Source organism: Talpa occidentalis, unplaced genomic scaffold (genome assembly GCF_014898055.3).
Source record: "Talpa occidentalis isolate TD23 unplaced genomic scaffold, MPIMG_talOcc4v2.1 talOcc4.12, whole genome shotgun sequence".
In the NCBI taxonomy this organism is placed as follows: Eukaryota; Metazoa; Chordata; class Mammalia; order Eulipotyphla; family Talpidae; genus Talpa; species Talpa occidentalis.
In genome coordinates, this window is record NW_023601212.1 from 49,113,785 (window position 1) to 49,235,680 (window position 121,896).

The following is a 121,896-nucleotide window of genomic DNA, read 5'->3' on the forward strand; positions in this document are numbered from 1 at the left end:
TTGCTTAGTTCTCTTTTAAACTTTAAGCTCTGAAAGTAAAACTGCAGCATTTACCATTTGGTGAACTAGCACCCAAAGGGACTGACATATGACACCATATATAGAAAACTCTCAATATATTTTTCTGAAAATTGAATGAATAAAAGAATGAATAAGTGACTAAATATTAAAATTTCAGAAAAATCCATAACTCAGTAAATTCTCTTTAGTATTAGGATACATCCAGATTAAGGATCCCAGAAGTTAAGACTTAATTTAGATTTAGATTTATCTTGAAAGAGCAGAGAAAGGTAAGAACATGCCCTAACTCTGCCTAAGATCCCTACTATGCTTTAATGCCAAGATTTGGCTATGTCATAAATATTCACAGAAGATTAACTTCCACAGCTAGGGACCTTCTGTAACATATTGGCTGTTGCTGCCTACATTTTGAAAGTGTTGGCATTCCAATATGTGGCATACCCCTTGGTCCTACCACAGGGGCATTGTTGAAAAAGAACTAAAGGCATACGTGTCCCTTGCACACAGGATTGGATCACTCCAGAGACCATAATGAAAGTTTATGGCCAGTGGTTGAGAGAGTGACTCAAAGAGCCATTGCAGAGATACTGAAAGAGTGCAAGGAAAAGCACAGGCAGCTGGTTTTGCTCCTAATGTGCCTCCCTATCCTCTTCAGGTTTGACACAGATTTCATCTCATTCAAATAGAAAACAGCTAATGAACTAAGACATCCTCTGGAAATTGATGAAAGTTGTTTTCTACTCTTGGCAATTTATATTTGGTCATATGATACAACTGGTCATGGTTTTGTAGCAGTGTGCTGTGTATCTCTCTCTCTTTCCACAAAGGCATTTCCACAACCTCTTGCCTTTGTTTTTTCAAAACGAGTTTAATCGACATTAATTAGAAGGTGGAGTTGAGTATATAGAGTTTGGATCACCCCATGTGCATAGTAACAGCAGCCCTTGTTGAATGTTGTATACATTATTTCATTGAACTTGGAGAACTGACCTCTAGAAACATAAATATCTCATTTATGTTGAAACGGCCCTTTGCTTTAGAATCTTATATTCAATGTTTTTAGCCCCAACCCATTATAAGAGAAAACCAATTTAATGTCAGGATTTATAAATACTTTTCCAGTGAGAAATACAAAGATCACTGAGCTTTCCAATGCACATTCTGATCCAATTTTCTTTTTTTTTTTTCTTTAAAGATTTATTTATTTATTTATTTATTTATTTATTTATTTATTTATACAAGCACTGGGTACAGTCAGAAGCGAGGGAGGGTGAGAGAATTCACCAGAGCCAAAGCAGGGAGCAGAACAGGCAGACTGACAAGTACATTGCTGAGCAGCAGGCATGGCAGGAGAGGACTGCGGTGCCATGTGGGACCCTCCCTGGCCGCCAGGGATCAAACAGGCACTGCAGAGGCTGCAGAGGCTGCGGGCAGCTTTGCAGTCCAGCGCTCAACCGCTGCGCCACTGGGGAGGCCCTGATCCAATTTTATGTTTTTAGATCTATTTTTTCTATCCTTTTTTCTAGTTAGTGGTTATCTTTTCTTCTCTCTTATAGTTTGTTTTCTTTCTGCCACATAATAAATGGGTTAAAAGCTTCCCCTACCCTCCAACTCTCCAACTAGAAAACATGAAAGTTAAATAAAAATGGTTTGGATGCTGAAGACTTTTTCCATGTACATTTAAATATGAGACTTTGCTGAGAGATAATTGATGAGTTATCCATAATCTTGTAAGTGGGTTCTTTACTCACTGCCTAAGTAAATTTCACTTAATTGAAAATTTCATCTTGTTAATTATAATAGCCAATTTCAGTTCTATCCAACAGATGGATTGAAGGCCCAGTACTTTTATTTTGTTTTGTTCGTTTGTTTTTATTGCTTGGAGATTACTTCTATATACCATAGTAAGGTGGTTAGGCATTTTAAGAATTTACAAAAAAAGCCAAGGTTCATATTTTTGTCTTTTTCCCCAAGATAAACTGATTCAACAAACATAAATTGAGTACCCCATTTATCAGGTACTCTTAAAAAAAAAATTAGTTTCCAGGTAATATAACGGAGATATACTGATATGAGATATCCTGATTTTAGAGTAGGGACCCCAAGATAACTTCAGCAATGCTGGACTTGAAGTGGTAAAGAAATCCATGAATGCTAAGACCCTATGCTTTTAACTTTGTTTTAATACTCTTCAATCTTCCCTGTGAGCATTTCGTCTTGTCTTCTCCAATGCTGTGTCCATTAGTAGATAAGATTTTAATGTATGGTTCTTTTCCAGAGGTATTTACTTATTGGGAGTTGGGGAAATCTGCTGAAGATTAATAAGATTTCCCTTGCAAATAGTTAGAGAATGGAGGAGAGAAAAAACTCTGAATACCTTTCTGCAACTGTCACCTGTGTGCCTCCCAAACCTGAAGTGTTTGTGAATGGATCTTGGACAGCAATGCTTTCTGATAGTTTCTTAGACATGGTGATTCCCTCTTTTCTTAGGAGTGATTGAATACACATACACTTAGCAAACTATTTGAGAAAAGCTGCTGTTACTTGGTCTAAGAAATCTTGAGCACCTAGAGACTTGAGTTTAAAGGTCAATTTGACTCACTGTTTGAAGAAAATGAATCACTCACTTGATTGAATCACTTAATTCCATGGTCTGAGGTGTATTGCTAAAGAAAGCACAAGGTAGCCTCACACACACTATGTATTTGAGCACTGCAATCAATATATCATTCTTCTCATCAACATAGAAATGCATTTATTAAGTATATGATTTAGAAACATTCAGAATATGTAGGCTAAATATTTAAATTAATGCTTGTTAAAGTTTCACGGAACAGATGAGGTGTCTATTATAAAATGGGAGGAGACTTATTATGTACTAATTGTCAGATTACTAAAGCTCTATATAAATTTAGTAAGAATGTTAAGTGTATCTTCTTAGCAAGTACTGATTGAAAATAATTGGCTACATTGCTTACTTGAGCAGAAATGCGGTAATATTAGGCTATTTTTAATGAGAAAAGAGCTTTTTAAGAGTTTCAGCTCTCTGGAATCTGACATATGATGTCCCGGTAGTATATTCTGTTCTGGAATCAGAGTCATGGATCAAGAAATCTATCTTCCTATCTGAAGAAGAATAGATGTGGGTATGTGTTCAGATCTATGAGTATTATAGACAAAGACTTATTTTATTTTTTAAAATAAAATTTTATATTTTATAAAATATAATTTTAAATATTATTATTTAAATATAATTATAATTTTAAAACATAATTTTAATTTTATATTTAAAAAATAATCATATGTTGTAGTGACTCTAAATTACTTTTTTTTTTATAGAGGCATGTTTTATTTTATTTATTTGTTTGTTTGTACAAGCACTGGGTACAGTCAGAAGCGCGGGAGGGTGAGAGAATTCACCAGAGCCAGAGCGGAGAGCAGAGCAGGCAGAAGGACCGAGGTACACTGCTGAGGGGAGCAGGGGGCGGCAGGAGGGGTCTGCACGCCATGTGGGACCCTCGCAGCCGGGGATCGAACTGGCGCCGCAGAAGCTGCGGGCAGCTTCGCAACCCAGCGCTCAACCGCTGCGCCACCTGGGAGGCCCAACTCTAAATTACTTTAGCTTGCTATCAAAGAGCAAGTGGGTGGGAATTGTATGGGAATATAACCAAGGTGAAAATGCATACATTGTGCAAAAATGAAAAATGATGTAAAAAATATATAAAACAAAAAAAAAGAAAGGAAATAAACCTTCATCAAGCACCACTGTTACATGGTCAGCCACCACACAGTCTTATGCATCATGCTAAAATTCATAGGAAGCCTCTACTAGGATATGTTTCCATTCTGATCAAGGACTGAGTTCAAACTCAGGGACTGAGCTGGCAGAGTTGGTCTGCTAGCCTATGCTAGTTTATAAAATCACTTAGGTACAAACTGGAGACTTAAAAATCAAGTAGGATTAAAAGGAATGAGCCAGCTTCTCCTTTGTAATATTTTTTGGTTTAGATGTAAACTCTTCCTGCAGGGAAAAAAAAAGCAGGAAATGTCTATTGTAGGAAGATGCTTGTATTCTACCAATTTGTTGATTTAAAGACAATAGAGATTGGAAAATGTACATTAAGAAATATATAAATTCTCTGTCATAAGTTTTCTGAATCCTATTGATTTTTTGGAAGTTATTTTCAAGATGGGCATTAGTGTCATATAGTATATAAAATGTAAATTTTACTACTGTATTTACTTTGTGGGGACATTGTTATGCTATTGAAAATTTTACAGAATTATTAGGAAAGCTACTGTAAAATACAAAGATTATTGATGTTTCTGATTCTCAGCTATGTACCTCAAGTACTTAGTACTTACTCAGTTACTGTAACCTAATAACTTCTCTACTCTCTGCTATGTCTACCAGAAGGTAGGTTCCTTCCAGATAGGGACCATGCCTTATAGCACAATATCCATAGTAATCCGGGACAGTACCTGAAATATAAGTGTTTGCTAAATGTCTATGAATAAACAACACAACAAAAGGATTCATCTTTTTTTATCCTGGTTTCCATGTTTTCAAATAAAAAAATAGTATTTTCCTAAATTTCTTATCAGAGATACCTGCTCATCATCCGATTTACCAGCAGTATGGGCCACAGTGATGATTAGATAACAAACATTTTATCCTGGCTAAAATTTTTTAAAGAATCTAAGCAATAAATTCCAGGGAAGAAATGTATTGTTTCAGGTACTATGCAGTAACCTACATCCCTGAACTCGCAGAGTGGAAGTTGAGAATTCTCTCTCGGAGATGCGAACTATAACTCACTAGATGGCTCTCTTTCCCGATGGGCGACGCACCGGTGGAGGAGGGATGGCAGGCGGCACGGTACTGCTGCAATCACAGTGATCGTCACACCGCATCACACTGGGCACTTGCAGCGGAAGGGCATAGTTCAGTTTCTGTTTCTCTCATCATAATCTGCCCTTGGGGGTTATTTCAAAGCAGCCTGTACTTTCATTTCCTCCAGCCATATATACACGACGTTCCAAATAGGTGCGGTCCCAAGGGACGGATTTTTGTAAGTGCCTCTTCACCAAACCTAGAAGCCCGCAGCAATCAGGTACCAAACCTGAGCCAGACCCCAAAAAAGTCTATTAAAATCCTGACTTTAAGGCTGCATTCCTGGAAGGCTGTTTTTCGTTAGGTATCCTAAAGGACGCTGGGAGAGCTGATAAAACGATTCCACAGCACAACTCGAAAATATAATTAGTAAAATGTCAAGTCATCCCCCCAAACTATGTGGTGGCTGACGACTTTTCCAGCTACTTCTCACACAGCCCACGTTATTACTGACCCCATTATTTTTGCCCTTAAGCGCCAAACCTGACACAAAACCTGGCACCTAACAGACATTCAAGATTTGTCCTAAGAACGAAAAATCCATTTCCTAGACGCCGTTTATCGGAACTCCGCGGCTGTATCTTTGTTCTGGATACTGTTTTCCCCGACGCTTTCCCTTGCCAACCCCAGGACAGAGTGCCGCGCTCCTCCCCAAGAGATGGCGAACGTCAGGGTCTCCCCCGGTCCCGCTGCTTGGAAGTCACTAGCCAGCCTGCGAGGACGCGTCCCCACCTTCTCCCAGGCGTCCCCCTCGCCGCAGGAGGTGGCTCCGGAAGGCCGCGTGGACCCCCGAGGCGGCTCCGAGACCTGGGGTGTGTGTGGGGTGGGGTTTGGGGGATTTCGGCGAGGGGTCGACCGGCTGGGAAGAGTCGGAGCCCCGGTCTGCAGGGGCCGGATCGCGGCAGTCGGGTGCCGCTCTCCTCCCTTAGGGACCCCGTCCTGGCTGGATCCCGCCTCCCGGAGCCCAGGGCGGTTGTGGGGAAACCCCTCGCCCGGCTCGCCCTCCGCCGCCACCTCGCCCTCGCCGCTTCAGCCAGCCGCCCACCCGCCCGCAGGCCCCGCGTCCTCTGCGCAGGCCGGATCCTCCTCGCGCCCGGCACTGAGAGGACATTATGGAGGTGGTTCCCGCCTGCAGGCTGGTGGAAAAGCCCACGGTGAATGCCTCGGGGTCTCCCCCATCGCTGCGGGAAGGGGAAAGGGAGGAGGACGTGAACTTCACCGCCACCTCGAGTCCCAACCTGGGGGAGGGCTTTGGGAGGATGGGAAGCCCGGGGGGAATCCTGGGCAGTTTCCCGGGAATCCATTCGCCGAAGGAGGGTCACCCAGTCCACACACATTGGTTACTATGACAACACAACTACAGCCTCCAGTTGCCATGGCAGCCGCGTATCCAATCCAATAGGTTTTCTTTTTCCTCCTCTCTGGGCTCCACCCTGTGCCCTACAACAGTCTCCCAGCTTGCAGGGGGAGGGGCCGCGGAATAGAGGAGAGGGTCCTTCGCGTCACTCCTCAGGGCGCGAGGGAAGACAGAAGTCGAGGGACTGGCGGGCGGAACTATATAAGGAAAGGGCGGCGTTTCCGGTGGGGAAGAGTGGAGCAGTGGAAAAAGGAAAAGGGAAATTGGGTGAATTGGAAAGACGGGGGAAGACTTTGAGTGCAACTCCCGGCTGATTTGGGCTCGATGTTCCCGGTGAGGCTGGGGTCGCCTCCTCGCGCGGGAGGAGAGGGGTGGAGTGGCTGGAAGCCGCCAAGCGCCACCAGTGGCCCGCTCAGCAGCCATCGAGGCGCGGCAAGGCTAGCTGATCCCAAGAGGGAGCGCCCCAGAGAGGCGGAAATCACTCGGAGGGACCGGCGTCGCTGAAATCTCGCGAGAGGGACCCCTACTTCCTTCCTCCGCTTCTCCCTCCTCTTTCCCCCGCCCTCTTCCCTCCTCCCTCCCCCTCCCCCCTCCCGGGTCGGAGTGTCCCTGCGCCCCACGGCCCGTAGCAGCAGCGAGAGCAGCTTTCCCCGCTCCCTCCCCCTCGCCTCACTCACCCCCACCCCCCGCCGAGCGAGGAGGAGCCGGAGGAGAGGAAGATGGCGGCGGCCGCCAGCACCCGCGGTGCCGCGGGGCCGCTCCGAGGAGCCTGAGAGACCCGTAGAGGCTTCGCGGGAAGACGCGGCGGCGGAGGATGAGCCTGCAGAGCGCGCAGTATCTCCGGTGAGTGCTGGGGCCGGCGCCGCGCGTGGGGTGGGCCTAGGGCTGGGGCTGGGAGCGACAGACAGCCGGGTGGTAGGTCCGAGGTGGTGGGGGAGTTGCTGTGTCCTCTCCTTCCCGGGCAGGGGGGCGCGGGCTGCTGGGGGACCCGCGGGAGGGGGCGGAGCGGGCACCCACACGGGTGCTTAGCCCCCGCGGGCCCCACTGAGTTCCAGCGGGGCCGGCTCCTCACGGTGCGGGGAAGGAGGTTAGGGAAGCGTGAGAACGTGTGTGCGCGCGCGCCGGGGGTCGCGGGCTGGCCGGCGAGGGGCGCGGGGAGGCGCCCGGGAGGCGGTGGCGACCCGGAGTGGCGGTGGGTGTGGGTCTGATCCCGGTAGCAGGGGAGCTGTGGTGCGGTGTGGGATTGGCCGGAGCGATTCAGGAGAGGAAGGGCTGGAAGTCCGCACACCTGGGGGGGTGGGCGAGGGAGGCCAAAGGAGGGGGAGACCGCAGGAAGCTCAGTTTGCTCTTCATCCTCGATTGGAAGCACTGAGGAATAATATCGGTAGTAGCTGGCAGGGTGGGGGAGCATAAAGAGGGGGAATGGATGAGGAAGTGAAGCAAGAGGGAGGTACTGTGGACGGGGTTGGATTCCCCAGAAGAAACTGGGTTAGAATCCGTGTAGTTGGAAGATACCATTCTGAGAGTCGTGTGCATTCATTAAGAGTGGGGTAAGGAACTTGTATGTAGAAGGTAGAGTGACGCATGGGTGCGCGTGTATGTGATGTGTGTCTGAGAAGGGGAAGGTGCATGTACACTGGAACCAAGGAGACAATTGGAACCAAGTACATGAAGTCGAAAGCATATTGAATGGAAAGACACTGTCTACTGTGCTGCTAAGAAGGTTCCATGGAAGCAGGATGAGAGCTTGAAAGTAAAGGTAAAGGAGAGTCAAAAATGGCAGAGAAAAAATAAAGTAGTTAGAGCTGAGATTAATTGGAAAATTGCTAGTGCTTAGACAAGGGGAAGGAAGACCTTAAAACGCATCCTTTTTATCTTTTAGGAGCTAAGACAAGCTTATGGAAAGATGTTTTTAAAAAGTGGTTTTCATACCTTGTAGAGGAGAGAGTTGGATGGGGGAAAGTCTGCAGTTAGTGGAAAAATCATTTTTAGCTGTTCAGTGAAGTGAAAGTATTGATGTGTGAGTGGATACGGATATCTCTGTTTTGAAATAGTTTTATTAAACACAATGTGGAGAGGAACAACGATGAGACCTTTGAGTTATGGTTGAATGAGTTTAAGAGTGACAGTATCCACACAACATGTGTGTCATAAGGAAGGTATTTATTGGAAGGCATTTGGACTACTGGAATGGTATTTGCTTATCAAGGTCCTTTTTTTCTTCTTTATCCCTTTATTGTTTAAGTGGCAGGTAAACTCAGTAAAAGTGTGGCAAAGACCTATGATAGATGTGATGGGGGATATGGAAACCATCAGGAAAGTTCTTAAGGAATTTGCAGTTTAGTACTTATTAGGCAAGTAAATTAATAACAACACAGAGTAAAATATGGCAAGTGTCATAAAAGAAGTGATATAAGAGTGTTATAAGAGTGTTATAAGAGTCCAAAGTGTTATAAGAGTCTAAGTGTTAGTGTTATAAGAGTCTAAGTGTTATAAGAGTCCAAAGGCAGGAGATTACCTCAGCAATTGGGGGAATCAGGAAAGGTTTCCTTTGTTCATTTGCTCATTCATACACTCATGATTCATCAGTAATTTTGTTGATCACCTGTAAGGCAGGCATTGTACCAAGTGCTGAGAATAGAAAAGTAAGAACTCCACCCTCATCTTTACAGAGTTTGCAGTTTGTTCAAGTTCAGGGAGAAAATGGCACTAAAAATGGACCTTAAGGATAAAACAGTATTCTGACAGGTGTTGACTGAGAAGAAGGCAAAGCAAGTGAAAGAAAAATGAGAAGAGACATGTAGATTGGGAGGTTGGGGACCAGGGAAGATGGTCAGTCCTGTTAAGCAAGAATATAGTCCTGTTAAGCAAGAATATGGAAGAATTTAAGAGTTTTTTGATTATTAAGTTTGACCCCTTTCTTTTACAGATGAGGAAAATATAGCCCAATGAAATTAAACTAGTTGAGGATCATATAGCTAATAAGTGGAAGCTCTGTAACTCAAATGTAGGTCTTCTAACTACAAATCAGCTATACTGTACAGCTCGTCTGGGCGCCTTCCTTTCACAACTATGTATTGAGAGCTTACTGCATTCTAGGCAATGAGGATGCAGTAGTGAACAAAAGAGTGAACATCAGAAGGTATATTCTAGTAGAAGGATGTCATCTACAAACATACAAACAAAAATACATTAATCAGACAAGTATAAGAAGAAAATGTACGATGTGATGTGCTGTTTTATGTAGACAGGATGATCAGAGAAAACCTATTTATAAAGTGCTGGTATTTGAGAGGATCTTGGATATCATGATCTGCAGTTACTATGAGTGGATAATTGGAAAGTCCGAGATGATTTAAAAGGGGACTTCCATGTTCTGTGTGGTATAATTGTTGGTAGTTAGGGCTAGAAATAAGTCGGTGTCAGTGAGATTAAAAAGGTGTGATGAAAAGCAGATTGGGAGAGTGCAGGTACTTTTAATAGGAAGAATAATAGAAGCTTTGAGATTCTGTTGTATTAATATATTTCATAGTTTGTAAGTCAACAATGTAGGGAAGACTTACCCTTAAGTTGTAGCATCAGTGGTAGACAGCTTGAGGTGAATTTAGTTTTATTGAAGAAGGGAGAAATAAGAATAAATACACTGTTTAATAAACTGATGTTTTTCCAGCAAAAATTTATTTATTTTTAAAGCATTTATTTATTTATGCATACAAGAGCTGGGGTACAGGCCAGAGATACGGGGGTGAGAGGATTCACCAGAGACAGAGTGAGGAACAGAACAGGCAGACTGACTAAAATACACTGCTGAGGGGAGCAGCAGGCGAGACAGGAGAGGTCTGCTTGGTCATGTGGTTTCTCCCTGGCCAGCCGGGGATCGAACTCGTGCTGCAGTGGCTGCAGATTGCTTTATAGTGCAGTGCTTAACCCCTTGTGCCACCAGGGAGGCCTCCAGCTAAAATTTAACAAGCAAAATGGAACAGACTCAGGACCTGAAGTCCTGAAGAGATCGCAGGGAGACAGTCTTAACTCAACCCTGCATATCTGTAAATAAAGCAAGTTTTAGGAGTAATAATCTGTGACTGAGGTGGTAGTTAGGGGTAATAAAGGTGTGCACTAGCCCCAGTTTCCCCCTTCCTTCCATTTAAAGTCCCCTGTTGAGAGACGGGAGAGTGTCTTCTGGGAAGTGTTGTGTTCACTTTCTTTTTCATTGATGAGAAGGGGTTTGTTAGTTTTTAGAGACAACTTGGGAAGTAGGAGGATGCTGGGTGTTACTAAGTGTGGTTAGGGTATAGCAGTTATTTTTTTGTGACCTTGACTTCAGGAAGATTTTGTTGTCTACCTTTGTCGGTGGTGTAAGACCATGACTGGGCAATTTTTAAACTGCATAGCTCCGTATCTTCTCTCATGTAGAAAAATTAGTTTTGTCTCAACTGAATTAATTTGTTAGAGTAAATGAGCTAGGGTCATTGAAATGGGTGGGGTGATTGCAAACTAAGGAGCAGGATGTAGGTTTCAAAAATGAGGGAAATAAGGATATGAGGTAAGAAAAGGCCTCAGTAAGAGGGAATTTAGCATCAAGAGAACTGAATTAGCCATAGGTTACAGAAATAGAGCAGAGGTGAAAGGAAGAAAACCTATCCTCTATGAGAAAGGTGATTTTTGTGGGCAAGAAAAGATGATGAAAATTTTTTGTTGTTAGAAATAGTGTCTTTTTTTGGTAATAGACGGCCGAGACTTGTCAAAATAAATCAGTTGAAATACTTTATTACTTTTCATAAAAATAAGAAGTGATCTTAAATATGGACATTCTAGATTGAATAACTTTGGAAATTATTACTCAAGCTGAGAAAAATGTGGTATTTTATAGTCTTTGCCACCTCTACTGAGTAAAAGAAAAGGGTATATTGCATGTAGTTCATTTGATAGGTGTGGGAGAAGGGTGAAGATAAGCCATATGAAATAGCAGGTGAGGTATATTATGCTTTAAATGAATGGGATTTGAAAGAATAGAAACATGGAAGTTAGCATACCAAAATTGGAAAAGTAGGAGTGGAGGAATTATTGAAGTACTAGACAGGGAGGGAAGACATTGAAGTTGTTTTGGAAGATAAGAAAGTAAAGTAGTCATAGCCAGAGGAAATACCAGTAAAAAAAAGTTCAGATGCCTTCTCTGTGGCCTCCTTTTGTCTTTAATTTCTTTCTAAGCTACAGATTTTTTTCAGTGAGATCTTGGAGTTGATCTCTGGTGTTAGACACCTTTATAGGAAAACTCTACAAATTGTTTTGTTAGAATGTTTTTTCATGATACCTTTTGGTGTGAAGAGACTCATTCCACTTGCAAAGTTTCTTTAACAGAAACTTTGTTACCAGAGGTAGAAATAATCTAACAGTCACAAGTTTGTCTTCTGAAAGAACCAAAATATGGTGGTTATTTAAACACTAATTAAAATATCCAATATGAGATAAAACATGTCACTGTAAATTTTGGTACATAGATAAAGGGGAGGGATAAGGCTGGAAACAGTAGTAAGTAAAACTTATCCTAGCCTGAGTGAAGGAACAGGGAAGTTCCTTGAGGAATATGTGTGCTCTAGGTTCTGAAAGAATGTGGTAATGCTGGGCTGGGTATTTTCTATCTCTAGAACCTGCAGAAAGGCTTATAGCACATACTGATATTTCATGTGGTTAAGAGATCTTACCCCTCACTCATTTCTCCCACCCCTCTCCATGTAACTGATTTGGTTCCAGACATGGCTGATTTACTAAACATGGTAAAATTGTTTGAAAAAAGAAGACACTCTCTTGAGGTATATAAGGCTATTCTTATAATGATGTTTCTTAAGAGCATTTTACCTGCTTGAATATTGACTGGCTAAATTATTTTGGCAGTTATTTTTTGCTTCCCTTGTGGTTTCAGTTGGATTCAAAATGTATACTTCCTGTCCTAGTGTATGTTTCATTGCTTTGCTTTGTAACAGCTACGTATTCTGCTTTCACGGTATGTGCTATAAGCCTTTCACGGTACATGAAGCAGTTGCTGAGGTTTAGTTTTGTTTGTTTTTAAGATATGTTATAGTAAGATCTAAACACACTAATGTAGCAAGTTCCTTTACAGAGGTAGTTTTGGGGGTTGAGGACCAGTCAGGCTTTAAGAAAGCTAGTTTTTTTCATGGTGGAGCAGTACTGTTTGCAGCCTCCAATTACATCTCTAACCCCATTCAATTTTTGTTATTGATGGCATGCGTGAGTACCTGAAAGTTTAGGTGGGTTTAACTGACTGCTCTTGTTCAGAGAATAAATTATTAAAGAGATGTTTTTCACATAGTGAATTGTTCATCAATATGTGCATATTTTGACAGATGGCCATCACATAATTGCCATTTACCTTTTGTAATCAAGCTGTGTTTCAATTTAGTTGCTGAATTATTGTGGATAGACTTATGATCTAGGAGTTTGTAAGAAGGGCCAGTCAGAAGTTACAGGAAAATACAAGGATGGAGTATTGGCAAGCATGTCACATGGTAAGTGAGAACTTGTAACCAACTCCTTTCTTGTTAGCATGTAAGTGGAGCTGCTTAGGAAAATTCTTTTCACTCTTAGACCCCATTTTTAGTCAGTGGGAAGAGTTAAGTGAATACTGTGCGATAAGTGTTAATAAACAAAATAGCAATTTTGTTCAGGATTTTTCTCCTCTGCTTCATTTAAAATAGGCTTTTTAAACCTTGGCACTTGCTGATATTTTGGGCCAGGTAATTTATTGTTTTGGGGAGCAGTTGTTCGGAAACATCTCTCATCTTTACCCACTAGTTGCAAGTATCATTTTCCCCCATTTTTCACAACCAAAAATGTTTCCACACATTGTCAGATATTCCCTCCCAGGTGAGAACCAGCGGTTTGTAAAATCCACATTGGAAGAAATAACATATATTTCCTCCTCTTTTTGACACAGATTTTTTCTTAGGCTCTCTTACCAATTTTCTCTTAAGTGGTACTAGACTAATTACCTTGTTTATTATATTTTACCCATAAAAATTGTATATGTTTTAAATGTATTTTTAAAATCTGTGTTTTATCTTACTGGGAATGTGAATAGTATTACGTTCAGAGCACAATTATGGGGGCTTTGCCTATGGGACACTCAAAGATACTGGAGAAAAGCATTTAAGTAATTGTAATAGTAGATGAACTAGTAACTTCAATGACAGAGAAAGGGTAGTGTGATTACAGGGAAGAAATTTATTCCAGTAGAGGTGGACATGGGATTGGGATATGGGGTTGGTACTGTTACAGGGCAACCCCGATATGAAATGGGTTGTCTTACTGTGGTTCCTTACCTGCACACTTAAAGGGGACTTATTACTGTAAACTTCAGGCACACACAAAAGGTTAATAAAAGATTTATTTATAAGGAAAGGGGAAATGAGGAAATGAATAGCTCAGGGAGAAAAAGAGGGAGATCAATTCATAAATGTATCCTACCTGTTCCCTTGACCTGGAATCCCAGTGATCCGCCAAGCTGGTGAAAAACTGGGCACCACGTGGCCAAGAGGGCCACTCCCATTCTAATTTTCTATAACATGGCTGGTTATATCTCCAAACAGAAAAACATGGCTGCTTAACTCCACCCTCAGGTCCTTGCAACCCTCTGTTCGGTGATCATGGGATTTGTAGTTCCCAGAGTCTTGATGGAGGGGGTGGAGTCCGCAAAACCTGTATGGAGTTTGCTCAGGACATCCTTTCCCCCTAACAGTGCCTTGGAGGAGAGGAGATTTGATCTAGGATTTAATAGATAGTAGGTATTGGGCAAAAGTAGCATCTCATGACTCCTTTATTCCAAAGTTTTAAAATTCCATTTAATGTAAGACATTGATAATCTAGCTAGGCCTTTCTAAATTTTTCTTAGAAAAAGATAGGCTATGCGCAGAGAGAGAGAGGTGTGAAAGTGATGGTTTTGAAGATTTGATGGCTCATAGAGGTCTCAGAAAGGGAAAAGCAATTTGGCTAGATGAAATTCCTGCAAGATCCCTTCACCTGCGCTCTTGATTATGTACTATCTTTCAGAACCTTTTTTCAGTTGTGTTCTCTTCCTTTAGTCTTTCTACTTCTATTTAGTCTTCTTATTCAATTCTCTTTAATAGTCAGTCTTAGTTTTCTCCTGATTCTTTCCTATTCCTATTTTCTCTTTAAGCCTGTCCTTTTTTCCTTACCTTTTTCTAGGACTAACAATTTCATGTTTGCCTTATTTTATATTTTGCATTTTATTTACCATCCATTTCTCTTAATTTCTGGTAACTAGCTACTGTTCCATAGCACTTTATTAGAATTTATATTTTCAAAGGTGCCAAAGACCTAGTGACCACATTCATCCACAGATTTATTTTCTTTCTCACACTCATACTTTTGTTTTCTTTCCTTTCTTCCTCTCTGTGTCCCTCTCATATTCATCCATCTATCCCATCCTACCAGTAAGCATTCAGTTTGGTCCAGGTCCTTAAGACTTAAAAGAGATACACCCTTAAGTAGTTTTGCCAGGCCCACAACTAAGTACATAATTACCACAGTTTCACAGCAGCTCTGGTATACACAGTGGCCTAATGGGAAGTTCTTCACCTCTATTGTTTTTAGCATTGAGATTCTATGATTCTGACTACTGTGCCTCTAGTTTTATTTTCTTGGCCTACCTCTCCCTACCAGTGATGACAGAGAAAAACCACAGCCCTATTCCTGTTTTCTTTTAGTATTTTCCACAGAAGTCATATCCACTCTCAAGACTTTTACTGTCAACTACATCATCATTATTTAAAATCTATCAAACGTTGCTTAGTATAAATCATTGTGCTAAGTTCTGGGAAGACAAATTGATGGTAAGATATAATCTGGACCATTCAGAGAATTTATAAACTCTTTAATGAAATAGGCATCAACATGAAATAGCACAGTGGAGTGGAATTTAGTGGGTTTGAGCCTGATCTCTGAGGTAGAACTGCCTGAATCCAAATCACAGCCTTATGGCTTGCTTACTGGGTGCCTTAGGCAAACTACTTAAACTTTCTGTTTTATCAGTGTTTCACCTCATCGAAGTGGAGGAATATAGTTTTTATCCCACAGTTAATACAGATTGAGTGAGTTAAGATATGTGAGTTGCTTAGAATGGTTCTGACATATAGTAAGTACTGTGTAAATTTTCACGATATTTATTTTTTTTTTTTAAAGATTTATTTATTTATTTATTTATACAAGCACTGGGTACAGTCAGAAGCGCGGGAGGGTGAGAGAATTCACCAGAGCCAGAGCGGGGAGCAGAGCAGGCAGAAGGACCGAAGTACACTGCTGAGGGGAGCAGCGGGCGGCAGGAGAGGTCTGCGCGCCATGTGGGACCCTCCTCCGGTGGCCGGGGAGCAGCCGGGGATCGAACCGGCGCCGCAGAGGCTGCGGGCAGCTTCGCAACCCAGCGCTCAACCGCTGCACCACCAGGGGAAGCCCAATTTTCACGATATTTAATGCCTGAAAATTAGAAGTCTAATATAGTCTAACTCTGGAAGTTTTTCTGTCATAGCAAACTCAACACTCATAAAGGTAAAGTCTTAATCCTTACTCTTGTCTTCTCACCATGTTCCTCATGTTTTCTTATTTTCCTTCTTGATGCTGCAACTCCCCATCCTCTCTGGTTTAAAGTTTCCCTCCCTATTCTACACATACACCATTTTGTCTCTTTCATTTCTAGTACTGTTGAAATAGATTTCCAACTGCTACCTTGCCTGCAGTTCTCAACAAGAACAAGAAGAAAGCATTGATTTAGGGCTTTTTATTTTTAAAGATTTATTTATTTAGGGCCTCCCCTGGTGGCGCAGCGGTTGAGCGCTGGGCTGCGAAGCTGCCCGCAGCCTCTGCAGCGCTGGTTCGATCCCCGGCCACTGGGCGAGGGTCCCACATGGCCCGCAGACCTCTCCTGCTGCCTGCTGCTCCCCTCAGCAGTTTACTTCGATCCTTCTGCCTGTTCTGCTCCCCGCTCTGGCTCTGGTGAATTCTCTCACCCTCCCGCGCTTCTAACTGTACCCAGTGCTTGTATAAATAAATAAATAAATCTTAAAAAAAAAAAAAAAGATTTATTTATTTATACAAGAACTGGGGTACAGGCCAGAGGCTCAGGAGGGTAAGAGAATTCACCAGAGACAGAGCAAGGAGCAGAACAGGCAGACGGACTGAAATACTTGTGTTTTGGGACTAACATTTCTGGATCTTGATTTCTTCAAAATGAAACATTGATCTCATAAAATTGCTATCAGGGTTAAACAAAGTAACAATGGCTTTACATATGATTACCTAATCTTGTTTCTCCTTTCATCATCACTTGTCCCTCTGCCAGCTAATATTTTGTATTTTTTTTCTATATTAATATTCCTGAAAAGCATTTGGATATGTCTTTCCCTGGCTACAGTCCTTAGTCTGGCATTCTTGGCCTTCCATAAAATGACCCTCTGATGTGAACCAACTGACCTTGCCAGAGTAATTTATTTGTCTTCTAAACATGGTTTATCCATTCCTCCTTTAATCTCTTATCCCAGACCACGTCCCCTGCAGGAAGTACCATCCTCCACTATTTTGAGCTTCACCTTCTCTGTGAAGACTTCTTGTCTACCCTGCTGCTTTTTGCATCCTCTGAACTTTATAACGTTTCCTCTTAGTCATTTGTACTTACAACTTCTTAAATTTGCAATGATATTTTTTATATATCTATAGGTGACATCTCTGTAGCTAAACTGAGTATGATAGAGACCTTGTCTCAGCATTTTTTAAATGTGCAGTGCATAATGTAAAAAAGAATTGAACTTATGTGGACAGTGAACTCACAGTTTTATGAAACAGATTGAAGATATTAATGCCTCAAGATAGTGGTCCTTTGAATATTACAGATTTTACAGCAGCCACTGTGGCATGAGTTCGAGCCCCAGCAAGGGAGCTAACCCAGATGGTGCAGCAGCTCTCTCCTGTCTCGCCCACTGCTCCACTCAACAATATATTTCAGTAGATCCGCCTGTTCTGCTCCTCACTGTCTCTGATGAATCCTCTCACTCCCTACCACCTCTGGCCTACACCCTTTTTGGGTGCAAACATTTATGTAATACTTAGAAATTAGTGTGTTAGGTATGAGAGTATAAAAATGTATGTACTGATTCTGGTTCCTTAGGATAATGATCTCCTGGGAGAGATGGCTATTACACAGATATTTGAATATATTGTGGTAAATACTATGTTAAATATTTTAAAGGGATGCCATGAGTATACTGAGGGAAGTGGGGCTTTTGCTGTCCGGGGATTCAGAGAAAACTTCTGGAATTGAATTCTTGTGCTCAGTTGTAAAAGATGAGTAGGATTAGCCAGGTGAAGAAAGAAGGGAAGAATGTAACAAGTAGTAGAACAAAATGAGTTAATGCTTGGGGGCACAGTGTCTTTTGGGGAACTCTTTAAGTTTGCTATTAGGTGTGGTTGAGAGTTCGATTCATGTAAACTTCAGGATCAGATAGGCTGGTAGTAAGGTTATATCATAAATTAGAGAGTTTGATTAGTCTCTATCTCATTCTGTCCTTCCTTTGGGAGTCTGAGGTTCTCTTCCAATAAACATGATCATTAATCTTATGGGAGCAATTTATATTTGAATGGCTCATGTTTGTTGTACACATTCCTGCTGGAATAGGTAGACTGAAGAGAGAGATTTTGATGTAATGTCTGAGTACGCTTTTTGAGATACATACAACTAAATTTCCTTTCCTTCCTTTTGACGGTAGCCTAATTTTAGGCAAACATTAGTTATTTGTAACACTATTAGTTAATAATAATATTATTATTTAGAAGATGGGTTTTAAGTGAGTATATACAATTTTGAAAATACCTGGGTTATTAGAACTTATTTTATAGAATCGTCACCTATTGAGATTAGACATGGAAGGAGGTGCAGGTAGAGGAAGAAGTTCTGTAGCACTTGGTGGGGGCACTCAGCACATTGTGAAATCTCTTTGAATGTAAGGTTTTCCAAGGCTGTCAAAAAAAAAAAAAAAAGGTGCGTGCCCTTTTTTTGATGACTAACATTTTGTTCTCACAGTTCTTATTGGCATTTTTCCTTCTGTTGCCTCTGAATAGGTGAGAATGTGTGATTCTAAAATCTATTATATTCAAGATTTTTGTTTTTTTATTTATTTATGCATACAAGAACTGGGGTGTAGGCCAGAGGTGGTAGGGAGTGAGAGGATTCATCAGAGACAGTGAGGAGCAGAACAGGCGGATCTACTGAAATATATTGTTGAGTGGAGCAGTGGGCGAGACAGGAGAGAGCTGCTGCACCATCTGGGTTAGCTCCCTTGCTGGGGCTCAAACTCATGCCGCAGTGGCTGCTGTAAAATCTGTTATATTCAAAGGACCACTGTATTGATGCATTAATATCTTCAATCTGTTTCATAAAACTGTGGGTTCACTGTCCACATAAGTTCAATTCTTTTTTCCTTCCCTTCTCTTTTCAATGACCTAGTATTTCAGTGCTATATTGGTTGGGATACAATATATTAGAATATGTTTAACTAATACTACTCTTAGAAAGGTCATGAATTAGTTTTTTAATCAGGTGACAACCAAATTTTCATTGACATACAGTGTAATAATGAGATAGCAATAGTAAGATAATTAGAATAAAATGCAATCAAAAGATGGTATTCAAAGAAGAAGTGAGTAAAAGGTATACTTGGTTGTGGGGGCCTCCCCGGTGGCGCAGCGGTTGAGCGCTGGGTTGCGAAGCTGCGCGCGGCCTCTGCGGCGCCGGTTCGATCCCCGGCTGCTCCCCGGCCACCAGAGGAGGGTCCCACATGGCGCGCAGACCTCTCCTGCCGCCCGCTGCTCCCCTCAGAAGTGTACTTCGGTCCTTCTGCCTGCTCTGCTCCCCGCTCTGGCTCTGGTGAATTCTCTCGCCCTCCAGCGCTTCTGACTGTACCCAGTGCATGTATAAACAAAACAAAGAAACCAGCAAACAAATAAATAAAGCATGCCTCTATAAAAAAAAAAAAAAAGTATACTTGGTTGAATTTTCTTTATTTTTTTAATTGCTGATGGAGAAAGATGAAAAGTATAGTGTTACGAGAACTACCACAGGATGAATTTGAATACAGAAGTTTCTTAGGCTGTCTGCAAAATGTTACCCATGTACACATACCTGTGTAAGGTATTTTAAAATAAAAATTTTGTATTCTGACATCTAATTCTGCAAAATCCCTATTTCTTAAATTCTGCTTAGTTTAAATGATCAAAATAACAGTATTTATTTGACTGAAATAATCTTTAGTTTCATCTTGATTTTTAATGAAAAAGGTGAGAATGTTTTAGCAAAACTCAAACGTTAAGGCATATTGGTCATAAATTCTGACTTATAAAAAATGTTAACAGAGCAATCACTTTCTAACTTAAAACATTTATTACTTTGGTTGTAAACTTATATGCACAGGGTCTTTTTGGCTTTATAAGAAAGCAGCATGGTATAGCAATTGAATGAATAAGGTCTGAGTTACTAACAACTGGCCTAATTTGTAATTTGGTTGTCCTGAGTTTAGATTCCAGCTCTAGCAACGTGACTTTGAAATCTGTAGTTTTCATTTTCTGCTCTGTATTTTCCTGTTTATAAAATGACAATGATCGAATTATTGAGAGAATTTCATGAGAAGTATATGTAAAACCCAGCTTAGTTTCATCTGGTAAAGAGCCTAATTAATGCATTGTTTTGATTTTTGGCTTCTGAATGTATCAGTATTAAACTTGTAAGCTGCTAGTGTAGTCTTTGAATTGGGTGGAAGCAATTGTGCCTTAAATGACCAAAAAGTAATGGAAGGGTCTTTACTGTGAAGTGGACTACTTTATTCCTCAAGGACACCATCTTTCATTTTACTGATTCTTTTTGTTTTTCCTAACCCTATTATATATTTGTCTTAAGCTTGTTATTCAATAGCTTTGTGTAACTGGATTCCCATTTTGTAGTAAAGAAAAATGATACTCAAGGTACCTAATTAGTGATGAGTTGGGATTAGTCTTCATCTGTCCCTGTTTGTCCACTGCTGTTGACGCAAGTGGCAGCATTTGTAATTTAGATGGTTCACAAATAGTGGTTGTAAATTTATTGTTAAAAAGCATATTTCTTTAAAGTTACTTTACTATTTCAAAATTTCAACTGCTAGTATATCTTTTTTGCCACTTTTAGTGTCCAGGAAAGTAATATATACTTACTGTAAATAAAATAAAGCAGCGGGCCTCCCTGGTGTTGTTGGGCATGAGTTTTAGCACTGTCACCACTGTGGCCTGGGTTTATTCCCCAGCCTGGGAGCTGTCCACATATGGTGCGGAGTCCCGTCTGTCTCTCCCACTGGTGCTCCCCTCAGCAGTGTATTTCAGTGGATGTGCCTGTTTGGCTCCCGCTGTGTCTCTGGCAAATCCTCTTATTCCTCTGGCCGACACCCCAGTTTGTCTATGTATAAATAAATAAAAATAGATCTTAAAAATAAATAAAATAAAGCAAAACAAAACCCAGAAAATTTAAGAGTGATCATATAACAGACATAAATCTGGAGTGTTGCAAGCACATGGTAACTTATGGACCTCCTATCATCCAGGGTTGTGTAACCTTCCAGCTATTTCTCATACATATATTAACATTCATATACTCCTATATACCTATGTATGTATGTACTTTAAAAAAAACTGGGATTGGGCTATATCGTATGGCTTGGGATCTGGTTTTTTTTTTTCATTTAACATTTTTATCAGATGTGTTCATAATTATGTATCTACAACATTATTAGAAATGCTAACATACTGTTCTGTTGTACAGGAGTACTGTATTTTCTAAACTGATTTCCTAACAATGAAAATTTATGATGTTTCCAATACTTTAATATTATAATGTTAACATCCTTGTCCATGCTTATCATTGGGTACACTTACTTGAGTGATAGGTATGCACATTTAAAAATATTTTGTTAGGTGTGGTAGGCAGAATACTGTGCCCTGCTCCTCCCTGAAGGATGTCCACCTCCTATTCCCTGGAATCTATGAATATATTAAATTACATGGCAAGGAGAAATTAAGGTTGCTAAATAGTGACTTTAAAAGAAAAGATTATAATGGATTATTCGGTGGGCCTAATATAATCACAAGGGTCCTTTAAGTGTGAAAGAGGGAAGCAGAAACTTTGGAACTCAAGAGAGAGCATCATGCTGGAATGGAGGGTAACAAGCCAAGAAATGCTGGAAAAAGTGACAACCGGGATTCTTCCCAGTTGACTTCCAGAAAGTAACATGGTCCTGGTGACACCTTGATTGTAGCCCACAGGCTCCCACTTAGGCTTCTGACTTTTAGACCTATCACATAATAAATTTGTGTTGTCTCTAAGACACAAAACTTGTGATGATTGTTTATAGAAGCAATAGAGAACTAATATAGTATATAATATGGCCAAAAAGCACCAGAAAGTTTGTTCTGTTTATTCTGGCCCAAGCAGTATTTTAAAGTACCATTTCTTTGCATCCTCACCAGTACCGAAAGTCTGGTGTGTGTCACTTCTTTGAAGTAGACTTCTTTATGTTTTTGTTTGTATTACATGTGGGTAAATCTATCTACTACTCTGCCTTAGAGTACTCCACTGAACATGAATTATCTGGGGAAATAGTGTCAATAATTCCAAGGTAAAACAAAGACTACTTGGTAAAACTGAGTTGTTATCTAGGACTTCTCAAAGCTTGTAATATGCTAATGTGTGTTACGAGAATCTCCAGGAGGGAAGCAGGAGGGAAGTTTAGTTTGTTTGGTGTATCCCAAACAAACAAAGTCCCAAACAAAGTCTCATAGGACTGATATTTTTTTAATCCAAATACTCATTTTAAAATGTGTTGTATTCTGTTCTATCTCTTACTTCAACCTTTGTCTTTAATACACTGACCTTCACATATCTTAAACTTTGTACCATTATCTTAGACTTTGTAGTTCTTCAGAATCTACTACCTCTGAAATTTTAAGTTCAACCATTCCATTTTGAGTACAACCTCATTTCTATTAATCTAACTGCTTCTGTTTAAGACCTCCAGTAACTGCTATTTTTTTTTCCACATCTTTTCCTAATTATATTATGATTAATTCTTATATGGAAAGCTGTTGCCTCATGAAATTTACATTATCAGTATGTTACTTTCCTTTTAAAAGTGCAGCTGTGTTGTCCAAAAGTTTAGCCTCATTCTCCAAATGAAAACATTGGCCAAGTATAACAATTAAAAGAATAGTGACAAGAGCAAGGACCGCTTTCTGACACCCCTGGGTTTGATGCTGGATGTATGATCTTGGCTTTTAATTCCAGTCTCCTCAATGGTAATAGTAATGACTTGACAAGGAGTAAATGAAATAGAGTCATCATTCTTAGCATTGTGCCTTGTGCTTAGTTTAAAAAAGAAAACAGTACATGAAATTACTGTTATTAATATTAGTAGTGGCTGTGTGTTGTTTGGTATGTGAAAACTTTACATTATATGGAGCGGTTGTCCTATATTACCCTTAATAGATTTCCTAGGATCATTGGATCAGGGACAATCTTAGGAATACATGTGTATTTGACTTACCATGATTTTGTTTATTCTCAGAACTAAGCATAGGATTCATTGTAGTAATGTGTTTAGATGACTGGTTTTAAGGGAAATTGGGATATTTGAGGTGGCCTGGTGGATTTTATAAATGGCTTTAAAGGAAACCATTCCAGGAGCCTTACAGTACTGCTCAGTCTATAGCATCATTTCCAATAGAAGGTAAATTTGCTGTCTAAAAAGCATGTGACCTGCACGCAAGTGTGAAGGGTGTGTTTAGAGGAACGGCAGGAAGTGGGCTGGAGAGGTGGTCCGTTGGAAGACTTTCAGATTTAGTGCAGTTTGAATTTGATCCTGAAAGTAGTGACAAGTCATAGAAATATTTTAAGCAGGAAATGATAGAGGGAGATAGGCCACAGTAGTGAATCGAAAGAGAGGATTAATGAGGAGGCTCCAGGTGAGAAATGACAAGACGGCCAGACTGAGTGGCTAACATGGATTTTTATCTTCATGTGAGAACCCTGTTGAAGTGGGTGCTTTTCATAAGACCTGAGCATATTTGTTTAGTTTTAGACCCAACTGTGGGCATAATTTCTTAATGTTACTCATTGTAGATTCCCCGAGTCCCAAGTGAGGTATTAGATGAAAATGAGAATAATTTAGAATCTGGAAATTACAGCCATGTAACTTGTAAAGTGAATTTGAAAATGATATAATGTGATACCAAACTAATAAAATAACCTTTCAGTTTTCTGCTTTCCTGTTTATCACCTTCAGTTTCTTTATACCTAAAATGACAATTAGTCTTTCCTTCACACTATTTTTGGCAGCTGGTGTGAAGCTACAAGTGATGGCATTATGCAAAGATGTGTCACCATGAGTAATCTTTTATTTTAAATGCTAACAGGGAATTGCTTTCTTCTGTGTGTGAGGATTATTTACTTGTTTTTATATTGCATTTGGGAAATGTGTGCAGTATATCTTGTTTTTGTATACACTTTATATAAATCTTTATGAAACTTTGAAAGGGAATCCAAAGTTAATATTCTTTATTTTAAATTCTTTTTGACTTAATAAAAAATGTTTTTAGGAATCATTTTGACTTATTAGTTGTTTGAAGAATTTCTTAATCATTATACTCTAGGTCCTCTGTCGTATGGGTCCTGGATTAGCTTCCAGTCACCTATAATTTCCTAATGCTAACCTACCTTTTGTTTTTTCAGTTTTGACATTGAGGTTTACACAGACTAGCAGTGAGGTATGATCACTTTATAGAGAAAAACTGCTGTTTTTGCTTTTGACATGATTAGTAGTAATAAGCTAACACTTTTATTTTCTGCTTGACTCTTACAAATGTTACTCACTCAGAATCCTCACAACAGTCCTTTGAATATATACTATTGACTTTATAGATGAGCAGAGGAGCAGAATTGTTCAGTCCAGTGTCATACATAAAGTGGCAGATCTTGTTATTTATACCGGGGGTCAGACCCTATAATTGATGCTTTTAACCAAATGTCATACTGACTTTATATTTTTTATCTTTTAATTTGCTTAGGATTGTAGGATTTTGTTTTTATTTTTTGTTTTATTGTATTATAAATACATAAAACATAGTATGTATTTACATAATGTATGTATTTACCATTTGAACAAACTTCTCATCAACTCAGTTTTCTAATGCATTTATTTTTTATAGAATAATAAGAGAGACAAGGCAATTTTGCCAGAAAGGTTATTAAGGGGGAACAGGAGGAGGAGATTTTTAAAAAAATACATTTGGGATAAGTTTATTTAGATTGCTTTGAGCTGTCTTACTGACTAGTTGGGCTGCTGTTCCTTTTTCATTATAGCTATTATTCCTGTAATTTCTGCCTATAGTATTGCTACTTTTAAATATGAACTCTTGGACCATTGGGAATACTGAGAACCAGCTACTATGGGGATGAACAGTTCTGATCCACCTGGGCTGATAGGACAAATGAAGAATGACTTGCCAATTTTTGTAACTTAAGTACAGAAGATTGGAATTGCCAATTGGGATTGCTAACTGAGTTGGTAGAGTTAATTAGGTAGAGTTTTTTTGTTTTGTTGGTTTTGTTTTTTTTACATAGAGATGTTAAGATGCCAGTTTCTGACACTAAGAAATATAATTTTAAATGTATGGAATTCAGAAGTCTTACATAGTAAGTTGCTTCAAAAGGAAAATTCCAATGTGACTTTTAAAAAGTAACAAATTACTAATATTTTTGAGTAGCTGGACATCTTTGAATTTATTCTCCATAAAGACATGGTTACCTGACATGGAGATCATAAAACATCTAAACCAAAACAAACCCTAGAAATATGATTACAGAATTGAAGCAACTAAAGGGGGTGTGGGGGTTGAGAAGGGGCCCATTGGGTAAAGGAATATGGGGGCCGTGATGGTGGATGTGGTGTGGTGATATGCATCTGAAATGTGACCTTTTTCCCTAAATCACATACAGTGTTGTAAACAAATGTTACCTCAATAATAAAAAATAAGTGGAAGACTAGTTAATTCAAGGAAATAGCCTTCCTCTATTTACCTCATAGTCATAACTTTTTATGTGACTTTACCTTGCTCTTGAAAAATGCCATCTTTCAAAAAAATCTTCAAATTGTAAAATTTTGGCAGGTAAATGACCAGATGCTTTTCTTTATTCTCAGTTTTCTTTCAGTTGTCACATTACCTTGTGTTTGTTCACCATTTTGTTCCTTTGTTGTCATTTGAGGGAATTATTTTGTTACAACCTTAGAGCAATATTTATATTCAATAAATGTTGACTATTATACTGTGTGAGGCCATACTTACTGTATACATTTTGAATTACATGACTTTATTAGAATAATTGACATGTCCATTTTCAAAAAATGCTAAAGTCTGAATGAAGTCTTTTTAGAGATGCTAATAGAGGGAGAACAAGAATAAGGGGATGTATCAGTTGTATCGAACAGAAACAGCTCTAGTGCTTTTAAGCATAAAGGCACTAGATAGAGCCTACGGGTTAATAGCTGTATTAGTTTCCTATTGCCACTAACAAATTACCACAAACTTGATGTCTTAAAATAATACAGATTTATTATCTTACATTTCTGGAGGTCAGAAGTTTGAAATGCATTCTTCTGTGCTAATGTTTTAAGTGTCATTCCTTCTGAGGTTCTGTGGGAGAATTAATTTTCTTAGCTTTTTTAGCTTTTGGGGCTGCTTCAATTATTTGGCTCATGGCCCTCTTCCATTTAGAAAACTAGTAATCATATCACGCTATCCTTTGCTCCTTTCATCATCTCCCACAATAGCCATACTGCTGGAACACTCAATTTTTGAAGACACAGCTATTTAGTTCCTCAGTGCTGTCCATAACTTATATGTCTGTGACCTCTGACACCACTCACAGGACCATGGTTAATAGAAATTGGATGTATTCAATAGTTGCTACCACTCTACATGTGGAATTGGTGTGTTCGTTGATAGATTCTTATGTCTTCATCCTAGACTCAAGGGAAAGCTGGTAAACCTATTGGGAAAAGAAGTTGGGGGATTTCTTAAAAATTGGAAGAGAAATTCAGGTGGTTGACTAAATAAAAGAATGTTAACCAGAGAGAGTACATACATAGATTAATAGTATCAGTGGTATTGATATATACTTGTGCTGTCCAAAAGTTAGCCATTAGCCACCTGTGCCTATTTACATCTAATTTCATTTAAGTTAAATACAATTCATAATTTAGTTATACCAAACACATGTGAAATGCTCATGTGGCTGGTTGCTACTGAATTGGACAGGCCAGGTCTATACCAAGTTTGTGTGTTTACTGTTTAAGGGTCATCAGGAAAAAATGAAATGTTCAATGAATTTTCTTAATGCTGGTAAGTTTTTCTTTTCATGTGGTAGTTTAGAGTTTACAGCATCCACTCACATGGTACGTGTTTCTACTGGCAAAGCAAACCCTGCAAAACAAGCATATGTTAACTCTTTTTATGTAAGAAATTGAAGCTCAGAGAGATTTAAGGTCAAATACCAGAGTTAGGAGGAGCTTGTATCATTTGATTCTTTTCAGTGCAACATAAAGTTAACGCCTACGGTGTTAAGTAATGTATTGAATTTTAGGATACTGAAAAGGCTGGCTGCTCTGCCCAGGTCTGGTATTGGTTCCCAGGTTCTTGTGGAATCATTCATCTTGGACTGTACAAGGGAAGACAAACGGATCTATGTGGGGAAGGGCCAAGTAGTTCTCTTGAGATCTTATCGCCAGTTTGCTGTAGCTGTTGTGCATTTAGCTCCTAGATCCTGTAGTGTGGGCTGGGGCTTCACACACCTAAGGATGGGGTCTAACTTTTCCCAGGAGTCTCTGCTGTGTGGATCCTCAGGTTAATGCCACTAGATTATATGTTGACTGGTCAGTTGGTGCCCCGACCCCCAAGCCCCTATCCCAGAATGTTAGTTACTCAGCAGCAGGAACCTTGTGTACTTTCTTCACTGCTGTATCACAGGTCTTAGAATAAGGTCTAACTTAATGTAAATCCTGAAATACTTGTTGAAGGAATTAATGGTAAATTCTCCCCTACAGCTGTTTATATCTGTAAGCAAAATAGTTGCTGTGGAAGGTTCTTACCCCTTGCCCTCTGCCCCCATCTCTTACATAAAAACCATGGTTTCAGGAGTTAAAAAATCTTTACGTGGTATTTTCTCCCACATGTTGTTAAAGTAGGTGATCTTCTCATGAATGGTTTGTATCTGCACTGCCCACTACAGTAGCTGTTTGCCATCTGTGGTTTTGAGCAATTGAAATGTGACACAAATTTAAAAATGTGTTTGAATTAATTAGAATAATTTGGTTATGTCAACCTACCTTTCAACAGTAAAATTTGTGAACTCTGTACACAAAATAATTCTGGTGAAAAATTAGCCACTTAGATGAGAGGTGCTATAATTACTATGACAACAGTATGCAAAGAAAGTATTTGAAAATTTTAATAATTTTTATCTTGACTACATGTTGAAATGCTAATAGTTTGAATTTATTAGGTTAAAAATACATTAATGTCACCTCTTTTTACCTTAAGTAAAAAGAAACAGGTTACATATAGTTACATATATGACATGCATTATATTTCTTACTTTTGGCCAGTAATAATGACCATGAAGAATTTCCATTGACAGATATTTTATGTTAAAAAGGTTTTTTTTAAATATTTATTTATGCATACAAGAGCTGGGGTATAGGCCAGAAGTGCAGGCGGTGAGAGGATTCACCAGAGACAGAGTGGGGAACAGAACAGGCAGACCGACTGAAATATACTGCTGAGGGGAGCAGTGGGCGAGACAAGGAGAGGTCTGCTTGCCATGTGGGTTGCTCCTTGGCCGGCTGGGGATCGAACTCGTGCTGCAGAGGCTGCAGATTGCTTCATAGTGCGGTGCTTAACCCCTTGCGCCACCAGGGAGGCCCCCTTAAAAAGTTCTTGTGTGAAATAGTATTCGTTACCTTGACGGTTTTATTCAAACATACTTTTAAAATGCACACTGTCTTAACTGCATTCATTCAACATATTTATCAGGGAAGATTTGATAGTAAAGCACTCTTCCAGGCAGTTTGGGAATTATATTATGAATTATGCTTTCAGAGATTAATTGAAGAAATAACATTTTAGGATATAGTATATGGCATAAGAGGCACAAATCGAAGGGTGGAGACTTCACGGAGATGTCTGAGAAGGTTTTATGAAGGATATATTATTTTCCTACATTTAGGAAGAAATTTTCTTGGGGATATTCCAGGTGGAGAAATTACTATAGCTTTCTTTCTTTGTTTTTGTAGAAAAGTCAGAAGTATCTGAAACATAGTTCATGAAGGGAGGTATAAGGAGGCAAGGTTGGAATCTTTTTTTTTTTTTTTTTGGTAGATTCATTTATTTATGCATACAAGAGCTGGGGTACAGGCCAGAGATGCAGGGGGGTGGGGGGAAAGGGGTGAGAAGATTTACCAGAGACAGAGTGGGGAACAGACCCGGGAGACTGACTGAAACAGTGCTGAGGGGAGCAGCGGACGAGACAGGAGAGGTCTGCTTCTCATGTGGGTTGCTCTCTGGCTGGCCCGGGGATTGAATTCATGCTGCAGAGGCTGTGGATTGCTTCGCAGTGCGATGCTTAACCCCTTGCACCACCAGGGAGGCCCCAAGCATGGCATCTTTATGTAAATTTAGGAATATTGAATGGCAGGCTACTTAGTGTAGGGTTTATATAGATATGGAGATTCATTTAATATTTTTGAGCTGGGAATGGATGTTTTTAGAATTGTTTGGTATGATAAATTTGGGAACTCTGTGCAAATAAAGTTGTGAGACTGAGGTAACTGCCAAAATCCTGGTAAGAGTCAATGAGAGTCTGAATCAAGAGAACCATCTATGGATATAATCAATGGGACTTTAGTAACGGCTTAGAAAGGAAGGGAGAGGAAGAGTCATTGATGATATTGAAGTTGGCCTTGGAGATAGGGTCGCACTTTTAATGTAAATAGGGAGCAAAAATATGAGTGTTGAAGGGACTATTTTAACGGATATCCTTGCTGAGATGCCACAGGGCATTTGGAATGTGGTGATAATGTTACAGGGCAAACCCCAATATAAAATGAGGTTGCTTGACTGTGGGTCCTCACCCGTGCACTTAAAGGGGACTTATTAATGCTAAACTGCACACACACACACACACACACACACACACAAGGTTGATAAAAGGCTTATTTACAAGGGAAGGGGAAATGGGAAATGAGTAACTCAGGGAGAAAAGAGGGAGATAAGTTCGTAAATGCGTCCACCTGTTTCGCCGACCTGGAATCCCAATGACCCGCCGAGCTGGTGAAAAACCAGCACGCTGCGTAGCCAAGAGGGCGACCCCTGGCCACATGGCCAGTTAAATACTTAACTCCACCCTCAGGTCCTCGCAACCTTCCCTTCAGTGATCATGGGATTTGTAGTAGTTCCCAGTGTCGTGGGGGTGGATCCACAAAGTCTGTATGGAGTTTGCTCAAGACATCCAATAACATGGAAATACAATTGATCCTTGTGCAACACAGGGGTAAGGGGTACTAACCCTGCCCCTTACACAGTCAAGTATAATTTTTGACTCCCTCAAATTTAACTACTAATAGCCTGCTGTTGACCAAAATTGCCTTATCAATAGCAGGGTTGATAAGCTAGAGAAGAGAAATGTGAACTAAGAAAATCATAAGGAGCAAAAAAAATAACATTTATACTACGGAACATCAGTACCTTTAGTTTACGTTGTCTCTCTACAGCAGCTTACAAGTATAAATGAACCCACACAGTTTAAATCCATGTTGTTCAGGGGTCAGCTGTAGTTGACTTTGTAGTTGCCTTCAATAATGTTAAGATATGAATCCACAAGTGGGGAGAGGATTTTAGAAGTATAAGGGTATCAGAACCAAGTCCTTAGGGAACAGGTACCAGATGATAATAAAGGTCACTTCCATTCTTAACGACTTTGTTACTTTATAAGTGGAAACAGAAAGAGGAAACAAGAAATGACCTATTAAAAAAGGGTGGGAAGCACGGGGGGGTGGGGAACTGAGTGAGCAAAAATCTTAGGGGTAGCTCTAAAGCAGTAGTTCTCAAAGTGTGGTCTCCAAACCAGCAGCAGACTGCTATGGTTTTGATTGGAACTGTAGATCAGTATGGGGAGAATTATGTTGATCTTTTTAAAGAATCAGCTTTGACTTTTTTTCCCGTGTCTTCATTTCCTACTTTTTATTATTTCCTTTTTAATTTGTTTTTGATAGGCCTTTTTTTTAAATAACTTAAGATGCTTAGATTGATGCTTTTAGATTATAATTTTCATTTTTAGATTTGTTTTCTATAACTGATAGAGATTTAATATGAACTCTTAAGTTGTTAAGATCCATTGCCCAAGTGAACTGTTAACTAGATTTTGTTAATGTGGCATATACTTGCAACAGTTACTGTGCATTTAGCAACTAAAGAGGGTATACTTTTTATATAAAATCTTATTTAGCAAAGAGGAATTTAAAATTTAAAATGGTTTTTGAATGATGCTGGAATCCAAAGAAACTTGGGTATATCTTTGCTTATAGAAGAGCAGGATGAGAGAGCCTCCCCCATGGCACAGAGGTTGAGCGCTGGGCTGCGAAGCTGTCCGCAGTCTCTGTGGGGCCGGTTCGATCCCCGGCCACTGGGTGAGGGTCCCACATGGCGTGCAGACCTCTTCTGCTGCCTGCTGCTCCCCTTAGCAGTGTACTTCATCAGTCTGCCTGTTCTGCTCCTTGCTCTCGCTCTGTTATTCTCTCACCCTCCCGCGTTTCTGACTGTACCCAGTGCTTGTATAAATAAATAAATAAATAAATCTTTAAAAAAGAAGAAGAGCAGGATGAGAGCATAAAATAACATTTTTTTTTTAATCTTAACTCTATGTTAGATGCAAGCTAAACTGTTGTGTAGCAAGAAAATTTGTCTACAAAGATTGGCCCTTTCTTTTTGGTCATTTATCCAGGAACTTTTAAAATGAATAACTTTGTTCTGACCTGAACCATAATAGAGATTACTTGTAGTATTGACTTAGAGTCATTCCAAGGAACAGTTTACCATTGCCATTGAAGTCTTTCTGTGCTTCTCTTGTATAATGCATACACTATAATAAAACTGTATTCTCTGATAGCCATCTTGTTAACCAAGAGTCTCTAAAAATAAGGATTTTTGCGTTGCATTGTGATGAAGAGGAAGAGACCAAGAATAACAGCTAAAGAGACATCAGAGGAAGAACCAATGCTAGAGGCTAAAACTAGGAACCTCCTAGAGGATAGTTTAAGGGAAAGGAGATAGGGTGGATCTTATGCTGTTACAAATAATAAATTATAAACAGTAAAACATTACATTTTAACTTTGATTATGAATTACTGAAATCTGAGCCCTGTCATGCAGCAGGAAATAATAAAAGTTTTGACTTTGGAATCCTGATACACTTGGATTTGAATTCCATTCCTAGCACTTACTTTTTTTGAGATCTTGGGCAAATTTCCTAAAATTGATGAGTCTTTATTTATAAAATTGGAAAATAGTAGCTATCTCAGGTTGCTATGAAAATTAAATCAGAATGGTTAATGTAATTAAATATCAATTAAGTAGGACCCCCAAATTATTGTTTTTTCCTCCTAAATTTTGTTCTTTCATTCAGGAAAGAATCCCAGGTCCCCATGGACTTCATGAGATTGTTTTCACCCCTTTTCCCCTCTATTGAATATTTCCATGTTATGTATTTTAAAAACCTTTTGATCCTCCACCTTCTGCCTATCTTAAAGATAACCTAAAACATTTATTTCAGTTTTTCCATTTCCAATTAAAGTTAGTTCACTTATGTTCCCACTTCACCAACATCGTTCTTAACAGTATCCTCAGTGAATTCCATAAATCTAGTCGTTTCAAGCCTCATTGATGTATCAGTAGCATTAATTGCATCTGCTCTCTTTCTTGGAACTCTTTCTTCTTTAGGCTTAATGGATACCACATTCAGCAAGTTTTCCACCTAAAAATTTTGTTTGAGCTTATCTTATATTAGATGCAAAAGTTGTATAGCATGAAAATGGCCTCATTCAGTCTGTTTGCTGTTTCCTTCTCGCTACTAACATCTAGATGCTGGTGACCCCAACTGATTATCTGTAGTTTACACCTTTCCTTTAAACTATGGACTCTTTAACTGCTAGTTATACTCACTAAATATATAATTATCAAACTTAAAATTATAAAAAATGGTAGCAAAAGCTTATGTAACACTATGTGCCAAGCAGTATTGTCCCAAAATGGACTATTTTCCTCTAAACCTATTTGTATCATCTTACTAATGTTAGTAAATGGCATATCCACTATTCACCTGCTTAGCCTTAAAAACCACAAAGTCACCTTTGATTCTCTCTTTCTTCACTCAACATTCAACAGCTAATAAAGGCTGTTAGTCAGTATCTGATTGAAACTGATTGAAGGTAATACCATCTCCCCTCCTACCTACTGGTCCAAGCCATTCAGTTCTCAACATAGCTGTCAGGTGGAACTATTAAAATATTGGTTAGATTGTATTACATCTTTACTCAAAATCTGAGGGTTTCCCCATCTCATACCATGTAGGTCAAGTTGAATAACTGAGCCGTCCAGTGGCTCAGTCTGCATTGAATGGTCCAAGATAGCCTGCTCAAATGTCTTAACCCTTAACTGGGGTGACAGTTGTAGGTAGGAAAACTGGGTCTCTTCTTTCCAAGTGGTCTCTCATCCTCAGCTTCATAATGTAGTGATGGTGTTACAGAAGGGCAAGACTTTCTGCTTAAATCCGAGTGGCCAGAGTAAATTATATTGGACCAGAGTGTCATTGTGTGAAGGGATCCTTGGAGATACGTGATTCATTGGGAGTCATAATGTTCTAATCTACCATAAGCCTCCTAAGATCTATGTCAGGCTCAATTATTTGATTGTAATATTGCATCACTTTCTTTAGTTAGATAGTAAAATAAACAAAAATAGGTATTTGACTGGATAAAACTGATGTCTGGGAGTGTGGGTTAAATATTGGTTCTTTGAAAATCAGATTTGATTTTTGTATCTTTTTTTTTTTTAATTTCAGGGACCACTTAGAAATAGAGAAATATATATACACACACCCACACTGATGTAAAGATAAATATGTATCTATTAGTTTGTTATACATATAAATGAAATAAATTAAACAGTGTCCCATCTCCCATGTTATCCCTCTGCTCCAAACTGGGAAGGTATACTTTGTTTTTTCCTAACCTGTTTACTGTTTCTTTTTCTGTCCAGTTTTTCTTGTCACTTCTCAAAGGATATAGTCACACTCTTACTTTCTCCAACACTTTAAAATGTTATGTTGTTCCTATGTCAGCACTTTTTATTCTTATTCTTTCCATTTCCAGTAAGTTTCGTCCATTAATACTTGTTTTAATTCTAGTGTTTACTCATGTTTTGCTTTTATTTTCCTATCTTTATTTGGAATTCTGTTAACCTCTTATTGTTACTAAGTATGTACAAACAAATGAATACTTCAGTGTGACTTCAAAGGTCGTCTTACCTGACCATTTACTTTTTTATTTTTTTCTCTTTATTACATTTAAGGCATTTAATTAATTTTTAATGTGTTAAATAAATGTTTATATAGCTATGTATTTTACTTCAGGAAGGCATCGGGATTGTTAGAAAGAATGCCTTTATATAAAAGCAAGGCATTGGATCCATGATGGTTGAAAACCATTGTTCTGGCATACCTCCTTTAATGTAAAAATTGACATGAGAAGAAATAACCTTCTGGTTATTGATGACTTAATCTAAATTTCCTGTTTATTTCATTTGGGTTATTGAATTTACTCATTTTCTGTTAGTTTCAGATTTTGTGTTTCTGTAAAAATAGTGTGCATGTTAATACGCTAATACAGATCCAGTATGAAGGAAAAAAATTTGTATTTTAGAAAGCCAAGTGAATGATCATGGACTTCTCTAATTGTGTAAAATGGTAGGTTTCCTCAACTTAAAAGAAAGTATGTTATTACTGGTTATCAGCTGAGAAAACTTTCAAATTATTTTCCTGGAAGATTTTTGAAACTCTTATCAGTTTTGAGAAACTTTGAAGTTTTAGGATCTTGGCCTTTTGAGAGATGGTTAGTCCAAGTTACTATTAATTTATTTGAGCAGCTTTCAGTTTGACCCACACTTTTTGGCAGTGGATAGACAAAATTGAGTAAGATAGTTTCTAACACAGGAAACTTTATTGTACTACTATAATAGAAGTGAGCATTAAGATATGGTGGGAGTGCTTGGCAAAGCCAAGGTCCTCTCTACAATAGTTGTTTAACCTTAAAATAAGAGGAGTTAAGCAGACAAGGAGGGAAGAAGAGGGGCATTCCAGGTTCAATGAAAAGAGCATGAATAGAGACACTAAGAGAAAAAATAGCAAGTAAGTAAAAGTAATTTGGTTTCATTGGGTCATAAAGGGTAAAGTGGGGAGCTGTGGGACTTACATGCTATGCTGAGGAGCTTAAATTTTTTCATGGTGTATTTTCTCTCAGTCTTTTCCACTAAAGTACAACTTAAGCCACAGGAGATTGAACACATAACTTTGAAAGTATGGACACACAGTCCACCTAGACCTCTGGCACTCTTGACCCCAAAAAGTGTGGGTCAAACTGAAAGCTGTTCAAATAAATTAATAGTAACTTGGACTAACCATCTCTCAAATGTTTTATGATTAAAAATTGTGAACAACTTTGTTTTCTAAAATTGATTAGTTTACATTCTTCAATTTCATAATTTATAGAATGAGGATGATAATGATATCTATAATGATGATTGTAATAGCAATAATAGCTAATATTTTTTGAGGGCTTCCTTACCAGGGAATGGTCCTAAGTGCTTTATTTCTTTTACCTCATTTAATCTTCAAAGCATCTCATGAGGTAGGTACTTTTATTATCTCCTCTTTTCCTTAGCAAAATGGGCATAGACAAGTAACGTTTGTGGTTTTACACAGCTATTAAGTGGTCAAACTTGGTTGAACCTAGGAAGTCTGGACATAATGCACGAATTGCGGCTGTATTATACTCCCATTCTATGGAGTTCACATTCATAGAACATTTAGCATGGAATCTGGCACATAATAATTACACATGGAAGCCATTATCAGTAACCAATAATAATTATCTAGATATTTGTGTTAAGTTGATATTCCTAAGAAATTATGCTGTGTTTTTCCTATGACTTATTCCTGTCATGCCATTGAATGCAGACATTGTGAATCTCAAACTCATGCTTTTAACCACTACTTCTATTGCCACCTCCTTCCTTACTGGTCTTTTTCTACAGTGGATTTTAAATCCATGGCACGGACCAAATCTGTTTTGTTCATCATTGTATAACCAGTTCTTAACACTACATCTAGCACATGGCAATGACCAAATCATTGTTTATCGTGTAAGTGATCTAAAAACCTGCCATTTTCAACTGATCTTAGAATTTAAACATTATTCATACTATCTACAATTGTATTTTAATTGTTCTACATGTTTTCCCTCAATAAGCAGTCCAGTTTGGATCAGCCTTCTGTCCCCGTGTTCTACAGGGCTCTCACCAGGGTACTACATAACCCTGATGGGTAACTGTGTCTGTCTGTCATGTAGAGATCACTCAGCTTTCAGACAGGAAGGGAGAATAGGATGGCATTTTAATCTAAAGTTAGAATCTGTTAGAAATATGTGAAACAATTTTAAAATGTGTATTTTAAGAAACTACAGAAGGGAAGAAAGCTTTGGTATTTTCCTATGCTTTTGACAGTAAATCATTTCTATTAAAAAATTAATTTTCTTTGGGGGGGGGTTTCCTCTGATATTGTGGGTTAACTCATATTTTCCTCCTCTCCTCTGTCTAGAATGTCTTAAACCATTCTACCTTATGAGAAATTGGATGTTCTTGCAGATAGTCATTGTGGGAGAAAACGTTTCATTTAAGTCCCAGATGAGGACCGGAAACTTGAAATCAGAGGAGCATCTGAAATCAAGTAATATTAGGTAGGATAAAAATTAAAAGGGATTTCTACATGTTTGTATTCTTTTTAGATATATATGTTAAAGTATTCCTTTTCTGTGACTCCTAAAAGAACAGAGACTTTTCGAAGCATTTAATATTAGCCAATGTGGGGGAGGGGAGTGCTTAAGTTTTTTTTTTATTTTTTACATAACTTCGTGAGAACTTTGGCATATGTTTACTTTGAACATGTTTACTTTGTCTGAGCATTTATATCTTGTCCAAGGAAAAATGTTTTTAATGTTTATTCAAGTGAATGTAAGGATTTTTCACATGTGAGATTTCTGAATATTTATAAAAGGGGCATGTGATTTCATTTTGTAGATTATTCTTTAGAATGAAAATTCTTGTGTTTGGGGGTTATATAAATAGCAGGTCATTTGAGTTTTAAGTGCATCAGTGTTTGGTTTGATGTCAGCTTGGATGCAGTTAAGGCTCTGAGGTGTGCCTGTAAATAGGTATATGATAGTGTGCCAGAGGAGCCCTCTCTCATCAGCAACATACATCAGTTATTATCACAGCATGTGTAAAGGTGCTTGATCTCAGAGATGTGGCTTTAAATGAGAGGTGATAATTACTCCTAGAAATTGATATCCTGACAGTGATTATGGCCAGTCCATTCCAAAAGACCTGCTTTACTGTTGTAATACCTAAGAGTTCTGGAACCAGATTGCAAGTTGGAATCCAAGCTCTGTGACTTCCTAGTTGTATGACTTTGGGCAAGTTTTTTATCCACTCTGTACCCATTTCCTCGTCAGCTGGATGGGGTTAATGTTACTATTTACCTATTTTATTGTGAGAATTAAAGATTTAATAATATATGAAAGTATGTAATGACCTGGTAAACACAAAGTGATCACACTTTTATCAGGTTATTAATTTTAATAGTTGAGTTTAGAGTCTATGTTCTGTTATTGTGGCATGTCTGTATTTTATAATTTGCTTGATGTGTTTCAAAGTCCAGCTTTTAAAAAGTATTTGTTATTGTAATCAAAATGATTGATTGTAGAGAAGCAAACTCAGAAAACAGGAATTTTTATGCATATTTTTGTATCTATTCCTGATTTTATTTCCTATGCATCAGTTATTGTCATTGTGATAGTCAAAACAGTTTTCTCTTTTGTCGTGGTAGATGACCTAGGATTTTTTTTTTACCTCTCCTTGGGAATGTTGTCTTAAACCCGATGTGCTCTTTCAAAAAGGATCCTGTATCAGTAACCAGATTAACAAAAGTTACTTGATGGTTTTGAAGTATTTGTGTCACTTTCATATTACCACTCCCTCTTGGGAGTTATCACTTAGGTTCTTTTATGTAACTTGCTTGTTGTCTTTTAGTCCTCATAGCAACTCTGAAAGCCAGTTTGTGTCCTTATTTTAGATGTGGAAATTGAGATTTCTTGGAAAGATGATCGGTGGTAGTACTACTAATACATAGGAAACCCACTTCCTATGACATAAAAGTGCTTCCTGTTTGATACACATTTTACCTTTCATTAATTCAACAAAATTTTAGTGAACTACTACCAGGTACCAGGCATTACTGGTATTAGGGTACTACTGGTACCAGGCATTACTGTATTAGGGATACAGTCCTGAACACTTATCTTTTCCCTTCACTCCCATTGGCTCTTCTCTTTATCTAGGTGTACTCTGTGAGCAAGTCTCTGTGTTTGTGTTTACCATGTTGTATTGAAATTATTTATATGTCTTGGTGTCTTCTGCATTACCTTAATTCCTTAAGCAGTACCATCATTAAGGCTAGCATGTAAATTGTTACTTTGTTTAGATTTAAAATATGTTTTAATTTGTACTTAACTATAGTTTTATTTCCTTTTTTGAATTATCAGTTTAGCCCTTTACCCATTTATCTGTTGATGTCTTGATATATTTCCATATTTGTTTTTCCACTGGCTTTCATCACTTTTTCTTTGTTCTTTACCCCTGTCATACCCTATTTTCATTTCATAATTATCCTGAAGAAACAATATTCTCTTCAGTTTATCTCCCACTTTGAAACACCTATCTGATCTCCTACTTTATGAAATCAAAGCAATGTAGCTGTGAATTCTGTTGACATCTCTCTGCCTACATCCAAAATTCTCTTAACACATTTCTGTCTAACCATAACTCCTTCCAGTTTCATCCTGCCTCTTTTTCAAAGCCAACCCTGCCTTCTGTCTTTGTATCCACATTCTCCTATCTTTGCAGAACTATGTTCTATCAATTTTGTTCTCATTTTCCTATGCCTTCAACCTATTTATTTCCCCTAGCTTCTTTCCAAGCATGCTCATGTCTCTCCTGGGGGAAAGAAAAATAACTTTACCCATGATCCCCTCCTTTCTTTTTGACCTAGTGTCTTAAGAGTTAGCCTAAACATCTCCCTAATCTGTTCCTCAACAATTTGTTCCCCCTGCAATTTGATGTTGTCTCTTCTCTTCACAAAGTGTCGTTCATCCTTATTTCATCAAATGCAACACATTTTCCAGTCCTTGTATACTTTTCTTCTGCCCCTGATATTGTTGAATACTTTTCCTTTCTGTTTTAGACCACTCTTCTTGCCCTGATGCTCCTGTTTCATACTTTGTTGGTGTTCTTCATGGACTTCCTATCTGTCCCTTAAATATGAAGATAGGAAGCTAAATCTACCCTCCTGCCTTTCTAGACAGTTACATTTACTCTCAACGGTCTTAACCACCATTGATGTCTTATCACTGCAGTACTGTATCCCTAATCTTGCTTGACTCTCATCTCAGAGCCTGCTTCCACATCTCCACTTTCTCATATACCCAGTTGTCCAAGCTATCTGGAATAATCTTTTCATTTCTTCTGCTTTTTTTTTTTTCTTTCTGCCAGTTTGCTTCCAGGTATTTCTCAACTCAAGATTCTCGGAGTAGAATTTACCCTTGCTAAAACTAGATACACATTTCAATTAATAGAGATTGTTGAGTGAATATTGTAACATAGAGCACTGGTGTATGAGGAGACTTGAAAATGTATAACAAACTGTGAAATGCCTTAAAGAGAAAACAAATATTGTTATTATTTCCTTGAGGAAAGCTCCATAAGAGTAACATCTTCCCTAGATGGTCTATGTGAAATTCATTAGTTAGAGCAATTTGATTTTTTATTTCCTGATTAATGTCTTCGTGGTGGGCTTAAAAAGTTAGAGCAGGAGTGTGTTTATGCCTTATGGTGTGTCTGACTTGTTATTTAGCATGAATAATTATGACTAGTTATTATGTTTGTAATTGATTAATAAAATTATTATTCCACCTCTGGCCCATACCCCAGTTCTTCTATGCATAAATAAATAAAAAATGTTTAAAAATATTATTCCAGTAACTCCTTAGTGCTCTATAGAAATAAGTAAACAAATTTACTTGAAATAAAACTTGCTGTGGCTTTTAAATTTAAAAAAGAAATCCTTTAGCCTTGTCTTCCAAAACAAAAGGTGCTGATTCACATTTCCTTAGCAACTTGAATTTAGAATATATTGGTTTATATTCCTTTCTGTAGCTCATAGGAGAAGAGGGATTGGGAGTTCAGATGAAAGGAACCTTCCTTTGTATCTGCCCCTAACTTGGCAATACCTTGTATTTTTAAAACAAATCTTAATAGAGATTATGATATATTATTTTTCATTGTTATATACATGTGTGATCAAGATATTTAAGAAGAAAACTATTTTAGGTTTTTCCTCTATAGTGACATTATTAAAAAATTATCATAAAATATTTAAGTGTTGGAAGTCCTATTTTTATGGGCTATTTTAATTAAACATTCCAGATTTTATTTTCTTATAATCTTGTATAAAATAACTAAAATATGATGATTAGGAATTAACCTCTGGAACCAAACTGCTGCTTATTTATGTGTTACTTAACCTCTGTCTCCTTGGGTTTCTTCAACTATAAAGTGGAGGCTTAATAGTATGCAGTGTAGATTAAATGATTTCTTTATGTAAAGGCCCTAGAACAGTGTCAGTCAATACCAGTGCTATATATAGTATTAGCTCCTTATATAGTATTAGCTTTTCAGTACCTAATGCATTAGAATGCATTAAATGCATTTATAAATCCGATGATTATGTTCTCCAGGATTAAATTGTTAACTTTGAACATAATTGATTATTATTGAATATTTCAGATTTTATTCAGTCTCCTAATGACTTTTTCTTTTATTGCTTGATAGAAGTGCTTTATTTCTCTTATTAAGAACTGAGACAATATATTTAGTATTTTGAAATCTTTGTATTTCATAACTATTTGATAGTTTTGTTTTACTACTAAAGACATGATCATTTTAATTCTTAGATTCTTAGTTCATTCTTTTTATTAATTCCTTCAGTTTAAAACAAATAAAAAAGAACTCATGCTGCTACACCTTCTACCAAGAGAAATCATTTTAAAATTTTTATCTCTATCCAAGTACTGGCTATAAACTGTAATTAATCTTTAACACATTCATTAGGTTCAGTTGAGGTGGAATTTTTTTCCTTCGTAAAATAAATAGTCAACTTGCGCTAATCTTTATGAAAGCAGTTAGTCTAAGATCATTGTCTGTTGGTTTGTTTTCTTATACATTATACGCTATTAAAAAAAGAAAACTCAGTGTGTGAGGGTTTAGGGAGTAGGGATTCCTCTTGTGAGATAATAATTCTTAGTTTAACCCTCTCCCCTGTCTAAATGGGTGTTTTTGGTATACTGAAAAAGGATGAGCTCATGTACTCATATAAAGGCTTTAGCTAATGCTACATTGATAATCTTTTTGTACTGTATAAATATATGAAATTAAGAATGTTATGTGTCGTTATATTTCAATTAGAAAAAAGTCCGCTAAAATAGGTAACAGTTAGTGGATAATTTATAACCTACCCATGTTTTAATCAGTTTGCAAATTAATTCTGTCAAAAATAAAGACACCTACAAGTACTAACTTTCCTAGTTACATGAGACTGTTTTTTAACATAGTCTCTGTGACAAGATTACAATATCAACTGTAAAATATTTTTTTATTCTGAGGAAACTATTATTGATGATTCCTCGTATGGGTAAACTATTTGGTTTGGAAACTTAGATGTTTTACTTCTTATTTTTTTTGTATTAAGTATTTCCTAGAGCAGGAGAGGCAAGCTTTTTCTGTAAAGGGGCCAGATGGTCAGTATTTTAGACTTGATGAACCATGTTGTTGTCTCAACTACTTAACTCTACCCTGTCACAGAAAGCTACCATAGGCAATACCTAAGTGAGTGGGCATGACTATATTCCAGTAGAATTTTATTTACAAAAGTAGGTTCAGGGTGAAGGAGGGTATTTTACCCAAGGGCTAACTACTGCACTAGAGTATGCAATTAACTTCTTACAGTCTTTCTGATAAAAATCTCAGATATGATTTATTTCCTATTATGAGGACATCTTTTAATTTATGTAGTTAACTTAAATGTTAGTATTTAATTGACAGTATAAAACTGAACTTAGATAAATCTATATTAGCTTTTTGTGTCATAGAATTTTTTTTCCTGCTATGAAAGAAATAGAAATAACTTGGACTGTGGAGTCTGAAAGCACTTAGTTTGTACTTAATTATACTTAATTACTATGTGGCTATGGTCAAATTATTTAATATTTCAGAGCTTCACTTTCCTTGTTTATATGCTGTCTCCCAGGGTTGTTGTATATTCCTTTTAGCTATCTTTTTATCAATTCAGTTTAAGAAGATTATTTTAGTCCTTAACATAGTTTCTTTCATAACCTAGGAAAGAACTCTACACACAAGTGAACCTCTTCCCTTGTCATACCGAGGGATCAGAACTGAAATTTCAAAAGACTTTAATGTTTATGTTACATCACTTTTATGACATTTCTGTACTTTTGTTAGTGCTTGAATTTTTAGTTTTAGTGTTTTTTCTCAGAATATATATAGAGTATATAAAAATAGAGTAAAAAAAAATTTTTTTAATCAGTGGAAACCTGCTCCAGAACCCGTTAGAAGTATAGTTTCCCTCTTACTGACATTCTACAAAAAATGCAGATTATTTGTAAAGCATTCCTGTTATATGCTCAATATACATTTGACTGGAAATTGATATCCTTGTTAAGCAGATGTTAAAATACCAAAATGGTATTTGTTCATCTTTGCAAGCAAATTTTGAATTTGAATGAGGAAAAACAACCTTTAAACACATGACCCTAACTATATCTTATATGTGTACTTGAATGTGGATTTTTAGATTACATGTGAAAGCATAGTAAAATCTCTCCTTTATAACTTTGCTGGCCAGGGAAAGAATTGAATTCAGTGAAGATGTGTAATTACCACTGACTTTCTCAGTATAAAACTCATAAATTAGTACGCCAGTAGACTTTTTGTGGGGCATGGGAGACTAGGTTGTTGTGACATTGGTAGGATAGGAATGTGCTACTAAATACGAAGCTATATGATCTTAAGTTTTAAGGGCATACAATATCATTCTCAATGGTGAAAAGCTGAAAGCATTCCCATTAAGATTTGGAACAAGACAAGGGTGTCCACTCTCACCACTGCTTTTCAACATAATACTGGAAGTCCTAGCCAGAGCAATAAGACAAGAGAAAGACATACAAGGAATCCAAATAGGCAAGGAAGAATTCAAACTATCACTATTTGCAGACGATATGATAATATACATAAAGAACCCCAAAAACTCCACAGAAAAACTAATTAAACTAATCAATAGTAAAGTGGCAGGATACAAAATCAACACACAAAAATCAGTAGCCTTCCTATACACAAACAATAAATCTGAAGAAGAAGAAATCAAGAAAACCATTCCTTTTATTATTGAAAAAAAAAAATCAAATACCTGGGAATAAACCTAATAAAAGAAGTAAATGACCTATACAAAGAAAACTAGAAAACACTGTTAAAAGAAATAGAAGTAGACACAAAGAAATGGAAAGACATCCCCTGCTCATGGATCGGAAGAATTAACATTATCAAAATGGCCATCCTACCAAAAGCAGTCTGCAGATTCAGTGCTATTCCAATTAAAATTTTAATGTCATTCTTCAAAGAAATAGAAAAAATATTGATGAAATTCATATGGAGTCACCAAAAACCTCAAATAGCCAAAACCTTCCTGAAAGAAAAAAGAAGGGAATGGAGGCATCACTCTCCCAGATTTCAAACTATACTACAAAGCCATAATAATCAAAACTACATGGTATTGGAACAAGAACAGACACACGGACCGATGGAACCGAATAGAAAACCCAGAAATAAACCCACAGATTTATGGTCAACTAATCTTTGACAAAGGAGCAAAGAATATGCACTGGAGCAAAGAAAGTTTGTTCAATAAATGGTGCTGGGAAAACTGGGTCGCTACATGCAAAAGAATGAAACTTGACCTCACACCATGCACAAAAACCAACTCAAAATGGATTAAAGAACTAGACATAAGACCTGAAACCATAAAATACATAGAAGGAAATATAGGCTAAACATTACATGACATGTACCTCAAAGACATCTTTACAGACACATCGCCCAAAACAGTGATAGTGAAGGCAAAGATAAATAGCTGGGACTACATCAAATTAAAGAGCTTCTGCACAACAAAATAGACAATAACAAAAACAAAGAGAAACCCCACCGACTGGGAGAACATTTTTGCACACAACACTAATGATAAAGAACTGATCACAAAAATCTACAAAGAGTTGATGAAAAGCCATAATCATCAAAACTGCATGGTATTGGAACAAGAACAGACATACAGACCAATGGAATCGAATAGAAAATCCAGAAATAAACCCACAGATTTATGGTCAACTAATCTTTGACAAAGGAGCAAAGACTATGCATTGGAGCAAAGAAAGTTTGTTCAATAAATGGTGCTGGGAAAACTGGGTCACTACATGCAAAAGAATGAAGCTTGACCACTACCTCACACCATACACAAAAATCAACTCAAAATGGATTAAAGAACTAGACATAAGACCTGAAACCATGAAATATATAGAAGGAAATATAGGCGAAACACTACGTGATTTGCACATCAAAGACATCTTTACAGACACATCACCCAAAGCAGTGATAGTGAAGGCAAAGATAAACAGCTGGGACTACATCAAATGAAAGAGCTTCTGCACAGCAAAAGAGACAATAACAAAAACAAAGAGAAACCCCACCAACTGGGAGAACATTTTTGCACCCAACACTAATGATAAAGGACTGATCACAAAAATCTGCAAAGAGCTGACGAGACTCAACAACAACAAAGAAAATAATCCAGTCAAAAAATGGGCAGAAGAGCTAAAAAGAAACTTCTCTGAAGAGGAAATGCAAATGGCCAACAGGCATATGAAAAAATGTTCAACATCACTTGTCATCAGGGAAATGCAAATCAAAACTACCATGAGATACCATCTTACACCAGTGAGAATGGCACATATTAAAAAAACTAGCAACAACAAATGTTGGCGAGGGTGTGGAGAAAAAGGAACTCTTCTGCACTGTTGGTGGGAGTGCAAACTGGTCCAACCACTATGGAAAGCTGTGTGGAGATTTCTGGACCTACTAAACATGGAGCTTCCATATGATCCAGCAATTCCACTCCTAGGTATTTACCCAAAGGACACAGAAACATCAATTCCAAAGAGCACCTGCATCCCTATATTTATAGCAGCACTATTTACATTAGCTAAGCTATAGAAACAACCCAAATGCCCAAAAATAGATGACTGGATCAAGAAGATGTGGTACATATACACCATGGAATATTACTCAGCATTCAAAAAAGATAAACACATGCAATTTGCAGCAACATGGATGGCGCTGGAAGGGATCATGCTCAGCGAAATAAGCCAAAAAGAAAAAGAAAAATACCGGATGGTCTCACTCATAACAGGAATCTAGAAAACTTAAATAAGGGACCAGGAAAATGAATAATTATAAGAAAGTGAAAATCAAAATCAACAAAAAACTATGAACCAGAGACACTTTTAGGGGGGCGGGGGTGGGAGGGGAGGGATTGGGGTCAGAATGGGGGGGCTGCAATTGTATGGGGAATATAACAATAAAATTTATTATTTAAAAAAAAAAAAGAGTTGATGAGACTCAACAAAATAAAGAAAATAATCCAGTCAAAAAATGGGCAGAAGAGCTAAAAAGAAACTTCAAAGAGGAAATGCAAATGGCCAACAGGCATATGAAAAAATGTTCAACATCACTTGTAATCAGGGAAATGCAAATCAAATGGTATCTACAATGAGATACCATCTCATACCAGTGACAATGGCACATATTAAAAACACTAGCAACAATAAATGTTGGCAAGGATATGGAGAAAAAGGAACTCTCCTGCATTGCTGGTGGGAGTGCAAACTGGCCCAACCACTAGGGAAGGCTGTGTGGAGATTCCTCAACCTACTAAAGATAGAGCTTCCATATGATCCAGCAATTCCACTCCTAGGTATTTACCCAAAGGACACAGAAACATCAATTCCAAAGAGCACCTGCACCCCTATGTTTATAGCAGCACTATTTACATTAGCTAAGCTTTGGAAACAACCCAAATGCCCAAAAATAAATGACTGGATCAAGAAGATATGGTACATATACACCATGGAATATTACTCAGCATTCAAAAAAGATAAACACATGCAATTTGCAGCAACATGCATGGAGCTAGAAGGGATCATGCTCAGCGAAATAAGCCAGAAAGAAAAAGAAAAATACCGGATGGTCTTACTCATAGCAGGAATCTAGAAAACCTAAATAAGGGACCAGGAAAAAGAATAACTATAAGAAAGAAAAAAATCAAAATCAACAAACAACTGTGAACCAGACTATGGGGGAGGTGGGGAATGCGGGGAAAAGAGGGATTGGGGTCAAAATAAGGGGGTTGCAATTCTATGGGGAATATAAAAATAAAATAAAATAAATGTTTTAAGGGCAAAAAGCCAACAACTTTCTGAAGATTTTTTTTTCCTATGGCTCAAGTTTAGCACATAAAACAAACAGTGAAACTTGGCTTTATGGGTAATGAAATGTGATTTGCTATTACATTTTATGTCTAAGTGTAGTTATTATTTAGCATTGTTCTAAGAACTGATAGTTCTTAAATGATTTGTGGTGGTTACCTGCTATAGCATCCTGTCTTGAAGCTTTTTTTTTTTTCCAATTAAGTAGCATTGGTTTATAACATTATATAGATTTCAGGTGTATAATAGTATAAATCAACACCTGTATATATGAAGGCTTGCTTAAAAAAATTAACTTTTTAAAGGCTGAGAAAATAAAGATTCACTCTATGTTTTGATGAAATTAACAATTGGTATTAAATACCCAACTATGTGAAACAATGTTCTTGCAGTAAAATTTTAAAATCTCTGACTGTTCTCTAACTTTTAGGTCAAATTTTCTTTTCAAAATGGAAATCTCTTCATTTAAATGACTTATTGTCTTCTTTCTTCACTTAAAAAACATTTAAGTGTCCACTGTGTACTGGGTGCTGTACTAGAGGCATAGGTGTTTGGATGGTGAGCATTTATAAAGTTTGATATTTACTATAAAGAAAAAATAATTAGGGTTTTGAGAGCATAAAATAGGAATATCCTTCATCTTCCTAGGGTTCATTTAAGGCTTCTTGAGGATTTAACGTCTCTGACTGAGATAAAGGAGGAGGAATAATCGACTAGACAAGGGACTAAGTTATTTCTAAGGAAAGAGGCTCAAATGGACTCTTTCCAAAGGCCCTGAGTATGAAGAGAGCAGAACACTTTGGAGAAAATAGAATTCCATTGACTGGAGCACAAGGGGGAAAAGGAGGGGGGCGGGCAGCGGTAGAAGTAGAAAGCAGAGAACTTTGTGGGACATTTTAATGAAGTTGTTTTTGTTTTTTTTTTACCTGACAATCAGTGAAGTGTATATATGGGCAACTGGTAAGGCCAGTTTTACTTTTTTGAAAGATCCCTCTGACAGCAGTGGAGAGAACTGAATGAAAATTGAGGCAAGAATGAATTGTAGAAAACAGTTTGTTGGCTTTGCAGTAGCCCAGGATAGTCATAAACTGAATGAGTGTGGCTGAAGAGAAGCTAAAGGGAAATCAACAGATTCAAAATATATTTAAGCAGGTAACATTCTCTAGAGTTGATAGTTATCGAGGATTTGGGGGGAAGTTATCATGGATGGTTTGCAGGTTTCTACCTTATATGGCTAGAAAGCCATGAGACATTAGAGATGGAGAGTGGAGGTGGGTCATGAGTTAACTTATAGACAGGCAATTCTTGGAAGACTTTGGAAGAGAAAGAAGAAAGCAGCAGCTTCCTTGTGGGAAAGAGGCAATAAAATCTATGAGAGACTTGGGCATCTTTAAATATTGAGAGAAGGAAGGATCTAGTAGAGAGGGAAGTTTCAGAATTTTAAAAAGAGGGGAGGGGTAATTAAAAGAGTGAAGGCTAGAAAAAACAACCTAAGTGAAATTTTATTGGTCCTAAATAAAAGTGCAATACCTTGAGTGTTTTTATAAAGAAGAGCGCTGTGTGAATTTAGTATTTAATGACCAGGGTTATTTTTCTTGAGGTATTGGAGTAGTCAATTGCTGAAAGGGTTTGAAGCTGAGAAAGGGAGCAGAAATCAGCTGGTTGAGGAGAGTGGAGATTTGAAATAGTTTTAGTGATAGTTTAGTGATAGTTTTAGTGAAATAGTTTTAGTGTTTCTCAATTGAGAATTGAGAAACAGAATTCTTTAGCTGTATCAAGAGAGACTTTTATTTAATGGGTATCATTGAATCTTACCTTAAATGCATCAGATTTGGAGGAAAATAGCGAGAAATTGTACTGCTAAGTAGAAGCGGTCAGGAATGGATAAACTTTTAAGTAATGGCATCAGTTTTCCAGTAACTAGTGTTACCCTGGATGTTCAATTATGGACACTATTTGCAGTGCCACAGAAAACTGGTATACATTCTTATTTTAGTAGATAATCTTATTTAATTAACTGTTCATGTATTAATGTTGGGTAGGGCTAGTTTGTTTCTAACTGCTGTTCTTTTTCCCCCTTTTTTAGGCAGGCAGAAGTCCTGAAGGCTGATATGACAGGTATTGTCTGACTGGTTTGTTTTTTCACAACTTCCTTTATACCATTAATTTAAGGGAAAGTTATCTTTCCTATACTATGTGTAGCACTGTCCTAATTGCCAAAATGAGTAACTTACTGTTTGCTTTAAATGTTTATTATTTTTATACTTTGAATTCTGACTTAGATGACCTGTCAAGAATTTTCTATAATCTAAAAAAAAAAAAAAAGAATTTTCTATAATCTGTGTAACATTGAAATGAATATTGCCTAGTTGAAAGCATATAATCATTTAATTTTTATAGTTTATCAATGAAAGAATACGTGGATTTAGTGAATAAAAGGAAATGAGCAAGCCAAAAATTAGGAACTATATGGCAGTAACTGTGTAGTGATAAGTATGTGTTCTATAACAGCATGTGCTGCCCTAGGTGGAAAAGAGATATGATAATGGCTCTCATTCTAATTTTTGAGGAATGTAGTAATTCTGCAGTACAATCCATTAAGAGTTAAGCTTTATGGAAATCATGCCTGTTAAGATTTACAATGAGGAGAAAATGGGTTGCTTTGTGGTCTTTTTCTCAACTCTAGAATTACAAACTAATGGTCTCAGAATTAATAAGCAACTTACTGTGATCTTTTTCAAAGAAAAATGGGGAGGGGGAGAAACCTATACACTTTTTCTAGGTTTACTTAGTATAGTGCCTCAGTTCTTCTCCTTATGGTAACAGAATTGTCATCATTTCCATGCTGTAGAATGAGTATCAGTCCTGAACTCCTGTGCTATGCTCTTGTGTTGGCATTATAATCATAATCTGTATTGTGTGACAGAAATTGTACAGGGAGCAATGTTAAGCTATCTGCGCTTTATATGTTTTCTTATGTATTAGACACCCTTAAGTAGGCTTAAAGTTTGACTTATGGGGGGGGAATCATTCTACTGCTCAGAAATGTTAACCACGATACTAATATACTTGTTTAAGTGATAATTCTATCTGATAGATCAGAAATAATGATCCCTTGCAGTCAGTCCTTTCCTTGCCATTGATGAATTGAAGTAGGGTTAAACAAACCTGTAAGTCTATCTATTTACTCATTAAAAGCTTAATAAGGAATCAGGAAGCTGATACTAGCCCTTATTTTTAGTAGCTAGCAAACTCTTGTGAGGATTAACTCATCTGTCCAAGAGATTCTATTTGCAGAGTAGGATTATGGTAGTTGCAGATACTAATAGCAGATGTAAAGAGGAGTGAGGATTATGCTATTATGCAACAGCAAAATAGTAAGTGCAATCAACTGCCTAACCAGCACTTGGAAATATATAATTGAAAAGTCCATTATTAAGTTCTTCCATTGAAGCAGCTCACTGTCAGTTATTGCACTCAGGAGTCTAGTAATTGGAAAGGCTAATGTGCCTGGAGGGCTCTGGCAGGCAATATGGCCCCAATTTGGTATTACATATTGTCACAGCCTGACTTCTCTAATTCCATTTTGCACCCAATTTCTCCTTTGGCCTCTTGAGCACTTTAATCAGTGTCTGCTACCAGTTCTCATCTACATTAAGTGACATGTATAGATTACTCACAAAAATATCTTGCAAAGCAGTCTGCTAATCAATAAAATAACACTCACTGTCATGGCTTTATTGAGTTGACACACATATATAAAAATTCCAAGTAGCTGCTGGACTGTGAGCTGACATGAGGATTCTGTATGGGCAATTATAAGAATTATTCAAAAGAAAGAAAATGTGGCTATGGACAAAGAGATATAGTAATAAGAATAAACAGGCCAACTTGGCAATCCATCATTTCAAATGGGGTGACATCATTAAGGCATGTGATTCCCTATGAAAAGCATACATAGGAATCCAAATAAAAAACAAAGAGGAAGCCATTTGGTTTTTCAGTCTTTCACATTTCATGATATTATTTCAAAGCTCAAAGACAAATATAGAAGCATTTTAAATCAGATTTAGTCATTTACCAAAAGGTAAAAGTTATTTGAAATAGTATAAAATTTTTGTCAAAATGTATGGTATGGGTTTATTAAAGCAGGCTTTTGCTCTGGGGAATGGAGAGGGAAGGATTCACTAGCATGGTAGAATGACCTTAACTATCACTTTATCTGTCTATTTGCTGTTCTGCTTTTTGTTTTGTTATTCAGATTCTAAGCTGGGTCCAGCTGAGGTCTGGACATCCAGGCAGGCTCTGCAGGACCTGTACCAGAAAATGCTAGTTACAGATTTGGAGTACGCTTTAGACAAGAAAGTAGAACAGGATCTGTAAGTATTATCATTTGGGATGTCCCTGTAAGATCAAGAATTCTCACCAAGAGTTAGAGAAGAACAATTTCATTTTTAACTGATCTCATAAACATTTTCAAGAGGAAAAATAAATGAAATTCTCATACTTGTGATTTTTTTTTTTAAAGCAGTAATTGACCATTGGTTTAGTCTTAGGATTAAGCACAGAAATGTTTAGAGTTGAATTTTAAGGCATAAAAAGCAAATATATACATATATATATTTCAAGCACTATGTTACAGTGTTTATATCCTCTGTGTTGTGTTTAGTTCTACATTTAATTATAATAATATAAAGACAGAATTTCAAAAGCAGGCTTTAGACAAATCTTTCTTTGGTGAATGTGATTCTAATTTTCTCCCAAAAGAAATTGTGTTTGTACTGTAAGGAAAGTTCTTCCTCAAGTCAAATTAATAGGTATTCCTTTCCTCCCTCTTCCCTCCCTGACTCCCGCCACTCCCCACCATAAGACTAAAGGAAGATTTTGTATATTTAGGCTATTCCACTCGTTCTTTCTATGAGGGGTGAAATGACAGATGACCAGATTCCCAAGTGAGTAAATAAATTACTTTCATGGAAGACCTTGCCTTATAAATTGAAATAGGACTGTCCTGGTGGAAATTTTAAAATCAGTTAAGAATGTTCTGCTAAGTAATGCCCATTCCTTTAAATTTTGGTAAAGATTAGTTTTTCCTATCTTCTATGCCTTTCTTAGTTACTTTATATTTTTAAGAGATCTAGTAATAGGATTTAATCACAACTATTCAAAACCCATATTTATGACATTGGCATCAGGGATAAGATGTCAAAAATGCTGAGGGAATGATTCTCCTCAAAAATCATTAAAAACCCTATGCTCTAAAGCCTCAAAACCTGACGTTGATAAAGAGTTAGGTACTTTCCAGGTAGGTTTTAAATCCCTATCTGTTTTAGCTTCCTTTAATCAAGCCAATAACATCTTCCTTTCATACTACTATTGTTTGGGAGGGATTTTTTTTTTACCTCTAATTTCCAAGTTAGGGAGTGGTTGTTTTTTCTATACATTGAAGTTAAAATGATTCTCTTTACAGCTTGATAAATGGAAGGTATTTTTAAATAATATGACAGGATTTTAGCATGCCATGTTTCGGCATTGTATTGTTTCTTATTTTAAATAGTCAAAATTGAAATGTCAAAAAATGAGTTTATATTTCAAGCTCTAAAGAAAATATTAACCCCTGGAAAAGTAAACTAGTTAAATGGAAATAGAGCTGGGTGCAGGGGGAAACAGACTTTAGGGAAATAAGAAATATGGCTTTAATATTTATAAAAATATCTGCCCCCCCAACCCATACATGTCACTTGATAGAGTACAAGTGATTTTTTTTTTTTTACAAAAATGTATGGAAATTTGCTAATAGTTCACTTTTACTTTGGTCTACCACTGTAGTTCTGAATTTTACTGGGATTCCTAAATAGGCTCTAACTCTAGTAACTCTAAAAGATAAATAGCTGAAGCCACAGTCTGATTATTCGAACATTTGGTAAGTGTTTACTAAGGTTGGTTGGATTCTACTGCACGTCTAGTCTTGTTCAAAGGAGAGCATAAAGTTATTTAAGTAAGTGAATAACTTTAATGCAAGTTTACTGCCTAGTGTGTTATAACAAACAGTTCTTTCTTGTTCTCAGGGGGACCAGTGTCTGCCCAGTGAGTCACTGCTATACCAAATAGAATTACATTTTGTTTTCAGCTGGAATCATGCCTTTAAGAATCAGATCACAACACTACAAGGCCAGGCAAAGAATCGAGCAAACCCGAATCGGAGTGAAGTTCAGGCAAACCTTTCTCTGTTCCTAGAGGCAGCTAGTGGCTTCTATACTCAGGTAAGTTCTGCATTGCATAACCAGTTTTCCTCGATTTAGTGTTGAATATTCTATTTGTACCTATCTTGTTCATCTAAGTACTTTATGTAGCCACCAAGTGGGCCATCCAGGAGTTGATCATCTATAATTTCAAATGAATAAAAATGTCCCAAATTGTTTACAGTAAGACCTTTAAAAATTAAAGACTCCGTTCTTTAAAAAAATGTTGTTTTGGTTTAAAGGTTGATGATACCATTGTGTGAATAGAAAAAGGGTAATGAGAGCAAAGCCTTAGTAAAACAGCAATAGTCAGTTATAAGTGCTGTCAAAGCAAGATTTATGGGTATAGGTATAATCATTAGGAAAGTAATAGCTATATTATGCCAGGTAAGAAATAGTCAAAATTAATGTCAAGTAAGTTTTTCTTTATAGTAGAATATATTTTGAGTTTCAGATGCTATTAAACTATCTATGAAATGAAGTAAGCTTCACTTCAGTTTGAATAATAAGCTATTCATCATCCTCAGAGACTTTCCTTGTCCTTAATTACATCCTGGTACAACTTCCAAATCAGGCAAGGTAAAAAGAAGAAAGCAGAGACCTTTAGAAAACTCAGTGTCATCCATTTTTAACAACATTCATAATTGATAAAATGTTCATATATAAATACTTGTCTTAGAATGACAAAGTTTTGGAGACCTTGCACCAGAAGAAATCTTTGACTAATTCTCTTTATGCTGCTCCTTGACAATTCCTATGTTTGGTCTCCATTTTGGTCTTACCATTTCTTTGACTAAAGGAAAAGAAGACTCTCTGTTGGAAGATATCATTTTAGATAACCACCATCTTACAGAGGGAATTTATTTTACTTAGATTAAAACATCATAACTCATAATTCAGGGAACTCAAGTATGGTTCTTATTCTCAAAATTGATTTTCAAATTGAATACTAACGTTTAGCAATAGAAGTTGATACTTCTGGAGAAAAGGATTGTGATGTGCTACTAACTAGTTCTTAAAGCATATGTTAACCCATTCTGTACGTAACTGAAGCCAACTGTAAAGCACAATACCAGATACTGAAGATATGGAGGGAAATGAGACAATCTTTACCTTCAGGGGTATAGGTATCCAGTCTGTATGAAGAGATGGATACATTGATAGTTCTTTTTTAACTGATTATATAAACAATGTATACTGATTTCAAGAAATTTGAAAATTATACAAAAGTAATATTATTAACCCTCTCAGTTCAAAATAAATTACCACTTTAATATATGTCCTCCTGGTGTTTTTATATCTTAGTACATAGTTGTATACATCCAGTCTTCCAGCCGCTTGATAAATATGTTTTTTTTGTGTTGTTAAACAGTTTGATAAGCTTTTTTATGTGTAACGCATTTTCTCTAATACTGGATAATTTCCTGAGTGCTGATTCTTCATTAGTGATAATGAAAGAGGTCATAAATGAAGTTTTAATACACATTGTTGTTTTCCTATAAGGTCATCATTCATATTTTCATATTTTACTAGTAGTGTTTGCAAGTTTCCATCTTGATACACACTTGCCAGTTCATGTATTTTCAACACAAAAGTAAAATTTATGATTCAGTAAATAACTCATATTTGATTGATAGAAAATAATTTCTTTTAAAATTTTGATTTAGAATTTTTTTAAATACAGGCATTATTAGGTTGGATTTTTTTTTTTGCAATAGTTTTTTCTTATAGATAAGCCTTAAGTGATGACAATAATTACAAAGGAACAAGTTGATATTATAATGCAAATCTTAAAATGTGAAAATAACCTATATCGTACAAAAGAGTAATGTTTGTAAAATGAAAATGAATATGAAAATACTGTAAATTATGTTTATGAACATTTTTTAAGATGATGAGAAAATTGTGTTATTGGTAGAAAATTATGTATATGTTTGACTATATGTTAACATATAGTTTGACCATATGTTAATTGACCACCACAGTTCAGTGGGATACTGACAAAAATGGATCTTCCTTCCCCCGATCACGCCATTCATCCCTGCTTTGTTGAATCTCAAATTTTCATCATAACATCTTAGACAGATTTCTATAATATTCTGGTTACTTTTAGGTTTCTGAAATTTAGTCCAGTTTTAAAACTCCACTTTCATTTCTGATTCAAATTCATTTCTGATTCTTTACCTTTCCACATGCAGTGAAAGCTTGAACTGTGAACATAACTGAAGTAGGGGAAGTAGGAACTTGATGCACCTAGCCCTGGCAGAGGCAGAAAGAAGGCATCCAGCGTCTATTCAGTTTTATAATAGTTATAATACAGATTGGTTTGTCATCTTGACAAATTTCCAAGGGTGTAATTGGACATTGATATATCAAGGAAAATATGCAAGGAAGCAAAAACCATTTTTATTAAGAGGGCATGGTATTGGGAAAAAAAATTTTATAAGTAGGTGAATAATAAAATCATTCAAATGTTCTTGGCTATATTCTATAAAGATAGTCTTGACTTTTTGGCTTTCATTTTGTTAGCCATTTAAATAAAGCAGGTAAATAAAGCAGGTGAAATAAAATCAAACCAGTGCCAGAGTAAAGAGGTAATATTCTGCTGTAGGTGTTTGTTTTGTTTTGTTTTTTAAAGAACAGAGCAGTAGTCCTTACTCTAAGAAAATGAGAGCCAAAAAGAAAGCATTATCATCTTTGTTTATGTAGTCAACCAAAAGGTGTTATTTCTATACTTTCATAATTAGATCTCCATTCTTAGCATAGAGTGAAGAGTTGAAGAGCACTGAAATAGTGTCATCGTTTCCACAAAATAATTGTCAATACAGTTTGCTCAATTTAGGAAACATTTGTTTCTATTCTTTGGTTTTACTTTGTTTCTGCATCTAAACTAACTAGAGCTCTTTTACCAAGGATCCTTATGCCACCAAGAACTTGTCTGATGTCTCCACCACAACTCCTGTGTTCAGGCAAACATTTTTTTATAAGATATCATACTTGATGTTCCAACTGTATTTGATTTCTTTTTTGTGAATACACTCTTTTTCCTCTTGGTAGATGTTGAGCCTTGCCTAGTTGGTCCAGTATGTTCTTTCAGTAGCTGCTAGATTCAATTATTTATCCTCTGTCCTATATCTTTCTTCTGCCACCTTTCACAGTCATATGTTTTGGGTTTTTCGCCCCCCATTTTATTTGGTTCTTTTCTTCTACTTCTTGCCTTTTGTATTTCTGACTATATATTGCCTTCTAGGCATACACTTTTTTGCCAATTTAATATTGGCAAAATCTTGCCCATTACAAATGTGCAGGCATAAGTAAAGATGAAGCAGGTAATTCCAATGCTTCGTGAGAAAGGGTGCATAGAATTTATATTCAGCTATAAAGGTGGTTTTTATCTGAGGAGAACGGTATGGACATTTCAAATTCTTCTGAGGTGGGTCCTCAGGGTGTCTTATTTTGTATTTGAATTCTGCACATTAAGAGTGGTGATAGAGGGCCTCCCCGGTGGTGCAGCGGTTGAGCGCTGGGTTGCGAGGCTGCCCGCGGCCTCTGCGGCGCCGGTTCGATCCCTGGCTGCTCCCGGCCAGGAGGAGGGTCCCACATGGCGCGCAGACCTTCCTGCCGCCCGCTGCTCCCCTCAGCAGTGTACTTCGGTACTCTGGCTCTGGTGAATTCTCTCACCCTCCCGCGCTTCTGACTGTACCCAGTGCATGTAAAAACAAAACAAACAAACAAATAAAATAAATAAATAAAACATGCCTCTATTAAAAAAAAAAAAAAGAAAATACTTAAAAAAAAAAAAAAAAAGTGGTGATAGAATCAAAGTGTTTCTAATTCTGTAACTTTAGTCAAATCACTTGATATTTCTGTTGCTTTCATATCCTCATCTGAAAAAATGAAAAACTTTTTACCTACATATATTGTACTGCTATTAGAATATCACAAAGATAAAGGAGACAGATATAGCAAATAACCTGGGAATGAAATTTATTGCAAATGTAGAACATTTATGACGGAAGCTAGCTATCATGTTTTATATCTCTCCCTGCTTCCTCTCCCCCTCCATCTTTTCCTTTCTGTCTTACCTACCTTCTGTCTCACCTACCTTTGCACCTGACTTGCTCATTTGGCTGTGAGCTCTTTTAAGGCTTCATATTTTAGTCATCTCTGTATGTTTGTTGTCTCCCATGATGTCTGATAAAATAACCAAAAACTTGAATGACTATTTTTAAGTAAATATGTAAATGAATGATGATAGAATGTGAAGAACAGTGGAGGGATGGAGGGGCAGAGGGGTGGGGAGGAACAGTGAAACCCTGGGGAGCAAGGTGAGAGGACAAAAGCCTTTGAATGGAGAAGAGTGAAAGGATTGATGTAGTGAGAGAAAACGCTCAGTGATCATCTAGAAGATCAGCTGTTTTAAAGGCAGCAGAGTTCCCACAGATGACTGAAAAATGTCCATTGTATTTGGGTCTTAGATAACCAGTTGTTGTATTAATAACAGTTTCAGTAGTGGTAGTGGGTAGAGGTTGAGAAGAGGGGGTTTGTGTGGAAGCCAGCTTTACTGAATTAAGGAATTAAGGCAGATCTGGTATATGTGGACCCCTTTAATGGAGTTTGGCAGAGTAGAGGAGGAGACACTAGAAGGTTGCTAGAAGGGGAATCTGGTGTCAAGAGAGTGTTTTGGTTTTATGTTCTTTGTTGGTCTTTTTTTTATTGTTTGTTTTCTGCGGGTGACACTTGTTATTTATAGGGCACAGCAAAGATAACATAATTGACAGTAGAGAGGGATAATAGGCAGGAGGCAGAAGAAAATGAAGTTATATGCTCAAGCAGAAGAGTTAGCTCTGACCAGGAGGAAGATTCTTTTCTACTGTTAAGATTAGAGAGGAAATAAAGTAAGAATGGGTGGTCTAGATAATGTCAAAAGTTCCTACAGGTCTGTAATACCATGAGATTTGCTGTGTATACAATTAAGTGAAATGATGTAGGGCTTAAAAAAAAAACCTCAAGAAACTCCTAAAGTGTAGGTGTTTTGGCTTGCAGTTTAGTCAGACTTGTACCAACCAACCTTTAATAGTTTTAGTGTGTTTCTAAGAGAATTAGTGGATTGTGATTTTGTGGAGTTTCTTGCCGTTCTTGGCTTCCTAAATATGTCAGAATACCCTCTTCAAATAATGCCTTGCTTTAAAATGCTGTTCCTTTTAGATGCACATCCTATGTCACTCTAAAACTTAAAGAGAAGATATGATTTGTATGAATTGTACTGGTTATCCTATGAAAGACCATCATATATTTTTCCTATATAGTCTTTGCTTAGGGCTCAGCAGTATATGATAATAGGTTTATGTTAACTTATACAAGCTTTTCTGTTAGAGCACTTCTGCCTTGCCAGTTCTGATTTAATACTAAATCTTGCTCATGTTTCCTTTTAGCTATTACAAGAACTGTGTACAGTGTTTAATGTAGATTTACCATGCCGTGTGAAGTCTTCCCAGTTGGGAATTATCAGCAATAAACAGACGCATACCAGCGCCATAGTGAAGCCACAGTCTAGCTCCTGTTCCTATATCTGCCAGCACTGCCTCGTCCATCTAGGAGACATCGGTGAGCTTTTGGTGTGAAAGAATTAATAATACTTTTTTTTCTCTGGAATAGTTACAGAAGGATTTTTTTTTTCCTTAAAACTGAGCGTGCACACAAAATTTAGATTGTCAGAAGAGAAAACTATAAAATGTATTTTAGGCAACTTAGAATTTCTTAACATTTTAGGATTGGCAAAGGATCTTGAAGTGGCTTTCATTATTCAAACTATGTAGATGTAGACAAATAATGAAATTGTAATCAAAGATAAATTTTTCTAAGTGGTGCCTTAGTATTTTTTTAAATTAAAAGTCTATATTTGTTAGGAATTAATGTGCTTTCTGAATTACTTGTTCTGAAGCTAGATTGCCTTCTTTCCTTCCTGCCAGTGCATTAAAGGCTCAATATTTGTTTCCTTTTTACAATTGAATTCGTATTTCCATTTTATATATTTTATCTTGGAATGTTATGTAACTTTCTTCTTCATTCCCTTAAGATGACCTAAAAAGGTTGTAAAACAAAATAACTATAGGATTATGTTTCAACTGTCCTGAAATAATAAGGAATAGAGAACATTAGTGCTTAAAGTTAGATTTTAGGTTTCCTAATGTTGTAAATCATTGCCACCATGAGGAGTCACATCAAAATAAGCACTGAACTCTGTAGAGAAATTCAGTGAATAGTGTATTTCGGCTGTTTTGCTTTCAGTGTGTGTTATAGTTAATATTGTAATAGGTATGAGGCATTTTTCAAAATCACTTTACAAGCTATTGAAGAAATACATAGTTTTCACATCACATTGTATAGTATTTTTTGTTTTGTTTTGTTTTGTTTTTAAGTGCCATATAACTCACCCCTTCTTGTGGGCCGGCTCCAGGTCACCAGCATAGTCCATAGTGAGAGCTGGTGATGCATGACCCTGGAGGACCTGAAATTGGGGGCTAGGTAAGCTTTAAAATTGCTTACATGCTGAGTGTCCCACATAGGAGAGGCCAGATGGACACCTCACACATAATCCTATAGTTAATTTGTTTTAAAGTATTTTCTGTCTTTAATGATCTTAAATTAAAGTGTGTTTGTTATTTTTAGAATTTAAAACTATAGTTTTGGAAATACTACCATATAGTCATTTTGTTTTTTTGTGTTTATCTTTTTTACTGAGTTATCTTTTTTCTCCCTCTCAGCTCGATACAGAAACCAGACCAGCCAGGCAGAATCCTACTATAGGCACGCAGCTCAGCTTGTCCCCTCCAATGGTGAGTGGGCCTTGCATGTTGGTTGAATGTGGCACTTCAGTCATTATAGCAAGATGGAAAGTAACGCTCAAGACTCATCTTCAAATTTTATGAAAGCAAACAGTCCTGAGTTTTGTTATTGTTATGTTTCCCTTTGATGTACATTCTATATGACCAGAAATAAAAATTTTAAAGATTATTTTGTCAGTAAAGCAATATAAGTAGGATGTCCCTAATAGGATCTAAAAATTTCAACAACTCTGGCATTATTAATTGCTTAAAGATTAATTATCTCTTTTTAATACCACCATTTCCCCCCTAGAAAAATTATCTCTTACTACTCAAAAGGTAGTGCTTTTGCCTTTTGATGATCCCAAAATTGGAATTGGCAGTGATTTTTGCATTGAATTATAGCAGAAGTTTGGTGATATAAGTCATCTGTGTTAAGCCAGAAAATTTCTTTTATTCTAAAAGGAGCCCCTTGAAAGACCCTCATGCAGGAATAGTCTTTGGGCACATTCTAAATTTCAGGTCTATGGCTGCTTTCCCAGCACAGTGTCAGAATTGCATAGTTAATGACAGAGACTTGTTGGCCTACAAAGCCAAAAATATTTACTATCTAACCCTTTCTGAAGTCTTACTTGTAGTTCTTTCCACCCTTATTATGTAATATTTTAACCTAAACATCATAATATGTATTGTCACTGAAATGTGCTGTTTCAAATTATATCCGTTTGTAATGAGGTAGTTGTGAGATTTACTTTATAAAGTACACCCCAATAGTCATTTGAGGGGTTAAAAATAGATCATTTGTTGTCTGATAGACTGTGCATCTTGGGTTACTTTAGAATCTTAATTTCCTTCTCTAGGTCAGCCTTACAATCAGTTGGCTATCTTAGCTTCTTCCAAAGGAGACCATCTGACCACAATTTTCTACTACTGCAGAAGTATTGCTGTGAAGTTCCCTTTCCCAGCTGCCTCCACTAACCTACAAAAAGCACTTTCTAAAGCACTGGAAAGGTAGGGTTGACTTTTCCAAGAGATATTTAAATAGTCTGGTAGCCTTGACCCCTCAAATTCGAGCATATAAGAAATAATGCTAGTTACCTGTGTTTCTCTTCTCTTATGTTTGCCTAATTGCTCAGCATATAGATATATCATAATTGTTTTGTGTATAGTCACTGAATTTCAACCAGTTAGCGTCTGACTGTTCCAGTCAAGGAGTACAGATGCTAAACACTGACACATCTGAGGAAAAGTTAATCAGATGCAGAATCTTCTCCATGTGTATCACGTGCTCAAATAACATGTTTTTGCAAAGCAAAGCCTCCCTTTAAGAGGTTTCAGCCATTTTCCTTCTTAAGATTCATGGATTTTTTTTCTCTTTTCAGCCGGGATGAGGTGAAAACCAAGTGGGGTGTTTCTGACTTCATCAAGGCCTTTATTAAATTCCACGGTCATGTATACCTGAGTAAGAGCTTGGAAAAGTTGAGCCCTCTTCGAGAAAAATTGGAAGAACAGTTTAAGGTTAGATTTATAAACTAGAGAATTTTTTGACTTGTCTGAGTCAGGATGCATAGGGATGCATCTAGAGGGACCTGACTCCCAGTTTTTATGTCATTAATTAACTGTGAACTGTAGGTAAAAGTTGAATTTGAGGCCTGTGAAATTCTTGTGTGCAGCATCCCCTCAATTTAATCTGAGATACGGTCTGTGTAAAGAAGTACAGGATCTCTGTTTTCACTAAGCAACTGCTATTTGGCAAAAAGTATCCCAGTGGGGGGAAAACCTCCTCTCTCTTCAGTCCTTTCCTTTCTCATTGTTAAAAGTACAATTTTGATGATGTCTATATTCTTAGGATTCTGTACCTAATTTATAGGTATTTCCATACAGCAAACCCCAACTCATTTTCTAATTGTGCTTTGATATCCATCAGGATTTGTGGTAGTTTAAAGGAAAGGAGGGCCTCCCCAGTGGCGCAGCGGGTTGAGCACAGTGCTATGAGGCTGTCTGCAGCCTCTGCAGTGCGGCTTCGATTCCCAGCCGGCCAGGGAGCTACCCACATGGCGCGGCAGACCTCTCCTGTCTCACCTGCTGCTCCCCTCAGCAGTGTATGTCAGTCCATCTGCCTGTTCTGCTTCCTGCTCTGTCTGTGGTGAATCCTCTCACCCTCCAGCACCTCTGGCTGGTACCCCAGTTCTTGTATAAAAAGAAATAAATCTTTAAAAAAATAAATAAAGGAAAGGAATGAGGATTTCATTCAACAGAAGTATTTCACTAATTTGGATAGAGGTAGAATTAAGTAACTTTTGTTCTAGTTATATATATGAAAATGATCTTTTCTTAGCATATTAAATTGCCAGCTTAAATGTAGTATAACGTAAAATATGAGAGGAGTCAACGTTAAGTATTAACTAATTTTAATTCATTTATTCTACAAGTATTTGTTATGTATCAGTCACTGTTTTAGTTATTGGGCTCAATAATGAACCAGATACTCTCAAAAACTATTTTGTGGTTATTTCTGGTTATTTGTATTCTGGGAAATTGTCTATAACTGCTTTATAGTTTTACAAGTATTATAGAAGTCTCATATTCCAGAAATTATAGAACTTAAACATAAATTAGCCAATTATAGTCAATGTAAAGTAATTTTTACACAATTATTTTACATGCAAGATGATACTCAATAACTGTAACAGAAATAGTAAGTCTTAAGTTTTAGATCCCCTGCTGTTTTTCTGCTTATCCTTGTGGCCTTTCTAAACTTAGCCCAAGACAGGAGCAGCTAACTTTTTAATACCTTGCTTCTCAGAGAAAAAACAAACGTATCTAAACAGTTTCCTTATACAGAGATATGAAGAGAGAGATATATATATACACATACAGATATATGAAGAATCATTTAGAGTAACATATCTTTGTCTTTCTTGATGTCAGAACTAAAATTGTTTCTTGAAGTTTAAGTCATGATTTGTAAGGGGTTGTGAGGATTCTCTCTTTGAGAACTTAAAAGTCAGATTGACAGCCATCTCTTTTGGATGGTTTTAGGTGCAGTCCTGTTAAATTGCAGGGGATTGGACCAGATGACTTCTTGAGATTGCTTCCAGCTCTGGTTCTAAGAAAGATATATCCCTAAATGGGGAGGGAGAGGGAACCTACCTTAATGAGATCATCTTTATGTAAGTTATTCCAGTCTAGAATCTAGTCAATATCGCATTTGGTTTAACCTCAAACACTAATACTCTCTTCAAATATTTATTTCTGCATCTGAAGTTCTGGTGGATGTATGTGGGCAATCACTAGAATACACTTTAAAGTATCATTCCCACCCTTCAAAGTTAAACATAGTGTGAGGAAGATCTATTTTAAATTTTACCAGGTCAGAAATACCATAACATTGTTGGAGTGACATATTAGTATAATTAAATATCCAAAAGTACTTCTAAAGCATATGTAGGTAATTTGTAACATCCACATGTAAATTTCAGTAAGTGTAGCCAGTAAACTTAGAGAGTTGAGGTTCATTAAAAGATTTAGAGGCTTGGATCTAGGAATTGAGGTGCAAGATTTTTTATGTCTGTTATATATGTGCTGTTTCTTAATGAAACAGAATCCTTCATTGCTGTTGAAAGTTTTATTTAGTAACAATTCTGATCTGATTTTGTTCCCAGGGAGGCCCTTTACTTAACTACAGTATAATACCATCAGAATTTTATCCAATTAACTGAATAATTACACATTTATTCTTTAACTTAAGTATTTTTTGAGTACTTAATGTGCACCATGCACTTTTCAAAGCTTTGGAGCTATAGGGGAGAACAAGGCAAAATCTATGCCTTCATGAACTTACATTATCATTTGCTATTACTAGACTGCATTCACACTCATTAATACTTCCTTGCCTATACTACAAAATCCTTTAAAGGGCTGTGATTTTGTTCTGTAGACATTGCCTTCTAAAGTAAATGCCAAAAGGTTTGTAAATGTAAATAATACATTGCTATATTATGCTTGTGAGAAACCATGTTTGAAAAATACAAATTAATATTTCCAATTTTATGCTAGTATTATGCTTTGTGATAAGTGGTCAACTTAACTAGAATGTTGGATGTAGAGACTGAAGAAGACATTTTCTAGAAGAACTCTGAAGAAAAGAATTTTAGGACTTTTGAGAAAGAAAAATGTTTGATGCCTTTGCAAAAGGGAATGTATATACTGGAGTGGTAGATGGCATGGAGACTGAGAATTAGAACAGGAAGAATAAAGTGGAATGCAGTATTATTTTCTCCACTGATAATGTGAATGATTTTGCTGTTAGAATTACAGAATTTAATTCTGAACATTCCTAATTCTTTATGTGAATAGAAAAATCTCAGGATAGACTGAACAAAGGCAGTGCTAAATTTCTAAGATAGTGGAATCTTTTTTTCACTGATGAGGAACTGTAAGTAAGGTTATCTTTCTCTTACTATCAGACTGTCTAAAAATTTTTCTCAGGAGGAAAGGGTAGTTGCTATGACCAAAGTGTAGGGTGAAGTCCAGATAGCATCTTTAGTAACTTCTTTAGAAACTTGTGTTTGAAAGTATCTTATTGTATTAGTTTAAAACTACTACAGGTATTAAGGTAGAAGGGTGAGTAAGTTGATGTCACATCTGAGCACATAGGTGAATTCTCTATAGCGGTAGTTAACAGGTCACTTTTGACACACAGTTATTAAGTAAAAAATTTGATGGTGAAGATCATGCATGTACTTTTCTAATAAGGGAAATGCTCAGAATAATAATTTGTAAAAGTGTCTAACACATGTTAATGATTGCTTTACTTCTATCATTTACCTGGTATTCAAAGTATATCCTTGGCTACTTAGCTTGTACATAAATGTCTTTAAATGTATCAAGTGTTCCAAAGAGTAATTGTGTGCCAGGTTTTGGAAGTCAAATGTTACAGTGCTTCTTGAGTCTCTTTGTTTGAAATTTTGTTTTTCACTATGTGCTTTACTTTCTGGTCATCAGTCCCAATTTAATATTTTAGTATATGTGCACATCTGATAAAACAGCTTCTGATAGTTGAAGGTGTATACATTGATTGAATGACCCCAAAATATTTTTTTTCTGATCATATTAAAAATGTATGTATTTTTTCGGGGAGAAAGAACTGTGGAAAACAGCTCTGTCATGTCTAGGAGAAATCTCAGACCACATCAGACTCAGTTAAAATACTGGAAAAATACTGGAATTAAGGATGGAGAAGTTTTCTCATCTGTAATTCTACTGTTACCCATTTGGCTCTAGTGCAAATTGCCAGTAATTCTTTTGTCAAAGATGGCTTCTGTTCTTGATAATATATTAGTATCCCTGTCTTCTTTTACAGAGACTGCTATTCCAAAAAGCTTTCAACTCTCAACAATTAGTTCATGTTACTGTCATTAACCTGTTTCAACTTCATCACCTTCGCGACTTTAGCAATGAAACAGAACAGCATAGTTACAGCCAAGATGAACAACTGTGTTGGACACAGTTGCTAGCCCTCTTCAGTGAGTATTAAAACATTTCTTTTGTTCTCTGTGCCATCTTCTTTGAAAATCATAACATTAGCCATTCTCATCATTGTAACAAAGTGACAGAAAATTTGTCCTATATTTCTTAAAATTGACAAGAAGCCTAAGTCCTAAGTTATATCCTTTAATCCACTCACACCCCCTCATCAGCTGTATATGTAACATTTTTAACATGGGGAGAAAAATGCCTTTTAGAAAGAAGCTGTTAAGTAGGTTACAGCAGAAGACTCATAATGATGTTTTAATTTGGACTGGCACACAATTTCAAACATCTTAAGCTTTCTGAATACATTTTTTCTTTTAAGTGTCTTTTCTTGGCATCCTGTGCAAGTGTCCTCTCCAGAACCAGTCTCAGGAGGAGTCCTACAATGCCTATCCCCTTCCTGCAGTCAAGGTCTCCATGGACTGGCTGAGACTTAGACCCAGAGTCTTCCAGGAGGCAGTGGTGGATGAGAGACAGTAGTAAGTGTTCTTTAGAATTTCATTAGCTCTTTTATGCTTGCTTTGTTTGATATTCATAGATATGTAGAAACTCAACATTTCTACAATGGAATACTTTGTATTTTCCACCTACTCTGGAAACTGAAAAGAAGACCTCTTTGTATGTTTTCATTTATTTGTTTGAATTCTTCATGTGAGGCACAATCTTAAGGATTTCTCACTCCCTGTATATTCTTCTTAGTCCTGGTTGCCATCCTGCAGGAAAGGCATTTTTCACATTTCAAACTGAAATAGAAATAAGTTTGTTTCTTATTCATTACAATATGCCCCAATTTTTCTGTTTAGGAGTTAAAGGGAAGAGATTTTTACTTCTTCCATTATTTTATATAAATAAGCTATTTGATGCTGCCTTACAGTAACACCCCATTGGAACTGTGTTTGTTTGCTTTAAGTATTGAAGATTGAAAGCTGTTTTGGCTTCTATCCTTTTTCTCTATAGTAATTCTGACAGTTCTTAGGAACTGTTGATTGTATAATAACAAATCAAAGCTTTCAGTTTACCTTTGATTGTAAGAATAAATACTTCCAATAAAGCTTTGTGGTGAGTAGGACATAATGCCTGTATTATGTAGGAAAATATACCCTGTATATTATGATAGTGGCTATAAGGGAATCTCTGAGATTTCTGCTGTGTAGTCTAGCATCTACACATTGACCAAGGTAACAACCTACAAAATTGCCTAGCCACACTTAAGGTCCTGTGATGCCTCTGTTTCATAATTCTCTTTCCTTTTTTCCTCTCAAGCCTAATCATAAGCTCCTTTATTTTTGAGGTTGTCATGAATAGAATTTAGCAACATAGCACAGCATGCTGTATTACCTCCTTTTCATGTCAGTTTTGGCATTAATAGTAATACATAGTTTTAAGCATTGCTTCCTTATAAAAAATTTTTATTTCTTGACCCGGATATTCTGCTGTTCTCCTTTCCTTGTATACATTAGAACTCATACTTGTGTTTGGTTCAATAAACCATGTCAGTGATGCAATGAAAGAAGAAGTCTGTGTGTTACATTTGCTAATAGAATATTACAATTTATGGGATGAAACTGATATTTTTATTTTGTCTGTGTTCCTGTTCCTGTACAGTGACCCTTTTAACCCATTGTGTTCTGTTCCCATTTTGTATCACGGCAGAAGACATTCAGCCTGAAGAAATAGCTATATTTACAGTTTTCCCTTCCCTACAATTACTCTTCCTCCTGTCTTGAGGATATCTGGAATTATGCCCTTTGGGGGGTTTCATTATATTTTAAATTATGTTACTATTCATTTTAAACACTAACATGGAGTATTTCTCTAAAACTGGAGATTTTTCTTACCTACCATATAGTAACCATATTAACCATTTAGCTTTTAAATAATAAAGCATCCCAATTCCCTTTGTGAACTCAAATTTATGTATATTCAAATAGTCTTCCAATTTCTCACTTTTGGAACTTCTCAATTTCTAGAGCTTATTTTTGCCTATGCTTTTTCAGAATATGTTATCTTAAACTAATAAATATGTAAACTAATGATATGCTTTCTCCTTTGTAGAAAAGCAAAGTCACCCAAAGTAGGGTAATGTGTCATTTAAGTTATCAACTCATGTTCTTTTTATGCAGTCTGTAGTCTTGAGATCTCATATTTGTTGCATATATTGTATTTCTAGTCTAATACACTTCATTTTAGGTTATTAACCTTCTTTTTAACTGTCTCTTATAACTTACACATCCACCTGAACAAATAGACAAGCCAGTTGCATTATGTCCCCCTTTAATAAACCTTGCCCAGTCATACATAGATCATATTTATATTTTTCTAATGTCTGAAATACAGTAGTTATTAATACCTAATATTTATACTTAATGGGATTTTTAAAAATCTGTAATGTCAAGAGTTTAGTATACTTCACTTAGGAACCAAGTGTTTTAATGACAGAACTCACTTCCTACTAGTGGAAAATACATGTTTTAATTTTTTTGTGTTTAAATTAACCAATGCTTCATGTTACTTATGTTTAAATATTTAAATATGTATTTTCTAATTCAGTATTAAAAGGCTTTTTTGCTTTTCAAATCCTGAAATATTTTTATTTTGTAATACTTTTGCAAAAATTAACTGTTTAGAAGCAAGGGTCTTGTAACAATGTGTGGACTTTCTTGCATCAGACAGAAAAAGACATTATTCATCACTTTGAACTGAAAATGTGATTTTACTGTGGTATAACCCTACCCTGTCACAGATTAAGACTTTACAATGGGTTCCATGTCTAACAATGTATGGGAAAACTAAAAAACATGGTATGTTGCTTCTCTGGTCAGAGTTTTCTCAGTAAATATCAATTTTTGATGTTTAAAACTAACAAGTTATTTTTACTAGTTGTTGAATTAGGAACCTGGGGAATAACTTGTTGTAGTACATCTCTATCATGGAAATTTGACTTTTTGGGATATCTTCCAGCCAATTATCTCTGACAAGAGGTTTAGGAAATTATACAGCCTCTTAGTGCTGAAACAAGGGAAAATATATACAGAATTTTGGGCCTTTTTGTAACATTTTGATGGCTTTTCAGTATTCTGAAAAATATTATGTGTATATTAAAAATAATATGAATTATTTCTTTAATTTCATAGCATTTGGCCCTGGTTGATATCTCTTCTAAATAGTTTCCATCCCCATGAAGAAGATCTGTCAATTATTAATGGTAAGGTCTACCTTAACCTTGTATGGTTGATACTGTTCTCCATCATTAATAGTGAGCTTAAGGCCAGAGAAGAACAGGTATCTGTTGTTAAGTGTTTGACTTTAAATTCAATATCTCAAGTGATTTTTGAATTGTACACTAAGTGGGTGGAATAGCAGTAATGGTCTTCCAGTTTTTTTCAGTAGTTTATTCTGTTTAATTATCTTTTAATTAAGAGTCCAGAGAGTGCAGTACCTTCACATTCTTTCCCTGTTCTTCCCTGCCTCATTCTTACAAAGGTTTTTAAAGGAATTATTATTGTGAACAGCATTACTCTATTAAAGTAATACCTGATAATTACACAACGTTTGTGCATACAAACAATAAAGAGCACATCGTTCTCTCATACAGAAATGGTTTGTATTATTCACATGATAGTATTTTTTTTTTTTTTAAAGATTTATTTATTTATACAAGCACTGGGTACAGTCAGAAGCGCAGGAGGGTGACAGAATTCACCAGAGCCAGAGCGGGGAGCAGAACAGGCAGACTGACGAAGTACACTGCTGAGGGGAGCAGCGGGCGAGGCAGGAGAGGTCTGCGCGCCATGTGGGACCCTCACCGGTGGCCAGGGATTGAACCGGCACTGCAGAGGCTGCGGGCAGCTTCACAGCCCAGCGCTCAACCGCTGCGCCACCAGGGGAGGCCCCACATGATAGTATTTTTTTGGTCCTTTTTCTTATGTGTACATATGCACAGCTTTGTACCTACTTTTTTTTTTTTTTTAAGATTTATTTTTCATTTATACAATGGCTGGGGTACAGGCCAGAGGCGTGGGAGGGTGAGAGGATTCACCAGAGACAGAGTGGGGAACAGAACAGGCAGATGGACCAAAATACACTGCTGAGGGGAACAGCGGGAGAGACAGGAGAGGTCTGCCACGCCATGTGAGAATCTCCTTGGCTGGCTGGGAATCGAACTCGCGCTACAGAGGAGGCTGTGGACAGCTTCACAGTGCCGTGCTCAACCCGCTGCACCACCGGGGAGGCCCTGTACCTACTTTTTAAGTTTAATATGTTGTTAGCATTTTCTTTTTTATTCAGATATTTTGAGACATGATTTTTACTGCTGCATAATATTTTGTCCTATGAATATGCTGTGATTTATTTAATCATGATCCATTTACTTAAAAATTTCCCCCATTATAAGTAATCCTGCACTGAATAACCTGCAGTTGACTCCTTTCTGATTATTTTTCTTTCATTAAGTCAGTGCTCCACACAGTGTTTTTTGCAAAAGAATCACCTGGGATCTTATTAAGATACAATTTATGATTCAGTAGATTTTGAGATCATGCCCAAGATTCTGCATTTCTTACAAGCTCCCAGATGATGTCAGTGTTGTATTCAATACTTTGAGTAACCAGGAGATAATCTACACATTGGGATTACTAGATCTGAGACTATGAATTTTTACGAAAGCCCAAGGTACCATCATCCTCAATATTAGGTGTGTATTAGTGCAGTGTTAGGGCCTAGTGGCAGCAAGCAGGTACTTGACAAATCAGTTGTTTCACCAGAATTACTATAAAGAAGAACAGAACTGTGAGCTTTAAAGATTCTTTCTGTAGAGCAGTTACTCTTTTCTTTGTTTGATGAACAGTATTCTGTTCAACCATTTTTTATTAATACAAATCTTGATTTCTACTCTTCTCCTAGCTACACCACTTCCTGAGGAGTTTGAGTTACAAGGATTCCTGGCTTTAAGACCTTCTTTCAGGTGGGTGGCAGCTTAAGGAGGTTTATTTCATTGCTAGTGAGTGCACTATTAAAATCAGGCTTGGGTGTAGAAGAACCTAGGATCTGTCCTAGTTTTGGCTTATTTTTTTAGAAGCAATACGAAAGTCTTGATGTGAAATAGATTTGTATATGCCTTGCCTTGTAATATCAAAAATTTTAAAGGCACAGAAAGGGATATTGCTTCTCCCAGGTGATTTTTATTCACTGCATTCTGCTTCTTACACTTTTCTTGAAATTAGAGGGAAGGGCAGCTCTTCTACCCGCATGTGACTATACAGGTGCCTTTTATTCTTCCTCAAGATTTGGAAACAAATGTATAACAAACGGGTATCGCTTCCAGTTTTTCTTATTAGTAATACTGAATAAACTGCTCTCCTCATCATTTGTCTCTTTTCCTTCCTGTCTTTCAGAGGAGTATGTTTTTAACTCCCTTTTAAGTCTAACATTTGATCTGCTTCCTTGATCTCATCCCTTTTTTACTTCCCCAAGAATCTTGCTCCAGTTATTTTACTTTTTTTGTATTTATTTCCAGTACCTTTTATTACTTCCTGTTAGCCTCTTAATTTTCCAGTATGCCCTATTGTTCTTAAAAAGTAAGATTCATAGCCCCATCTTTCTTTCTTTCTTTCTTTTTTATTTTTTTAAAGATTTATTTATTTATTTATACAAGCACTGGGTACAGTCAGAAGCTCAGGAGGGTGAGAGAATTCACCAGAGCCGGAGCGGGGAACAGAACAGGTAGACTGATGAAATACACTGCTGAGGGGAGCAGCAGATGCGGCAGGAGAGGTCTGTCGCACCATGTGGGACCCTTGCCAGCGGCCGGGGATGGAATCGGTGCTGCAGAGGCTGACGGCTGCTTTGCAGCCCAGCCCTCAACCGCTGCGCCACCAGGGGAGGCCCAGCCCCATCTTTCTTTAATGCTGCCCTATTCTTATCTTCGTTATCAAACTTCTTGAAAGAATAGTGTGGGGTAACCTTACAGACTAATTCACTCCCAGCCACTTCTCAACCTACTGCACCTTAAACTCTCAGTGCTCTCCTCGTTAGCAGTTCTATTAACTTTATAATTTTCATTTTATTTAATTTTCTTTAAAAAAAAAAAGATTATTTATGCATACAAGAGCTGGGGTACAGGCCAGAGGTATGGGGAGGGTGAGAGGATTCACCAGAGACAGAGTGGGGAACAGAACCGGGAGACTGACCAAAGAACACTGCAGAGGGGAGCAGCAGGCGAGCCTGGAGAGGTTTGCTGCGCCATGTGGGTAGCTCCCTGGCTGGCCAGGAATCTAACCCGTGCTTCAGCAGCTGCGGATAGCTTTATAGTTTGCATCTTAACCCTTGTGGCAGTAGAGAGGCCCCCTTATTTAATTTTCTTTAGCATTGAGTCTGTTTATCTCTCTGCTTCCTGAACCCTTCTTTTTCTTAGTTCTGTGACAACTACTCTCCTACCCTTACCTTTGTCTCTTTCACTCATTTTTTTCTTCAAGCCCTTTCAGGGTTCTTCTCTTGCCCTTCCCACTCTTTATGTTCTCCTTTTGATCAAATTACTCCTTTTGTCTTGAGCTTTCGTTTATTACATTATTAAGTTCAAGTTGTTCAAGTCTGACTTCTCATGAATCTTGGAGCCATATTTCTGATCATCTGATCTCTCTTACCATGACCAGAATGAGCTTATATTTTTCTGTTTGCCTAGCAAAAAAGGATCCTCCAAATACTTATCTGTGTGCCATTATTCACTTATATGAACAAACAAGAAATCTGAAAAATGCTTTTTTCCATTCATCTTTTTTCTTCTGTATCCAAAGTGCTTCCTAGATCCAACTCCCCTCATTTATTTCCACAATCGGGTTTTTATCACTGTTTACCTGAACTATTAAAAAAGCTTCCTAATTGGCCTCCATACTCGCAGTCCCTTTCTTTTCATAGTCCATTTCTGCCCTGTCGCTGCAGTGATATTTTTAAAGTATAGACCTTAGGATGTCCCATTACTGGTGTAAAAACTTTGGTTTATCTGCCTTTGCTTGTTTACATACCTTTTTTAGCTTGATGTCCAAGACCTGTCACTGACTAGGGCTTAGTTTTTTCAGTCAATTTTCTGCCACTTCTGTCCTTCTCTGAATACTTATAGCATACAATCACTCTGTCCTGTTTTTGCATAGCTTTGTATTTTCATTTATCCAAAGCTGTTCATGTTACACCTAGAACATTCCCTTTTCTCCTTATTGGCACTTAACCCCTACCTGTTAAAGTCCAGCTCAGTTATCATATCCTTTGTGAAACCTTTCCAGAGCTTGTCAGAAGGAGCTAATAATCTTCCTTTTACTATGGCAACATACTCTTAGCATAATTTTTATTATAATATCAGATTGAACCTTTTGCTCTGTATACATTTTTTTATTTAGATTGGAACATCTTAAAACAAGTAGATTAATACTATTTGTTAGTATAGGCATGACGGAGACCCTTAGCGGTATGATGATCATTTTCAGCAGGTTACTTAGAATGTAAGATAAGTGTTAATAAAAACTTTATTCTTACAAATAAAATAATTATACCTTAAAAAGAATGATTCCTTATTAAAGGTTATGCTTTCTTTAAGCTCCTCAATTAGAAAGTGAAATATAAGTACAAATGTCACATTCACATAATGAAATTGTATATTGCCTTTTCTGCTTTGTTTCATTGTATTTAAAGTTTGGGGGACTATAAATTCAAATGAATGCAGTTGATACATTAAGTAGCTAACCTGTGTAGAAAAAATCTAAAGTCATTTCAGTTAGTGTGGTGAGCTGGATTACCTGGAAAACATCTTTTCCATAATTTACCTACATCAATTTTAGGAACTTGGATTTTTCCAAAGGCCACCAGGGTATCACTGGAGACAAGGAAGGCCAGCAACGACAAATACGACAGCAGCGCTTAATCTCTATAGGAAAGTGGATCGCTGATAATCAGCCAAGGTATGTCCATGGGTTTCTGGCCTGCTCCTTTTTTAATCTTCTCCTCAATGGATGCACAAACACTTATATTTATTTAGATTTTGGTATAATGCTATTGATTATAAACTCTTAAAATGTTCATAGCATGTTGAATTATGACCTAATGATCCTAAGTATATACTGTTTAACCTCATTTTTTTCTTTTACAGTGCCTATTGTACAAAATTGGATTTGTCTCCCTTTTTTACAATGAGAATCTACCTTAGTTTATAAACATCTGCGTAAATCTAACAAAAATTGTACATTAACAGTCACAATAATTGGTATTGACAGGCATGGTGGCCAATTTCAGTCAGGACAGACTGGGATGGTGCTTGTGGCTATTTAAGCAGATATGGAAGTTGGTATGGTGGGAAGTACACAGGTTTTAGAGTTAGAAAGATTTGAATTCCTATTACAATTTTACCTCTTTCCCAGATTTGCATCCTTGGGATCTCCACAGTTGGTAATAACCTGTCCAGAGTTAGTAACTACTTCATATTCATTTTTTTAATTTAAATTTTATTTTTATATTCCCCATACAATTATAACCCCCTTATTTTGACCCCAACCCCTCCTTTCCCCGCTCCCCACCCCCCATAGAGTGTCTCTGGTTCATAGTTTGTTGATTTTGATATTTTCTTTCTTATAGTTATTCTTTTTCCTGGTCCCTTATTTAAGTTTTCTAGATTCCTGCTATGAGTGAGACCCTTCATATTCATTTTTGCATTTAGGTTCTGTCATTCTGTAAACACTTACAGTATGGTTGCATGTTTGAATGAACTTTATTACTTCTGAGCTTCAGTTTTTACACGTATTAAATAGGAATTATTTATAGCTACTCTACGGGCCTTAGTCTTCTAGTGTTTGCTTTTAAAATATGGGTAGTAAACATATCTGTAATTATTAGAAAACATTGCAAGAGCATAGGAATGTGTTGTGGTGATGTTAAATGTGGTAACGAGAACCTGAGTTTCTGCATAAATGCTTTTGTGTACCTGAATCCACATTGCTGTATCTTGCTATTTTCATGATTTTTAAGGTCGGATGTATTGACTGTTGGATCCACACACAGTTCAGTTGTTAATTATGTTTTCGATGTATGTTTTTTATATATGGATTTATTTTTTTCTAGGCTGATTCAGTGTGAAAATGAGGTAGGGAAATTGTTGTTTATCACAGAAATTCCAGAGTTAATCCTGGAAGACCCCAGTGAAACCAAAGAGAACCTCATTCTGCAAGAAACATCCACAATGGAGTCACTGAGTGCAGATGGGAACCTGGGACTGAAATCTGTGCTGTCTACAGGCCGAAGTCTAAGCAACAACTGTGACATGGGAGAGAAACCAATGGTCACCTTCAAAGAAAACATTAAGCCACGAGAAGTGAACAGAGACCAAGGAAGAAGTTTTCCTCCCAAAGAGGTGAGAAGGGACTATAGCAAAGGAATAACTGTAACTAAGAATGATGGAAAGAAGGACAACAACAAGAGGAAAACTGAAACCAAGAAATGCACCTTAGAAAAGTTACAGGAAACAGGAAAGCAGAATGTGGCAGTGCAGGTAAGCTGTATTTGAACTATAAAGCAGGTAGAGGAAGGCTCACACAAAAAAGGCAAGATTTTTCATTTTGTTCCTAAAGCCTTAAGAATTGGCTACCCAAAAGCTTAATGCATTATTTAATTCTACATAATAAGATCATGTATAAAGAGCTTTGATAGATGGTTACTTCACCAACACTTAGAAACTGAAATATGAGTGAAAAGAATCCTCACCTGATTTGACATTTTTGACAGTGCTATCCAGCTTAAATGGTTTGAAATGACCAGTTACAAAGCCATCAATTCCATAAAGAATTACATTTTCTTTGGAAATTATAATTGCCCTCTCTTAATGCTATCATGGAAAGTTTGGTATCCTTTATAGCTCCAATAGAATTAAGAGTATATTAAGGGTTATACAGTTTTTTTCAGATTTACTATACAAAATAAAATACATTCTTGGAAAATATATTTTTTTCCTTGACACTTACACTTGTTTATATCACTTCATGGTTTCCTGGCTCATGGGAATTTGTGAAGCAAGAACCCCAGTCTTACTGAGAAAAGATTAAACACTGCACTTTTTTTTGTGATTGGGGTTTTTTTGTACCTTTCCAAAGAGATACATATTATTTCATATAAACAGAAATCTCCTCTTGTTATATTAATAGCATCAATGTTTGAATAAATACTGAAGTAGCCATTTGATAACCCATTTAGCATATGTGTTTGTTTGCAGTAGGCATGAAGAACCTTACATTACTGAGGGCTGCTTATAGTATAGTATAGTACCTTTAGTGTATTTCCCTTACAAATTTTTTTTGGGGGGAAAGAGAGATATGAAAACATAATAGTTATATTTTAAGACTAATAGTAGAGAGAGAAACAGAAAAAGTCTTGCAGAAATTTAAAAAAAGGCAGAGAGAGACAAAGACAGATATGCTAGGGAAGAGCAAAGAAGAAACCCGGTGAAGTACACAGCCAGAGAACCAGTGCTGTAGACCCAGAGTTCAGCATTTCCTGCCTGTTCTGCCTCCATTCTCTGTAACTGCCACCTAGCAAGGTTCAGACTGAAAATAAAATCTCCCTTCTGTTCTTTCAGTCCTTTTAAATCTCCCTGTAGGTGATTAGAGAAAGCTACCCTCTCTGTACCTCAGCCTATGTTTTCTATTAATGCTACCTATTTCCCCTCACTTTACTCCTCTTGAGCAGTGTATGTGGCATCTACATCTCTCTGGCTTCATGTGTAGGATCTCAGGCCTTGTTCCTTACTGCTGAAAAGTATGCTTATTTATTCTGAAGGGTTGGTTGGTTTGCAGGGTGGAGGGTGACTTTATTTTCAGGCTGCCCAAGTAAAATAGAGTACTAAGCTATCTTACCTATGGGCCATTATTAATTCATAACTCTTATGTTATTAATGAATTAGAGTATAAGGGCTCTGGACCCCATAAACAGGCAACTTGAGATCATATGCAGGTTTTTAACTTGTTGCCATTGGGTGTCTCATTTGTAAAACAATTGAGCTTTCAGATCCTTCCCATATTTAGTATTTTTATGATTTTGTGAAAGCAAAGTAATTACATTTATAAAGCTAAGCCCTTATATCTTCTATTGGCAATAACAGAATTTGTTTTTGATTTTCCCAATTTTTAACTTAAATATTTCCACCATATACTTTTTTCACATAATGAGGTTTTAAATGTGTTCTTAAGGTTAGCTTCTACTTTCTGGTTCCACTAAAGTTTCAGATAATCATATGTTTTTGTTTCTCTTGGTCGTAGGTCAAATCCCAGACAGAGCTAAGAAAGACTCCCGTCTCTGAAGCCAGGAAAACACCTGTAACTCAAACCCCGAGTCAAGCAAGTAACTCCCAGTTCATCCCCATTCATCACCCTGGAGCCTTCCCTCCTCTTCCCAGCCGGCCAGGTAAATATATGTTTGGTAATTTATTCTAGTTAATTTAACCATCTATGTAAGAATTTCTGTTCATTCTTTAAGTAAATTTATATGATATAAAGTATACTTAACTAAACCATAATGTTGAAAGGTATAAGGAAGTTCTCTTTTCCCTAATGCTTATGAAATTGCTTTTGAGCCATTTCTCTGATTTACATAACCAGTCCATGATTGTTATCATGAAAGAATTCCTATCACTAATCATGGCATTTAAGAAAGTACTTTTAGAATACTCCATTTACTTCAGAGAAGTAATGGAGTCATTAGAGGCTATTGCCTCTAAAGATTGACACTTGATCAGTCTTTGTTGATGGCTAACTCCTGCCTTTTATAATTTGTCAGAAGACCTCTTCCCTAACCCACCTCCAAATAACTTTTTTTTCTTTTATTTTGATAAGTTCCTTTAGAACTAAAGCTGTGTTCTTTTATTTTGAAGGGTTCCCGCCCCCAACATACGTTATCCCCCCTCCTGTGGCATTTTCAATGGGCTCAGGTTACACCTTCCCAGCTGGTGTTTCTGTCCCAGCAACCTATCTTCAGCCTACAGCTCACTCTCCAGCAGGAAACCAGGTGCAAGCTGGGAAACAGTCCCACATTCCTTACAGCCAGCAACGGCCCTCTGGACCAGGGCCAATGAACCAGGGACCTCAACAACCACAGCCACCTTCCCAGCAACCCCTCACAGCTTTACCAGCTCAGCCAACAGCACAGTCTACAAGCCAATTGCAGGTTCAAGCTCTAGCTCAGCAACAGCAATCCCCTACAAAAGCCGTGCCAGCTTTGGGGAAGAGCCCTCCTCACCACTCTGGATTCCAGCAGGTAAGTTAATTGTATGTAGTAGCTAACTGAAATGAGCTGAAATTGCTCTCTTTGGTCAATTGAAAATACTAGTTTAGTTGTCCGATACTTCTTGCTTAGACTTGTGATGATCATGGGAATGCGAAAGTACACTGTTTGCTGTTCAGGAAAATGCAGCTCTTTTCCTCCTTTTATAAAAGACAATAGATCTTAACTATCATTCTTGGCTGTTACTGTTTGTCAACTTCACAGAAAGGGATTTTCTGTAAATAATTCCCTTCTATTGGAACATAAGTTTGAGGAGATGCTACAAAAGACAGGATACTGGTCTGAAACATTATCCTCCCCCAAAGCACTGGAAGCAAGAAGAGGAAACAAAACACAGTGTGTGTGTGTGTGTGTGTGTGTCTGTCTGTCTGTCTCTCTCTCTCTCTCTCTCTGTCTCTCATTCATTAAACCTCTTAAATAATGAATTGTAAGAAAATGAGTGCCTATAATCTGTTCCCACAAAGTTCTGTGCATTGAAAAACCTAAAGGAGTAAGGAAACTACCTCATTGCCTAGAGTTTTGCTGTTATCTCTCTCCAGTTGATTCTGTGATTCCTGAATATTGAGTTAGTAACTTTGCGTTTTATTCTCATCTTAATGACTGGCATATTTTTCTAGTATCAACAGGCAGATGCCTCCAAACAACTGTGGAATCCCCCTCAGGTTCAAGGCCCATTAGGGAAAATCATGCCTGTGAAACAACAGCCCTACTACCTTCAGACCCAAGACCCCATAAAACTGTTTGAGCCGTCATTGCAACCTCCTGTAATGCAGCAGCAGCCTCTAGAGAAAAAAATGAAGCCTTTTCCCATGGAGCCATATAACCATAATCCCTCAGAAGTCAAGGTCCCAGAATTCTATTGGGATTCTTCCTACAGCATGGCTGATAACAGAGCTGTCATGGCGCAGCAAGCAAATATGGACCGCAGGGGCAAACGGTCACCAGGAGTCTTCCGTCCAGAGCAGGATCCTGTGCCCAGGATGCCATTTGAGGTGTGTGTCCTTTCCTATCACCAGGCACTATGGCGAATAGGTCTGAGGTTGAATAGCTTTTGAATTTTTCAAGTAGATGTTCTAAAGGTCACTCTGATTCATTATGCTACATAATGCTGCTGAGTAATCTGCACAGCACTTGGCCTCCTCTTCACATTGCACAGTATGTTTGATTGGAGAGTTGAAGAATTCTGTTCTGATTTTGAAGTGTGAAGCTCTGGCAGAGAAATCCTAACGCAGCATGTTAGAGAATTCTGAGACAAAGCTCCTCAGTTGGGCTGAATCATTTAAGTTTAAAAATAGGTTTACTGAGTATTTAAACAAATAGCTTTCTGGGAGGAACAAAGGCAGCTAGTTATCTTTGATAGTGGAGTTGCCCTTCCTTGCCCTTTTTATTCATGAGAAATAGGTATGTGTTTGTTAGCATAAGATACACTAATCACTTCACTCTGTTTTGTTGTTTTACTCCTTGCTCACATTAATCTTTTATGTTCTGTTTGTCACTATCTTTGCTGCTTTCTGTTGTCTTGATCTTTCCTGCCATTGGCCTTGTGTTCATTTGCTCTTGTGTTTGACATTGTGTTCATTGAATAATACTGTCTGGCTCTCAGTTACTTCTTCCCCCTCTGCCTTAGTTCCCTTCATCCCCCTAATCATGCTATTACTCCTTTGTGCTTTTGTCCTCCCTTATTGCAGCTCATTGTGATCCTTTCTGTCACTAGGACCCCAAGGGCTCCCCTCTGCTTCCTCCGGACCTGTTAAAAAGTCTGGCTGCCTTGGAGGAAGAGGAAGAGCTGATTTTCTCTAACCCTCCTGATCTTTACCCAGCTCTGCTGGGGCCTCTCGCCTCTCTTCCTGGACGAAGCCTCTTTGTATGTATTTGACATAATTCTCCTTGTTCTAACCCCAGCTTCTTGTCTGAGATTTTATAGTACTTAGAATAGGTGATTTCTTCCTTTTGGTCTTTCTTTATAAAATGGTAGTAAGAACATAGAAAATATTTCTGACTTTATAGTGCCCCCAAATCTTAGAGTCATTGCTTTGTTACATGTTTTACCCAGAGTATGCCCTGCAGGGCTACTGACAGACATCATGTGATGCTGGTCAAATTCACTCACTTTTCAGTTGGTACTTCCATCTGGACCCAGGAATTTCAGTGCCATTTAATCTTGCTTATGAACAGTAAGATTTTTTTTCTCATGTGCTGAAAATACGTGGATATTTTATTGATGACATTATTGAACAGTACGTGACTCTTTTCTGTTTGGTTAATTAAGAGCCCTGATCTAAATTCAGAGCCAGTTTCATAAACATAATGAGTGAAAATTGAGAGGATTCTGTTTATAAACATTGTAGGGGTGCCATAAATGAGTGGATATAGAGAGATAAAAAAAAATCATAAAGTCTTAGAATTGACTTTTAAAAATAATTCTAGAACCCAGTCTGCATTTCAAAGAATGTCATTCTGGATGCTCATCAATGTCTACATTCCATTTTGCTCAGGTGGAAGACAAAAAAGATGGAGGGAGAGATGCGTGTTCCGAGGGCTTTTCCCTCCTTTCCCCCATCTCAGTAAAACATAAAATAATTCTGAGTTTTACTTTCTTGTTGTTTCCTTCTCATAATTACAGGGAAAGAAAACATTCATAAGCTCAAAATGCTTTGATGTTAACTAGGAGAAATAAAGGCTTAATGGCTCATGATAGTAGCTGCTGTCTCTAGCATTGAAGTTCCCTTGAGAATTTGCCTGGTTGAGTGGCAGTAGAGACCTCCCACTTCCCATTCCCCCCTCAAGTTAGTGCAAACAAAAGGTCCCCTAGCACAGGAATGCCGTGATGGCGTGCCTAGGATTGCGCAGCCCGGCTGCTCTACTGTTGCTTCTCTGTATTGCTTTCCTTGTTGCTCTTCTGCTGGGCCAGCATGAGGGGCTAGGGCCGTGCCTCCCTGTCCACTCGTTTCCTAATTCCATAGCTCCTGTCACTCTTGCCTCTTTCGTTGGAGACAAAGCTGATGGTGAAACAAGGGACAAGGGAGCAGGTCTAGAGTGTTTGTGTCAGGTTTTTGAGGTTTTTTTTTTTTTTTATGTTTAAAAATAGCTCAGAAAGAGAGACATTTTGACTGTAATCCTGTCTGTATTTAACATCGTTAATGATAAATGTATGTGAAAGTACTTTGCATGTAATAGGTAGTCAATAAATGTTTTGTTGGCCAAGTATTGAATGACAGTGATTATCAGAGATTCAGCTTTTTTTTTTCCCCTAAGTAACTTAGGGCCAATAAATGTAAACTTGACTTCAGCAGTAATTTTAACAGAGGCCATAGAGCTGCTTAGGAACCATGTTAACAAAGCTGGTTGCCAAGTAGATTTGAAAGGCATTTTTCAAGTTGTTAATATCAGCGTATTAAAAATCTGGGGAGAAAACAGGAGTACGTCAGTTCACTACCTTATTTTGAGAGCCTTTTAAATGTGACTGTGGACAAGGGGTTCCTGATGTCTGTATCTAAAAAAAAAAAACGCTCAGAACTGCCACTTTCCTGGGTTGCTGTCCCATTCAGTGTAGATTAGAGGAACTGATGAAGGCGGTTCTCTCTCACTCACCTGTGACACTGGCAATATGCTGGTGTCAGGATGTTAACACATTTGAATTCACATCTTCTCAGCCTTGTGTTCATGATGACAAGTACAATTCTGCTTCATTTGTGGATTTTTACTTTGGCTGTATAGCATCTTAGGATTATGGTAATGGAAAGCATAATTTAACTACTTTTTTTTTTTGGGGACTGTGAAGAAATCCCTACTGGAGAAGCCCTCAGAGCTCGTGTCACACTCATCCTCTTTCCTGTCCCTCACCACCGGCTTCTCTCTCAATCAGGTGGGTGAACGGTGAAGACTCTTGCTTTGTGCATCTATTGGAGGCTTGTGTTTTCTCTCCCACTTTATTTCTATACATCTAGTTTTTTCTTTCTTTCCTTTCTCTTCCATCTGTTGGTATCTTCCGATCTCTAATTTATCCCCTCTCTCTCGTTGGGGTACACCAGAGACTGGTGCATTGTGCATTTGAACCCTTCAGCTTTTCATTGTTGAATCCTTAGGGCTCTGTTGTTCAGCCAAATAGATTATTCAAAGTATTTTAACCAGGGTGGTAAAAATAGAACAAAATAAAGGGTGAGGTAAAATGAACTTAACCAGAAAACTGAAAGAGAGAAAAGCCTTCAAAAGTTTGTCTTGCCAAGAAAAGCTTAAGGTGTATCCGGCCTCCGTGAATATGAACATAACATTAAAAAATCTCTTTTCTGGGAGTGAGTTTATAACTTGTGTTACTTTCTTTCAGGAAAGGTACCCAAATAGCAGTGTGTTCAATGAAGTGTATGGGAAAAACCTGACCACCAGCTCCAAAGCAGAACTGAACCCCTCTATGGCCCCCCAGGAAACATCACTGTACTCTCTTTTTGAAGGGACTCCGTGGTCTCCATCACTTCCTGCCAGTTCAGGTATTGTCTAATTTTTAAATTATTGATCTTGAATTTCCTGTACATGCAAATCGATTAATTGAGTTGGTATGATTTTGTCATTATACTTTTTTTTTTTTTTTTTTAACGTAACATCTGTTTGAAAATAGGGGGGAAAACCTGATGAGCGGTTTCACATAATACCAGCCCACTAAAGATGCTTTTCCACATTTTCAGTGACCCACAGAGCTGTAAGGGAGATAACCTGGCCTGTGTCTTCTTGTCAGCTGTGTTCAGGTTCAGCAGTTTTGTTTTTATAGGTGTTCATTCTTTGCAGGAAAAAAAATAATGTTTTTTAAATAGAGATTTTTTTAACCTCTATTTTATAAATGGAGTCTAATTTAAATAGTAATTGTTAATATTAGGGAGTCCTATTTCTGACAGAGAAGACCAATAGATACTTCTCTGAGAAGATACACCGAAGTGTGCTCAACAAACTGTCTATTGTTTGGTTTTGATTTTTGTTCTAAGGCAAGGAATGTGCAATAAGACAAAATAGTGCCTCTGGCAGATTCCCTTTGGTCTCTCATTTTTTGCCTTTCCCCCAGTGGTCACTTTTAGTAGAATTTACATGGTAAGATCTCTAAGAAACTTTAGTTTTGGGTATGTTTGTGATACATCGTACCTACTTGATGTCCTATGTTGTTGTTGTTTAATAGATCATTCAACACCAGCCAGCCAGTCTCCTCATTCCTCTAATCCAAGCAGCCTGCCAAGCTCCCCTCCAACACACAACCATAATTCTGTTCCATTCTCCAATTTTGGACCCATTGGGACTCCAGATAACAGGGATAGGAGACCTGCAGATCGGTGGAAAACTGATAAGCCAGGTGAGACCCTGACTTCACTGCTGAGCCAAGAGAGAAATAGCTGACTCAGTCCTTCCCTGACATCTGGCACTGATAGAATAATTATTCATGAATTTTTCTTCTTTCTTTCCATCCCCTAGCCATGGGTGGGTTTGGCGTTGACTATCTCTCAGCAACATCCTCCTCTGAGAGCAGCTGGCATCAGGCCAGCACTCCCAGTGGCACCTGGACAGGCCACGGCCCCTCCATGGAGGATTCCTCTGCCGTCCTCATGGAAAGCCTAAAGGTGAGTGGTTAAGAAAATCCTGATTCGTCTTTGGAATGTTTGATATAAGGTTTTTCTGATCAAGTATAAGAAGGGTAGCAAATTAAAAAATAATTTCTCCTAAAATCTTACAGATTCTGTGGTGATGAGTTTTAGTGAAAAAGGAAAATTCCTAAAAAAAAAAACAGTTTTCTTGGATTAAAATCATCTTGATGGGAACTAGCTCGTATTAACAAGAGTCATACAATGACTTTTTCTACTAGCTGGATTTTTTTTTTTTTTTTAAGGGATGTGGTTTGCAGCCTTTACATTTGGCTGGGGTTGAGAAACAAATTTTTAGACAACCAGGCATTTGACCTCTGCTGACAAGCCCCGGGCTGTTTTTCAGTCTATCTGGTCCAGTTCCATGATGCACCCTGGACCTTCCGCTCTGGAGCAACTGCTGATGCAGCAGAAGCAGAAACAGCAGCGGGGACAAGGCACCATGAACCCTCCACACTGAGGCCACAGTGGTAACCTGGGAATGAAGGCTCCATAAACCATGGCATGTTGGGTTTGCAGGACTGGCCACACAGTCCCTGCAGGTGGCAGCCCTCTTTTCTGTTCCTTGCTGTCGAGAGGGTGTAAGTGTTCCACCAGCCCGCTGAGTGTGCACGACATGTCCGCAGTGCAACAAAAAGAAAACCCATCAGGAACTCTCCGTCCCCCCGGGGCCTTCCGGAGGGAGAGAGGAACTGCTGTTTGTCTCACTCAGTTACCTGACATCACCACCTCTCACCTTCTCCATTGTGCATGTCCCCAGCCACATGGGAAGTGAAAGCTGAGGAGGGAAAGCAGATGGGAGAAGTCAAGGGGAACTTCTCAGTCCTTTTTTTCCTCTCTGGGGAATAAAATAGGAATCCATTAATGATTGCTTTGCTGACTGAGAATGTAGTTGAAATTATTCCTAAACATCTTTTATTATTGTTATTGCTCTCAGTAGTAAAATATCACACTGAATTCTTCCATACACAGACGTGCTGCTTCTAGTCAGTGTGCAGCAAGGAGAGCCCCGCCCACTGTTCCTGAGAGAGGTTGGTGGTGACAGGACGGGGAAACTGACCTCTCAGCCAGTGGAAGTGTTCATGAGGGAAAGGACAAGGCCTCACCCTTCGCTCATAAGGTTCTGGTAGGGCCTCCTCTGGCCTGGATACTCAGCGGCAAATGCCCTTCACTCTGTAGGTGCTCGAGCCCATCGAGGATGCAGTGTGGGTGGTGTGCTGGGCTGGACTAGCAGATGAGTGCTGTAGGATTTAAAATTAATGTTTTTGATTCCTGTATATTTTACAGTAGCATAGCACGCAGTCTCACAGAAGGCAGGCTGGCCTTTCATGGCCTGACACATTTTAATAGGTAGAAGCTTTCAGTGTGGTTTATTTTGTTTGGTTGGTTTTTGTGCCCCATCCTACCTCCCTCCGCCTGTCCCTCCCGCCTTTCCCTTTTTACTCTATGCTGTATGCTAGTAATTGTTTTTATTCTTAATGTGTGCAACATCTGGCCAAGAAGCAACAGCATGGGGTCCAGCGGTTGGGGCCCATAAGACAGTCTGAAGAGGAAGGAAACAACCGCGTCTGCAGGGCCCACAGAGGGGCTAGGCCCCTACCCAGCTGCAGCCTCCCAGCCTCCGCTTTCAGAGTGAAATTCAAGGCAACACGAACACGAGTGCATTGTGCACGAAGAAAACACAACAAAGTCCATTCTGGAAATGCGAAAGGAAAATAAACTTTCGTTTGATATTTATTGGAAGGAAAGAGGACTGAAAATTTTCTTGTGTAAAAACAGAAGGACAGCATTTCTGTTAGTCATTTCCTGGAAAAGTAATATTTTAAGGGGAAATTATGGAAACAATCTAAATGTCCAATTGCTGTGCTAGTGGTAGGGTTTCTTTTCTGGGAGGTCTCGTGTGTGTGTGTGTGTGTGTGTGTGTGTGTGTGTGTGTGCTGGTGTGTGCACGCCCACCTGCTCCCCGGGGGAGAGGTGGTGTGTCTGAGCGTGTGGAGCTAGTGTGCTACTTGAGAGCTGGAAAACAGCTGCCGAGCAAAGCACATCCAGGAGCCCCGGTGTCACTGGAGTCTGGGAACCCCAGCAATGAAAAGGGGTGAGATTAATGCGCATTGCTCTTCCGAGAGAGTGGTTGGAGGCCTGTGTGCTTACATGTGCTTACATGATTGCTCTTTCAGTTTGACTTGGTGTTTGGGTTTTTTTTTTTTTAAAGGTCTGAAAGGGTGAAGCCCGCCAAACCCGATGGCAATATGAAACCCTTTGTGCTACTCCCCAGCCCCTCCTTCTGTCCACCTTTCTCCTGCCTTCCTCCCCAGCCTCCTTCCCGGTCACCTCCGCCCACTTTGTGTGTTTGAACTCTGCATTCAGGCAGCTGCAACATTCCAGTGTGTGAACTGTCACTGATGCTTGCACCCTAGACAAGCGAACCAGGTTCACCCCTCCCAGCACCCGAGTCCCACCTACAGCCCATTTCTGCATGAGAATTTGGTGTTTGGAATGTTTTCTGACTCTTGAGGCGGGTTCCTCGCCTTATCATTCTCAATGTGGAGTAATGAGGAGGGAGAGGAGAATCTTCATCAGAAATTGGTTTTGTGTAGTAAACTTCCTTTTGTGTTTTCTTTTTTGTTGTGTTTTGTTTTGTTTTGTTTTGTTTTGGGTCTGTCTGTGCAAGACCTGCAGCTGCTGAATCAGCTTTGCCTTTAATTAAACCATGTTCTCTCCAACCAGATCTGTGTATAGATTCTTCTTTATCCTACAAGAAAATCCAACTTAAAAAAAGCAAGAATTTAAACTACTCACACGCCATCTAGAGGTCAGAAACAAATATTCTTTAAGATTATTTTTGCTTTTAGTAGCATTCCAAACTATTGTGTATTCCAGTGGAAGGGATGGTAGAAAGAAGCTGATTGGCAAAATTTTTTAATAAATAAAGAGTGGCTCGTGCAGAGGAGTTAACAATCTACCATTTTTATGCCTATTCTTGATAAGACAATTCCGTTTATCATTTTTGTCTATGAAATTCACTAAGTCTAATTATCAGTAATAACTATCGTTCTTAGCTTTGGAGTTGGATTTCTTTTGAGTTATGTCCAGATTTCTAGGGTAGCCTGCCGGGCCTTGGGCAGAGTGCCATAGCTGACTTGTCTGTGTGTTCATACCCCAGTAGGCCTTTCACCTAGGTGTTGATTCCTACATAACACACTGTATTCCTCACTGCTTTTCGTTAACACCTACACACTTGAAAATTGTTAACAAAGCCAAAATTGTTAACAAGAAACAGGGAGGGAGGAGAATTTACATCAGGTCCTTAAGGTCTTTGGAATCTTTCACGCATGTTAACACTGAAAAACCATGCCATTTGTGTAAATGCTAGCCAAAATCAAGCCATTGCAGTCCGTCGTGCATTTTAGTACATATTACAAACTGCTCACCAACTGGATATGTGGAGCTTGACTTCTTTTCAGTGTTGTTAGTGGCACATATTCGCATTGAATTCCTAACTTCTCCCTCTGAAAGGCATGAATGGATGTAATTCTATTATTTTAATTCTCTATGGAATTGAAAGCTATATTTCATGGGAACCTAACTGAGCCTACTTTAGCCTGGGTTCTGTTTCAGCAATGTGACTTTTACTGAGAAAAGAAAAGTTTTGTGTCTGCCTTCTGAATTACCTGGAAGATTATTTCAGACCTTAGGAGTTTTGCTAGTATGGCACAGGAGTAGGGGTTATTTACTCTTAGTTCCTGACCCTGGACTCTGGGTGTCTTGTTTATGAGTTTTTTATTGAGGTACCAAACATACACAGAAGCGCACCAGTCACAAGTGTTCAATTCCATGAATTTTCATAAAGTAGACAAACCAGGGTAGCCAGCACTTACCAAGAAACAGGTATCAGAAGACCCTCTAGTGCCCTTCCAGATTCCAGATACTTCTTTCACCCTACTCCTCCACCCTTAGGGTAATCATCCTAAATTCTCACATCAGTGTGAAATTTTAACAGGGAAAAAAGTAATAGTCAACACTTCCAAATAATGTCTGTACAGTACAGGGTACTGCACTGCAGACATGTGCGCAGTCTTGCCAATGATAGTACTACTTTTCTTCAGCTTAGCAGGTTGTGAAACATCCTAGATCCCTTGAGGAGCACTTTCCAAGTATGCAGTTGCACGTTCTCCAACAAAAGCTTTGGGGAAAATGCCAACCTTGCCATTGCACTCTCCTTCCAGCCATTCTTCATTCACTGATGAAAGGAAAAGTATTGGTTGATTTCTAAAACAAGCACAGAAAATCACTCCACATGGCAACCCCAGTTGTGACAACAGGGAAAAGTGAGTTGAGGTAAGAGTGAACATGGAACTTGGCCATCTAATTACTTCTTATACACGACAATGGAATGCAGAAGAATGAATTACATTTTTTTAAGTTAACAGAAAAAAGACAAAGGTTTCTTTTAACAACTTTGTGCTTTGTTGGGCATCTTTGTGTTTGACTATAGGAAACATACATGCCGTTGGCTAGATATATTAATAATGTTCACTAGTGAATGATCAAAGGATTGGGAATTGGAGCTAATGATGGGTTTAGTCCACTTTCATGAAATACGAAGACTTACAGCTTCTATTTTGAGCCTGTAGTAAGTGCAGGCTTTGTACCAGACTCTATTCAGTCCTCAGGATGACTCCATTGTAGATGTTGTCCCCAGCTTACTAAGAAAAGGACGACCCAGACAAACAGTTTGAGGCAGCAAATACTGGACAGCCTAGGTATCGCCTCCAATAACCGAATCCCATCTCCCACACCACAAAGCCAACGCTTTGGATATAAGACATGTAGAACATGTAAGACATGTTCATGTTTGGATGTAAGACATGTAGATCACATTTGCGCACTGGTGCTTGGGTCCCATACCCCAGAAATGCTTGAAATAGTGTTGGGGGTGGCTGGCCATCTGAATTTTCCCCTAAAGTTCCTCCAGGTAACTAATTGCAGACCACTGCCAGTGTCCTAGTCATGGGCTGGAAGCATTTGTCTGTCTCAGGTCCCAGGAGTGTATGAGAAATGCACACTTGTAGGCTCCACCCCAAACCTGAGTCGAGTTTATAAAAGTTAATATACAAAAACCTTAAGTGAGATGAGGAGGCTCAAAGAGATTTCTCACCCACATGTAAGGCTATGCACACTACAGAATCCAACCCAAGAGATGCCTTTGTGGGAAGCAAGGCTGCTTTGCAGCCCCAGCAACTACTTAGCCAGTAAGAGTATGAAAATTTGCTGGGTTTTATTCTGGAGAAGTTTGCACTGGACTCCTTGAGACCATTCTTTCGAACTGCTTTTTGTTTTTAAAACATTTTTTGCAGGGGAAATGACCCAACTACTTACTAGTGGTGGTCAACTGAATCTCCAAGTACACGTTAAGGTTTGAGAACGAGATAATTACAACTGAACTCACACCAGTGCTCAGCAAGTATTGTTTATGCTGAGTTGTTTTCTATTTAAGCGTTGAAGTTTCAGGATATTAGATGGGTAACTTCCTGAGTTAAATCCACTTAGACTTTCATATATATCATAGTACTCCACCTCACCAACTCTATCTAGAAGGTTATTCTGTGTGTGCTCTTATTTTTATATCATTCCCACCCCCAAATAAGCTCTGGACAAGTTAGCTAGCTTGTGGATACTGACATTCAGAAAATGGCACTGGGAGTTACTAAACCCCGTTCTTACCACTGAGCTTCCATTCTCCCTTGGGGAGGTGCACTGGCCATGCGCTCTGCCTCTGTCTTTCATTACTCATGTTTTGAGTAAATTGCCACACACTTGTATATTCCCTACCTGTAACCTTTTAAATTAAAATTCAATCTGGGTTTTCTGCTATCAGTGGTAATAGTATTCACTCCTGTCTATTTGCTCATCTACAACTTGAGGTACAATAGTGCTGCTCAGCTCGGTCAGTAGACCAACATCACCAGGAAGTTTATTAGAAATGCAAATTGGTGGGCACACCCTAGACTTCACTCAGGATCTCAGAGAGGGACCAGCGAATTTGATTTCACAAATTGTAAATGATGTTTGGGCAATACTCGAGTCTGAGCCACGAAGAGCTCTCTCCTTATGATTTCAACTATTAATGTGTCTGATTTCCTAACAGAATCAGTAATCACTAGAAATGGCAATTTAGAACAGCTGCTTTTAAAACAAAATTTACCCCATTTTTCACTCATTTTTGTGAAGTATGTCAAGAACACAGTTTGCAGAAGATAAGTATCATGTGGCTTAGTGCACAGGGGAATGAGACTCCATCGCTTCCAGAATATTGACCTCTTTAATAATCAGAATGCTATTCTAGGCTGCCATTTGTTGCTTCTTTGTACTCAGCAGCAGATGGAAGATTGAGCACTCACTTTTGCTCCATCTAGCAGAAAGCCAGGAATGAGACTAAAACCACTTGCTACAGCTTGGTTCGCAGGTTATTAGTTTGTTCTCTTCCCTTGAATTTATTTCTGTGAATTAGTTTTTGTCACCCAGGAGTAGCACTTACCTATTGATATAACCTGGATTACATTGCCTTCCAGAAAGTCTAGGTCTTCTGGCTGAGTAGCCTCATAATTGAAGAGAGCTACTACTTGGCTCCCTTCCTTAAACTGATCTTCTGTTGTCTGGTTATTAACATCAGATTTTTCATTTTCCTTGGGTTCATCTGGAAAACCTTGGTCACCCTGAAATACAATAATAAAGGGCCTGTTAATTTTCCTGACCAGTGGACTTTGAACTTCACTAAAGGAAGTGGTAAAATGTCAATATAGCACCAGGATACAAACTCCTAAAGCCAAGTTTGTGATCAGGCCCAGCATGTATTCCTTAAACTAAGAAATCCTGGCATCCTATCTATCTATAAAAAAGTGGAGAAAGGCACTGTTGTTACTTTCTTCAGATGGAGAAACAAGTAAGAGACTAAAACTTGCTTCCTCTTCCAATCTTAACTACCCATAAGTTGGACCCCAGGTCAAGCATGGTTTCTTACTTCCAAACCCAGCCGCCTTTCCCCAGCACCCACGACATGAGGGACCTTGTTAGAAATGTATGAGGGTTTGGAAAAGGACTACTTCTCCTTGGTGGGGGCGGGGGAGGGGGTGGCCTAGCCAGCCTGGAAGAGCTTTCCTAGCATGTTGATCTCCATGGTCTCCATCAGAAACTCCCTGAGGTGAGGTCCAAGAATCTATTTCAACAAGTCTTCTTGATATTTTTGGTGTTGGATAATGTTTGAGGGGCCCCATGCAGTGCTGTACTGTCTTTCTAAAGCTGTATTAAAGGTCTTGTTTTCTCTAATATGTGTTGGTATGCCTCTCTGTCACCAGGATGGCCATTTTCTACTCACAGATGTTGAAAAAGAAGAAGGAGGTAGTTTGTAAAGATGTATATCATTAGAACTTAAATCAACATCCTGGTGATTGGCTGCCTGCTATTATGAATATTAACAAGTTCTAGTTTGCTATTGCTATTTGCTCCAATCCTGGCAGGTTCTCTACTGAAAGGCACTGTACTGCAGTGGGAATGGCCCAAAGAAGTCCAAAGACTTGGTTTGTACCCCAGGTCCCCAGCTCCCCAGCTCCCCAGCTCCCTGGGTGTGTGTCCCTGAGTAAAACCCCATCCGACTCTCTTCCCTCACCTGAAATGAAGGCTAGAAGAATTAAATGAGATGACATTAATGGTTTACATTTATTGAACACTTACTTTATGACCGTATGATTCAAAATATAAGTAATTTAAACCTGGATAAAGATGGGTTCCTGCATAGTTGATACTTCTAAGATGTCAGATCATTTCCCTTTCCTTCTTCAGTAAGTGAATGAGCACAACCTGACTTGTTGATGCCAAGAGTAAGCGATAGTGATAAAGACCATTCCAGAACGACCTCTGAGGCAGGGCTGAGTTCCCGAAAGACTATTGGTGGTTTGGGGTAGGTCAGCCATATACAGCCAGATAGCCGCTAAATAGGACCAAAATTAACAATTGAAAACAATCAAAACAAAGAACCCTTTAAGTGAAGTCATTCACTTGTAGAACAGAACCCTTTGTAGGCAGAACCCTTTCCAGACTATATTGTAGGGACTGGTGCAAAGACAGATTATTGGAAATCCTGGTGTGACCCTGTAGATGCTCATGGGGCCCCTGGCCCTGGCACTTGTGCCTTCACCTCCCACGTCAACCTGAGGCACCAGGTGTCTTTGCTCCAGTGGTTCCATTCCCTGAATGTGGTTTTTGAACTCTTAGATTCAAAATATAGAGTCCATTCCAGGATCTTCTACCACCTCCATCTTTAATTCTTCCTCTCCTACTCTTTTTTTTCCTCCCCCGCAACAAACATTTGATTTGCGTGAGAATCTCCCAAGATTCTCAGGGCCTGTTAATTTTCCTGACCAGCAAACTTTGAGCTTCACTAAAGGAAGTAGTAAAATGTCAATATAGCACCAGGATACAAACTCCTAAAGCCAAGTTTGTGACCCTTCTCTAATTAAGCAGAATCTCCTGCCCACTTTGAGACTGAAGGCTTGGTAGGGGAGAATTCTAGCGCTGAACCCCCAATGCAGGGAGGAGGGTTTGGAAGAGACCTTACTTCCCCCTGGGGGTGATGGCCTAGCCACCTGGAAGAGCTTTCCTGGGATGGTGATCTACATGGTCTCCAAGCTCACTTGTAGTGACTATTTTGGTGAAAAATAGTCACCAAAGAATTCACAAAGTATTTATTATTTCACTTTATGCCCCCTAGACTGCTATAACTCAGATGTTCAGCCCAAAAGTGCTAATGCAAGAAGACGTCGGTAAAGAGGAAGAGCTGAAAGCATCACAGAAACCCCAGCTAATGACAATTTGGTCAGTGGAGCCTGTGGTCTTAATCACTTTGTGTCCAGGACTCTGGATGGGAGCTGGTTTCTGAAAGGAAGTCCTCAGGCAGCGTTCCTGAGCCCCAGCCTTGTTGCTGTGCCTCACAGACCATCAGCCCAAAGCAACACCTGACCTCATTCCCCTTCCCGCTCAAGCCCTGTTCCCTTTCCGGCCTCGCCTCCCGCACACCACTCTCCCCGCATGGTGGCCTTGAACCCTGAGCCCTTCACCCACTAATCTGAAGTCTGGCCTGTGCTCTCCTAGAAGAGGTGACCTAACCTCTACCTCACACTTTTTTTTTAAAGGTTTATTTATGCATACAAGAACTGAGGTACAGACCAGAGGTGGGGGGGGGATGCAGTGAGAGGATTCACCAGAGACAGAGTGGGAAACAGAACAGGCAGACTGACTGAAATACACTGCTGAGGGGAGCAGCGTCAAGACAGGAGAGGGCTGCTCGCCATGTGGGTTGCTCCCTGGCTGGCTAGGGATCAAACTCGTGCTGCAGAGGCTGAGGACAGTGTCACAGTGCGGTGCTTAACCCCTTGCACCACCAGGGAGGCCCTACCTTGCACATTTCTCTTTTTTTTTTTTAATTTTATTTTTATATTCCCCATACAATTGCAAGCCCCTTATTTTGACCCCAATCCCTCCTCCCCACCCCCCCATAGTGTGTCTCTGGTTCACAGTTGTTTGTTGATTTTGATTTTTTCTTTCTTATACTTATTCTTTTTCCTGGTCCCTTATTTAGGTTTTCTAGATTCCTGCTATGAGTGAGACCATCCAGTGTTTTTCTTCTTCTTTCTGGCTTATTTCGCTGAGCATGATGCCTTCCAGCTCCATCCATGTTGCTGCAAACTGCATGTGTTTATCTTTTTTGAATGCTGAGTAATATTCCATGGTGTATATGTACCACATCTTCTTGATCCAGTCATCTATTTTTGGGCATTTGGGCTGTTTCCAAAGCTTAGCTATTGTAAATAGTGCTGCTATAAACATAGGGGTGCAGGTGTCCTTTGGAATTGATGTTTCTGTGACCTTTGGGTAAATACCTAGGAGTGGAATTGCTGGATCATATGGAAGCTCTGTGTTTAGTAGGTCCAGAAATCTCCACACAGCTCTCCACAGTGGTTGGACCAGTGTGCACTCCCACCAACAGTGTAAAAGAGTTCCTTTTTCTCCACACCCTCGCCAACATTTGTTGTTGCTAGTGTTTTTAATTATGTGCCATTCTCACTGGTGTGAGATGGTATCTCATGGTAGTTTTGATTTGCATTTCCCTGATTGCAAGGGATGTTGAACATTTTTTCATATGTCTGTTGGCCATTTGCATTTCCTCTCTGGAGAAGTTTCTTTTTAGCTCTTCTGCCCATTTTTTGACGGGATTATTTTCTTTGTTGTTGCTGAGTCTCATCAGCTCTTTGCAGATTTTTGTGATCAGTCCTTTCTCATTAGTGTTGTGTGCAAAAATGTTCTCCCAGTCGGTGGGGTTTCTCTTTGTTTTGGTTATTGTCTCTTTTGCTGTGCAGAAGCTCTTTAATTTGATGTAGTCCCAGCTGTTGATCTTTGCCTTCACTATCACTGCTTAGGGTGATGTGTCTGTAAAGATGTCTTTGAGGTGCATGTCATGTAGTGTTTCGCCTATATTTCCTTCTATATATTTTATGGTTTCAGGTCTTATGTCTAGTTCTTTAATCCATTTTGAGTTGGTTTTTGTGCATGGAGTGAGGTAGAAGAAGAAGTGAGGTAGAAGGTGAAGAATGACGGAATTCAAGTTCAAGCTATGACTTTGTGAATGGCCAATGTGTGGGTCCTGAGAAAAGGTTTAGAAGAATCCAGCACTTCTTTGATATCAAGCTGCTCTGAGCATAGACAGATGTAGTAGGCTCATACAAAGTGGTACATACAAAGGCTTTGCTGGACCTCACTGCAGCAAAAGGGCCAATTATTATAAAGAACTATTTCCATATGCTGTGAAAGTAGCATTTTTTTTTTAATTAGTACAGAGTCTGTAGCCTAGGGGTTAAGTCTCAGCACTATCATTCACTGAGGCATGAGTTTGATCCCCAGCCAGTTTGCTACCCCCATGGCACAGCAGACCTCTCCTGTCTTGCCTGCTACTTCCCTCAGCAGTGTATTTCAGTAAATCTGCCTGTTCTGCTCCCCACTCTGTCTCTGGTGAATCCTCTCACCCCCCCACCCTGAACACCTCTGGCCTACACCCCAGTTCTTCTATGCAAAAACAAAAGAAAACAAATAATAATAAATAAAATTAGTACATTTGGAATCAAAGCAGAAGTTTTGGAACGCAGAAGAAGCCACAGTTCATATAGGGGAGATTAAGTGGGCTCTGTTGCTCCCTTGGCAAGCCTTTTCTGATGACCTTGCTGATAGTAGCAAACCGTCAGATAATTCAGTGGAGCAGCAGATGGAAGGGCTCAGAGCTTTCTTGGGGGCTGCTCTTCTCTTGTAGAAACCCTCTCCTGGTTTCAGCTGGGTGAGGGTGCAGACTAAAGGGAGGCAGGGTTGCCACTAGTTACCACCATGTCCTTGACACCACACATGGCACCTGGCACACAGAAGGTGCTCAATACGTGCGGAGATGTTGAGGAAGAGGCTTGCTAGAAACATGACCTCAGGCGCCCTGGGGATCACTGCACTCACCACGGTGTACTCACACCACAGAGTCAGGCAGTAGTTTTTCACATGCTCCCAAGCATCCTTCATGTTCTCTGAAAGGGGGACCAGCTTATTGCTGTCTCGAGATCGATAGCTGGGTGGGAATAATGAGAAAGAACCAAGTCAGAGAATAGCAACTCCAAACCACCCTCTCCTCCTGGAGGTCTCAGCTGCACACACCCTGCACGGAGCTCACCTGAGCTGAGTGTGTTCTGGCAAGAGCTGCAGTTTCTTAGACACTGCGTCGAGGACCTGGCTATAGGGCAGCCCCAGCTGCGTCTCCAGGATCACCGTGTACTTATAATGCACCTTGAGGGTGTAGGGCATGGGAACGCTGAGCTGTACCTCCTGAGGGGGCGGGGAAGCAAAGGTTACTCAGGAGTGCCTGAGGTCTCCACTTTGGAGCATCCTGAGTCACTGTAGTGGCCTGGGGTGGCATGGCAAGCACTCTGTGTATCAGGGGAGAAGCCAGCAGGGCACACGAAGCATCTTCAGATGTCCTGCAGCCCAGCTCTTGCTAGGCGAGGAATTCCCACTGGGTGAGATCTAGCCCAGCAGCTATAGACAGGAAGCATGTGGCTGGGGGTAGGGGAGACTGTTGAGGGGGTTCTCAGCCCATGGAGTATGTGTGTGGAAGCAACTGGCTCTGCCATCCTTTGGGATTCACCCATCCAGAGGGGCATGCCGTGGTGAATGGCCCACCCTTTGCTACTACTTGAAATTGTTGAAGGAAAAAAACCATTACCTTGGGCTCTTCTTTCTCGTTCTGACCTAAAATGGGCACAGGAAGGAGTAAAACAAAAGATGGTGAATGAACGCTCTTGGCCAGCCCCTGCCATTCACAGAACCGAACCTCTTGGAACAGGCACTGAACTCTCCCCCTTTTGTCTCTGGACTGGTTATTAATCTCAAACAGTGGGGTAAATCCTACTCTGGGGAAGATGTGCAAGGCCAAGCTGTGAATGTATCAACAAACCCAGTTTCTAAGGAGCACAGAGTTCATGATCACAGGTCATCAGACCACCACCCACCCAAGGGAACAGCCGGGATCCCCGGAGCAGTCTCACCAGTGACCTTGGAAGCACCACAAAGCAGACTGTGTGAGTGAGCCAGGGGGCACGAGAAGAAACCAACCACATATTTTACCCCTGCCCTTTGTTTTTGTGTCTTTTCTAACGTGCTTAATGCATGAATCTCGCAGCAGGCAGCAGCTCCCATGGGAGAAGTATGCATAAGGGTGTTCACTCTAGGGGTACGTGATCAAAAGAGACGACTGCTCCCAAACAAAGTTGACCACTACAATCACCACCTAGGGCTACAGATACTCAAGCTCACTCCAGTCCTAAGCAGTTAGAATCAAAAGCCTGTGAATCTATATTCTTAAAGTCTCCCTAAGTTGTATTCTGCTCCCTCAGCCCATCCTTGTTCTTGGGGGAGGTGTGCAGAGGGTCAGTGAGTTTTATGAATCCTGCTTTCAAGTGGCTCAGACATTGGAAGAAAAATGTATATGGTGAAAAGGGCGCAAGACAAGTACATGGGGCAAAATGTGAACAGTAGGTGAACTTAAGTGAGAGGTATCAAGTGTTCATTGTACCACATTTTCAACTTTCAATTTTTCTGTAGGCTTGACATTTTTCAAAAATTTAAAAATGGGAGTGGGGAGCAGCCCCAGGGTTCTGATGACCAGGTGAGCGACGGTCATCAATCTGGAATCTGGACAAACCACCTCTTCATGCATCTCTGCCTAACGCGTGTATTCAAACGCCCTGAAATGGCATTGGCGTCAGGAGCCCATCACGCCCCAAAGCCGACCTCTCCTTCACAAACACCCCGGGTTCTGTGTCTGTCCCTCAGGACTCTGCAGGCACAGTGGCTTCTTTTCCAGGTAGGATTCCCCAGACGTTTGAAAAGAGCCACTCCACCCCCCCCCACCCCCCCCAGGCAAACATGCAAATACGTCAACCTTTCCTTCTGGCATGCGATTCAGTGTTTAATGATGGCGGGGGTTGGTGACTATTGAGTCTGGAAGCACACATACTCTCCTGAGTCACCAACACACTCACCCACGCCCCCCTTTACCCAGGCCACATTCTCGTCGGTCCATGTTCTCCCATGTTCGCACAAGATCACATACACACAAGCCCGCCCATGTTCGCACAAGTCCTTGAGTGTGCTGGAGCAGGGTGAAAGAAAGGTTCTCTATTTCATATGTCCTGAGTGTGTGGTGCAGGAAAGATGGGTTCTACGGTGGGGTGGTCCCAAGTAGAGGGAAAAACAGGTAGTAGAAACCAGAATCCCCTGCATGGCTGGAGAAGTATTCTCTGCCAGGAAGCAGCCCCAGCATGCCTGCCCCTGCCTGGTATGTGGCTCCAGGAACACTAACCTGATGACAACGGGGGTCTCCCAGGGGCGCTGGAACTGGGAGGGGCTGGGACGTCAGACTCCAGAAAGGTTTCCTGGAGGGGACAGAGGAGATGATCAGAATCAACACTCAGACAAAGTTCTTAGCAGGAAGAGGAGGGGAACTGAGGGGAGACACTAGAGTCGCATAGGAAGGAGTCACATGAAAATGACTTCCTGAAAGTTGGGGTGATGCTGAGGAGACTAAATACTGATTAAAGGGAGAGGCATGGTTGGCCTAATGAGAAAAGAAATCACAGTAGAAATAAAAATCCTAGCCCCCACCTAGTAGCCTTTATGACTTAGTCACCCCTTTCAGCCACATTGGACATTGGCTGGCCTGGATGGAGGGGTCTTCTGTACCCTCTAATTCCACATCTTGTCCCTTCAAAGGAAAACTTCTCATATGTGTAGAATTTAAAACTTTCAAGTCATCTGGATCAGTGACTCTGAGCAGTGAGGGCCAGGCCCACATACAGGACACAGACCACACAACCCACAGCCGGGCTCTGCCACTGTCAGAGCCAACACTGGCAGCCAGACTGGCTGAAGGCAGGCCGTTGAGGGGTGATGGCCAGCGGGGGTGGAGGGTGGCAGTTTCAGGCGCTGGGGCTGCCCAGGCCTACTCAGATCTGCTAGAGCAGCACTCTCTCTCCCTCCACTCCCTCAATGGCATTTCACCAGCCAACATCTCAAATCTTCTTCTCCCATGGAAGTGGACACACCCAGGAAAACCTAACCTCCATAAACGATGGGTTTGGGGTTCCACCTTGACCAGGAGGAATCACACAGGTGGGTGGACCCAACAGGTCCACCGCTCTACCCAGCTGGGGTTTTCCTTTCTCCCAGGGGGCAGCTCTGGGCAGCCAGTGACAACTAAAGACCAACTCAACACCACTCAGGATCACTCTTCAGTGATCACAACTGCACCTCTTTCCCTCTGCCCAGTCCCCCACCCCCAAGAGGTCAGGAGATGGTGGGGGAAGGGTCAGACCTTTGTACTATGTTACCTGGGGCTGCTGTTGAGGATGGATCCGTAGCTCCACCGGCTCGAGGTAGTTACAGGGAACAAGCCCCTTCTGCAGCGCAATATCACAGCGTCAGAACAAGGAAGCAGAAGCCCCGTGAGAAGCCACAGCAGAGCAGCACAGGCGCGGGAAGGAAGGGCAGACAGAAGCAAGAACTTAGCTATCTGCACATAAGGTCCCCCGCACGGGCTCTGCAGCAGCACTGCCACGAGCTGCCAGGGCCCAAGCCCCACAGCCTCCCCCCTGCCCCGCCCCCACCCCTGGCCCGGGCTCCGAGTACCTGCCCGTTGAACATGACCGTAGCCCAGTTGTCGTTGCTCTTCTTCAACACGAAGACGATGTTCCCTGGCATGACCTGGAGCTCCTCTTGGGTCTTAGGCACAAACCCAAAGAGCACTCGATGGGCTTCTCCCTCCAGAGCCCTGCGGGGTGGGTAGGAGGGAGACACCATGACCTGCCAGTGTCCAGGTTGGACCCCATGCCCTCCCAGCGCCTCGGGAAGCCACAGGGGACCAGGAGCCAGAGAACTCCCCCAGGCTCCCTCCACCACCACGTCTCATGGCCAGTGTGACCCCGAGCAGGCTGCTGGTAGGGCTCCCCAGGGGGCTAGGCTGCCTGTGAACCTGCTCCACGGTCACAGCGCAGGGAGCCGCGAACAAAGGAAACACTGGATAACCAGGCCTTGCCATCCTGGCCTCCCTTCACTTCTAGAAGGAAGGCTCCTGTGCTTGGCCGGCTCCCAAGTCCCAGCTGGGCTGATCTGGATCGTGGCAAGGGGAACAGCCCCAGGTGGGAGACAGTGAGAGCCACTTAGGGAGAGCAGGTGTTGGAGAGGGGGAGAAACCCAAGCCCAGTGGTCCAGGCACACCTGGGAGGGGGTGAGGGGCAGGAGTCCGGGGAAGTGTGGAGGCTCTGAGGCTGCCTGTCTGTGGGTGCTGCACTGGCATTTCCCTTCACCATTTCCAGACCCACTTTGCCCTTCAGGGCCCTGGGGCTCGGCTCTGCCGGGAATGTGTGGCTGGCTTCAAGACTGCCTGATATATTGGGGTTCCAAGGCTCCCTCACTCTCCCTGGGCTTGGGGTTCCCTCTTGCTGACCCCCAGCCCTCCTTTTAGTTTCCAGCTTACAGACTCCTTGGCAAAGAGTTTCAGAATGAGCCAATCCAGCCCCTCATTGTTACAGTTGCGCTGGAACGTTCACACTTTTCCATGACATTTTTTTGTGGGTTGGGGGAGCTAGGCTTGCTTCTTAGAGCAAGTTCTCAAGAAAGCTGTAGGTTACGGCATCTTTTGTTTCTCATCTCACAGAATGCCTTCTTTTTCTTGAAGCCTTCCTCTTCTTTAGCAAACGTGCCCACAGCAAGTGAAAACCCCCCACACAGAGACGCCGCTTAGCTTCCCCGTCGGCTCGCCTGAGGCCAAAGAGTATGGCTCCCCCTCTCCTGAGGGGAACTCATGTCCAAGCCTGGTCCTGTTGCTCGGGGTGATTTCAGGGGACCCCTCACAACAAGGGCGAGGGACACAGTGTAGCTGCAGCCAGGCCCCTGCGGTCACCACAATCAAGACACACATGCCCATCATATTCCATTCTAACCCTGAACACAGAAGGAGTCAACATCCACGCTAAATCCCACAAGCCACGGCCCCTGACACAGCTTCATCCACTTCCTTTTATTGCCATCAACTCAGGCTTGGAGCTTGGGTAGTCTGCGTGTCGGTCCATGTCCAACTTACCTGAAGGTTTCTGGTGTTTTGGGTCTGGGTGGAGGCTCAGCTGCCTATTGAACAGTAGGAGAAGTGAAGAGGGAAGTACACGCAGGAAGGGAAGGGGAGGGAGAACAGACTGTTAATGGTAACTTGAGCCTTCTTCCAGGCCAGAAATCAAAGAAAGCATTTCTGCTCCATCAGAACACCGCCCGCCCGGGGAGAGGCCGCCGTGTACCCTGACTAAATAAAGGAAAATAACACCTCCCACCAGGTCCCTGGCTACAGGTTTCCCCAGCACAGCAATTCATCTTGAGTGGACCTGGTTTCTGGAGAGGTTTAACTGTCACGGAGCAACATGTCTTCAGGAAGGCAATTTTGACCTTGAGCTCTGACCTTTTCCAAGGACAGGTTCTAAAAACTGTTCTATTATTAATGTCTGCGCTGTCATTGACACTCGGGTTTTTAACCAACTATAGAAATGATCCCTGAAAGCACAGTCTTACTTGTGGGTATTAGAATCGACTCAAGATCCGCTGGCCAGGCAAGAATCTCCTTTCAATACGTGTCCCCTGTTCTGCCCTGCCTCCCCAGGAGTCCAGTTAGCTCCCTGGGGTTTCTTCCTCCTCTTCAGTCCTCTGGCTGCTCTAAGCCCAGGGCACCTCTCCCCACAAGACTTTCTTTTCTTTTCTTTTTTTTAAAGATTTACTTATTTATGCATACAAGAACTGGGGTGTAGGCCAGAGTGCAGGGAGATGAGAGGATTCACCAGAGACAGAGTGGGGAGTAGAACAGGCGGATCTACTGAAATACACTGCTGAGGGGAGCAGAGGGAGAGACAGGAGAGGTCTGCTGTGCCATGTGGGTCCCCTCCCTGGCTGGGGATCAAATTCATGCTGCAGTGGCTGGCAATAGCTTGACAGCGCTGAGACTTCAACCTCTGCAACACCAGGGAGGTCCCCCACACAAAGCTTTCTTCAACCTCATTGTGAAGAAGGATCCAAGCAACCCAAGTCTCTGTCTCTGTTGCTCATCCCAACTTCCAGAGCCCAGGGTTGGTCCCATTCTGAGCCCGCTGTCAGCATTCTGTCCCTGGTGGGCTGTCGGTGCTTCCAGGGCAGTCGCCAGGTATGAGCAGGCTGGCAGGACCCTCCCTCTTCTAGTGCTGACCCCACGCCTCCCATCACAGTTCTATTGCCACGGAGCTTGTGTTTTCCTCCGTCTGACTTACCAAAACTGTTCCTGTCACCAGGAAGCTCTGCCTTCACCTCTCTACACCCAGTCAACCAGCCAGTCTGGACCCACCTCCCTGAACACAGCTTGGGTCACTCTGGGCACTCTTCCATTCCCAGGGGCCTTTCCTGCACACAGTGGCTGGATGGAGCCAGAGAGCCCACGGCCTCAAGCTCCTACTAGCTCCTATGTCCTAGAAGAGGCTGTGTCAAAAAGCCTTTGACAGCATGCATTCAATTCTCTGAGAGAATGGTCAAGGCTTCAGGAGAGACAGCAGTAGATGTCTAAGAACTTAGAGAAATAAGAGTGGTGTTGTGGGGAAAGCAAGGAGCTGGTTTCTGAGGACTCGGGGTTTAACCTGAAATTGCCTTATCCCTATCAGTCATGGTACCTGACGATAGGTTTCATGTCATGTGACATGATCATCTGGTCATGTGACCAGGGATGGCCAGGTACACTATCCCTCCCCCCCTTCCCTCGCCAGCAGTGGAAAAAACCCTTAAATGAGGCCATTCAGCATAAATATTGTCCCCAATCAGATGTTTCACAGAGAACTCTGAGAAGGACAGGGCTGCCTCACCTGCGGCTGCAAAGGAGCAAACCCAGAAAAGCTGTCTTGATCCACCACAGAAGCCACCACCTGGAATCAAAAAAGGAAGGCATGAAGGCCCTGCCATCACTGCTTCCCACGTTTCTATGGTTTTCTCAAGACCCCTCACCTTTCTTATACCCTCAGGCCTTTCTCCCTGGAGCCTGGTTCCAGAAGTGGAGAGTGGCTAAGGTTTGGATTGCTGGCACCTGGATTAGAGGTTCTAGAAATGTGTACCTGTCCCACTCCCACTGACCCAGCAGGCTCTTTCTCTCTCTTTGAATTTTTTTTAATTAAAGTGAAATTCCCATAGCATGTGATTAACCATTTTAAAGTGAACAATGCATAGCTACAGTAGCCAAGAGTTGGAACTATGTGCATTCACATTGAGAGGTGAATGCAACGGAATCGTATTCAGCTATAGAAATAAAGAGGAAACCCCACCAATGGATAGACCTCAAGGGTATTATGCTTAGTGAAATAAATCAGATGGAGAAAAACAGATACACAGTTTGTATGATTTCACTTACATGACAGCAAAAGAAAGCAAGCAAGTGAATGAAATAAACAAATGAAACAAAAATAAACTTCTAGGCTCCAAGACCAAATTAATGATGAGCAGAAGGGAAGAGGGACATGGGGTGAGTCAATAAGATAAAAGAGGTCATTTGTATGGTGAAGGATAGAATTGGAGTTTTAGAGGTGAACTGAACGTAGTATATACAGACGTGGACTTTTTATATAACAATGCAAACCTAAAACTTTTATAATGTTATAATGCGATGTTACTGCAATAAAACTTTTAAGTAAATAAGGTGAATATCGCAGTGGTATCTAGTAATCCACCATGCTGTATTTAGTAAGCTACCACCTCCATCTAGTTCCAAAACATTTTCAACATCCCAAAATAAAATACCATGTGCATTAAGTAGGTAATTTACATCCCCTCTCCTAGTACCTGGCAATCAATCACTGATTTGCTTTCTCTTTCTGAGCATTTACCTACTTCAGATCATTCACACATGTGCACTTATAACACGTGGCTTTTGCGTTTGCCTTCTTTCACGTAGCATCATGTTTTTCAAGGTCCATCCATGCAGTGTGTGTGAGTGCTTCATTCTCTTTATGGCCGAGTAATATTCCATTGTGTAGCTGTATCACACTTTGTTCATCCATTCATCCCTTGATGGACATTGAAGTGTGCCCACTGACCCAGGCTGCTCTCTTACATTTGCTCCTGGGCCCAGTTACCCTGGAGTTACCCAGGCAACTTCAGCCCCTACCACTGTGTCAGAGTGAATGTAGTTTTGGAAGGGAGCTGCTGGCTCACTTCGGATCATTTCTGAAAGGCTTTCCAACCTGGATTCAATAGGAGCACCATTTAGAAAGGCATCTAATCACAGTAGGGCTTCAAGAATGTTTAGCCAGAGGATGCCAAGCAGGGCTGTTTCCCGAGTGTTAACTTCAGTTAACAAGTGTCTTATAGCTGTTTTCTCTCCATTGGCTCAGGCACCAAGACTCAGCATCCTGGAAGTAACCTCGGGCCTCGAACCCAGGGTCAGGCAGGAAGGGAGGAATAAGAGCTACCTGGGGAAAATAAACTAGAAGGCGGCACAGTCTTTTTAGCAGCCTGCACACCATCAGCAAACCTCTCCCTGTCATCCCAGGGCAGAACCACAGCAGGAAAACACTTTCCTGGATCTTCTCCACTGTACTCTGGCCACAGGACAGCTGAATGACCCCACTCACCGTGGCCTTGCCTAGGTAATCCTTCTTGGCCAGCTGAGCCACCTGTTTCTCATTTGGTCGAAACAGCTTTCCCACTGGGATCACCACTGGTTCGTACAGCTTCTGTTTCTAGAACACAGAGAGCATCATATTTCCTTACCACCCATCCTAGAATGGATGCAAGGATCATTAAGATAAGCGTCCAAAAAGTACCTTTTCCAAATGTGAAGGACTGAACTGATTATGTCAGAGTGTCTAAGGTAGGAACAGTGGGGTGACTATCGCCTTGCCCTGACAGGCTGTGTAGATACCTGTTGTGTTGTTTCCAGGCAGTCTTTTCCCTGGGGATCTGCCCCGTCCCCCTATGTGGCTTTCGTGGAGCTGTCACTCACAGCCCTGGAGTGTGGCTTCAGACACAAGCAAAGCCGTGTCAGTGCTCTCTTGGGATTGGCATTTGTTGATGCGGGCTGGCATATACAGGCTGACTGGAGTCCCCTGTTCCTAGTGTTTTATATCAGATTTCAAACTAGCTTCATTCTCTGGATAGTTGCACCATCGTTCATATAATCAATGCATTGGCAGTGAGAGCCATCACATGCTTGGCACAGAGCCTTGAGGCCTCAAGGACTTGGTGGTGAACAAGTGACACAGCTTCTGCCCGCGTGCCCAGCTCCAGCCTCAGCCTCCCTCCGCCCCTGTGCTGCCACGGGGCCCCAAGGCAGCGACCAGGCCAGGGCTCTGCTGTCCTGACCTCCAAGCCTTGGAGGTCAGCACCACCCGAATGAGGATTCTACTTGGAAATACACCCCAAAATCAGAATTACCCAGATCCCAGAGGAAGGAAAAGCCCCGCTTTCGTGGCTTCTTGATCTCTGTGTCTAGTAAAACAAATAAAAGCCCAGCGAAAGCATCTCACCATCCCGCCTCTCCAGTCTACTCACCCAGACACATTCCATAGCTTTGTCGATTTTGGAATGTCTGGGCTCCGACTTCATGCTCATGGCCAACGCTAACTGTTCTTCAGCCTTTTTCCATTCCTCCCTCTTGGCATACATGAAAGCAATATTATACAACACCTGGAAAAGAACAGGCCACAGCACAGACCTTGAGGCTGCTCCAAACTTGGTCCCAAGGAAGAGCTTGCAAGTGAACTCACAGTATCCTCTGTTGAGTTTTCTCCCTTTCTCGGCTATAATGGGAATATCTCAAATACAACACAAGCGATCTCGCTCCCATGTTCTGTCCAGCGCAAGCACAGCATTCAGAACACATCATGCAAGGAAGGAAACCAACATCACCTACATTCTCCCAACACCACGTCAGTCAGGAGGGGCCAGGAAAGGATTGTGTTGTTCTAGTAACAAGAAGGACTTGCTCAAGGTCCCCTTGAAGAGTTGGGGATAAAATACAGGCATGGGGCAGGGAGGGAGGGTTCCCAGTGCAAGTCCCACACCGACAGAACTCAGTCCATAACAGGAGTGGTAAGTCTGGGGTGAAGCCATGGGCAAAAGTCCAGAGGGGCTGGAAGGAGACAGAGCAAAATCCTGGACAGAACTTCCCCTGGATGGGAGGAGCAGCATTTGGCAATAGCCATAATTTTCCAGGTCTTCAGTGGGGTGATAAGTTCACAAGTGTTTGTTTTATTATAATGTTTCGCAACTTACAACCGAATAGTCATTTGGATGCATCCATGTAATACAAACTACAGAAGTAAAAATGATTCTCAAGGAAAGGTAGAAAAATAATAGGGGGCAGAAGAAAATCAAGATGGCAACCACAAGAGGGTTTGCTCCTTCTTAAGGATAGTGGAACGTGTTCTCACAGCTCCCTACATCATGCGTTTCTTACAGAGGCATCTCCATCAAAGGAGAGGAGCAGTGAATGGGTCCATTCTCCCCACCCCCTCTTGCATGCAGCCACCTTGGACTAAAGACCCAGAGTGCCATGAACTGGTACCCCCGGCAGAGAACTGGGGGGGGGGCACGCAGAAGAGGGAGTCCAGCAGCCATCCTTGATATATAACTGAACACAAGGGGGCTGGAGCTTTCTTGCTTCTACAGCCCAACTTGTACCCTGGTACTGCTGGGAAGGAGGTTGGAGGAGATGCATGGAAGAGACACGTGGGTGAGACACATGGGTGAGAGACAAGTGGGAGGCTGACTATAGCAGCCAATATCTTGATTTGTACTTTGATTTTTTCTTTGTTCCACACTTGTCTGGCCCCTTTTACTCCTTTCATGTGTTTTTCCACCACAAGGTGCCTTGACTTGTGGCAAGATTAAGCACCTCACCAGTCCTTTGGGGCCAACACTGTTTGGATGGACATTTGCCCAGGAGGGGAGGGATAATTTTGGGTGTTTTAGTGGGAAATTATTATAATAGCATCCTCGCTTCTCTTCCCTTTCTATGTACACTGATTGTAGTATTAAAGAGCTTTCACTAAAAGTCTGCTTTGCCTTTGTGCTCACAGATGGCCAGACCTCTTTAGAGCATGCACATTTGGGGGTCTCTGGGTACTCCTTGGTCACACACTAACATGCAGAGAAAGAGCTGGACAGCTAGGGGTTGCGCAAGCTGTTCAGAGGTGACAGGTATGAGTCACGGCCTAATGCCTGGGCTGGGTGGAGGCATGTGGCCAGGGCCTCCAAGGAGGGATGCAGCTGGTGAGCCAAGGCGCAGCCAGGGAAGGGCATAGTTGGCTGTCCAGCTGGAACGTGTGTAGGGATAGATCTGATGGAGGGTCAAGACCGGTCCTCTGGGCTGTATGTTTGTGTAGCCTCCTCTTCATGTCAGATGGTGTCAATAAGTTACAGGAAATAAATGAAATGATTCCCATAAAGCACTAGGTTCAGTTGCTTGGCCCATGGTGGGAGCCCAGTGAAGGTGCAGGCTCCCCTGGTTGTGCTGTCTGGGGACCTGCGGGAGGCTGAGCACACAAGGGCCTCCACACTCCGGGTCTTCACGTCCCTTCTTCTCAGAGAAAGAACAGGGCCCACGTGGGCAGGGGAAGATGACTTTCTACTCTAACTCCTGGGGGGACTGCTTCCTATGTCACTCTGCTTTGATGCCACTCTTCTATAATCCTTTCTCTGGAGCTACTTGGTCCTCCAACCTGTCCGGAGCCGCCTGGAGCATGCGCCGTGTTGCACAACACACGTGCCATTAATTAGTTTTCGCTTTACCGTTTTGCCTGCTGAGAAACCACAGGTGTTTCCTATTAATCAAATGAGACTGGGAGGTACGATGGGAGGAGCTACCAGGATATAAGAAGAGAACCACGAGAAGGTCAGGAGGTTATTGCGAGAGAGGTTATTGCGAGAGGAGCAGAGAGAAGGTCAGGGAAGGTAGAAAGACAGGGAAAAGTAAAAGAAAGGAAAAGGAAAAATAAAGAAGTAAATGCTAGCGTCAAGTTGTCTCAAGCCCCTCATTTCAATCCTCAGCCCTTCTCTTTTCGTGCCTACGAATCCCGCGGGTCGGGACACCAACCCTTTAAATAGCTGTCAATCAGGGGTGACTGGCAATATCCAGAGACATTAGGTCATTACACTGGGGATGAGGGTGCTCCTGACATCTAGTGGATAGAGACCAGGAATGCTGCTAAATATCCTACGGGCCTCCCTAGTGGCCTAGGGGTTAAGTCTGTGTTTCTACTACTATAGTCACAGTGAAGGCCTGAGTTCCATCCCTGTTCACTGAGATACCCAAATGGCATAGCAGACCTCTCCTGTCTCGCCCGCTGCTCCCCTCAGCAGTGTATTTCAGGAGATCCGCCTGTTCTGCTCCCCACTCTGTCTCTGGTGAATCACCTCATCCCCCACACCTCTGGCCTACACCCCAATTATTTTACACAAAAATAAATAAGAAAAATATTTATAAACTAATACCCTACCATGCACAGGACAACCCCCACACAGAATTCTCTGGACCCATGTCAATAGTGACATGGTCCATGGGGAAGCTTGTCAAATGCCAACCAGTTCCCACTGCAAAGTCTTATTTCCCTAGACTTGTGCAAAGTGAAGTAAACCGTTAGCTTGCTCTGGGACTGGAAGGGACTTGTCCCCAGGGACTTGAACCAATGGACTTGGTTCAGGGCTAATAATAGGGCTATTATTCAGGGCTATTATTAGCCCTGAATCACCCTGGGAACTCTAAGCTTCTCCTGTCTGAGAAACTACAGCCTGAGGGCTTTCTTCCCCAGTGATACTTTATATAAAGATCTATGATCTTTGCAGGGATTTTAGTTTTTAAACCTACTCATGTGTATTAGGAGGAGAGGAGGAGAAAGGAGTTGGTTAGAAAAGTACTTGAACTTATGAAGTCAAGCAAGTCCAGTTTCTCCATTTCGGTAACGCAGAAAATCAGCTGTCCTTCCATGGAAACCTTTCCTCCATGTGTTCTTTGAGCTGTCCTCTGAGCAGGAGGAGACAGATCTGTGCCAGATTCTCCTCACTCTCTGGGTGTCAACCAAGCACACAAGGCCAGAACCATTCATAGCAAAGAGCATGGTCTGTAACTTGGCCTCTGAATAAGGTTACAGCAGGTCCTGAGTGGATTGTGAACCGAGGAGTCCAGATTTGTTAGTATAATGCTGAGCAAATGGCTTGTCACTGCATTAAGCAAATTATTATGATTGTTTTTACGGCTCACTCCACACTGTGTCTAGGCTCACCTTGGAGAGCCCAGCAAACCTGTTTCTGCAAGGTCCTTGAACCTCTCATTCACAGAATGCAGGCCCCGGGTAACTAAGGACGCCTGAGCCTAAAATAATCCATCTGACCTTTTCTGAAGAAAAAACTTGAGTCCCAAGGCATAGGATGCAACATGCCTTGTTCAAGCTCCTAGGTTCGGGAGGGAGGGCAGGAGGAGAGCAATCATGAAATTAAAATCAATAAAAGAAATATCCAAAAGGGGGTGAGAGGGCAGTAGGCAAGTAGGACTAATGGGAGTCTAGCTGCCTGACCACTTGGTGACAACCCCACAACCACATCGATCAGCTCCACAAACCAGCATCCTGTCATGGGAGCTGGGGAGCTTGTTGAGACAGCACCCAGCTTTCCCCAGGGATTGATAAATGCTGTAGATCTCAGCTTCAACGAGGATGATTTTCTCCCTGCCTGCACTAACACACAGACATCCCTCCCTTTGGCACGATTTCCTTCCCTCCTTTTATTGAATCTTATTCGCTCACATATGGGAGGCAGCTTTGCCTATGGACACTTCTCACATTGAAACATCTCCTATAGAGAGTTTTATTTAACTTGTTTCGTTTACATGCACTGTCAGAGCACATGAAGAATTCACTAGACCAGCGAGCACAGAAGACAGTACACTGCTAGAGTCTGCGCGCCATGGTCTCTTGCAGATCGAACCGGCGCCGCAAGGCTGCAGCTTGCCAGCATCAACGCTGCGCCACAGGGAGTCCGAGGCCTTGTTTTGAACCCTAGACAACTAGAGTCTTGTTCATGCAGAAACGGCCTGTCCAGCTGAGTGACACTTTGACAGAGGCGTCAACAGATCGAAGCGCTTCTCACAGCCAACCCATCCAACCACTACCACCGGCTGGGCCCTTCCTCCTCACCTCACAGGCAAACAGCTTGAACTGCAGCCCCAGAATCTTGTAGTCTATCAGCTGGTTCCCTCGAAGCTGAGTCAAGGCATCTTTTAGGTCTTTAATAGCTGAGTCATAACTGCAGGACAGAGGGAGACGAGAAATGAGTCCAGGGCACAGAGGATGTGGGATACCGGACATTTGGAATAAACCTGCATGCCCACTCCCCTTCCTGTCCACCTCACCAGGACAAGAAGTCTTTCCATATGCTTGAGTTTGTTGCAACTCTGAGCCCCAGTATTTCACAGAACTCTGTGTGAACAGTACCCCAAACCCTGGGTGGAGCCTCGGTCTCAGCAATTGCAGGGATTTTCTTTGCTGGTCACCTGCCAACAACTCACCTTTCTGACAACTTGGCTTGTCCTATTCCGGCAGATCCCCCCCATCCCCTGCACCCTAGAGCTCCACTCTAGAGAACCAGCAAGCTAGCCTGTGTCCATGTGGACTGATTGGGCTCGCCATTGAAGGTCAGGTCAGCCTGACAGTTCTGAGGGTCCTGGGGACAGCTCCCTCCTGCCCAGAGCTGCCTCCTCTGGCTTCTTCTCATTCCAACTTAATTCCTGCCTTGGTGGCCTTCTTAGTCTCCGCTTCCCTCCCTCTTCTCCACACACATTGGGGAAAATAAAAGAAGAAACCACACTTAAATCAGGATGACTTTCTGACACCACTCGGGCTTTGTTGGGTTGGTGCCGGCTGGCTCCAGGTCTGTGGGCCTGCTATCCTTACCCCCATCCCCAGGCCCCGGCCTGGCAGGAACAGATCTTGGCGTCTGCTTGTGGCCTCCACCATGGGCAAACTGGACCAAAGTCCCCAGGGCACTCTCTGACCTGGAGCTGCCAGGTGGTTTCTCTTGGAGGTGAGCTGCAATTTGAGCATGGGCTGGCGGGGAACCTCAACGGGTGATAGGTGTCCTAGACCTTGGGCTGAGAGGTCGGACCAGATCCATCAGCTCTGCCATTAACCAGGGGCCCCAGGCCAATCCCACCTCAGTTCACGAAGTTAATACAGGAGCATGTTCTGTGCCGGGGCGTATTCTACCCAAAGTGCCCAGAACGTGAAGCGCTTGCAAATGTGTGGTCTGGATCCAATGTCTGGTGTCAAACCACATGGACTCGAGTCCTGACTATCGTTATTTAGTGAGTGACAAAGGACCAATTATTTAACTTCTCCGTTTAGAACTAGGGACTAATCATAACCCATGCCTCATGGGTTGTTGTAAATGTGCAGGAGCTTTCAGATGTTTTAGGATGGTGCCTGGTTCACATGCACAGCATTTACTATTGTTATTGTTATTATCATTTTATTTTTTCAGCGCTAAAACTCTGATAATTAAATTCAAAGCCAATCATTATGCTCACACACAGCTCTATTTTGCACTAGATTTTATCAGGAGATAAGAATACACGGTTGGGGAGGGAGAAGGAGGTGGGGAAGGAAGGGGGTGGGACAGGCACAGGAGGTTTGGTGGGGGTGATTGTAACCTGAGAACATGTGTAACCCCCCAAAAATGTAACCCAAAGTCACACAGGCATGTAAACAATGAACAAGTTAAAAAGATAAAAATCTACCAAATCAAGTAAATGAAAACTAAATAGAATTAAGAAATCCAATAATCAACAATTATTTCAATTATATCAGTTGCCATTTAAAAATTCTATTATAACTAAACTGCTAAGATAATACATTCCTGAGGGAAAAAATACACAGTTGTGAAAGCTGGAACGCTATCTCTGCAGAGTTTTGAGCTGACCAGGAGGAGGGCAGTTTGGCTGGGACCATCCTCAGAAACATGTTCCCCAGGTGACGGTTGGGGAGCGGGGAGAAGCCACACGCTCTGTAGACAGATATTCTGTCACCGTTTGGTCTGAAGTGACTCACGTCAGAGCAGCAGTGGCTACAGGAATGAAGGGAGAAGACAGCCTGGGACGGAAACAGAGGACAGCTTCCTCTCCCGCGTCCTTGTTCACGAGAAACCTGTGAAAAGCATGCAGGCCTTTCCCTAAGAAGCAGAAGCAGAAAACATTTCAAGTCCCTTCCACACCTTTTTTGGGATCCCTATGAAGAGGGAGACGGTAAGGAGAGCTGTTCTTTCTAAGGCAGATACTGGGGGCCAGGTTCCCACTCACTAAGCCAAGATGGGGGGCCAGGCAGAAAGGAGGTGTTTTGTGTGTGTGTGTGTTGGGGGGGCAGTTCCCTTCGTGAACCATTGACTGTGTGTGTGGGAGCCTGAAGGCACCTTAAGTGCTGTCAGCATCACCTGCGTGTGCAACTCTTCCCTGGGGAGCTGGCTAAGCAGGCGAATTTCAGCTGTGCTGTCACCGCCTGTGTCTACCTGGTATTGAGTGAACCCAACAAAATCCTCCTCACATACACTCATCAAGATGTCTAATGATCTGAACCTGAATGGAGGGAGAGAAGGAAGTGGCAAATGATTCAAAGAGCTGGCTCTATGTTTTAAAATGGGGTGGGGGCACCCCTGCTAAGTGTCCCCTTTCAAACTTGTCTTTCAAAGTTTTGCCCTGCCCCGCCCCCACTGCCTGCAGCAGCATTCCCCTCAGCCCCTCATTTGTTTGCCCACAGTCCACCCCTGGGGCACCTGCTTTGACTTATAGCTCTACCCACCCCGCTAGGGTCTGAATAAGCTCAGCATGGAAATTCCAGAATAGCACAGCTCCACATGCTGGGAGGCGTAGGCTGTGGTGGCTGTGGAGGCCACTCCTCCCCTCCTTGTCACCTTCCTTCTGGAGTTCTCTCTGGTGCCAGTTGGAGCCAAGTGTCCCCAGGGAGGCCCAGGGAGCTGGGGCTTCCTACCAAGTTCTGCTGGGCTAGGGGTGAATGCTTTTTTCAAGCCCACACCCCAGTGATAACCCTGGGGCACCACGGCAACCCCTCTGGGTTTTTCATCGTTCTGAGCCTGAGGGTTTCCTAATTCTCATTTCTGGAATGATCCCTGTGAAGGCTTCTAAGTCACTGCTGCCATTTCAGATTGTTCTGTGCTGCCAAGGCCCCACAATCTGGAATCCTGCTGCTCAAACACTTGTCTCTTGGATAAAACAGAGTTGCAGTAAGTCAAAGAAGTCAAATGTCAAACACCTTTATGACAAGGGCTGGGGCTTTGCCCTTCCCGCTTCAAAGACAGCAGGGTCAAGGCTTTGCTGCCTGTGGTGCCCTTTGGTCAGCTCCATCTAGACAGTCTCCCCATTGTTATCATAACCCACAGATTCACAGAACCCAGGATCTGAAAGACAACTTAACGTTTCCTCCCCCCTTCACACAACAGGCTGGGGCAGAAAGGGGAGGAGGCTGGTCACAGTCACCCCTGAGACAACCCCTGTCTCCTCAGAAGTGCTGCAACTTTGTCCTGTTGGGAACTTTACAGACAGAAGAGCAACACAACATGGGAACATGGGGGGGGGAAACAGAAAAAAACTCCCTTAACGTCATCACCCAAAAACAAGTCCCACTGCAGTCAGAAGGAATTCCTAACCCACCCATTAAGAAGCAATTTTTCTAGCTTCCCAGGCATTTATTTAAAAATACTGGTGTTCTAGTTACAAGTGCTTATGACCTGGTTCCTTTTTCAATTAAGGTGCCTGAAAGCAGAGGCTATATTTTGCTTGTTTTCATTTAATGAATTCAGTAAGCACTGCATTATAGCCTGTTATAATAGTATATTACATCCATATGTATGTTACCTGTATATTATGTGTAGTATATAGTATATATATGCAGTGTATGATATCCTTTCGTAATAGGGAAAAAAACCTGCCCTATTAGCAAAAGGGAAAAAGGTCAAGAGTAGAACTTGGTATGGGGGACAGCACCACACACAGATTAAACAAAGAAAAGGAGTTAGATCAGGGTGGGGGATCGTCTCATTTATATTACTTCCTTAATAGATGGTTGTTGAATTAAAGATAAACTTTGGTAGGTTTTTCTCTCAGATGTAACTGTTACACGTCACAGACTAACTGAAACCTAAATCTTTCTAATTCACTCAAAATTTGAGACTTCCGGGCCTCCTCTGGTGGCGCAGCGGTTGAGCGCTGGGCTGCGAAGCTGCCTGCAGCCTCTGCAGAGCTGATTTGATCCCCGGCTGCTGGTGAGGGTCCCACATGGCACGTGGACCTCTCCTGCCGCCTGCTGCTCCCCTCAGCAGTGTACATCGTCTGTCTGCCTGTTCTGTTTCTCGCTCTGGCTCTGGTGAATTCTCTCACCCTCCCGCACTTCTGACTGTACCCAGTGCTTGCTTGAATAAATAAATAAATAAATAAACAAATAAATAAATAAATCTTTAAAAAAATTTTGAGCCTTCCTCACTTGGGGACGCTTTCATGTAGAAATGACTAGGGGTCATTTTAACTTATAAGTGTCTTCTGGGACCTCTTTTGCCAGTGTCCTCTTTAGAGTTTGTGAGAGCTGATTAAAAGATGTACCCAGTGCTTGTATAAATAAATAAATAAATCTTTAAAAAAAATAGATGACTTTACACCTTGTCTTTTGAGATTCTGGATCAGCTGGAGGCTTTAGGCTCAGTTCTCCCAGTATATCCCATGCATCTGGAGATAGTAGGGGAATGAGAAGGGGAAGGAGCAGAGAGGGCCTAACAATGTATCCATAAGATAATTCACCACGACCAAGTAGGATTCATTCCAGGGACACAAGGATGGTTCAACATCCGAAAATCAATCAGCATTATCCAACACATCAACAAAAAGAAATATAAAAACCATATTATAATATCAATAGATACTGAGAAAGCTTTCCACAAAGTGCAACACGCATTCATGATAAAAGCCCTTGAAATTCTTGGGATACAAGGAACATACCTCAACATCATAAAAGCCATCTATGACAAGCCAACAGCCAGTGTCATTCTCAATGGTGAAAAGCTGAAAGCAATTCCATTAAGATCTGGAACAAGACAAGGATGTCCACTCTCACCACTGCTTTTCAATATAATACTGGAAGTCCTAGCCAGAGCAATAAGACAAGAGAAAGACATCCAAGGAATCCAAATAGGAAAAGAAGAAGTCAAACTATCACTATTTGCAGATGATATGATAATATACATAGAGAACCCCAAAAACTCCATAGAAAAACTAATTCAACTCATCAATCAGTTCAGTAAAGTGGCAGGATACAAAATCAACATGCAAAAGTCAGTAGCCTTCCTATACACAAACAATAAATCTGAAGAAGAAATCAAAAAAACCATCCCTTTTATTATCGAAACAAAAAAAATCAAATACTTGGGAATAAATCTAACAAAAGAGGTAAAGTAAAGGACCTATACAAAGAAAACTATAAAACACTGTTAAAAGAAATAGAAAGACATCCCCTGCTCATGGATTGGAAGAATAAACATTATTAAAATGGCCATCCTACCAAAAGCAATATACAGATTCAATACCATTCCAATCAAAATTTCAATGTCATTCTTCAAAGAAATAGAACAATTATTGATGAAATTCATATGGAATCACAAAAAAACCCGAATAGCCAAAGCTCTCCTGAAAAAAAAAAAGAAGGGAAGGGAGGCATCACACTCCCAGACTTCAAACTCTGCTACAAAGCCATAATCATCAAAACTGCATGGTATTGGAACAAGAACAGACACACAGACCAATGGAATCGAATAGAAAATCCAGAAATAAACCCACAGATTTATGGTCAACTAATCTTTGACAAAGGAGCAAAGACTATGCATTGGAGCAAAGAAAGTTTGTTCAATAAATGGTGCTCGGAAAACTGGGTCGCTACATGCAAAAGAATGAAGCTTGACCACTACCTCACACCATACACAAAAATCAACTCAAAATGGATTAAAGAACTAGACATAAGACCTGAAACCATAAAATACATAGAAGGAAATATAGGCGAAACACTACGGGATTTGCACATCAAAGACATCTTTACAGACACATCACCCAAAGCAGTGATAGTGAAGACAAAGATAAACAGCTGGGACTACATCAAATTAAAGAGCTTCTGCACAGCAAAAGAGACAATAACAAAAACAAAGAGAAACCCCACCAACTGGGAGAACATTTTTGCACATAACACTAATGATAAAGGACTGATCACAAAAATCTGCAAAGAGCTGATGAGACTCAACAACAACAAAGAAAATAATCCAGTCAAAAAATGGGCAGAAGAGCTAAAAAGAAACTTCTCTGAAGAGGAAATGCAAATGGCCAACATTCATATGAAAAAATGTTCAACATCACTTGTAATGAGGGAAATGCAAATCAAAACTACCATGAGATACCATCTCACACCAGTGAGAATGGCACATATTAAAAAAACTAGCAACAACAAATGTTGGCGAGGTTGTGGAGAAAAAGGAACTCTTCTGTAATGTTGGTGGGAGTGCAAACTAGTCCAACCACTATGGAGAGCTGTGTGGAGATTTCTGGACCTACTAAACATGGAGCTTCCATATGATCCAGCAATTCCACTCCTAGGTATTTACCCAAAGGACACAGAAACATCAATTCCAAAGAGCACCTGCACCCCTATGTTTATAGCAGCACTATTTACAATAGCTAAGCTTTGGAAACAACCCAAATGCCCAAAAATAGATGACTGGATCAAGAAGATGTGGTACATATACACCATGGAATATTACTCAGCATTCAAAAAAGATAAACACATGCAATTTGCAGCAACATGGATGGCGCTGGAAGGGATCATGCTCAGCGAAATAAGCCAAAAAGAAAAAGAAAAATACCGGATGGTCTCACTCATAGCAGGAATCTAGAAAACTTAAATAAGGGACCAGGAAAATGAATAACTATAAGAAAGTGAAAATCAAAATCAACAAAAAACTATGAACCAGAGACACTTTTTGGGGGGTGAGGGGCGGGAGGGGAGGGATTGGGGTCAGAATGGGGGGGTTGCAATTGTATGGGGAATATAAAAATAAAATTTATTATTTAAAAAAAAACAATTACTAGATTTATAAAAAAAAAAAAAGAAGAAAGACAGGTTGTTGAAGGCTTGATGCCATAAAGGGAAAGGCAAGCACGTGTATGTCCTCTCAATCCCACAATCTTTTTCTCCCCAGATCGCTTCTGGTTTTCTGGGATGGGGGGTACTTCACACCTGCTTTTACTTACTCAGGTAACAGATTGTATCTACATCTTGGAAATCCTTTGAGCATCTAGTAGTTGCCCCTAGCAACGCTGAACCCAGCAGCTTTAAAGGCTCTATTTCTGACCACCCCAAGGATCCAAACCTTTCAAGCCTGCACAGGATCAAGGCCAGCCTCATCCCCAATACCTGGACATTTTCTGCAGCTTACTGTTTGTGCTGCCTCAAGCACACACACATACATAGACACTCCGCAACAGTTTTCACTGTTTGAGAGTTCTTCATTAGCCTGAACTGAATTCTCCTTAGAATTCTTCCTAGAACTAGGCATGTAGATGATGTAGCAGTTTCTATGAAGGGTTAATTTGCCATCGCTTTAAACATTTAAAGTCAATGCTTAGAATAGCTCTCCTGTGTTCTTTGTATATTTGTTATTAGAGTATTTGGGGGAGAGAAGTAGGACTTGATATTAACTTTCATTTTTTATTTATTTATCTTTTTACTGATTATTTCATACTGACTTTAAAAACCAATAATTACTGATCAGCTGATAGAAGAAAATGTAAATCTTATCATTTCTCCACCTGGAGAGAACTACTGGCAATATTTTAGTCTATAACCTTCCAGACTTTATTCTGTGAAACAGAATTGATGTTTTGAAATCTGTTTTTTAAATTCAACATCTACTGTGAATGTTTTCCATATTAAATATCTGCTACTTATGTATCTGCATTAAAATCTTCTTTCACATATCTTTAGTTTGTATTCTCAGGTTTGGGTGGCTGAATTATATTTCATGGACTGGATTAAACCAGGCTTTTGAAAACATGTTCTGTTGCAATGAAGCAGGGTTCTGACATGGTTCCAAGCTAGTCTCATTGTGTGACAGTTCAGTTCCTCATTGCTGTAGACATCATGGATGTTCCCATGATGGCCCAACCATTCACAACTAGCTCCACCCAGGATGTGATCCTTCAGGGACCTGGTGGTGCCATGCTGGCTGAATTGCTGTCCTGTCGTGGCTGCACAGGCTGCTTGTGAGCAATAACACAGCTAATTTAGAAATAGGCCCAGGGCTGCTCTCCCTTTTCAGGGAGGGCTTCTGCCTCATGCTGATTTATTGCTTAACCATCCAGAGAAGCTTCCCAACAACTGAGCAAAGCTTCCCAACAGGCTGGACACCAAATCCAGCAGTACCAAGCCCCCCACCCCAACCCCAACTTGGGTTTCTCTTTGGACGTGCCCAGCTTCTGCAGCACCGGATCACTTACTTCTCCATCTGGTAGCAGAGCATCCCTCTCTGGAAGTAGGCCACTGCCAAGTGCTTGTCCCGGAGAATGCTTTTGGTGAAAGCCTGTGGAAATAAAGAGGGTCCACATTTGGCCAAGAAGCCAGCAGCAAGGAGAGTGAGTGGGCTAGAGGGTGAGCAGGGAGGGTCAAGAGAGTAGCTGTCCTCTTAAAGAGGGCAGGAGGTTCAGGAATCCAACACCCAGCAACACCCAGAGTCAGAACACCCCTTGTTGTCACCTCCCCCAGTGGCAGCTCCTTGAATCTGTGTTTTTCTTTTTTGTAAAATGGGGATATACTGCCTGGTTTTCAAGATTACTGGCAGGATAAAGATAACAAAAGTAATTAAAAATGAAAAGAAAGAGGGCCTCCCCGGTGGCACAGGGGTTGAGCGCTGGGTTGCGAAGCTGCCCGCAGCCTCTGCAGTGCCGGTTCAATCCCCGGCTGCTCCCCGGCCACAGGAGGAGGGTCCCACCGGTGCGCAGACCTCTCCTGCTGCCTGCTGCTCCCCTCAGCAGTGTACCTCGGTCCTTCTGCCTGCTCTGCTCCCTGCTCTGGCTCTGGTGAATTCTCTCACCCTCCCGCGCTTCTGACTGTACCCAGTGCTTGTATAAATAAATAAATAAATAAATAAATAAATAAATAAATAAATAAACAAATCTTTAATAAATAAATAAATCTTAAAAATTAAAAGAACAAGTAATTTTTATATACAGCATTTTACTTGTTATACAAATTTACTATATAAATATGAGACAACTACAGTAATAACAAACAAGAATTCATATAAAATGCTACTAGTAAGGACTTAAGACAGGAAACCAAGGAAAGGCAGAGAGAATAAGAAGTCCAGAAGTGGCAAAATGCAAGGAGGGTTCAAGAGCACAGCAAGGAAGGCATGGGAGCAAGAGGAGAGAAGGGGGTGGCCTGCATAGCTCCGCCAAAAAACCAGGAGGCTGGTGAGGGTGTGTGTGCAAATAATTCCTGCTGGCATAGCTGCCATGCTTTGCCCACCTCTTCTCACAATGTCTACTTTGTCTCTGTCAGCCTTTGGAATCTGTGATGCTTTTTGCTCACCCTCAGCATGCCCCTGAAAGGGGGTGGAGTGCCTTTGTCTGCTCCCTGCTGCCTATACCAGAGCCCAAGATAGACTTGCCAGTCTGTGCACAGCTACCTCTCTGCTCCCTCCTCTTGGCTTAACAGCTGGTCTATGTGAGGATGACCATGGCAGCAGGGGGCAGGGGGTCAATTATTTTTCTACTCTGCCTTGCATAAACTTGCATTAAGGTAAAAAGAAGAACCAACATTTACATAATGGTGTGAGATTATACTGCACTTTAATAGTTGCTTCCTCACTTAACTCTCCTGATGTTTAACCCTCAGGAAACTGAGAGCCGGAAGTGTACAGGTGTGCTGAAGACCACAGGTCCAGATAGAGGCAGAGGTGAGATCTGATCCTAGATCTTCTACCTACAAACCCCACACTCTGTCCTGGTTACCATGACCAATTCCAAAAGTGATTATTGAGAATGCTGAACATCATCCTCGGGAAGATAAGATATAAAAAAATTTTTGAAAAAGATGCTGAAATAACCACAAGGTGCCTTTGGCAGACATCATTAATCAATCACAATATGATCTTCTGCCAGTCTCAGAATTCTTCATTCTCCACATGCCAATGATCAGAATTGTTAGTTCAGAGGAAACTCATTCTTCTTAAATTTCTCTCTTGATCTATTGGGCAGGCAAAACTGATACACATGAGCTTCTTGGGAAGCCTAAAGAGGTGCTTTCTAGTAAGATAAACAGTGAAACCCTGATTCAGGAAGCTTCTCAGAAGGAAACACAACTGGGGCAGGATGTTCCATACAAATGTTAAAGAATGAGCAGAGAATGATTTGAATTTAATAGATGGAGAAGAAAGGAGAGCATAGCCCACAGTTGGTGCTCCAGTCCCCAGTAGTCCATTACAACCAGCTGGGGAGCTTTTAAAACTGCCTAGCCCCTCCCCAGACCAATTCAATAAGGATCTGTGGGGGTGGGGGCTGGGAAGCTTGAATTCTTTTAAACCTCCCTGGATTCTAAAGTGCAGTGGGGGTTGAGAACCACTAATTAAAAAGTCTCAAGGAGGAGGCCCCCAGGGAGAGGGAAAGCCACTCACCTTCTCCGCCTCCCGCATGTTTCCCAGGATGGTGTGCATGCAGCCAATGTTGAAGCAAATCCTGGAGTGGGGGTCCTGGACTGCGCTGAAGGCTTCCAGGGCTCCCTTCCAGTCCTTCTTGTCGGCTGCCAGCACCCCTTCATTCCAGAGTCTGATGGCCTCGGCCAAGGACATGGTCAGGTGGAGAGCAGGTGGCTGGCAGTTCTGTGGGGAGATGGGGAGGGTGGACAGGGCTCCCTCCTGCCCTATGGCCCACAGCCCTGCCTTCACTTCCCAGTTCTGTGCTCCAAATGGCGCCAGCGTCCCTTCACTCAACTTCTCTGTGTTGCAAATGAGCCAGGAAATGTCCCCACTTTTTGTCAACTTACCACCCTACCGGAACCTAGAAAAGGAAAGCACTAGAGAAAGGGTAAATGGGGGAGAGCGGAAGTGCATCAGATACTGCCTGTGAGGGCTCAGTTCCCCAAAATGCTTTTTGCTCAGTCACCCAGCTCCTCACGGCTTTCTATTTTATTTTTCTGGCCCAGAACCCGCCCCCGGGCTCAGGGCAACCTCCCACTCCCCGGGCCTCCATTCCCACGCCCTTGTTAAATGACGGTGTTGAATGAGAGGATAGTTCTCTCCAGTCAAAAAAGGTTCCTTGCTCGCCTTCTAATCACCTCATAGGCTGGCTTGATGCATTTGCTTTTTCATCTTGCGCCAAAATGAGCAATTAATAAGTTTCTGAGCCCAGATATTCTTATGTGTTCTTCTGGGTCTGAGATAACTTTTATGAACACATAGGATGTTCAGTGGGAACTGATTTCCACAAATGCCAAAATAAGGAGCTGATTTTGACTGAATTTATGACTTCTCTTACCTTTCTGTGAAAAGAGACAAGGGAGCTCAGTGATACTGAATGTATTTATTGGTCTCCAAAGACATAGGTTGAGATTCCTGACTTTGCTACCCTGGGAAGGTAAAAGCCAGTAAAGCCATGTTGAGAATAATTGGAGTAGGGGGTACAACCAATTTGATTTACTAATATTCAGACTTCTTGTTAATATTAGGTAAATGCATGCAGGTAAATTATAAGGGTGAAATACAGAGGTCAGCACTTGTTCTGTAACCACTGAAAAAACACCAGTTATCACCACACTCTCTCCAAGAACCTGAAATGAAACTTAAAAATGTACATTCTACAGGGCTTATAGGTTGGCAGTTGTGAGAACTGAGAAGATAAATGTGTCTCTTTGCATAGATCATTCCCTGCATTTAAAAAGTCTTTCTACCTGGCAAACTTCTACATATCCTTCAAGACCCAGTCAAATTCCACCACCTCTCTGAAACCTTTCCCCATGCTCCAGGCAGTAGAGAGACTTTTTACCTTCTTTGTAATACTCTTCCCAAACACTTGTATTGGTGGCAATTTATCTCCTCATCGGTTGGACACTTAGACCTCTTGAGAGCTGGCATCAGAACTTTTCATAACAGCGTCCCCAGTACTAATACTCACCAGGAGATGAAGAAATGTATTCCAAAAATAAGTTAGAAATCATTGGCAAACAACCTGCAGGTAGTAGTGGTGCCAGGAAGAAATGCCGCTGATCTATCTAGCAAATAAATAATCAGAACTCAATTAGCACACTGATTATTCCCAGGAAAACTGAGTGGCTTTGTAGGTAACCTAGATGTTACTAAAATAAAATATGTGCCTGCTTTTTATTTTATTATCCTAGCCTGAGATTCAGAAACCTCCTTAAACTGACACCCATAGATTTTCCAGGCTAATTTCCCAGCATGACCCTTCACAAAGCCCTGCATGCTCTACAGCCTGCTCCTCTTAATTTGGGCATATTTCCTGCTGCTCTGCCTTGGTTCATGTTAGCTCCTCTCCCCGGGCTGCCCGATCCACACCTGCACCTTCACACCCACCTGGCACACACTTTGGAGCTGCTCTGCTCCATCACTTTCCTTTAGAAGCCACCCTGAAAAAATCAGGCCCATCTTCACCCTTCACAACCCTGACCTCGCCTTCTGCTGAACCCCCATGTGGCACTTTGTGGACCCCCACCCAAGTAGAATTATGGGTGTTTATGAACATAAGTTCATCTTTGCTCCTCATACAGACCTGTCAGAGGAAGTCCTAGGGAACCCCCAGTGTTGTATTCCCCAGAGAACAAGCAATGCTGTTCACATTTAATTCTGTCCACTTTTCCTCTCTCTCTCTGTATCAAGCTCCCACCACTCACTTGTGGATGGAAAATTTACTATTAAATACAGGTAGTCTCCAAACATTTCCTTGCTCCTCCATACGTCTTCCACACAGTAATCAGATGGATCTTTTAAAAACACAGTTTTTAAAACTGTGCCTTTGCATTGCTTTTAAGATACAATTAAACTCTTCCTTGCAATGCAGGAAGGACCCTGGATGCTGCCCACACTCATTCCCTGTCATTTCCTCTCCGTCCCCACCCTCCCGGTGCCCTGGATGCATGTTCTCAAATAAACCAGACCTGTGTCCTTTG

At 40.2% G+C, this 121,896-nt stretch overlaps 2 protein-coding genes across 12 annotated transcripts; one reads left to right on the top strand and one right to left on the bottom strand.

Annotated features, from left to right (window-relative positions):
- Positions 1-6,940: 6,940 nt before the first annotated feature.
- Positions 6,941-85,719, top strand: SMG7 (SMG7 nonsense mediated mRNA decay factor). Of its 11 annotated transcripts, none has more exons than XM_037506273.1 (25): positions 7,078-7,115; positions 12,691-12,796; positions 36,346-36,484; positions 48,552-48,583; positions 50,727-50,844; positions 52,596-52,728; positions 58,143-58,314; positions 59,475-59,546; positions 60,395-60,545; positions 60,917-61,052; positions 64,900-65,062; positions 65,392-65,548; positions 68,204-68,274; positions 69,972-70,032; positions 72,896-73,015; positions 74,169-74,595; positions 76,355-76,499; positions 76,966-77,348; positions 77,993-78,367; positions 79,090-79,239; positions 81,157-81,240; positions 81,700-81,859; positions 82,537-82,707; positions 82,827-82,972; positions 83,340-85,719. In XM_037506273.1, exons 2-25 carry the CDS (start codon positions 12,787-12,789, stop codon positions 83,451-83,453), a joined length of 3,690 nt encoding a protein of 1,229 aa, XP_037362170.1. In that variant the 5' UTR covers positions 7,078-7,115; positions 12,691-12,786; the 3' UTR covers positions 83,454-85,719. The 11 variants fall into 11 exon arrangements, with proteins under 11 accessions (XP_037362172.1, XP_037362178.1, XP_037362179.1 ...); XM_037506277.1 differs by having other exon boundaries at positions 74,169-74,457; XM_037506278.1 differs by lacking the exon at positions 79,090-79,239.
- Positions 85,720-86,742: 1,023 nt separating this feature from the next.
- On the bottom strand, positions 86,743-119,743 carry NCF2 (neutrophil cytosolic factor 2). Its single transcript, XM_037506286.2, has 15 exons — positions 119,390-119,743; positions 117,213-117,295; positions 108,817-108,925; positions 104,177-104,311; positions 103,258-103,365; positions 101,500-101,559; positions 99,717-99,760; positions 98,264-98,405; positions 97,966-98,034; positions 96,939-97,011; positions 95,301-95,326; positions 94,752-94,903; positions 94,541-94,649; positions 89,532-89,709; positions 86,743-87,233 (listed from the first exon to the last, which is right to left on the bottom strand). The coding sequence occupies exons 1-15, from the start codon at positions 119,561-119,563 to the stop codon at positions 87,121-87,123; spliced, it is 1,575 nt and encodes a 524-aa protein (XP_037362183.1). The 5' UTR covers positions 119,564-119,743; the 3' UTR covers positions 86,743-87,120.
- Positions 119,744-121,896: the final 2,153 nt, after the last annotated feature.

What these genes read in the sequence shown, in the direction of transcription:
- SMG7 (XM_037506273.1), top strand. An exon ending in AAGAAAGTAGAACAGGATCT is followed by an intron (nt 50,845 to 52,595) that starts GTAAGTATTATC and finishes TTTTGTTTTCAG; the next exon opens with CTGGAATCATGCCTTTAAGA. An exon ending in CGTCCATCTAGGAGACATCG is followed by an intron (nt 58,315 to 59,474) that starts GTGAGCTTTTGG and finishes TCTCCCTCTCAG; the next exon opens with CTCGATACAGAAACCAGACC.
- NCF2 (XM_037506286.2), bottom strand. Translation starts at nt 119,563, where the DNA reads ATGTCCTTGGCCGAGGCCATCAGACTCTGGAATGAAGGGGTGCTGGCA. An exon ending in TTGCTCCTTTGCAGCCGCAG is followed by an intron (nt 99,761 to 101,499) that starts GTGAGGCAGCCC and finishes ACTGTTCAATAG; the next exon opens with GCAGCTGAGCCTCCACCCAG. An exon ending in CGGTCATGTTCAACGGGCAG is followed by an intron (nt 98,035 to 98,263) that starts GTACTCGGAGCC and finishes ATTGCGCTGCAG; the next exon opens with AAGGGGCTTGTTCCCTGTAA.